This window comes from Lathyrus oleraceus, chromosome 6, assembly GCF_024323335.1.
Source record: "Lathyrus oleraceus cultivar Zhongwan6 chromosome 6, CAAS_Psat_ZW6_1.0, whole genome shotgun sequence".
NCBI lineage: Eukaryota > Viridiplantae > Streptophyta > Magnoliopsida > Fabales > Fabaceae > Lathyrus > Lathyrus oleraceus.
In genome coordinates, this window is record NC_066584.1 from 375,216,646 (window position 1) to 375,360,824 (window position 144,179).

The window sequence follows — 144,179 nt, forward strand, 5'->3', positions numbered from 1 at the left end:
CATGGTCTGAAGGAGATTCTGAAAGTGAATCTGAAGGAGAATCTGCCAAACATGTCACTGCACTAACCAGTGTTTGTGCCTCTGATGATGACTCAAGTGTAGATGAACTGACCTTTGATGAACTTGCTGCAGCCTATAAGAAGTTGTGTACCACCAGTGCAGAAGTCCGTGCACAAGGAGAAAAGCAGAAGAAACTCATCAAGGAACTGGAAGATGAGAGACAGAAGCATCTGACAGCAATAGAGGGTCTAAATGGTGAGATAGCCTTGCTGACCTCCAAGCTGAATCAGATGACTAAATCCATCAGAATGATGAACAAGGGAACTGACACCTTGGAAGAAATTCTAAAGGTGGGACAGAAGTCTGGAACCAAATCTGGCCTAGGATTTGGGAAAAGATCCTCAGCTGAACACAAACGCCCAAAGGCTAAAGTTCAGAAGTTCAAGCGGAAGTCAAAGCCAATGTCTCAACATCGGGGAACTAGGATGAATAATCATCAGAAGAGGAAATACCAGGAGTGGAGGTGTCACCACTGTGGTAGGCTTGGACATATCAAAGCCTTCTGATACTGGATTCATGGTTTCCCTAACCAAGCCTCGCATGTCAGGCCTAAGCATAAGACATATAAGCGCTATGTCCCCAGCAAGAAGCAACAATGGTATGCTAGGTTAGCACACACAGCTCTAAGGGCTTCTACCAGAGAAGACTGGTACTTTGACAGTGGATGCTCAAGACATATGACTGGTATGGAAAATCTACTGGTGGATATTCAACCTCACACTACCAGCTATGTGACCTTTGGTGATGGTGCCAAAGGAAAAATAAAAGGTGTGGGTAAGCTGGACTGCTCTGGAGTTCCAAAACTGAATAATGTACTGTTAGTAAGAGGACTAACTGCAAATCTCATCAGCATAAGCCAGCTGTGTGATCAAGGATTCTATGTTCAGTTTACTAAGGAGCTGTGCATTGTGACAAATGGTGACAATCAGGAAGTTATGAGAGGAACCAGGTCCAAAGATAACTGTTATCTGTGGGAACCTAAAGTCTCTAACTTCTCCACAATATGCTCCTCAGCCAAGGAAGAACAGGAGGTGAAGTTGTGGCATAGACGACTTGGACATCTCCACTTACGGGGAATGAAGAAGATTATATCCAAGGAAGCAGTCAGAGGGATCCCAAAGCTGCTTATTGATGAAGGAAGAGTCAGTGGAGAATGCCAGGTGGGCAAGCAAACCAAGATGTCACATCCGAAGCTGGGACATCCTACAACTTCCAGAGTTCTGGAACTGTTGCATATGGACTTAATGGGACCTATGCAGGTTGAAAGTCTTGGTGGGAAGAGATATGCCTACGTGGTGGTTGATGACCATTCCAGATACACGTGGATAAGCTTCATCAGAGAGAAGTCAGATACATTTGATGTCTTCAAAGACCTGTGCATCAGACTTCAAAGGGAAAAGGACAGTTGTGTGGTCCGGATTAGGAGTGATCATGGTACGGAGTTCAAGAATTCCAAGTTTGATGAGTTTTGCTCGTCTGAAGGAATAAGTCATGAGTTCTCCTCCCCTATAACTCCCCAGCAGAATGGGATAGTTGAAAGAAAAAATAGAATTATTCAAGAATCTGCCAGAGCAATGATTCATGCAAAGAAGCTCCCCATGCACTTTTGGGCTAAAGCAATGAATACCGCGTGCTATGTTCACAACAGAGTCACCTTTAGAAAAGGAACCTCCTCCACTCTATATGAAATATGGAAAGACAGAAAACCAACAGTGAAGTACTTTCATATCTTTGGAAGTAAATGCTACATTCTCACAGATCGTGAATAGAGAAGGAAGCTGGATCCCAAAAGTGATGAGGGTATATTTCTAGGATACTCCACTAACAGCAGAGCCTACAGAGTGTTCAACTACAGGACCAATGTCCTGATGGAATCCATAAATGTTATTGTGGATGATAAAGAGGAAGGAATCGATGTCATAGAGGATGTTGAAACATTCCTTGACAGTTCAACTGACATTCCAGTCAAGTCTGAAGAAGTACAGGAACCTCCTCCTGAATGTGAAGTAGATGCAACCACCAAAATGCCATCTATCAGAATTCAGAAAGACCACCCTAAAGAACTTATCATATGGGATCCTAACAGTGGTGTGACTACCAGGTCACGGGGAATAAGCTCAAATTCCTGCTTTGTATCCAAGGTTGAACCAAAGAATGTGAAAGAAGCCCTGACTGACGAATACTGGATCAATGCCATGCAAGAGGAACTTGAGCAGTTCAAAAGGAATGAAGTATGGGAGCTAGTTCCAAGACCTGAAGGGACCAACATCATTGGTACCAAGTGGATCTACAAAAACAAATCTGATGAGAAAGGAGTAATTACTAGGAATAAAGCAAGACTAGTAGCTCAAGGATACACTCAAGTTGAAGGGGTTGACTTTGATGAGACATTTGCTCCTGTGGCTAGGCTTGAGTCCATCAGATTGCTGTTAGGGGTAGCATGCATTCTGAACTTTAAACTATTCCAAATGGATGTGAAGAGTGCATTCTTGAATGGCTACTTGAATGAAGAAGTCTATGTGGAACAACCTAAAGGGTTATGTGATCCTAACCAACCTAAGCATGTATACAAGTTGAGGAAAGCCTTGTATGGGTTGAAACAAGCACCTAGAGCATGGTATGAACGGTTGACCGAATTTCTGACCTCAAATGGATACAGAAAAGGTGGAATAGATAAAACCTTGTTTGTGAAGGATGAAGAAGGAAAAATCATGATAGCTCAAATCTATGTGGATGATATAGTCTTTGGTGGAATGTCAGAACAAATGGTTCAACAATTTGTTCACCAGATGCAATCTGAGTTTGAAATGAGTCTAGTTGGAGAACTGACCTATTTCCTTGGAATGCAAGTAAACCAAATGGAGGACTCTATGTTTCTCTCCCAAAGCAAGTATGCCAAGAACATAGTTAAGAAGTTTGGTATGGATAGTGCTAGGCACAAGAGGACTCCTGCGCCTACTCATCTGAAGTTAACCAAAGATGATGGAGGGCCTAGTGTTGATCAATGCTTGTACAGAAGCATGATAGGCAGTCTACTATACCTAACTGCAAGTAGACCTGACATTTCTTATGCAGTTGGAGTGTGTGCTAGATACCAAGCAGAGCCTAAGGTGAGCCACTTGAATCAAGTCAAAAGGATTCTCAAGTACATCAATGGGACGTGTGACTATGGGATGCTGTACTCACATGGGTCTGAGCCTGTCCTATCTGGGTACTGTGATGCTGACTGGGTTGGGAGTGCTGATGACAGAAAAAGCACATCAGGAGGATGTTTCTTCTTGGGAGACAATCTCATATCTTGGTTCAGCAAGAAGTAGAATTGTGTATCTCTGTCCACTGCAGAGGCTGAATACATAGCTGCTGGAAGCAGTTGTTCCCAACTGGTTTGGATGAAACAGATGCTCACTGAGTACAATGTCACTCAAAATGTCATGACATTGTTCTGTGATAATCTCAGTGCCATCAATATCTCCAAGAATCCCATCCAACACAGTAGGACCAAACATATTGACATTAGACACCACTTCATCAGAGATCTGGTGGAAGACAAGGTGATTACTTTGGAACATGTAGCCACTGAACTTCAACTGGCTGACATATTTACAAAGGCTCTGGATGCTACTCAGTTTGAAAACTTAAGGGGCAAACTGGGAATATGTCTCTCTGAGACCTTATAGCAACCACTGATGTTTGGGATGTATTGTTTAATATCTCTGCCTATTAAACAATTGGTACTATGCTCTGATTGTTCATCGGATCATAGCTATGCCACTTGCAACAAGTGTGGCAACAAGAGGGTAAGGAGACACCCTAACGTGAGAAGGCCCATGTACCTGCACGAATTCAAGGACGTTGTTCATGCAGGAGTGGTTCTGGATGTCAGAAACAAAGTCATGGCATCTGATATGGTGGTACCTACTGTAAAGCAAAAGTGGGTGATTACTTGATCAAAGCTGTGAAGCAAGATCAAGTGGATGCTAACTTGGTTGAAACTGTGAAGTAAAACCAAGTCTGTAACTTTGTCATTGTTCTCTGGTTATGTTGTTGGCTTTGGCAACATTTTTGACAAAAAGGGGGAGTAATAACCACCCCTGACAAACAGAGTGGGTCTCTACAACAGACTCTCATGACAGATTCCCTCCCCTGCAGCTGATGTGTGTTGAAGTTTTGTATTTAACTTCTGCTCCTCTGTATGTGTGCTGCTTTGTGAAGTTTTTATTTAACTTCCATGTGTGTGAGTGTGCTGCCACTCTGAGTGTATTAGCTAGGCTTATTTCCTGCTAGGTGTGTGATTCCGCTGCTATGAACTCTGTTATGGGGATCAAAGTGTTTTAGCCAAAAATTTGCCAAAGGGGGAGTTTGTAGGTGCTTAATTGGCTGCATTATATGGTAAAACACTGGTTGGTTACTAATGTCTTGACTAATGTCATGACATGGTATGTATATGTGACTACATTGTAGGTTAGAATATCTAACTGTACTCTGATGTCTTGACTGATGTCATGACACACTTGAGTAGTTACTGCAGGATTAGCTAACACAGGATTTATTGAATGTCAAACTGGATGCTGTGACATTCATACCTGTCAGCAGATACTAAGGAATAGAACAGCTAGTGTTCTGTTAGAACTTAGTATTTATTTCCAGTCTGGTTATCAAGGGAAGACCAGACCTGGCATAAGGCCTACTGACTGAATGTCAAACTGGATGTTATGACATTCATCATTGACAGCAGCTACTGAATATTAGACAGAGTGGTGTTCTGCTATACTTCAGCATGTTACTTAGTCTGTTCTTCAAGAGAATAACAGAACTAACTTAAGGCCAAATGTGTAAATGTTAAATTGGACACTTTGACATTTATTAATGTAAGTTGTTACTGTAGTATGGTCATTTTGATCACGTACAGGTCAGCAAAATTGTACAGTCTATTTTCTGGAAAAACAGACTCAGCATATGGACCTTGATGTCAAGCTGAATGTCGTGACATTCATTCCTGACAGCATATGCTATATTGTAGGTTGTTCAGTTTTCTGTTTCAGCTTTTTCTCAGGCTATTCTTCAGGGATTCAACAGCTTAGAGAAAAACAAGGAAATCAACAACCAAGCTACATTTAATGAAACTAACAAATAGCCTATTTGTTAGTAACCTAGATATTGAATTTATGGGAACTCGCGTGACCTTAAATTCAGGAGAATACAAGTGCAAAAGCCCAGGTACTGCAATATAAAAGGAAGGTGTTCCTTCATTCAGTTTCGGGGATTTTGAGGCGTGAAGATTTAGTGTGTCCATCATACTTCACTGCTGTATTTTTGTGAGTCTTGTATTAGACATATCTTATAAGCCAAGTCATTATCACGTTGATGATTGCTTTGGTATAGGGTGTTCATTGAGTTGTAAGTGTTGTGTCGCTCAAAGCTTTTAAGCGTGAGTGTTGTGTATCTTGATTAAAGTTGTAAAGCACAATCAAGAGTTGTTTGAAGTGTGACTTCAAAGTTGTCTTTAATATTGATTAAAGGTAGTAATCACTGAGATGATTGAGGGGGAGTGAGTAGGAACTCTGATCTTAGAGTAAGATTGAAATTGCATTGGGTAGGGATTAAGTGACAAATTGTAAACGGGTGAGTTTAGCTTTGAATTAATACTACTGATAGTGGATTTCCTCCCTGGCTTGGTAGCCCCCAGATGTAGGTCATGTTGGACTGAACTGGGTAAACAATTACTTGTGTTATTTACTGCACTTACTTTTAAGTTCTGCATAATTCTTGTCTGTGCAGAATTGGATGTCATAACAACCCGTGTGACATCTAAAGTCTGATAACTAGAATTTCAGTAAGTGATATTAATTCAAGTCATGTGGAAAGTGAAATCTCAAACTATTTTGAAGAACTTGAAAATTGAGATTTCTTGTGTGTGATTCGAATTGTAACACCCTTCTAAAATACCCCAATATTTAATTAAATCAACAAAACATAAATCAGAGTAGATATGCAATGTAAGGGTGTCACACTTGACACTTCACACCGTTTTCCAAAATATCCTGTCATGCTCATTTATTTAATCAAAACAAAACATTTGCATAATTCGCAGCGGATAAAATCTAACAACAATGCAAAACATGTAACACATTACATGTAAACTTGTTCAACAATCAACAATGAAAAACAAGTAAAACATCCCGTCCCGATGTTACATCTACCAGAGCATGACCCACTAAGGAACTACACTAGACTCCAAGGACTAGCTTCTACTCAATCACTGCTCGTTACCTGAAACATAGTTGTAAGGGTGAGTTCCTCAATCGATATAATAAGCATTATAAACTATCATGTAATGCTAAGTAACTTAACGCATTCATCACCCAAATCAGATTACACATTCAGCAATGGTAACATCAACTCAAAATCATATTCAACACAAAAAAACACAAAACACACGTATAATATTGGAATACATCCATTCATATTATACGCCATACATACATTATGCAATGAGACTCCATGCATGCGGTACCGACTATTCGTGAACATATAGTTCAACCTCACCCGATCAAATCCAGATACGGCTACCAAGCTCACTAGTCCCACTCATTTGAGACCTAGTGACTCACTCACTAATTCCTCACCATGGGAATTAGCTACCACCCCAAGGGCTATGATATGCACGCTAATCACCTAGCATGCAAACATCAACAACAATCCACAACAACTCACTCACTAATTCCTCACCATGGGAATTAGCTACCACCATAAAGGCCATAATATACATGCTAAATCACCTAGCATGCAAACATCAACAACAATTCAAAATAGACATATGCTCACACTCTAGGCCATAAACAGTCCATTCACAATTGCATACATAACAGATACATTCACAGTATTATGCATACCATCATACATCATCAGCATGTTATCACAAAATCATATCATGTCATGCCAATTAATAATCACAGTATTAGCACACTCTACTAATACCTACACTGCTCAAAACAACGGGAAACGATCCCTACTATATCATACATCAGCTAAAATTACATTACTCAGCTGAACAACCAAAAACTGCACAACAACAGCACAGAAAAATCACAATTCTGCCCATACGCGTATTGCCTAGTCCCATACGCGTATGGCCCATTTCTCAGCCAATCCCATACGCGTATTGTCTGCCTCATACGCGTATGCTACGCGTACCACTTCCTCATACGCGTACCAACAGAGACAAAACCACGTTCAAAACATCATCTTCCTCATCCATACGCGTATTGCCTAGTGCCATACGCGTACCAGACCATCTCATACGCGTATTGCCTAGTGCCATACGCGTATGCCCTGACAACCAGAATTCCAGATCTGCTATGGTTTTCTCTGCTACGAGATTCTCAGATCCCACCTTCCAATTCCAATTTTTACACAACATTCATTCATATTGTCTAACACAGATCATACACATTCAATCTCACAATTTCTAACCTTATTACCTCTAATTCCTACGAATTTCCTCAATCATACTCATATCTCATTCATCCAAAATTTCACAATTTCAACATTCATCATCTAATTAGAGTCAAATCAATGGTTTATCACTACCCATTACATGTTAACCCATAATACCCATTAAACGACGATAAACCCCCCTTACTTGAGTTAATCCGGCAATTCTCTGAGCTTCAAGCTTTTCCTTCCTTCAACCCTCATTCTCTTGCTCTTCCTCCTTGCCTCTTTCTCACTTCTGTCGCTTCTCTGGTTTTCACGTGAAAAAAACCCTTTTTACCAAATGGAACTCTTTTATATTTTCCAACTTATTATTCCAATAATAATAATTCCAATAATAATAATCCAATTATTTAATTAAATTAATAAATATATTATTAACTTATTAATAATAATTATCTTATTTTTATCGGGGTGTTACAACTCTCCCCCACTAAAAGAGTTTTCGTCCTCGAAAACATACCTCAAGTGAATAACTCAGGATAAGACTCCTTCATCTGACTCTCAAGTTCCCAAGTCACATTGCCACCTGCTGGTCCTCCCCAAGTTAGCTTTACTAAAACAATCTCTTTACCCCGCAGCTGCTTCAATTCTCGATCCTCGATCCTCATAGGTGATGTTTCAACAGTCAGGTTATCTCTCACCTGTACATCATCTACTTGGACCACATGCGACGGATCAGTAATGTACCTCCTCAACTGAGACACATGACAAACCTCATGCAATTGCAAGTGACGGCGGTAAAGCGATACGATAGGATACCTCCCTATCCTCTCCAAAATCTGATAAGGACCAATAAATCGAGGTGTCAACTTCTTCGACTTCAAAGCTCGACTAACACCCAGTTATCGGAGTAACACGAAGAAACACATGATCTCCCTCTTGAAACTCAAGTGACTTCCTCCTCTTGTCGTGATAACTCTTCTGACGACTCTGAGCAATCCTCATCTTCTCCTGAATCATCTTAATCTTTTCCGTAGTTTGCTGAACAATCTCCGGTCCAACCACAGCTCTCTCACCCAAACAGGAGTCATACCAACATAAAGGTGTCCGACATCTCCTACCATACAAAGCTTCAAACGGTGCCATACCAATGTTCGAATGAAAACTATTGTTGTAGGCAAACTCAATAAACAAAGGTAAATAACAATCCCAAGCACCTCCCTTTTCCAAAACACAAGCCCTCAAAAGATCCTCTAGTGACTGAATCGTCCTCTCAGTCTGACCATCAGTCTGCGGATGATATGCAGAACTCAATCTCAGCTTCGTTCCCAAAGCCCTCTGCAAACCTTCCCAGAACTTCGATGTAAATCTAGGATCTCTGTCCGAAACAATACTCGACGGAATACCATGCAAACTTACAATTTTCTCAATATACAATTCAGCTAATCTCTCCAACGAATAATCCATTCTGATCGGAATGAAATGAGCCGATTTTGTCAATCTGTCAACAATCACCCAAATAGCTTCAAAGTTCTTAATTGTCCTCGGTAAACCAGAAACAAAATCCATACTGATACTATCCCACTTCCACTCTGGAATAACCAACGGTTGCATTAGCCCAGACGGCTTCTGATGCTCAATCTTTGACTTCTGACAAGTCAAACAAGAATAAACAAAACTCGCAATTTCTCTTTTCATTCCCGGCCACCAAAATAACTTTTTCAAATCATGATACATCTTCGTAGCCCCAGGATGAATACTCAGGCCACTACGATGTCCTTCCTCAAGAATACTCTTCTTAAGTTCGGTAACATCCGGAATACACACCCGATTACCAAATTTCAAAACACCATTCTCATCAACTCTGAATTCACCACCTTGACCTTGATTCACTAGAGTCAACTTATCAACCAAAAGCACATCGGATTTCTGACCCTCTCTAATCTCATCCAGAATACCACTCGTTAACTTCAACATCCCCAACTTAACACTATTGTGAGTACTCTCACACACCAAACTCAAGTCTCTAAACTGCTCAATTAAATCCAATTCCTTAACCATTAACATAGACATATGCAATGATTTCCGACTCAATGCATCAGCCACTACGTTTGCTTTACCCGGATGGTAATTCAAACCAAAGTCATAATCCTTCAGAAACTCTAACCATCTCCTCTGTCTCATATTCAGCTCTTTCTGATCAAACAAATACTTTAAACTTTTATGATCACTGAAAACCTCAAATCTTGACCCGTACAAGTAATGCCTCCATAACTTCAGAACAAATACCACTGCTGCCAACTCTAAATCGTGTGTCGGATAGTTCCTCTCATGAACCTTCAGTTGTCTCGAAGCATAAGCCACAACCTGCTTATTCTGCATCAAAACACTACCTAAACCCAACAATGAAGCATCACAGTAAACCTCAAATGGTTCCGACGGACTTGGTAATATCAGAATAGGAGCAGTAGTTAACCTTCTCTTTAACTCTTGAAAACCTTCTTCACATTTTGAGTCCCAAACAAACGCTTGCCCCTTTCTAGTCAACATCGTCAATGGTGACGCCAACTTAGAAAATCCCTCAATGAATTTCCTATAATAACCTGCAAGTCCAAGAAAACTCCTTATCTCAGAAACTGACTTCGGAGCTTCCCACTCAGATACCGCTTCTATCTTAGAAGGATCAACAGCAACACCACCTCTTGAAATCACATGACCAAGAAAACTAACCTCTTCTAACCAAAATTCACACTTAGACAGTTTAGCAAATAACTTCTTTTCTCGTAGAACTCCTAAAACCACTCTCAAATGTTCAGCATGCTCTTCTTCAGATTTCGAATACACCAAAATATCGTCAATAAACACCACAACAAACTTGTCTAGGTATGGATGGAAAATCCTATTCATATACTCCATAAATACTCCAGGCGCATTAGTCACACCAAAAGGCATCACAGAATACTCATAATGTCCATACCTTGTTCTGAAAGCAGTCTTCTGAATATCCTCAGTTTTCACACGTATCTGATGATACCCCGATCTCAAATCTATTTTGCTGAACGCACTCGCCCCAACCAACTGATCCATCAAATCATCAATCCTCGGCAAAGGATACCGATTCTTGATCGTCACTTTATTCAGTTGTCTGTAGTCTACACACAACCTCATAGTACCTTCTTTCTTCTTAACCAATAACACTGGTGCACCCCACGGTGACACACTCGGACGAATAAATTTGTTATTCAACAGATCTTCCAGCTGACTCTTCAATTCAGTTAACTCAACAGCAAACATACGGTACGGAGCCATCGATATCGGCCTAGTACCAGGTACCAAATCAATCGAGAACTCAACTTCACGCTCTGGCGGTAATTCATTCACTTCTTCAGGAAACACATCAGGAAAATCACACACCACGGCTAGATCGCAAATCACCAGTTTATCTTTCGCCTCTAAAGTTGCTAACAACATAAACAACTCCGCCCCATCTGCTACTGCCTCATTCACCTGCCTTGCTGATAGAAACAAACTCTTTCCTTCCTCAATCTCAGGAAGGATCACAGTCTTATCAAAACAGTTGATATAAACTCGGTTAGACACCAACCAGTTCATACCCAGGATAACATCAATCTGCACTAGTGGAAGACACACGAGGTCCATCTCAAAGTCTCTACCAAAAATACTCAAAGGACAATTTAAACAAACTGAAGTAGTAGTCACTGAACCCTTCGCAGGAGTATCAATCACCATACTACCATGCATCTCAGATATCTCTAATTCAAGTTTCACAGCACAATCCAAAGATATAAAGGAATGAGTCGCTCCTGTGTCAATAATAGCTACAAGAGGAAAGCCATTAATATAACACGTACCTCGGATCAAACGATCATCTGCAGAAGTCTCAGAACCCGATAAAGCAAAAACCTTGCCTCCCGACTGGTTCTCTTTCTTCGGCTTAGGACACTGTGGACTGATATGACCCACTTCTCCACAGTTGAAACAAGTCACAGTCTTCCACCGGCACTCTGCAGCCAAGTGACCACCTTTTCCACACTTAAAACACTTCTTCTCATTACTGGTACACTCATGGATACGATGTCCAGCCTGACCACATCTGTAACACTTAGCAGGGGCACTGGAGTCTCCCCCACTAGGCCTCTTCATCCCACTCTGTCTCTGGAAACCTTTGCCAGCTGCATACGGTTTCCCACGATCATTCTGATTCTTGCCTTTCCTATCAACCCTCTGTTGATAGCTCTCCGCTCTGGCCTTGGTATCTTGTTCAAAAATCCTGCAACAGTCAACCAAATCAGAAAACACTCTAATCCGCTGATACCCAATAGCCTGCTTGATCTCGGGACGTAACCTGTTCTCAAACTTCACACATTTCGAAAATTCCCCAGTAGCCTCGTTATAGGGAGTGTAATACTTCGACAGCTCTGTGAACTTAGCAGCATACTCAGTAACAGACCGGTTGCCCTGCTTCAATTCTAAGAACTCTATCTCTTTCTTTCCTCTGACATCCTCTGGAAAGTACTTCCTCAGGAATCTCTCTCTGAACACCGCCCAAGTGATCTCAGCACTCCCAGCAGCTTCCAACTCAGTGCGGGTAGCAACCCACCAATCATCTGCTTCCTCTGACAGCATATGCGTACCGAACCTGACCTTCTGGTTCTCGGCACACTCAGTCACTCGGAAGATCCTCTCAATCTCTTTCAACCACTTCTGAGCACCATCTGGATCGTATGCTCCCTTGAACATTGGAGGATTGTTCTTCTGGAACTCACTCAGTTGACGAGCAACTCCCAGTCCCACAACATTCGGATTTCCTCCAAGTACTCCAGCTAGCATACCCAGAGCCTCAGCAATCGCAGCATCATCTCTACCTCTTCCAGCCATCTCTATTCTGAAAACCCAACAAGCTAAAACAATAAGTACTGATAGGGTTACACAACACCTATCACGTACAGGGAAACAGAATAATTACGACTCGACTCGACCGACTATGCTCTGATACCACTAATGTAACACCCTTCTAAAATACCCCAATATTTAATTAAATCAACAAAACATAAATCAGAGTAGATATGCAATGTAAGGGTGTCACACTTGACACTTCACACCGTTTTCCAAAATATCATGTCATGCTCATTTATTTAATCAAAATAAAACATTTGCATAATTCGCAGCGGATAAAATCTAACAACAATGCAAAACATGTAACACATTACATGTAAACTTGTTCAACAATCAACAATGAAAAACAAGTAAAACATCCCGTCCCGATGTTACATCTACCAGAGCATGACCCACTAAGGAACTACACTAGACTCCAAGGACTAGCTTCTACTCAATCACTGCTCGTTACCTGAAACATAGTTGTAAGGGTGAGTTCCTCAATCGATATAATAAGCATTATAAACTATCATGTAATGCTAAGTAACTTAACGCATTCATCACCCAAATCAGATTACACATTCAGCAATGGTAACATCAACTCAAAATCATATTCAACACAAAACACAAAACACACGTATAATATTGGAATACATCCATTCATATTATACGCCATACATACATTATGCAATGAGACTCCATGCATGCGGTACCGACTATTCGTGAACATATAGTTCAACCTCACCGATCAAATCCAGATACGGCTACCAAGCTCACTAGTCCCACTCATTTGAGACCTAGTGACTCACTCACTAATTCCTCACCATGGGAATTAGCTACCACCCCAAGGGCTATGATATGCACGCTAATCACCTAGCATGCAAACATCAACAACAATCCACAACAACTCACTCACTAATTCCTCACCATGGGAATTAGCTACCACCATAAAGGCCATAATATACATGCTAAATCACCTAGCATGCAAACATCAACAACAATTCAAAATAGACATATGCTCACACTCTAAGCCATAAACAGTCCATTCACAATTGCATACATAACAGATACATTCACAGTATTATGCATACCATCATACATCATCAGCATGTTATCACAAAATCATATCATGTCATGCCAATTAATAATCACAGTATTAGCACACTCTACTAATACCTACACTGCTCAAAACAACGGAAACGATCCCTACTATATCATACATCAGCTAAAATTACATTACTCAGCTGAACAACCAAAAACTGCACAACAACAGCACAGAAAAATCACAATTCTGCCCATACGCGTATTGCCTAGTCCCATACGCGTATGGCCCATTTCTCAGCCAATCCCATACGCGTATTGTCTGCCTCATACGCGTATGCTACGCGTACCACTTCCTCATACGCGTACCAACAGAGACAAAACCACGTTCAAAACATCATCTTCCTCATCCATACGCGTATTGCCTAGTGCCATACGCGTACCAGACCATCTCATACGCGTATTGCCTAGTGCCATACGCGTATGACCAGAAACCAGAATTCCAGATCTGCTATGGTTTTCTCTGCTACGAGATTCTCAGATCCCACCTTCCACATTCCAATTTTTACACAACATTCATTCATATTGTCTAACACAGATCATACACATTCAATCTCACAATTTCTAACCTTATTACCTCTAATTCCTACGAATTTCCTCAATCATACTCATATCTCATTCATCCAAAATTTCACAATTTCAACATTCATCATCTAATTAGAGTCAAATCAATGGTTTATCACTACCCATTACATGTTAACCCATAATACCCATTAAACGACGATAAACCCCCCTTACTTGAGTTAATCCGGCAATTCTCTGAGCTTCAAGCTTTTCCTTCCTTCAACCCTCGTTCTCTTGCTCTTCCTCCTTGCCTCTTTCTCACTTCTGTCGCTTCTCTGGTTTTCACGTGAAAAAAACCCTTTTTACCAAATGGAACTCTTTATATATTTTCCAACTTATTATTCCAATAATAATAATTCCAATAATAATAATCCAATTATTTAATTAAATTAATAAATATATTATTAACTTATTAAAAATAATTATCTTATTTTTATCGGGGTGTTACACGAATCATACAATTCATGATTCAAATCAATCAAAATAGAGGAAAAACAATAAATTTTTAGTGTTTATGATTAGAATCACATATTACACATGATTTGAATCATGTTACTCTATGATTTAAATCATAGTTTGTATATGACTCAAATCATAAGCTTCTTATTTGCCATTGTCATGATTGATTTGAATCACAGTTTGTATATGCTACTCTATGATAATGAGATATTTGTAATTTATTGAAGGAGAAGTCGTCTTGAAACTAATCGTTCTTGAAGAATTGGTTAAGATTTTCAGGTACCTTGCAAGATTGAGGTTGTTGTCACTGGTGCTGAAAAATTCTAGTAAGAAGAAGGGGGTTATTCTCTCCATATTGCCTTGGTAGTGACTGTGTGGAAGGCTACTGTAGCGGTAAACTCATGACCATCAAGCTATGGATAAAATTAACATCAATAAAACCAGATTCGTCACCGAGCTTTTATTGTTTCCAAAGGAAAAGGGAAAAGTACGAACAAAACCCCAAGATAAGAAGTTTTCAAATCAAAACTAATAAAATGCCAGAGATTACAGGTAATGGGTTGGTTACACATAGGGAAGGTGTTAGCACCCAAAGTGTCTTAGGTACTCCTAGGGAGCCCTTTTTTATGTGTGCATGTGTCTTTTGGTATAAAAGAAGTTTGAGAATAAATAGAGTATGGGGATAAGAAAAGAATTCATTGATTATATTTTTGTGTTTGACAAGACCTTCGGTCTTGTGCCTACGTACCAACATAAAAATGAGGGATCAAAACCTCATAGTTCGTGGTAAAAATTTCAAAGTTGGTGAATTGCTTTTAACAAAAGTTTAAATGAAAAGGCACCAAGGGGTCAAAAATTTGAATGGGGTTGTTAGTTCTTTTTGTCTTTTTGAAATTTTAAGCCAATATGATTACGTTTATTTACAATTTGATTTAAGAAAAAGTTTAAAAATTCAATGGCATAAGGCCAAAGTTTCTAATCATTAAAATAAAGTCTAAGTTTAAAATCACAAGCAGTGAAGTTTTTGAAAAGAGGGAGAGATTTTGAAATTTAAGAAGTGGGAGGAGATGAAGAGACTATCCTAAGCACAAATTTAAAAGTTAAGGGTTGAAAAGATCTGACCAATGAGATGCAATCCAACAGACAATAATGTCATATAGAAACTCATTTTCCCTTGGACTTTAATCAAGCAATAATCAATAAGAAATGAACATTATCCAGACATCATGAAGATCAAGGCATCAAATAAAGATAACCACATCCAAGCAAGCACTTCCAATAGCTAGCAGTCTTGTTTGTCTTCCAATGTATGAGATGAAATATTCCTTGATCAACTCAGAAGAAAGCATCAGACACAGGATCAAAATAACAATTAAGCACAAAGACAGAGTAGCAGATGAATTCAAACAAATCTCAAGGCTTGCATCAGATGAAGGCTCAGTCTCAAAAATGTTGGCATTGGCCAAGTCCTTTTTTGCACAGGGAATGTTGCCTAACCCTAAGTCCAAAGGTTCAGATCAAGTTAACAGTCCACCAAATGTTTTTTAGGGTTTTTCTTTTTATTAGGTATTTTAAGGTCCTAAGACCACAAACAAAGTCAAAACACACAAACAATATATACAATCACAAGATATGGTTCAAATGAGCAAAGTGAAAAGGACATAAACATAAACAAGTTATATGAAATGTAAATGGCAATGAATGATAAAGGACTGAAATATAAATTGCATAATAGTAAATGACTTGAAAGTAAAGAAATATTAATAAGAGTTAATCAAATGTTAGTCAAATGTTAGTCAAGTGTTAATGGTGATTTTTAATTGATTAAGTAATTCTATGAAGAACACTCAACCATTCATTCACAAGTATGAATCCTTAAACCAAGACATCTGAAGGAGAATTGCCATCCAAGGCGCAGCGGAATTTAAAAATTTCTTCATTTAGTGATCCTTACGAATGGGCATGATCAGTGATAGAATCGTTACCTCTTATGGCGATTCAAACCTTTGGTGCGTATCTCTTGTAACGATCAAAACCTTGGATACAAATCCACTGAGCGATCACGAACGTTGAACGATGACAACGTCTCTACTCAGTCCACACGAACGGGTTCCTTCAATCTCAGTGCTAGCTGGTACGAATGAAGGCTTTGAGTGAGAGAGAGAGGGAAACGAAATTCCAAGTCTTCACTTGAGTTGAGTCTGAGTGACAATGCTTCTACCCAAGGGTTCTATTTATAGAACCACTTGTGTGGGCTTCAAGCTAAAAAGCCCACTTAAGTGTATTTTGGCCCATATCTTATAATATGCCCAAAATCACTTAAGCGTGTGGTACCTTACCATATTTCGTATTCCACTTAAGTACACCGTACCTTACGGTGTTCCTTAGTTACTCTATTTCTCATCAATCTGTCCTTTGTGTGTGACCCTGTAGGTTTTCGCGACGTTGGCAATTATATTAAATCACGCATTTAACATAATAAACAGTGAGCGGTATCTAGCAACACATCACTGCTACCCAAGTCACGAAAATGTCATGTGATCTGACAAGTCCTTCTGTGATAATAATTATGTGTATAATTACCCCTTTGCCCTTATGTCTATATTGAACACAAGGTATAGACTATGTCATCCTTATCCAATTCAATATTGGGCCCATAGACATTTATCCTGTTACGCAGGATGGGCAAATTCCATCTAGGTCACTCATGTCCCTCAGCATGCTTCGTGGAGTACCCATCAACTATCTTTATGGTTATCCAGTTACGGACAATGTTGGATCAACAATAAAGCACTCGACTCTACATCTAGGGTCCATAGTGGTTTCAGGTCGAAGAGTGGTATACACCATTATCACCATGAGAATAACTTATGACACTTTGCATAACTTTCTATATAGTATTCTCATAGCGGGTCAATCCGATATAAATATTACTCTTAATATTCATACCTATGTTTAAGACTTGATAACTCTTTATCCATGATCCATGAGATGTGATCATCAGTCTACAAACATAATAGTCTTAATGCTTTAATGTTATCCCACTTCACAATAAAGCTCGACTACGGATACTTTAAGAATAGTGTCCTTATGTTTAATGTGATCTCATGATTAAGTCATACTTGATACATTAAACGGACTAGCTATTCTAGGGACTTTATTAAACAACCATAATAAAGAAAAAGCCTTAAATAATTCGATACAAGTACCAAAAGTATTGGCCTCTAGGGCTTACACCAACAACATCTTCCATAAGAAGGGCTCCAACTTGGATAATTCAACAAGTATGCTACTAGCTCTTATGAAAGAAAAAAATGTCAAGTCTCCATACAATGCCATGAAGAATGGGAGACTTACAATCTCACTTACTAGAATGTTATGCCTTGAGGGTCAAATTTAGCTCTATGTTAAGCAATCGTAATTGGACTTATGTAGAAGTCACAACCATCTGAGGTCGGACAATAAAAATTTAGGTGTTAATGCATGTTAGAGATTTTGTATGAATAACCAAACTCCTAACACATACCACACACTAAAAGAAAAAGATCAAGAATGAGGGACCTATCTCAGTCATACTTGTATTGATTCATCTGACACAAGGTCATTGATAAATCAATTAGCCTTTAGACATTGGAGATTTCATTATTCAAATGAGGGAATAGGGAAGAATAGGGATGAAGATGAAGAGGGGGGGAAGATAGAAACACAAATTGATCATGGGAGGAATTTCATCAAATCAAAACCATTCATTCATTTTGGGAGATGAAATGTACATTTCATCAATGCCCAAGGGATTTATCCTAGGTCAAACAAGGTCAAAGGACCTTAGACAAAAAAATTCACTATTTTTGAAAAGTCAGAAGTATTTTTAAACAATAAAGAATATGCACAAAGACACTTAATTCATGAAAAATATCAAAATTAATCCAAAAAATAATTTTAATTCAGAATATGGAAGAGAAAAATATTTAAAGATTTTTTGTGAAAGTCACATATTTTTTGGATTAAAAATGAAATTTCTATGAATTAAACAAAATAAATAAATTAAATGAAAAATCATAAATAAAAAAAGAAAATAGAAAAAACAAGGGTCATCAGATCTCCCTCATTAATTGAGGTGGTAGATCAGATGGCCATGTGTGCACTTCACACCATACACCTCAGTCAACGCGTCATAGGGATGGTATGCAAAGGCAAGGGACCAAATTAAAACGTTTAAACATGATCAAAGGGATAGGAGGGAGCCAACGCACCACCGGAGCTAGGGCTCCGGTCTTCTTCTTCGGTGGACCTCACCAGACTGGTCCACCATCAACCTTCACTAAAATGGAAAATAAGGACATGGATTCAAAGGAAAAATGCTCAGGAGCTCAAATTTGGCCTCAATTTTCTCCAATTCCAAGTATATTGAAAGATACAAGGATTTTAATTTTGAGGATCATGAACTAAGTTACTTCGATTTGACCTCAAAGCAACTCAATCTTGTTGTCTACATTGGTAGGACTTCAACCAACCAAAAATCAAAGGGAATGGTGAAGAATTGAGAGAGAATCGAAGAGAGAAAGTTTATGAAAAATCACCTTCGAGAAGCTTGAATCTTGCTTCCAATTGGCCTTGGCTTGACTTCAGAAGCTTGCAAGAAGTGAATTGGATCAAAGAATGGCTTGGACTCTTGGAGTTTCAACTTCAAAACAGAAGTGAAATTGAAACTCGATTTTCAATTGAAAACCTTCAAGTTTATCCTCCAATGGTGAGGGGTGGGGTTGCAGGATCAAAGCTTGGGCAAGGTGTCCTTAATTCTGAGCATGAGGCAATGTATTTATAGGCTAGGTAATTGATTTCCACACACTTTCATTCAAATGCCAAAAATAACAATTCTCACTTGCATGGATGCATGGGCGTGTGGTAGGCCCAAGAAGTGATGTCAAAAGGTCCAAAGTTGATCATGAGTGATGTTGAAAGTGTGACATGAAGCCATGCATTTGGAATTGAAAAGTGGTAATGAGATTCATCCAAATGGAACCTTGAAGAAAATCCATGCGCAAGTCATTCAATCCTTGGTCAAATGAAGTGATTTTGGAATTTTTGAAAAGGTGAGATCAAGGGGAGCAACTTTCATGTTGAACACTTTTCCATTTGAATCTTGGATCGTGATGAATTTTGAGGTGCAAGTTTGAAAAATCAAACATAATTGAAATTTTTCTAAGTACTAAGTCAAATGTTCACTTCTTCCACCTTGAATAACTTTTTCTATGAGCTTCAAATGGAAAATGTTCCTTCATAAAAGTTGTATCAATTTCAAGCCTCTTCAATTTGGTCACAAATATGACCTCATTTGGATTTGTCATTAAGGAGTTATGCATTTTAGAAGTTGAGGAAAATCTCTTGTTCAATGGTCCGCCAACTTTACTTTATTCTTCATGGGACGATTAGTTTTGACAAACCAATCATTTCTTCCCGTCATATGAGTTGAATAACCTGAGTCCAAATATCATTTCTCACTGCATTGAACTCCTTTCAAACTCATCGTGGTGTCTTCCTCTTCATGCAACCGGTTAATCTAATCATTCAACCGGCCACACCTCAATTTTTTAGCATTCTTTGAGTTGTTGCAGCTGATGTCCTGCAGTTGTTTGTTGCTACAATCCCTTCTGTGATCATGACCAAGAGTGTATTCTCTTCATAAAACTCTTGTCTTGCAACCTTGGGTTCATTCCCTTGATATTCCTTCTTTTTTGCATTGCATTCTTTTGCAAAATGATTGAACCATTGACACTTATAGCATTGCTCCTTGCTCTTGTCAAACCTCTTCCTTTCACCTCTAAAGTTGCCTTGACCACCATGTTTGTTGTAGTTTCTCTCATCCTTTTGACAATTCGAATTCTTTGAATTTTGGAACTCTCTTCTACCAAAATTCTGAATATTCCCTTTGCTCTTCATGGGCCATTTTCCTTTCAATCTCTTGTCCTTCTCAATGAAACGAGCTTGTAAAGCGGTCTCCGCCTTTTCCTTATTATTATTCCTCTCTTCCATCCTTTGGTCATGGTCCTCAAAAGACCTTTGCAGCTCATCTTTGCTCATCGTTGCAAGATACTTCGACTCCTCAATCACCACAATTGTCAAATTTTGGTGTTAAATAATGCAAGATTTTAGCGACAACATACTGCTCCCGGACAGTTTGTCTGCATGTCTTCACTTGATTCACCAACCGAATGATTCACGTTGTGAAATCGTTGATTATCTCATTTTCCTCCATTTAAATCAATTTGAGATGACGTTTGTGAGTTTGTAACCTCACCACCTTTTCCTAACCACCCCCTACATAGGCATTCCCTAAGATCTCTCACGATTGCTTTGACGATTCGCAATCACCAATTTTCTCAAAGTTTTCGCCATTAACACATTAATGGATCAAGAACAGCACTTTTAAGTCTTTCTTCTTCTCTTTCTTATGTGTTGCTTGTTGTGCCTTTGTTGCATTTTGAACAAGAGGAGTAACACCATTCTTGATTACTTCAAGAACATCTTGGTAGCCAAATACACATTCATTTTCTTGCATCATTTGTCGTAATTCTTCGCATCAAGGATAGAGAGGTTTGTGGGGATTCTTTCACTGGAGACTGGACTCATGTTGCACACTAGGTGTTTGTGGATCTGAACTAGGCTCTTGATGCCAAATATTGAAACAAGACACCACAAGTTTGGTGAACAGAGAGAGAGAGAGGGGGTGAGGGGTTATTATTGCATTAACTTTGGATGAGTGTGCATCTTTAACACTTATACATGAGATATAATACAATTGGGAACTGAGTTGATTAAGTAAAATAGCAGAAAAATCAAAATATCGCGCATGTAATCGGTTACACCAGACATCAAACTAATTCAGCTTCAGTGGTAACCGATTATACCAAAATGATTAACCGATTACACCTGCGAAAAATCCACATTTCCACTACTTGATTGAACCTCGGACATGTCATAGTTATGTACGGTTTTCTGCAACAAATTAATGTTTCCATATTGCGGTGGTAGAAGTTTATGGACATTACCAACTATGTGAATATTCCTTGGATTTTCCCGTTGTCCTTGATTCATTTGAATATGACATGTAAGAGGAACTTTGTTGTTAGAAAAAGGTTGGGGTAGTTCTCATCTTTTTGAAAAATCACCAAAATGCTTGATCAAGCCTAGACATTTGGGTAGCTAGTACGGCAAAAGCATTGTTTGTGTTCCCAATCAGAGGTGTGATAATTGCCCTCATTTGTTAAATGAACATGCATGTTATTTTTGTCTATCTATTGTGAATACTTGCCCATGATTTTTGAGTCAAGCTTGTAGATTTCTCAAGCGTGTTTCATGGAATATTTGGGAAATCTAGCCTAAATACCCTTGGCCAAATGGTTTATGGTCATATAGAAGACTTGTCAACAAACTAATGAAATCTTTTGGAATCCCATGGGTAGGCCTAATCATCAAGGGCATCCACTGAATATAAATAAATGAAAGTTTTTTCATTGTCGTAGCATTTCTTGCCCCATACTCAAACTATAGTCGATAGAAAATGGCAAAGTGTTAGACTATGGCACGGATCTAGAAGGGGGGTTGAATAGATCCCAAATAAAATTGAGTCGGCGCTACCAATTAAAAATTGGTTTTGAAAATTTGTTTTAAGTGCGGAAGCGGCCGAGGAAAATATAGTCTAAAACGAACGGTTATTGGAAAACCGGATATGCGTCTAGCCTATGGATTAGTGATAATGTGGAATAAGAATCACTACACTAGTCACACTATCAATGATTTATTTCACTTGCTAGGATTCCTAGTTCCAATGATTCAAAGAGCAAACCAAACTAGATACACAACTAAGATAATTTTGGTTTAGGCAAATTATCAAACACTTGGTGCGCAAAAACACTCCAAGTGATATTTATGTTGAGTAAGTGATTCCAATTAGTCTAGTACAATATCTTATTGTACTTTGGATTCAAAAACAGAGTTTTAACTTCTTACTCAATTAATATCAAGGTTTGATAAAAGTGCTTATACAAAAATCACTTATTTTTAAGCCAAAAACAAATATGCTGAAAAATAGAGAAGACAGAGATTTAATGAGGCAGTTCCCCCGTCGTCCTCGCTTCGGGGTACGTCTGCCCTCAATTCTAAAACTAGAATTGAGATAGCTTTAATAGATATCACCTGTTGAGTATAACAGTTTATACAAGGATTGAAGAGCAAATATACAACAGAATTCTCAAGACGTTGAATGTTGCTTCCACTCCTTGTTCCTTGATTCAAGGTGAATCAAGTCCTTCGATTGTTGTTGATAGACCTCCGATTCCAGCCCCTTTGTTGAATAACTCTCAGTTCTCCAAACCCTCGGCCCGGCTGATCTCAACTACAACAAATCGAACCCGAAATCTTCCCTTCAATATCACTGAATCCGCTACTAGATTGATGAAGACTTCCTCTTCTCAATCACCTTCGCTCAGCTGAAAATTGATGAAGAAATCGTCCAAAAACCCCCAAAATCAAACCAATCTTGGAGGACAAAACCCTAAAGGTTTTATTCAAGAAAAAACCTGTCGTAGGCTTCAACCCGAACCGGATTCCCCAATCTCGGCTTCAAACGTTATCACCTTTAACCAATCACAAAGCACTTCAAAAATGGTTGTGTGTAATTGATGTGTTGTGAGATGTTGAAGATGAAGATGAAGAATCTTGGACACCTATTTCACTTTTTCTTGTTCTTTGTACACTTGAATCAATTTGTCAAATGTTTTTGGATACAAGAAACTAAACTTCTATTTGTAGTGACAAACCAACCAACCCACTTAACAGCTTTTCAAACAAAGTGGGAATTACTTAAAAACTGTGTTTGCGCACGAACGGTCGACCATAGCAGGTCTATGCATCGACGCATAGCCTGCAGTTTTGGACAGTCTGAAAAACACATCAGTATGCGTCAACCATAGGTCGGCGTGCGCTGACCCGTGATTCATGTGCCGACCCTGCGGTCGACTCAAGCCTTCGCGCACTGACCCGTGAGGAAATGCACTATGTTATGCGCCGACCCTGCAGTCGACTCAAACCCTGCAAATCTGCAAAAATTTAGATTTTTGTGGTTTTCATGCATTTTGTCATGACCACATTTTATCCACATATGTTGTATGAAATATAACAGTTTAGATGAGCATAGAAAAGGATATGATAGGTGATATGTTGCATTTGTTTTGTAGAGGTGGAATTGACAATGCCGATTCATCCATGGTGGTAATTTGTCATCATCGAAACCTATGATCGTATGTTGTATGACAGTTTGCCCTTACATACTCCCCCTTTTTGATGATGACAACCTGTGTGAAGCCAAAGAAAAACAACATGCAATATTTACACACACTCCCCCTTTCTTTTGTAATCTAAGGCTGGCTGCAAAACAAACTGTTAATTGTTCTGAATATCTTGCTTGGCTTTGGTACTTTGGTACATGCTCTTCTCCCCCTTTGACAACATCAAAAAGAGAAAGAGAACTATTATTCAACATAACATGATATTCAACAGGAGATAGCGAATCATATAACAATACCACACCAAATATTATTACTGAACAAATTGAAAAGGAGATAACATTAAACTAGATTAACAAACAAGCATAACAGATAATAAGTTCAGTCAAACAACAAAAGTACAGATGCACATGCAGTTTTATGCCCTAATGGTCTCGTCCTCGATGGTAACAAATATCCGGGTTTCTGTAAGGATCTGCCAGAGAAGATATTTGCTCAGCAACACTACTTAGATACTTGAGGCCCACATCGACGGACCGCTCTTGTTGTTCAAATGTTTCGGTGAATGCTGCATATTGTTCATTCATGCTGGTTGATAGGCTATCGAGCCTCTCATTTTGTGCTTGAAGCTAGCTGCTTATATGAGCATAGCGCTCATCCTGAGTTTGTATGAATGATTGTTGAGCCAGCTGCATATCTCGCATCATATCTACAAGTTCAGAAGAATTTTCTTGCTGCGGAGGAGACGGTGGAGATTCTTCAGCACCATATTGATACGGCTGATAGAATTGGTGTTGTGTTGACCAGCCCATATGTGTGCCATTCACCCCAGCCACCATGGTTGGGGGCATCTTCTTCAGTTGAATAGGTATTCTGAACCCTAGCGGTGTTTGTGTAGTCGTGTGTGTCTGCTTGTGGAGGACTATCATGCTGCTCAAATGCTTGTCCTGCTCCTTCTTCTTCATTTTCCTCTTGGTCTTCTTCTTCACTTTCATCACTTTCATCATATTCTTCAACAGTCGTAGGAATATACCCCCTGCGAACAAATCTGTATGATTTCCGCTCATCAGACCAAAAGTATCCCATCATAGAGAGAGTTTTTGGGCTGAATTCTTTATCTGAGGAAATGAAGGTATAAGGAAAGGACGGATAATCAACGTCGGCTGCAGTAAGAACCTCTTGAATAAGAGATCCATAGGCAAGAGCAGTGCCTCGTCCGGAGTCTCGTAAACTGAACATTCTACTAGCAATGTAGTAGAGCCAGTTTATTTTGCGCTGATTTTTCAGGATATATATGAGATGAACCTCAGCCTATTCAACTCGGTAAAGGCCACCCTTCTTAGGTCGCAGGATGCACGCCACAATCCACTGAAGAATGCGCTCACCTGTTTTCAGCTTATCGGCAGTGACAGTTCGTGGGAACGCATCACTATTCACAATGTGGTCTGGGTAGGGTCGTTTCAGCATAGCGTTCAAAGCGCTCTTAAACTCATATCCTTCTATTGTGTGAGAATCAGTTACCTCAGCAAGAGGATTTTCATCAGCAGCCAATGTCAGATCAAAATATTTATTCCAAACATCAGACTTGAACGATACCTTTCTTGTGCCGATCCTGGAGTGAAACTTTTGACCACGAAATTTGTCATGAAGGCAAGTGTAGAACACACGGACTAGGTCTTTGCTATATTTGGCATTGCATTCCAGGAATTTAACAATACCGTGATACTGTAGCAGAGACATGATGTCTACGAGATGCATGCGTTCGGCTGTGAGTTTGTAGAAGGCATGTTGCCTCACAACTCCTCTTTGACCAATGTCGTTGTTGAAGGTGTCGACAAGAGCCGGTGGAACTAATGAGACAGCGGTAATGGGTAGGGAGGCAGAGGATGATCCCCTTGATCTCTTACCGGTAGGTTTGCGGGATGAGGAAGCCATTGGTAATGATTCTGAAGCTTTTTGTAAAGGTAGAGAGTGAAGCTTGGTGTAAGATTTTGAGAATGATTTGCAAGAAGGAGGTTTGCCCTTTTTATAGATGAAGATTTAGGGTTTTGGGAAGAGGAGAGGCCAAGAGACAATAGGCACTAGGTATATGCAACTCACAATGTAGTGGGTTAAATGCACACTTAATGAGAATTTGAAATGCAAATGCATGGGAAGTTTGAACATTTTATGCAGAAAAACTGATTTTTCATGCGATGCGTCGACCATACCCTCTGCATGCGTCAACGCATACTGTTTGAATTAAAAAAAAAAAAAAAGTTTTTAAGGTGTGCGTCGACCATTGCCCTGTTATGGTCGACTCATACAGGAAAATTTTGCAGATTTTCACTGTTATGCACATATGCTCACATGTTTGATGCATAAATAGAGTGCCACACAACATTAAACATCCAAACAGATATGGTATAAGAAACAAGTCATATATATACAATATTATCATGTAATACAACTATTCAGCCATGAAGGTTGAGAGAGAGAGAAGAGTAAAGGAACAATATCACCTTGATACCGGAATAACTTGATGAACAATATACTTGTGCTTGCAACAACATTAACTTGTTAGAAGTACAAGACTATAGTTTTAAATGAAATAAGATAAAGCAAGCAATTTATGACGCCCATTCCGAAATGTCGAGAATACCAAGTTCTCAGCGAATATGAAGGAAAGGCTCAGTAGCTAGCGGCTTTGTGAAAATGTCCGCTAGTTGATTTTTAGTGTTAACATGTTCAAATACAACATCACCTTTCTCTACATGATCCCGAAGAAAATGGTGTCGAATTTCGATATGTTTGGTGCGAGAATGCAACACAGGATTTTTGGTAAGATTAATGGCACTTGTATTGTCACAGAAAATGGGAATACGTTCGAGTTTGAGATTAAAATCCAATAATTGTTGCTTGACCCATAGGATTTGAGCACAACAACTACCGGCGGCAACGTATTCCGCTTCGGCGGTTGACAAAGCAACTGAGACTTGTTTCTTGCTATGCCAACTGACCAAGGAATTTGAAAATAAATGACAAGTACCACTAGTGCTTTTCCTATCCGATTTGCAACCGGCAAAATCGGAATCGGAGAAACCTACCAATGAGCAATCATTACCTTTGGAATACCATAGTATATACTTCGGAGTACCGGATAGGTATCGAAGTATTCGTTTGACAGCTTTTAGATGGGATTCCTTGGGACATGATTGGTATCTTGCGCACATACACACGCTAAACATAATGTCGGGACGAGAAGCAGTAAGATAGAGAAGTGATCCAATCATACCTCTATACCTTTTTACCTCTAGGTCCTTACCGTTTTCATCTTTATTCAAGTTTGTACATGTTGGCATGGGGGTGTCAATGGCCTTGGCTTTTGCCATGTCAAATCTCTTGATAAGGTCCAAACAATACTTTGTTTGACTCACGAATGTTCCTTCTTTGAGTTGTTTAATTTTCAAACCGAGAAAGTATGTGAGCTCCCCCATCATACTCATCTCGAATTCACCCTGCATAAGATCCGAAAACTCTCTCAAGAGATTCATGTTAGTAGACCCAAATATAATATCGTCAACATAAATTTGTACTAGTATCAAGTGCTTTCCTTGACGTTTAATAAAGAGAGTTGTGTCAACCTTTCCTCTTGAGTAACCTTGATCAAGTAAAAATTTACTTAGTCGCTCATACCAAGCTCTAGGAGCTTGTTTGAGACCATATAAAGCTTTTTTTAGTTTGTAAACATGATCAGGATACTCATGAGATTCAAAACCCGGAGGTTGTGCGACGTAGACCTCTTCATTTATGTAACCGTTAAGGAACGCACCCTTAACATCCATTTGGAATAGTTTAAAGTCTTTCGCACAAGCGAAGGCAAGGAGAAGGCGTATAGCCTCGAGTCGGGCAACCGGCGCATAAGTTTCCTCATAGTCGATGCCTTCCTCTTGGTTATACCCTTGCGCTACTAAGCGCGCCTTGTTACGGGTTATTACCCCGTTTTCGTCCAACTTGTTCCTAAACACCCATCGGGTGCCGATTACTCGATGACCTCGCGGAGGAGGGACAAGGTCCCAAACCTCATTTCTAGTGAACTGATTTAGTTCCTCCTGCATTGATAAAAACCAGTGTTCATCGAGTAGGGCTTCTTTAGGGTTTTTAGGTTCCATTTGTGAAACGAAAGCGAAGTGATAACAAAAATTACTTAGCTTCGATCGAGTTGTAATACCCTTTGAGATATCTTCGAGAATGTTGTCAATTGGATGGTCTTTGGGAGACTTCCAAGCTTGAGGGAGATCATCGTTTGAAGGCGGATGAGCTACCTCGGTTTCCTCATGGTGTACATCTTTATCCTCCTCAACTTTGACTTTGTCGGGTTGATCAATCCTCGGCTCGCCACCCTTGGGTATGTCTTCCGTAGATGTACCTGCACCATGAACAGCACTACCCTTTCTGACGTTTCTCGGATAGGATTCGTCAAAAGTGACATGTACAGACTCTTCCACAGCAAGTAATCGCTTATTATATATTCTATATGCTTTACTCGATTGAGAGTATCCGAGGAAGATACCTTCGTCGGCCTTGGAATCGAATTTACCCAAGTTTTCCTTTCCATTATTTAATACAAAACATTTGCAACCGAAAACATGTAAGTGAGAAACATTTGGCTTTCGCCCTTTTAAAAGCTCATACGGTGTTTTATTTAGAATGGGGCGAATGAGCACCCTATTCAAAACATAACACGCCGTACTAATGGTGTCGGCCCAAAATATTTCAGTAAGCCACTTTCGTTAATCATTGTTCCTCCCAATTCTTCCAAAATTCGATTTTTACGCTCCACAACTCCATTTTGTTGAGGAGTACGTGGAGCGGAGAAGTTATGATCGATACCATGGTTACCGCAATATTTTTCAAATAAATGGTTTTCGAACTCACCCCCATGGTCGCTTCTAATTGAAACAATGTTTGTATTTAATTTATTTTGGGAAAGCTTAGCAAACCTTTCAAAGGCGGCGAACGTATCGCTCTTGCTTACTAAAAAGATAGTCCAACAAAATCTAGAAAAGTCGTCCACTATTACGAAACCGTAATAATTTCCTCCTAGACTTTTAATCCTAGACGGCCCAAATAAGTCCATATGAAGAAGTTCGAGAGGTCTCGTTGTTGAAACGATATTTTTGGATTTAAATGAGATCCTCGTTTGCTTCCCTTTTTGACAAGCATCACAAAGGTGATCCTTGGTGAACTTTATTTTGGGGAGACCTAAGACTAGATCTTTTGAGACTACTTTATTTAGTAATTCAAAGTTAACATGTGCTAAACACCTATGCCATAACCATGAATCTTCACTCATTGTTACAAGGCATTTGTCACTTGTTAACGATACTTCGTTCAAGTCTAACATATAGACATTATTCACTCGCAGACCATTAAACATACTCTTCTTATCATCATTATGTACAATTTTGCAACAATCTTTTGAAAAAGATACATTGTATCCTTTGTCACATAATTGACTGATGCTAAGTAGATTGTGTTTAAGACCTTCGACAAGCAATACATCAAAAATAGTAGTGGAAGAAGGGTTACCTACACTACCTTTACCTAGTATTTCTCCACGGTTGTTGTCACCATAGGTTACATATCCTTTCTTCTTAGCCACGAAGTCAATGAAGAGTGATATGTCTCTTGACATGTGCCTTGAGCATCCACTGTCGAGAACCCATCTTCTCTCGGTGGTCTCAAGGCATTGTACCTATGGAAATGCAATTAACACGAGAAGGTACTCAATGGCTTATTGGGTCCTGAATGGTTAGTAACGAGATGGTTGCATTTGGGCAGCCATTGATAAATGCCTTTAGCAACTAAGAATCTCCTAAACCTGCATTTTGCAATGGAGTGGCCTTTCTTGCAACAATAAAGATAAGAGAAATTAACATTGTGATTGCCTTTGCTATCTTCATCCTTTATAACATATTTATATTTTTGATATGGATTAACCATACTTTTTCGAAAGTTTGATTTATCGATTGCAAAGGTAATCTTGGGCTCAAGAGCCTTGTCAAGTTTGGTCTTTAGGTTTCTTACTTCACCTTGCGAAATATAACAAGTATCACACCCATAGTTAATTATTGTATTTCTAAGGTCCTCACAACCTGCTTTTGTGCTTTCTACCATAGAAGCTTTGAGTGCCTCAAGTTTCCTTTCGGATTCTCGAATTTTTTGTTCCAAATGGATAAAAATTTGGTTATTTGAGGCAAGCCTTTTAAAGGCCTCTTTAGCTTCACAGTGTAAAGTATCGAATGCAGCTTGTAATTCATGATGAGACATACTAGAGGATTTTTCATATTTAGCATGTCGTACCTGTTTATTTTTGTTCTTTTGATGAGCAGAGAGGCATAGGTTTACAGTTTCATCTTCATCACTAGAACTTTCATCATCGGAGGAGTCGCTATCACTTTCCCAAGCTATGTATGCTCTCCTTGGCTTTGATGATTTCTTGTGTGATTTGGATGATTCCTTTTCCTTTGTCTTCTTGTTCATCGGACAGTCCGGTTTGTAATGACCGGGCTTCCCACAAGTGTAGCACGACCCTCTAGTCTTTTTACCTTTTGAGTCATCATTTTTAGAGTACCTCGATTGTTTCCGGAAGTTTACCAAGTTCTTCTCGGAATGTTGGATGCCGTTCTTTCTCACGTAACGATTGTAACGTTTAACGAACAACCCTATATCTTCGCTCTTGTCCTCTTCTTCTTCATCGCTCGAGGAATAATCACTTTGCTCTTTTGCTTGAGACTTCGAGGAGGAAGTCTTAAGAGCTATAGATTTCTTTTCACTCACCTTTGTTTTGTCCTTCTTTTCTTTCTTTTCGTGTTGTTCTAGGCTCAAGAGTACTTGTTCATGCTCTTGTAGTTTTCCAAATAATGTTGTCAAGTCTAATATGGTAAGATCATTTGCTTCTTTGATGGCGGTCACTTTCGGCTGCCATTCCCTGTTAAGACATCTCAAGATCTTATTAGTAGCAACATCATTGGAAACTGGCCTACCTAATGAATGTAATCGATTGATGAGATGAGTAAATCTCTTTTGCATGTCAGCAATGGTTTCCCCTTGCTCCATGAAAAGAGATCAAACTCTTGTGTTAGTGTGTTGATTCTTGCCAACTTAACATCGTTCGTCCCCTCATGGGCGATTTGTAGTGAATCCCACATGGCCTTAGCAGTAGGACAATGGGATACACGATAGTATTCATCTATATCTAATGAGGAGATTAGGATATTTTTGGCTTTCCAATCATAATTGTATTTCTTTTCATCATCATCGGTCCATTGTGCTTCGGGCTTTGGCACTAATTCATCATTCTCATTGGTCATGGTTATTTCAATTGGATCATTGAGAATAACGTTCCATATTTTTCTATCTATGGAATTTATGTGCACCCGCATACAGTCTTTCCAATAACTATAATTTTCACCATTGAAAACGGGAGCTCTATTATAAGCCCCTTTAGGTTCGTTAGCCATTTTCTATCAAAGTTATATTTTGAAGAACGGAGTGAACCGGTGCTCCTGATACCACTTGTTAGACTATGGCACGGATCTAGATGGGGGGGTTGAATAGATCCCAAATAAAATTGAGTCGGCGCTACCAATTAAAAATTGGTTTTGAAAATTTGTTTTAAGCGCGGAAGCGGCCGAGGAAAATATAGTCTAAAACGAACGGTTATTGGAAAACCGGATATGCGTCTAGCCTATGGATTAGTGATAATGTGGAATAAGAATCACTACACTAGTCACACTATCAATGATTTATTTCACTTGCTAGGATTCCTAGTTCCAATGATTCAAAGAGAAAATCAAACTAGATACACAACTAAGATAATTTTGGTTTAGGCAAATTATCAAACACTTGGTGCGCAAAAACACTCCAAGTGATATTTATGTTGAGTAAGTGATTCCAATTAGTCTAGTACAATATCTTATTGTACTTTGGATTCAAAAATAGAGTTTTAACTTCTTACTCAATTAATATCAAGGTTTGATAAAAGTGCTTATACAAAAATCACTTATTTTTAAGCCAAAAACAAATATGCTGAAAAATAGAGAAGACAGAGATTTAATGAGGCAGTTCCCCCGTCGTTCTCGCTTCGGGGTACGTCTGCCCTCAATTCTAAAACTAGAATTGAGATAGCTTTAATAGATATCACCTGTTGAGTATAACAGTTTATACAAGGATTGAAGAGCAAATATACAACAATATTCTCAAGACGTTGAATGTTGCTTCCACTCCTTGTTCCTTGATTCAAGGTGAATCAAGTCCTTCGATTGTTGTTGATAGACCTCCGATTCCAGCCCCTTTGTTGAATAACTCTCAGTTCTCCAAACCCTCGGCCCGGCTGATCTCAACTACAACAAATCGAACCCGAAATCTTCCCTTCAATATCACTGAATCCGCTACTAGATTGATGAAGACTTCCTCTTCTCAATCACCTTCGCTCAGCTGAAAATTGATGAAGAAATCGTCCAAAAACCCCCAAAATCAAACCAATCTTGGAGGACAAAACCCTAAAGGTTTTATTCAAGAAAAAACCTGTCGCAGACTTCAACCCGAACCGGATTCCCCAATCTCGGCTTCGAACGTTATCACCTTTAACCAATCACAAAGCACTTCAAAAATGGTTGTGTGTAATTGATGTGTTGTGAGATGTTGAAGATGAAGATGAAGAATCTTGGACACCTATTTCACTTTTTCTTGTTCTTTGTACACTTGAATCAATTTGTCAAATGTTTTTGGATACAAGTAACTAAACTTCTATTTGTAGTGACAAACCAACCAACCCACTTAACAGCTTTTCAAACAAAGTGGGAATTACTTAAAAACTGTGTTTGCGCACGAACGGTCGACCATAACAGGTCTATGCGTCGACGCATAGCCTGCAGTTTTGGACAGTCTGAAAAACACATCAGTATGCGTCGACCATAGGTCGGCGTGCGCTGACCCGTGATTCATGCGCCGACCCTGCGGTCGACTCAAGCCTTCATGCGCTGACCCGTGAGGAAATGCATTATGTTATGCGCCGACCCTGCGGTCGACTCAAACCCTGCAAATCTGCAAAAATTTAGAGTTTTGTGGTTTTCATGCATTTTGTCATGACCACATTTTATCCACATATGTTGTATGAAATATAACAGTTTAGATGAGCATAGAAAAGGATATGATAGGTGATATGTTGCATTTGTTTTGTAGAGGTGGAATTGACAATGCCGATTCATCCATGGTGGTAATTTGTCATCATCGAAACCTATGATCGTATGTTGTATGACAGTTTGCCCTTACACAAAGGACCGGTTACAAATTGGAATTTCATCCCCATTGAAATAATACATTATTCCAGATGAAGGAATGAGTTGTTACATTCAGTATAAAGGTTTTTGTTACTGTCACTTGTAGACTACCTACCCGCGAACCATTTGTGTAGTAGTTATCTTGCTATAAACTCCAATATTTTGCATAATGTGTTATTGTTTCCACTTTTGTTAGAAAACTTGAGTTAATGCCTTATTTTACTTCTTAAAACATGTAAACTTATAACAACTCTCAAAACTCAACTTTTTAAATTACATTAGACTTATTCCATTAGACGAAGCAATTTTTTTATCAAATAATTTAGTGATTGAAATCCATCTTTTAAAGATGAACAAATAAGATGTCATGGGTTTGAACTCATGTTCCTAGGTCGGATGTCCTTGTACAACTACTAACTGAGTTGTTATAACGAGACACTAAACATATCAATCCATTTACAATGATTTATGGTCTAAGAAAGATAAATCAAATTTTAAACATAAATAAATATTTAATCATCATTAAAGTTATAGTTCCAACAAGTTAATATGTAAACTCATGTATGGATACTAACTTTCAAAATGTATATAAAATAAATTCAAGTTTTAAGAGTGAAAATATATGAAAGGTTTTAATGGTCAAATTACTTGAAATTGAACAGCTTAAAAATAAAATGACAATTAAATTAAAAAATTCTTAAATGTAAAACAGCGTGAAGTTTAAATGACTGGAACATAGCGTCTTTTTAAAGAAAGCGTAAAATATAAAATAAATAAAAAACTTAAAATTAAGCATCGGGTGTTCCATCAAATCTCTACTTAAATCTGATATTTTATTATAATTCCAAGCAAAACAATCTTTATATTCTAGAAGTAAAATAATTATTTATATTCTTAAACCTAGGTCAATGTTGGCACTGATGTACGTCGGCCTTTTATTAGTCCATTCACCCAAGTTAATTTCCTCTAAGGTGTCATGGGGATGCATTTTGTGGCTGATGCGACGGAATCCTTCTCGAAACCCAAAGGCTCGTCGTCATAGATGCAGTTGAACCTTTAGCCTTCTACGTTGATATTTTTCACGCATGCTGATCGCGGCTCATCGGATGGTTTCGGCTCAATATTTATTCTATGTCCCACGTTAAATATTTCTACTTCATTGGCTTCGACAACCATATGTTGTACTTCTGTCTCTAAGGCCGCTTTTAACCTATTTTCGGCTACATAAGCTGAAATTCGCTCCAAAGTGTTGAACTCGGACATCATTTTCAAACTCTTCACCCCAACCAGTCGGTTGGATGGTGTGTAAGCTTCCCTGAGTCGCATATCCAAAAAATATGATCCTTTGCAAAGGAATTAGCTCGCTCGCGAAAAAATGATTTGAACACAGTCACACTGAACTTTATTTATTCATAAGTTTCTTATTAGGGTGCTTGACGAGATTAGGGGTCTCTCTCCTATGCATCCTCAGGTATAATTAAGAATTCAAAGCTACGTAGTTCTGCATTGAAAACTACGTGTCGGCTGATTGTTTTTAAAGAGTGTTGCTTTAGACATATCGAGTGACTAAACATTTTGCTTGTTACTCTTTCTTGGAGGCGAAAGCCTTTGTTTGTTTTCCGTCGAAATGGATAAAACATACTTGTTTCTGAAGAAAAAAAATGTTTTGATGTTCTTTAATTATTGTGTTTGACAAGATTTCAAAATTTTGCTCCTATGTATCTCCAAGTGCTACTGAGAACTCAAGACTATGTGGTTCTTGGTAACACAAAACTACTGGGTTGGTTGCTTTTAAGGAACAGTCCTTTAGACATATCGAGTGACTAAGCCTTTGCTTGTTGCTCTCTCTTGGAGACGGAAGCCTTTTTATTGTTTCACAACGATATGGATAAAGCATACTCATTTCTGAAAAGGTTTTCAAAGTCGCGCAAGGGCGTAAAATAAGTTTGATGGATTGAGTATTTTGTTGGATGACGATTACTCGAATGATCGAATAAGGTAACTTGTATCTGAATAATCGGGAAGAGGAATAGAAGGCTCTAGACCATCTCCCTTTTCATCTTTAATTGTAAAAGGATTTAAATAATGTTAGTGTATTTTGGATGAACGACAAATACTCGAATGGTCAAGTAAGGGAACTCGTATCCAAGTACTAGGGAAAAGGAATAAAAGGCTTTATACCACCTCCTTTTTTATTCTTAGTTATTACGAAAATGAGTTTGATGTGAATCGGATTAGAAGATTTTTATGAATGACGATTTCTTGAATGGTCGAGTAAGGTAAGGGAACTCGTATTCAAACAATCGAGGAGATGAATAGAAGGTTCTAGATCATCTTCCTTTTCACCCTTTGAAATGGTGTTTAAGTATGATTAAGTAATTTGACTTTGAATTGGAGAAAAGCACTCGATCTTGCTCGAGGTTTTTTATTTGCATGGAATTGAAACGGGATAGAATAATTTGAAGTTTGATAGTAAAAATGGTTTGATTTAAAGAGATACTTGACATTGGAGCAAGTGCTCGCGTTGCATTCTTTTTTATTTTGACTTGGAAAAGGTTCGAAGTTGGATCAAGTGTTATTTTTGTTCTTTTCTGAAAGTGATTAATTTTAATCTTTGAGTTAACAATCAAACTAAAATAATAAAAATAAACGAATATGGTTAAATTATTACACGTTACGGGAATGGGGGTACAGTTTTCCGAATGGGGATATAACAAAGCGATTAATAATACAGTCCTAACAGACAAACGGTAAACAGATAAGGAACTCAATATAAAAATATACAAGATAAAGACAAGAGATCAGAAATAAATCGAAGTTTAAAGTAATGAATTTAGCGCTATGTTAAGCTAATTTAAAGTGAATTATATATGAATCACCCTATAAGAAGTCGGACAACAAAATCAATGCGTCTAAGCAGTTTCTGAAATAGAATGCACTCTCTCTCCTATGTGTTTGTACATTATCGTCAATTGGATTGGTGTCTCCTCTTATGTATTATACACTGTCGCCAATTGGATTGGCGTCTCCTTTGTGTTGGAATTATTTTTGTTTGAAAGTGAGTTAGTTTGGGAAATATGTGGGAAAGTGTGTTAATTTGGATATTTGTATGAAAAAGTTGGTTATTTTAGTTATTTTTCAGTATATTCTTATATTTCTCCAAAATGAAAAAAATATCTCCCTCTCATCACCTGTCGCATCTGTGTGTTGTTTGTGGTCCCTTTTTTCTCAAATCTAAGTTAGAGTTGCTAAAAAAAATTCCAGAAGTGTCCCTTGAGATAATTTAGAGATAAAAGAAAATAAACTAGTTACAAATCAAATAAAATCAAAAAATAAAAAATAATTATGATAAAATCGAAATAAAATCATAATTAAATCGATTTAATTATTTCGAACATATTGACAAAAAAATAAAAAGACTCAAAAAAGAATAATAATCGGGCGCAAAAATGCTCGAAAAAGTAAACTGAATGCCACAAAATAATTAGCGTGAAATAAATTTATGAAAACATAAAGATTTTGATCAAATCTTAAAGTAAAAAATATCATGTTGAAAAGGCTTAGGCTAATCAAAATGCGACGAAAAAGTAGTCGAAAAAATAAATCGAGCATGCCAGGTTAAACTACATGAACTATAGATTAATAATATTGACATCTTCAACCTTGATTTCGCAATTTTTCGCCCACTAATTCAACTTATATTTCAAAATTGGTTCAACTAGTCTATTTGTAGAACTGGAAATTTATTCTAGTTGACATTTTAAGCGTTATACATAACGAAATGCATGTTGTGATGAGTAGATGATGCAAATGTTTTACAAATGTATCGATTAATTAACTGAGGAATTAATAGACAGTCAGATGCACATGAATCAACATTGGACCATTTTCTTTTAATTCTCAATTACAGTCAAAAACCTACAAAGATTCAAATGGCAACAGTACTCTTGATTGTCACCCTCTAGACCTCTGAAACATGTTATAATGGAATGGACGGTGCACTGAGATTTATAAGACAAACCTTTTGACTTCTTAATCAACAAATGACTGAACAAATGTCATCTAGACCAAAAAAAATCCAGAACTCCTGACTTTTCATCTAAACCCTAATGAATGCTTTTGATTGACGTAATGAATGATAAAGTGAAATGATTTCGCTATACTCATGCAGGTGAAAAAACTCAGGGTAAAATTTAGGGTATGACATTCTCACCCATAATCTCTCTATCCCATATAAATCCATGGGTCGGATGAAGTTTGGGAGAATAAAATGCCTTCTCTAGAGGCATATATGTAAATCCTGCTGGAGAGCAAGGTGCAATGTTGGCTAGGTTTTTTTCAAAATTTATTCTATCCATGTGATTCACTTCTGCCATAAAATAGATATGATTGGCCTCTATGTTTTTCACAATCCCATCATTCCTCCATATTGCAACTCCCTGATAGAGCGATGATGGCATAGCCCATATGCCATGGATCCACTCCCGACCTAGGAGTAGATTGTAACTTGCCTTCTACGTTATCACCTTAAAAACAGTGGGTCTGGTTATTGATATGATTGCCAAGTCGACCTATATTACAACTATAGCATGCCCCCTCTTGCCTTCACAATTTGATAACACCATGTTATGTAGCCTTAGATCAGTATTATACTTTCATATTTTCTTCAGCAAGATATGGGGCATCAAGTTGACTGCAGCACCTTCATCAATCAAAATATTATTAACTATGGTATTCTCGACTTTGGCTCTTATGAATAGAGGTTTTAAGTGAATCTTCATACCCTCATTTGGCCTCTCAAAGAAATCATTTTTCTCCTCAATACAGTCGTTATTCATCACAAAGTAACACACATGTTTATGCTTCGTCGTTTCTTCCTCATGGAAATCCACCGATTTCGTCACCTCTGTGATATAGTTGTATTCCCTCGGAAGCACTAAAACCACATTACATATGACGTTGAAGTCATCCTATGACCTTGAATCAAAATTATAAGTCATCATTGAGTGGTGCCTCCTCTTTCACCTTCCCTTTCTTCTTGGTTGGTATGGGAGAAAATAGTTGTCTTCCTACTAGTTTCTTGACTTTATCATTAACCTGGTTTTGATATGGTTTGTTACTACTTGACTTAGCAGCCTCCCTCTTTGCTTTCTTATTCCTTTAGAACCTCCTCTATTGGGTCATCAACATTGGATTTTTTCCTTTGTAATTGTTGGACCCATAGGAACGTTTCCCCGAAACTTGAAATTTCTCTCAATAAGTTAGTGAGGAACCTCTACCCATTTTAAAACTCTTCCATTTTTGGTGGCCATAGCCCTCTTTTCCGGTAGGTCCCACCCACTTCCCCTGGGGAGCGTTGGATGTTGGAACATAGGTGTTAGGTTTGTTCCCTTGATGAGTTGGGAACTAATGTCTCTTCTGGAGGACTCCCTTTTTGTCAAAGTAGAAATGAGGTTTGTTACTCTTCCAATTTCCATTCTGCTACGCATGTTGATCATTCTCTACCTCCTTAGCAGCCTCGATGACTACGCTGCATCTTGGGCAGAGCATCACTCCTGACTCTTTAGCCTTACAGCGGTGAAGGAAGTTGACCAGACCTTTCTCAGTTTTGGGGTAGACACACTTCATCTGATTTTCGCTGCTTTCGGCAGCCTCTTCTTCAACCTCCATGTCGAAATCTTCAACAATTTTGACCATGTTAATCTCCACTGGTTCAACATAGCGGGCTTCTTCGACCTACAGTGGATCATAATCAATCTTCATAGGTGCCTTGCCTTTTTAGAAAACTTCGGTCTTCCATCATTCAGAGCATTTTGGACAAGATCCCTAAAAATAAAATATTGTGAAGTTTTATGCCCCCAAAAATTGTGACATTTTGACAAAAACCTATTTTTTTTCTTTGTTCTAATGGTGACACTTTTTCACCTCGTGACACTAATATTTGTCCATCTGCAACCAACATATCAAATATTTCATCACATTTGGTCACATTGAAAGTATAGGTTTTCTGGGGGAATTTGCCACTCTTTTCAAGCTCAGCAGGGTTCTTCCTATTTTATGGTTTGTAAGAATTTTACACACATATGGGGGTCCTGGCTTCAGCTTGGCCAAATCGACCTCGTTCTCTTCGACATGATTATATTCGACATCTGACCCTTGGTCATTGCCATCCATGTCGACATAAGCCACTCTTTCCTTCTTATTTTTGTTCACTCTAGCTTTTTCAGCCTTCAACCGTTTGACTTGTCTGACTATATCTGTCAGTTGGGAAATACCTCTTAGATATTATATATCCAACTTCTTTCTAATAGAATAATCTAAGCCCTTAACCTCCATCTCTACTAGTTCGTGCTCAGGCGCTTGGATAAAGCACCTTGCTTTCAAAAGTTGAAAACTATTTAAGTAATCGTCAATCGATTCAGCAAACTTTCGCTTCACACTTGACAACTCTTTCATGTTGACTTTAGTTACCCCGTATAAAATTGTTCATGGAACAATCTTTCTAAATGAGTCAAATCATTAATGAAATGCGCAGGGAGCATTGTAAACCACGTAAAAGCATTTTTTATAAGATAACTAGGGAAATGTTTCATCCTTAAACTCTCATTATTTTCTATACCCCCCACTTCAGTCAAATATTGAGTGATATGTTCGACTGTAGATTCGCTAGTGTTACCAACAAAATTGGTGAACTTATGGACTTTTCAACCCCTTGGAAGTTTCGTCTGTAATACATATTTTGACAATGGGGATGTATAATTTGGAATTTGCAGGCGTAAATTCAAACCATTTTGCGCCATTATTCTTTCGACTATGGTTGCAAGATTAGTCTCTCCTAACAAGTTTTCTTGTCGAACTTGGTGGACCACTTAGTTTGCGCCCTGATTTCGATTAACCACGGCCTATGTTGTTTGACCACTTGGGGCACATATTGTTGGCCTTGATTTACTGTGTTTTCTTCAAGGATTATTCCCTCGTTTTGATTGGGCCTAGCCACCTGGGATTGTACAGTTGGTCGAACTTGCGCCTAAGGGGCGCCAAAGAAATTAGCAATTCGAGTCATTTAAGTCTCCAATTATTGGTAACTATGAATTGTATTTTTAATCAAATGGTTAAATATAGTACTCATTTTTCGGGTAAGCAAGTTAATCATCTCATGGTTACTTTCGTCCATTTGATATCTCATCATCTTCACACAATTTGTGGTGAAAGTCGGCATCGCTTGGGAACCGAATCTCATCCCTAATTCGAGTTACGTGATTTGATCAAGGTTACTTATAGTTGATCTTGATGCCAATAGTGGGTAATATGTAGTCGCCACGTTGTCAGAAAATATCGAAGCATTTGTATGCAAGCTTTTCATCATTGAGGTTGGCATGCCATAAGGTTGCTCCCGACCAGGCATATGCATTGTGAAACTTGTGGAATAAGGCATGCAGTCACTTTCCATAGTCGGCCTAGGAGTCACAGGGTGACTCTGTGTTATTGATGGGGACAATATCACCCCTTCTTGCGCAGTCGACGGTATGGTCGTCGTGTTGGCATGGAGCTGATTGCTTCAGTCGAACATGCAGCGGTCGAGCCTTCCCCTATGTTATTGGATGGTTGTTCTCCCTTGTTTTTATATTTGGAATTAACCATTCTCCTAACCTATCTCCTGGTGGTTTTCTAACATCTTTTTTGGTTATCCTACCACTCTTCAATCTCTTGCACACCCAAAGACTTGAGAAGTTTCACAAATGAAGAACTTATGCAAATTTTCAGGAAAAATGTAAATTTTTACACAAAGAGTCCCACTGGGCGTGTCAAATTTGTTTACCATAAAATTTGGTAAACAATGACAAGTTTAACTTCACTTAAGGGATTGAACTCGAAAAAATCTCAGGATAGATTGTGCAAAAATTATGAGTTTGAAATACAGTTGACGTTTAAAGTTAAAAATAAATAAAATAACTTGAAAATAACTTTTAATGCAATAAATGAGTTTAAAATAAGGAATTTAATTCATAAAGTGGAACGCAAATACATACACTTTCATAATCACTATTTTCTCACTAAACACTTAGATACTTTGAGTTTGTACAATTTATGTGAAATTGCGGACCCCTTAAAACTATAAACTAATATTGCTTATATACATGTCCTAACATGACCGTCTACAATGGTCGACTCAGTAAAATTTGTCACGTCTTCGACTCCAAGCAACTGTTAGCTCATAATTTCGATGCCCACTGTAGAATTACCAAAAGGGAAATCCCATGAAGATATGATATTAAAGAGACCCAGTCGAAAGTCCTTGGGTAATAAGGGTCGACGTGTAGTTAGGACTTAGAAATATTTCTTCAAATGGTTGAAGACGGTTTTTAATTGGAGATTCAAAATTCAAATAAAGGAGAGAACTTTGCTCTTATCTGAAACTGCTGAAAGTACACATGGGGCATAATGGATAGTTGCATCCATGCAAAGTGCCATATGTCTCAATGTGATTGAAGGGCCGTTAGAAACGGTTATTTCTATTGAGTATAAATAAAGGGTCTTAGTGTTAAGATCAAGGGTGTGTCAAAGTGTGTACAGAGTCTGTAAAATTTACCAAGTACCCGTGTGAAGAGGAACTGTAAATTAAGAAATGTATGTTTGTTTGCACCATTGTTAGTTCTTTTGAAGCAATACAATTTACCCTTACTTTTCCAGAAATACATCGTTGTACTTCTTTATTTCAAAAAATCTTTTTTACTTCGTTATTTCAAACACTTTTAATACTTCTTTGTTTCGAACATTTTCCTTTGCTACTTGGTTATCATCATGTTCTTTTACAGTTTTTCTCTTTAATTCATATTATCTTTTTACCGTCTAAGTTTTAATCATCAGTTCCAAAGACACTGTCAAAGTGTTCATAGTTACTAGAATTCACTTTAAAAACAGTTAGCACATGTCCTAGGATCAATCTGATCGATCCTGTGAGTAACCAAATTTAGAAATTTGGAAGATCAACGGTTGTTTACTAATTTTCAAGGTAAACAAATTGGCACACCTGGTGGGACCGTGCTAACGTTTTTGGAATTGTTTTTCTTTCTGGTTGTTAGTTCATTTTCTCCCTTTTTCGGAAATAATTCATTATATGTTATTAAGGAGTGGTAAAGTAGCCATAAACAACGAACAACGGCCAAGGAGAGAATCCCATACGAGGATGGTGAATTTAAATGCGCCAGATAACCAAAACTCTCAAAATCCATCAACCAGTAATATAACGCCCCCTTCTTCTTCGATAGGGGAGAACACGGCCACAGTGCACGTGTCTAAAATAGTTCCATCTATGGTAAGTTCGATGCCGCATTCGATCTCCTATACTGAGCTGATTTTAACTTACATCGGGCCTAGGGGGCCTCCACATACTCCCCCACCAATTGGAAATATTCCAAACAGGCCTTTGGTACCCCCTGGTTTCTCGACACCATTTGGTGGTCGAGAACAGCCATATGGAATGCCAACTTCAATGATGGCCAGTTTACACAATGCTGGTTCGACTTTCTCAAAACCAATGGTTAACATAAACTCTCCAGTACAAGGGTATGGGGTTAACATGGGTCAAAATAACCAATCTTCAGGTTTGAGACACCAAACACAACTACCTAGTCTTACCAATAACTCCGCAGCAGTGTGGAGACAACAGATGGACGAAAGTAACCATGAGATGGTCCAAATGTTGACCCAAACATTGACCGCCATATTAAATCCTATGATTCAAAATATGGCTCAGTCGAATCAACAAATGACAGCGCAGGTAGCGCGGATGTCTGAATTCCTGGGTGTACCTCAGCCCTAGAGACACCCTCCTAGGGATTGGGTAAGAGAAAATCAGGGGGCCACCTTCGAAGAAGACCTTACTATCAACCAGATCCCACAAAACCATTTGCAGCTAGAGATGCTTAATCAGGAAGTAGGAGTTATACACCCTAGGATCAAACCATAAATACCCATAGAAAGGGAACTAATGGTAGTAATGGTAAATAGAAACCAAAACACCGATGATATCATACGGCAAGTTCGACATGACGACTTGGCAACAGATAATAATCTAGCAGCCATGGTCGAGAGAATTATGGTTCGAAATGGGGTAAACTTCGTCCTTCGAAGGCCAAATTATACATCACCTCTGTCAGAGTATATCTTACAGGTAGAAGCACCCCCTAGAACAAAAATCCCCAAATTCACTAAGTTTTATGGGGATACTATTGAATCCACTATCGAACACGTGGCTAGAAATTTAATTGAGGCAGGAGACATGTCAAAAATGAGAACCTTAGGATAAAGTTTTTTCCATGTTCTCTCACAAAGAATTCCTTCACATGGTTCACCACCTTGCCACAAGGTTCGATCCACACTTGGAATCAACTAGAGAGAATGTTCCATGAGCAATTTTACATGGGACAGACGAAGATAAGTCTGAAGGAACTGGCTAGTATCAAACAAAAGTTTACTGAGTCAATTGATGACTATCTGAATAGGTTTCGATTACTCAAAGCTAGGTGTTTTACACAAGTGCCAGAGTATGAATTAGTCGAAATGGACGTTGGGGGCCTTGACTATTTGATTAGGAAGAAATTAGATACCCAGTATCTAAGAGATATGGCCTAGCTGGTTGATAGGGTTCGACAGTTAGAACGTTTGAAGGAAGAAAAGGCTAGGGCAAATAAAAATAAAAGTGTAGCCTATGTCGATTTCAAAAATGATGATGAAGGGTCTTGTAACGGGCTTTCAGACTTCGATGAAAACGAGATCAACCTTGCTGAATTGAAGCAAGGGCCACCTTACGCGTGTAAAGTTTTGGCCCCTTCGAATGGAAAAAATCCTATCGAACCAGAAAAGAATGATAAATTTCCCAAGAAAACTTATACTTGCGACGTTACAAAATATGACGAAATTTTTGACTTGTTAGTTAAGGATGGTCAAATGATAGTACCCCCGGGTGGTAAAGTACCTCCTTTAGAACAAACAAAGAAAAGAAGATTTTGCAAATACCATGGTTTTTTGGGTCATAAAACATCTCAATGTTTTCTTTTCAGGGATCTTGTGCAGAATGCCATTCAAGAAGGGAGACTCAAATTTGGAGACAAAACTCGGAGTCAGATGAAGATCAACTTCAATCCTCTACAAGTAGCTGATGCCCATTATACGGAGCCAGAGGAAGTGAACCTAGTCGAAGTCACTGATGATTTCGACATGACTGAAGTCACTGAAGACTTTGTCAACGAACCTGTTATGGCTAAGGTTTATGAATGCCTTGATCAGGAATCTCTTAATGACTTCATTCAAAAAGTTGTGGGAGATGCCACCAACAAAAATGTTGATGTCTCTAACGCTGGGGTCGCTGAAGGTTCCAAACTGATGATAATCACCAAAGAAATCACTTATGGTTTCGTGCAGATAGACAAGGCCACTGAGGGCCTTCAATTACAATTCCAAAAGTTTGACATCACTGATGATATCAACATGGAGGTTAATATGGTTGATATATCCCAGGAGACCTCCATGGAAGTTGACGATGAATGTCGACAGGAAGAATATAATGAAATCGCCTTCCCTAAAAAGGATGAAATGTTGTGTGACTTCCTCCGAAGGTTCCAGAAGAAGCAATCAGAAGTCATGTTGTGCCCTTGGTGCATCGCTGTGTTCGACAAGAAGGCGGCCCAAAATCTCGAAGGGGTAAGGAGAGAGAATCACCAAGGGGGTCACAAAGCTTTTCAAAGTCAACCGGCTGTTCAGCCCATGAGGGATTTCGACCCAAGGAGATACCATGATCCAAGACGGTCGATGGTGACACTTGGTGAAGCAAAGTGAAAAGGTCCTGCCACTAAACCTATTTCTTTCAAACCCAATGAAGAAGTGTCAAATGGGAAGTGGGTAAAGCCAGTAAATGGAAGGAAATGCAGTCAAGGGAAATGGCAGAGCTTCGAGGTTGAAAGAGGTTCATCGCTAACTTACCGTAGGGAACTTCAGGCCGAGAAGAGAACCTCTCATGTCTCTGAGAATTATAAAGGAAAAAACCCTATGACAAGGTCTCAATGGAGAAAGGAGCAGAGGAGAAGGAAAGCCCAGAGGGATGTTGGTGAAAAATATAAAGTTGAGTCTAGCACTAACGTACCTGCGAGACAAAGGGAAAACTCAAGCTTCGACAAAAGGAAATTTAACGATCCAGCAGAAGCGGCCAGAGAAAGGCATAATCAAACAGCTGCTGAAGATGAGATGTTGACTGATAATTTCGACTCAGGATCTGAGGCTTCCCTAGATATATTAGTCGGTGTGGTGTCTGTGATGCCCAGGGAGTTCGACCGGATCACTGAGGTTGAGGGTACCGACAGCATTACGGAAAGAGAGATGGCTACTCATAAGCTAGTATGCTACTATGTGATGAATAATGGTTGCGTCAAAGAGCAAAATGCCTTCTTCGAGAGATCCAACGAGGCTATGAAGAGTCAACTTAAGCCTCCATTCATTACTGGGAAGGTCGAAGATGTCCTCATTAATAAAATCTTAGTGGATTGTGGTGCAACCGTGAATTTGATTCCTCATAACATGCTGAGGAAATTTGGCAAGTATGACACTGATGTCAAACCTCATAATATGGTGCTTACCAACTACGAAGGTAAAGTGGGCTCCACCCTTAGTGTCATCCAAGTTGAGTTAATTGTAGGAACGGTCACAAGATCCACAATGTTTATGATTGTGGAAACAAAGGTCAACTATAATTTGTTACTTGGAAGGGAGTGGATACATAGGGTCGGAGTTGTCCCATCCTCAATGCACCAGAGCATAAATATTTGGCGTCCAGATGATATCGTGGAAAATATAGAGGCAGATCAAGGGTACTTCAAAATCCCTATCAATCATACCAACAGACGCCAGTTCGACAAGCATTTGGCCAATATCGCTCCCTATGATTCGGCCGATTTTGCATTTACTCCTGATGACAACGCTTATTGTTCCCTGTCATTGCACCCTTACAATGGCTTTCATTGGGACATAGAAATAGTATGTGAAGATGACTTTGGATACTTAGGAGCGTATGGAATTGAACCCACGGGTTAGGGAAGCGAATTCAGTGTTGATGACTGAGTTCGCAACATTAAAAAGGATTTCGGCTTACATAGCCGAAAACAAGCAACAATTGGCCTTAGAGGCCGAGGTAAAAATCATGGTTGTCGAAGCCAATGAAGTTTTTCATCCAATAGGTCATGGTAAAGACTTTGACCCAATGCCACCTGACAAGGGTCAAAACGAAGAGCAAGGCCAGAGGCTCGACGCTATCTACGGCGATGAGCCTTTGGGTTTCGAGAAGGATCCGCTAACAACAAATGCTAAAATGTTCGCTCATGATCCACTAGAGGAAATAGACGTGGGAAAGGGATTGATAAAGCGACCAATTTACATTAGCGCCAATATCCATCCTCAACTAAAAGTTGAAGTGGTCCAGTTATTGAAAGAGTTCAAAGACTGTTTCGCATGGGACTATGATGAGATGCCTGGTTTGAGAAGAGATCTGGTCGAATTGAAGCTGCCAATCAAGCCTGGAAAGAAGCCTATTAAGAAGAACCCAAGGCGATTTGCACCAGCAATACTCTCGAAGATCAAAGAAAAGGTCGAAAGGCTCCTTCGCTGTAATTTCATTCGCACAGCCAGGTATGTCGAATGGTTAGCTAATATTGTGCATGTTATAAAAAATAATGGTTTTTTGAGGGTTTGCATAGATTTTAGAGATTTAAATACTACAACCCCAAAGGATGAATATTCGATGCCAGTGGCAAAAATGCTAGTCGATTCTGCTGCAAGGTATGAATATTTAAGCATGCTCGGTGGATATTTTGGGTATAATCAAATATTTATTGCAGAAGAGGATGTTTCAAAAACAGCATTTTGATGCCCTGGAGCCTTAGGCACCTACGAATGGGTGGTGATGCCTTTTGGTTTGAAAAATGCTGAGGCAACCTACCAAAGAGCAATGAATTTGGTCTTCCATGATTTTATAGAGATTTTTATGCAAATCTAAATAGATGATATTGTCATTAAGTATGTTTCAGGAAAGAGTCATATAGACCATCTTCGAATATACTTCGAAAGGATGAGAAAGCATGCTCTAAAAATGTATCCTCTCAAATGCGCTTTTTGTGTGCAGACTGGGGATTTCTTAGGCTTTGTGTTCCATAAAAAGGGAATTGAAATAACCAAAATAAGACCAAGGCCATAATGGAAGCGAAAGTTCCGTCAACGAAGAAAGAGTTGCAGTCACTACTAGGCAAGATCAATTTCCTGAGGATATTCATCTCAAACCTTAGTGGGAAGACACAAGCTTTTTCATCATTGCTTCGACTCAACAAGGAAGGGTTCGAATGGGGGTCGGCTCAACAAGAAGCATTCGATAAGATTAAAGCATACTTGAGTCATCCATCAATCCTGACGCCACCTTGTAGAAATAAGAGTATGAGATTGTACATATCTGTGTCTGACAAGACTTTAGGGAGCATGTTGGCTCAAGAGTATGATAATGGCATCGAAAGAGCCATCTATTACCTCAGTAGGGTCTTAAATGAAGCAGAAACTAGGTATAGCATAGTTGAAAAATTGTGTTTATGCTTGTATTTCTCTTGTACAAAGTTGAAGCATTAATAAAATTTGTTGATGTTTATGTTTCATCTCATTTCGACGTTATTAAACATATGTTGTCCAAATCGATTTTTCATAGTCGAATTGGGAAGTGGGCATTAGCATTAACCGAATTTTCTTTAACGTGCATGCCATTAAAGGCTGTTAAAGGACAAATGGTAGTAGATTTTATAGTCGACCACTTTATAGATGCAAATGCACTGCACTATCTTGAATTAGAACCTTGGAAGTTGTATTTTGATGGGTCTAGTCACAATGATGGAACAGGCATATGAGTGCTAATTATTTCTCCTAATAAAATTTCAACAAGACTCAAGTACAGAGTAAAGGGTCTCTATTCGAACAATGAGGCCGAATATGAAGCCCTCAATCTGGACTTGAAATATTGTTGGAATTGGGGGCAACTCGGGTCGAAATAATGGGTGACTCAGAGTTAGTCATAAAACAGATCACAAAGGAATACAGATGTATTAAGGAGAATTTAATTATGTACTCCATAATAGCCAGTCGATTGCTAAAAAGATTTGAGATGGCTAATATTCGACATATACCTCGATTGGAAAATCAAGTGGCTAACGATTTGGCTCATATTGCATCTGCGTATAAAATTTCAAAAGAAAAATTGCAAAAAGTCATCGAAGTCAGAGGAAAGGTTGTGTCGACCAGATTAACCCCTTCAGACTTAGAAAAAGCAAAGTTGGGATACGCTGATGAAGGAAACTTTGAAATATTGGCAATAGACAATCTGACAAATGAAGATTGGAGGAAACCAATTATGGAATATCTACAGAATCCAACGGCGTCTTCTGATCGAGAAACTAGGTATCGAGCGTTAATTTATGTTCTTTTGGGATTGGAGTTGTTTAAGAAGTCTCCTGAGGGAGTTTTGCTTAAGTGCCTCGGTGAGTCAGAGGCATACTTAGCCCTTTCGACTGTCCACAGTGGGAAACGTGTCTTCCTCGGGTAGTGTGATGGAGAAATGTTAATTAATGTCTGAACCCATGATTTCCTATAATCTAGGAAACGTGATGAGTGAAAAGATTCAGTTATGGACTGAAGAGACGTGGTTAGGAAAAAGGTAATGATGATTCTGACGTAACTAGACAGTTGGAGAAACTGAAAAGTTTTGCAACATTGGAACACTTGGCACAATGTCAAAGTTGTTTGAGGCGTCGAAGCGTGTTCTCAAAAAATGTCTTTTTCTCTCATATGTCGAAAATAACATTTTGGGGGGGCAATTTGTTAGCTCATAATTTCGACGTCCACTGTAGAATTACTAAAATGGAAATCCCATGAAGAGATGTTTCGACCGGGTAGAGATGTTTCGATCGGATATGATATTAAAGAGACTCAGTCGAAAGTCCCTGGGTAATAAGGGCCAGCGTGCAGTTAGGACTTAGAAATATTTCTTCAAATGGTTGAAGACGGTTCTCGATTGGAGATTCAAAATTTAAATAAAGGAGGGAATTTTTCTCTTATCTGAAACTACTGAAGGTACACGTGGGGCATAATGGATAGTTGCATTCATGCAAAGTGTCATGTGTCTCGACGTGATTGAAGGGTCGTTAAAAACGGTTATTTCGATTGAGTATAAATAAAGGGTCTTAGTGTTAGGATCAAGTGTGTGTCAAAGTGTGTACAAAGTCTGTAAAATTTACCAAGTACCCGTGTGAAGAGGAAGCGTAAATTAAGAAATGTATGTTTGTTTACACCATTGTTAGTTCTTTTGAAGCAATACATTTTACCTTTACTTTTTCAGACATACATCTTTTTACTTCTTTATTTCAAACTGTCTTTTTTACTTCGTTATTTCAAACAGTCTTAATACTTCTTTGTTTCAAACATTTGTCTTTGCTACTTGGTTATCATCACGTTCTTTTACAGTTTTTATCCTTAATTCATATTAGCTTTTTCCTGTCTAAATTTTAATCATCAGTTCCACAAACACTGTCGAAATGTTCATAGTTACTAGAATTCACTTTAAAAACAGTTAGCACATGTCCTAGGATCAATCTGATCGATCCTATGAGTAAACAAATTTAGAAATTTGGAAGATCGGCGGTTGTTTACCAATTTTCAAGGTAAACAACAACTTAAGTCTTTGACAGGTCTCCACGTGTTCTCGAATAACCGTATTATCTTATCGGTTTGCCTTGTTCGACCGTGTGTAGTTAGTGAAATCACATTGGAAACTTAAATTTCACTAAGTCCAAAACTTACGTATCCCTGATCTTTAACTGAAAATTCGACCAAAATCACCATCATCATTTGACAGGACCGATTAGTCAAAATACATATCTGACTCCAAAGTTAGAACTGACCACTTTGACCTAGGCAAAATCCAAGTCAAAAAACAATCTTCCACAATCATCAAATCTTACATCCAAAGCTTGTGTCGAAAATCCAAGGCAACACCTACTCGAGTGAGTCTTGCGTCAGTTCGTGCACACAATCTATTCACAAGGATCTTGTCGTTTCTGTTTAACCTATGATAACTCAACAACATGTTGATCAAAACCGTGTTGACTATATGGACCATGTTCTCTATTGAGGACCAAAGCAATTGTATTGTGTATGGTAGAGAATTTTTTTCATGATATACGTTTAAGTTTTATTTGTCTTTAGACATTTGATAAAATCGTGATAAGCATGCTTAAACCTGATGAAGAAACTAGTTTGTCTCATGAATGATTTTGTTTGTATTTAATTGATGTTTTAGTTTATATTCACATTGTTGTTGTTGAATTTATTTTATGGAAAGTTTATGTTATTGATGCTTACTAGTTCGTGGTATACTTAGGTTTTACTATTCGAACACTAAAAATAGGTTTATAAACTTAGAAATCAAACCGAATATTTGAAAAAATTGAAGTACTCATGAAAAATGTAGAGAGAAAAGAAGGTGAAGAGAATTAATAATACTCATGGTACTTGCAAGCGTCAAAGTTCAGCCTTAAGCAAATTCAAGTAACCTATATTACATGTAAAACCGTATATATAAAACAGTATAGTCAAAGATGAGGCTTCTAAAGTTCTAACCATTTATAGTTTGTTCTACTCAATCATGAGTAGTTGACAAGGGTGTAACTTGAGCAATGGGTGTTGGAAGTGCCGAGCTCCGACACATGGGACATGAGTGGTTTAGCCTAAACCATGTAGCAACACACTCCTTATGAAAAAAGTGACCACAATCAGATAAGAGTCGCAACCACTCTGAATCTTTGTAATCTCCCAAACATATTGAGCAAGTGAGTGATGTTGAATCAGCCTTATGAAGCTTGACTTGTGAGTACAACAAAATAGGGTAACTATTCAGGATTGCATCTTGTTCTTCAGCACAAACTTCAATATTCAACTCGGTATGATCTCTCTCCATCGAGATCACTGTTCTGTTGGAATTGCTGCCTCTAGATTGAAACCAGTTTTGCCAGTTTCTGTGGTTACAGTAACATGAAACTAGAGCTATGAACATCATTAGAAAAATAAAAGCAAAAGACATTCCAAGATAATAATATGTTAACATATTTGAGTTCTGTGAAGGGTTGTAATCAGAATTGTTAGTGCTGTTCATGGTTTTTTATGTCTGTAGAAAAAGGCTATGATGATGGTTAAAGAGAGAGTTATATTAATTGTGAGTCAATTGAATATAACTTGCAATGTGCAAATATAGAGAAGGGGAATAAAATGTCAACTTGAGGGTAGTTGTTTTGTGGTAATGGTACGTAGTTTAAGCGGTATGTGTATGCCTTATGCTTTTGAAGTCAATAGCTGGTGTAGGCTATAAATGTATCTGTCATATTTTTAACCTCAATTGTATATTTAAGCTAAGTTTATATTGTATGGTTCTGGTTGCTTGCTACATATTTAAACAATGTTTAAATGTGTCGTATTCAGATCACGCCTTAAAAAATAATAACTTATTTTCCACGATGGAAGGAGTATAGTATTTAAATAATCTATGGAGGTTAAAAGTAGCTCTCGAAAATCAAACTTATGACCAACTCACTTATGCCTAATTCATAACAAAATGTTGTTCCATTTAACTAAATTTTTAGAGGCAAATAATTAGTAGTTAGTTCTTAATATTTATATTTTTTCAAAAACTATAGATTTTGAAAATATGAATATAATAGTGTACCGTTAAATGGATCTAAAAAAAGTTATGAACATTTAACATTTAAAAGTTATAGTAATAGAGAGAAATATTAGAGAGGATATTTACTCTTTTAACTTAATTATTTATTTGTCCACTCTGCTTTCTGCATCAGTTCGAGCAAAGCATGATAATAAAACAACATTTTCAACTAATACCTTAATTAAAGACCCTCATCTCAAACAACCATAAAAAAATTTAACATTTTTGGAAAATTTTAAGCCAACTTGACTTAGAAATTTGTCCTCTATTCTTTAAAAATTGAAGTAAAATAACATTTTATATAGACCTTTGAAAAATTGTAAAAATTTAGCAATAACCCAAAAATAGATAGTCACAACAATAAACTAACAAGTGGTATTCACAAGCTTACTCCACTTGTAAATAAACAAATGTAACAAATCTTCATTGGATGTACCAACAAAACTTCAAAGGTAATATAGAAAGAAAGAAAGAAAAAACATTAGTAAATCATCTACTAGACATATAGAAACTGTCATGGTTTAGATAATATTAAATAAATTGATAAATCTGAAAAAAAATTAATATGATTCACACAATAAAATGGTATTTCAAAAGTGTACACATTTTACTGACCATAACTATTAACTGCCGATTTCTAAGTTTATGCCAAACACCACTAATATTTTTTTTTCATTTTCCCGTGTCATTGTGCTTTCATACAAATGATGGCAATGAAATTACTGTATAAATCAATGTTATTAAGTTCTGCACAACTTTACAGGGTCTAGCTCGTGTATGCACCAGCTCCGCCAATCAAATAAAAAGGATTCTTCAACCGCGTAGGGATGCCCGAGGGACAGCAGGTAAACCCAGTTCATCTTCAGTCTGTGAGTATTAAGGAAATCAATCAGGACCGAATAAAAACTATTCGACATTAGAATAGTGTCAGCTAGAACTAGTAAACCATATAAAAAAGGCCGAGTAGCTTCAGAAAAAATTGACAACTAATAACAAAGCAGAATCCTTTGAATAATAATCAAGTAAATGGAACATAGGCACATCTTTACAAGTTACACAATCAGAATGCAACATCAAGGATCCACGGGAGAATACAATTTTTACAAAAATGGCATCAAAAGTATAAGGTGCTTCTTCATTATAAGAATGAAAAAGCCAGATAATGTGTTGAACAAGTCTTAAATAGACTCGGCTTCAATTGGAATTGGAATTGGAGCAGAGTCTATTTAAGCTCTGAAATTGGCTGTAGTTGAAAAGTGTACACATTTTACTTAGATTTCAATCACACAAAATTCAAAAACATCTTGCTAAGTTATTCATCAGTAACCAATATACATGCTCCCACCAAGATGTAGCAAAAATATTTCTATAAAGACACAGAAATGTTTTAAGTGTAAAATCATATAGTTTGCAATGAGAATCGAGAAAGAATTTCCCCCTTAAGAAGAGACTCGTTTAAGTATGGCTATAAATTATAATAACAACAACAAAAAGAAACAATAATTTTCATATTAATAAAATAAAATAAAAACAAAATACTATACTTGGACATTGGATCTGCCATGTGGCATTGCTGTTTGACCAGTTGGAGCTGAAGGTAAGTTAAGCTCTGAATCCAAATCAGATTCTTTATCAGGTTGGAGGTAGGAGGGGACTCCTTCAGATTCACTTTCCATGTCTGCTTCCAGCGCATCAAGTTCTGGTAAACCAAAATAAACAAGACAGATAATTTTAGATACTTCACCAAAAAAGAAGCATCTACCTTAGAGGAGTGATCATTCGCTAAAAGTAAATGTGGATTGTTAATTACAAAGCATTCAACCCACAAATGAAACAACTTATAACATTTCACTAAGAACACAGTTTGTCTTTTCATTTGAACTAGAATTCAAAACAAAGTAAAATCTCAAAAGCTGATTCTCAAAAAGGTGGCCAACATACATCTCAAAAGCTTAAACAATTCCTTAACTTACCACCCAAAAGTTCATCCTCGTCTATGTCATCAGGAACATTATAGCTTCTACCCAAAGTCTCTTGGATCTCATTACTAACATCCATCAAGTCCATCATCTCATCTTGCAAGTTCTACAAATTCAATTAACAGTAAGACCTGAAATTCTCAACGATAACTAGATATAAGCTATAAGAAAAGGAAACAATACACACATCAATATCTTGGATCTTCACAGTTTTCATCATTCCCTTCAAATCCTTGTTAGCAGACTTCAAAGCTGACATCTGAAAAAGGGGAGGGGTGGAGGGAAAGAAAGAAATTTGTGAGCAATTCTGTTCAAATTACATAATCTACTAGGCAAAATACTCTTCCAGGTCATTCAATTTCTGGGAACCTAAATATATACTAGATTGTTATTACAGAAGTATAATGCATAGTGAATAACATCGTTATGAAGATAACCCTCCCGAATTACAAACCATTCATCCCCTACCTCTTGTGAGGTAGGCAGCAGGTTCCAAACAGGATACAGACAAAGCTCCACCTCGAACCATGCCCCTTAAAGCGCTACCAAGACAAACGAATGTTTTATAGTGAATATTGTTACCCCAGTCATCCTCACTTAATAGAGCATATGACATAAAATTGACTTTGTCAAATTTATAGAAAATTTACAAATAGATAAAGACATTCAAATATTTGAATATTAAAATTGGATGAAAATCCAAATGACAAATAATAAAACAAAAGGGTGGCGCGGTACTTCACAAGGCTCCCCATTGAAGGGTTTAGAAAAGATTAAATAAGAGAAAGCCATATCCCTTTAGAGGGGGGAGGCTGTTTTCCTCGTCTGTGACCACAGGTACCAAAGAAGCACCTTTTTGCCAGCGCTCACCCTCATAATAAATCATGAAACAGAAAATCGATTAAGTTTTCCTTTTCTAAAATCACGCTGCTTAAAAACATCAAGTCTTATGACTTGCTATTAGAGAGGGTGGGATGAAGTTATGCTATAAATCCTTTGATTTGAATAAGTAGGGAAAAAATTATAAAGTATGCCTTCTTTATGAATAAAACCATCTTCAAAGGCTGGTACAAATAAAGATGTCATACAGATGGATCTATGAAAAGAGTTCAATCAATACATGGAACACAAAGAAAACTAAGCTCTTGGATACATACAGTTTGTTGAGCATCTTTAATTCCCTCAGCAGCAAATTGAACTTGATCGAGGTTGAATGTCTGATTGTACAACATGTCGCGTTGACCTTCATACCTGATCAAAAGCATAGTGTATTGGTATATGAAAACAACACTATAATATTCACTTCATGTATAATGTATTGAGTTCAGGAAAACTATTAGCTGCATCATGAAGCAGTTGAGCGTATTTAAAGTGAAAACTCAAAGTAATCTTAGTGAGTTGGAGATTATACTCAAACCCTACAATAAGTTCCCATCTTTTATCTATAAGGCTTAATCAATACAATATAACAACTCAACAACCACACAAAAAAACTAAGAAAACAAATAACAAGCTACTTACATTCGCTTTTGTTTAAGAACTCGCATGGCTCTAGCTTTAATAGCTTCGAGAGTAGGACCAGGCCTTGTTTTCTTGATCTGTTCTTTGTATCTACTGAGTTCAACATCAAGCTTCTTAATCTTCTCATCCACGGTATCACCTCGTTTGGTAATCTGCAATACATACAACGGTTATACTCCACCAAATAGATAACAGAAGTTACCAAACACTGAAGTGTTGAGCAACAAAAGAATCAAAATTAAGTAAATTGACTAAACTAAAGAAGATAACAACAGTTTAAAAACATAATTGGGTTTAGTCCAGCAGAAATATGAGTTACAGAAACCTAAATTAAAAAAAATTAAAATCAAAACCAATTCTGTGAAATATGCATGGATCTGCAATTATGCAAATATATAATTATAATAGTGTTATAAGTGAATAATTAAGTTCAAAATCTGAAGAGAGAACCAGATCTGCGAGTGTATGAACAAACCCTAGCGCTGATTGAATGAAATCGATAAGGGAAAGATGAAGGTTACCCTTTCGTTGGCATCTTCAATGGAAGGAGGAGGTTCTTTGTTCTTTTTGGCGCCGAAGACCCTCTTCATCGTATTTCCTGATCTAAAAACTCTTAACTTCTCAAATTTGAAATTGGATCCTATGTATGTGAGAAATAGCACGAGAGAAGAGAAAAAGGAATGACCCAGAAAACGCTGAGACTTTTGATTTAGGGTTTTGCTTTGCTTAACGCGGTGATGATAAAACTAGACTTGTTTGCGCGACGGAAACTTCTACCAAAAGTTCCTATTTCGATTCGATTATGTTTCTTTTTCGTTAGAACTTAGAGCAAATATTTGTTCTCATTTTTTGTGGTAAATAGGTGTGCTTTTAACTTGCAACCCCCGATTAAACCTCACATTCCTATGTAATTTTAAATTATCAAAAATGTCTCTGATCAAAAATTAAATAAAATTTCTTTAAGTAGGAAAAAATAATTATAAATTTATGGAATATTGAAATTTTTAAAAATTTTAATATATTAAAAAAAATCGATATTGAAAATTTTAACTAAAGCAAAAATTTTGGTTGTGTCATTTATTTGAAATTTTAAACGTTCAGGATTTTGCTGACAGTTTTTTATGGTTGTGATTGCATCGACAGTTTTGTACGGTATAGAGTAAACGAAAGATTGTATAAATATGGGGTCACATGTTGTTTGATAAAAACATCTTAAAAAATGTTTCTTCCTCAATTTTTAATTAAGGCAGAAGTGTACTTCAACGGAGTTTTACCTCCCGTAGAGTTCTGACTTTCGGATGGCACCACATCTCTCGTCGGTCTGACGTCCAAGTTGAATGAATTGTTGGCCAATATCGAAAACAGAAAAGTGAGAAAGATCAAGTTTTGTGAAGATTTGATTGATACTGACGGGAGAGCGAAATACAATCTTATTGAGTTGAAGGCGGATGAAGATGTGAAGGATGTGTGTAGATTATTTCGTCGTATGATAACAAAGGGGTTGATCGAGTTAGATGTTGAGATTTCAAGCTCTATGATCAATGTATGGTGTCCATATGACATCATCTACAGCTAGTGCATTGAGCCTCCTCCTGTACTCAAAAACACCATTCGGATGTGACCGTCTCCCATTCCATTTTCTCGCGTGTGGGGCACCCACTGGAAAATGTTGCACCCGTTTATCACAAATGGTGGAGAAATGCTCGTATATCCAACACTGATATCAAAACACAGACATAACAAATAAGAAATAAGAAATTTTATTCGTAACAATTAAATAAGAAATCAACAACAACAAACTCAAATAACCAGTAAGTTGTCTGGTCTTAAATATTGTCGCCACTTCAAGAGTTGTATACAGAATGGTCAATGTAACACACCCTCATGCCCAACTAGTAACCTTGAGGCTACTGAACAGGCACGTGTATCAGGCGTCGATATAAACAATTGACTTATCCGCAAAGAGAGTACATGTTAATAGATGTAGCATGTACACCTTAGCGGCAGACTCATAACTCTCAGCCGCTACAAGCTCGTCATACGTCTTCTAAAGCCAAGACATACAAAGGTGAGAGCCCATGTTGATGCCAAACTCCTTCTGCACGCCTGCCTCATAAACTCCTAAATCTCGTACAACAATCATACATGCAAGTGACTATTAACTGGGATTTTCGACAAGGGCAAAAACCTCAACGCAAGTCATAGTTATAGGTATATGAATTTTTGATGACGTGTACATGGAATGGAGTCTTAATTAAAGGAAAATGGGACTTAGTATTTTTTAGAAAGGCTTTTGGAGACATTTCGACAACATTATTTTAGAGAGCATCGAGTGCGTTGAAAAGGCGGTTATTTGGGTGAGCAAATGTTTTATTCAGATACAAGTAACAACTTCTTAGTTTTATCCTGAAGACACGTGGAGGGAATGAAAAGGCGAAATGCATGCATAACTCTTACGTGGAAAATGCTGAAGAAATAAACGTTAGAAAGCAGTTATTCCATATTATCATAAATAAGGATTTCATTTGTAAATTTCGGGGTGTTCGTTTCATTAAAAAAAATCACTTACACTCGAAGTACCAGCGCTAGAGAAAATAATTTTCACTTAGAGAATGTATGAACCTTGAAACACCACTTTTACTTTAATGCAAAGTCTTTCAATTCAATTTATGATTCTTGCCCATTTATTTTATTCCTTACGTTAATAGCACTGTCCTTTTACTCTTGTTTTATTCCTACTTTACCATTGTCGAAATTACATCTCTACAACCTTCTTCATAAATTTTTCGACCCAGTCGAAACCATTCTTTTTCAACGAAAAACTATAAATCGAAATCTTTAGCACTTTGTCCTAGGAATCCCTAGTCGATCCTGCAAGTAACCTTTAATAAGAGACTAGCAGTTGTTTACAAATTTTAGGTGTAAACAAATTGGCACGCCCAGTGGGACACGTGCTAAAATTTTCATTTTGTAAACAAATTGGCACGCCCATAGTTTTAGGTGTAAACAAATTGCCACGCCCATAGTTTTCTCTTAAAAATGTGTATTGCGTTCATGAATGTTTCTGGGTATTTTGCATGCATTTAAGAAGTGGAAAGTCTTTACCAAAAATGATGCGTCCCTCTGTAGATAATACTAGTGCATAAAACAATCCTCGGAATGTAGTATAACAACCGGTCAGATCGATGGTTGAAGATGCAGTTGTGTCAATGTCTGTTAGGACAACTGCTTTGGTGGTGTCATCAATGTCAGTTGCATTGATACCATCACAAGGGGTAACTCCCCCACCACAATTAGGAAATACCTTATTCAACCATGTGGTTGTAAAGCCCTTGTTTAGTTTTTATAAGCCAATGAACAATAGGGATTACCCTTATGGCATGCCAATGTCGATGATAGTTGGCATACATACTAACATGTCTACTTTTAGTGATAACGCAATGGCAATTGTTCCATCGTACAACCCACAAAACGCCTCGGCGTAGACCAACAATAATATGGTTTGACCTGGAGGGATAGGTTATATCCCCCAAACAATGCCATCATTGAATACCACTTCCATGATGGCTATGAGGCAACAAATGGACAAGACTAACCTGGAGTTAGTAAACACTCTCACCCAACAAATGGGAAATATTCTTAACCCATTGATTACAAACACAAATCAAGCTTATGAACTATTGACAAACCAAATACGGTGAATAGTTTATTTCTTTGGCACACCCCAGATTTCACCTCGACCAACTCCTCATATATCAAACGTGGGGAAGGTAAAAATGCCTGAAAATGGGATGGTTCAGGAAAATGTAGGCCAAAATCAAGGGTTTCGACCTAAGCCAGTCCCAAATAGGGAAGAAGTGGAATACTTGGTTTAGGTCAACCTCAGATCCTGATGGTTTAGAGGAACAAAGACATTGAGCGGGTTCTTCGAAATGTTCAACAAAACAATGTTATTATGCATAACAATATAGTCAATATGGTCGAACAAATCTTGGCCCAAAATGGCCTTAATGTGGGATTCCACAGTCCTAACTTCATTTCCCCTTTGTTAGAATATGTTCGACAAATTCAATGACATGTGTGATATATAGTACTATCCTTGCCCACGATATCAGGTAGTGGAAAAAATATTTGATTTGTACTATGTACTATTTGATCACGTATCCATTTGATCTTATCTTCAAGTTCATTGGCTTATGATGAAAGTTGATGAAGCATAAAATGAAGAAATGTAAAGCTAGATTCAGAAACTTTAGAATCTTCGGTCAGAACCTTGACATCATTAATAGTCTGGCTTAAGATCTTCAGTATCTTTAGAGTTTTCAGAATCTATAGTCAGAACCTTGATAACCTCAACGTCTAACTTGAGAGGTTCAGATTCTTCAACTAAGTGACAAAACTTCAAAAGTTTGCCATTCTTCAGAAGCTTGATAATCAGAGTCACATCCAGAAGCAGAAGTGGAGACTGGAGAGAACTTTGCAACAACAACCTAACGTCTCTTTAGAAACTTCTCAGGAGTGAATCAACACATAAGCATAAAGAACATTATAGCAGCAACCTGATATCTTTTAGAACTTATCATTATTAACGCAAAAGCGGAATTTGGAACACAATTGTTCAGAAACTGATGACGTTGCACCTCATATACTCAGAATCAGAACTGACTATTAAAGCTACACAATAACAAACCATTAGGGTACCAAAATTATGTGAAGACATGGCTTCTCGAGTATTTTGATGAAGACAACGATGCACGTACAAGGTCAATCATCAAAGAATGGATCAAGACTTCAATAGAGCAAATTCACACAAAGTTTCAATCATACATAGCTCAAAGTCGCTCGAGAAATTGATCACAAAGGTATTGGAATTTAATCTTAGTTAATGTTTATATATAAAGTGTTCAATTGATTGTTGCATGCATAATATGATATGGACACTTAGAATTTATTTCAAAATGGTTACAACTTTTAAAAGTTCTCAATTTTTCCTTTTTTCAATAGTGGTAACCGGTTAACACTTTTGGGGTAACCGGTTAACCCGAAACAAAATTCAATTTCTGGGCAGATTTTGTTAGCATGTAACCGGTTAACACTTTCATGGTAACCGGTTACACAGTTTAAAATTTGAATTTTTCTTAACGTTACAATGGCATCCATTGGTTGTTTGCACCTGTTTAAAGAGGTTCATAGAAGGATATTTAAACTAAAATTTTTCATATTGCAAATCACCTCCTTAAAAAATTAATTTTCACAATCTTTCTTTGTTTACTATTTTCAAAGATAAGTGTCCAAAATTCATATGCATCATTTGAACACTTCTATAAACATTGTGAGATTGATTATTCCAAAAGGAGAAGATCAATCCTTTGATTGATGTGCAGATATTTCCAGATTATTCAAACTTCCATTTAAATTATACACTTGTTGTTCTTCACATCTTAATTTTTCCATCATTAGTGGAATTAAGATAGTGAGTGTTTTATCCTTACTTGTTTAATAGTAAGAGGTGCATAGGAGAGGATTGTTCTCTTATCACTAAGAAGGTTTCCTTGTTGTCTAGAAACAAGAGAGTCACTTTGAGAGGATTGTTCTTATAAGTGGACTTTGTTGGAAATCCAAGAGTTTGTTCTTGGTGGTCTTTGTTGGTCATTGTACAAGTCCAAACAAATAGTGGAAATCTCTTTCTTGTTGGAAAAGGGACTGGATGTACCTTCGGATTGTGAAGGGAACCAGGATAAATCTTCGTGTCATTATTTTTCTGCACTTTACCACTTTCCTAAACACCATTATAAACCAGAAAATTAATCATTACAACAAGAAAATTTCAAGGTTTCTAATTCACCCCCCCTCTTAGACTGATTTCAGACTTACAATTGGTATCAGAGCAGATTATAGGTAACCTGTTCCTAGACGATCCAAAATGGCTTCCGCAAATAATAATCTAGTCTTCAGAGATGGTGGTAGCAATAACAAGCCTCCACTATTCTGTGGTGAATACTTTGACTTCTGGAAAATTCGTATGAAGGCTCATTTAGAAGCACAAGGAGAAGAATATATGGGATGATGTCCAAAATGGTCCTTTTGTTCCTACAACGGTTGTTAACGGCGTTGGTTCATCAAAGCCTAAAACTTCATGGGATGATGATGATAAGAAGAAGGTCTTCTATGATAAAAAGGCAATAAATCTTCTTCAAAGTGCACTCAGCATGGATGAATTCTTTCGCATTTCGGCATGCACAACGGCAAAACAAATATGGGATACCTTGGTAGAAACTCATGAAGGAACTGCCGAAGTTAAAAGATCAAGATTAAATACCTTGAGTCAAGAATACAAGTTGTTCAGAATGCAGCCCGGAGAATCCATCCTTGACTTGCAGAAAAGATTTGTGCACTTGACAAATCATCTAAAAGCTCTAGGTAAGACTTTAAGTAATGATGAATTGAATCTTAAAGTGCTTAGATCTTTAACCAGGGAATGACAACCAAAAGTGACGGCAATATCAGAAAAGAAAAGTCTATCCACAATGACTTCCGCTACATTGTTTGGAAAACTTCAAGAATATGAGACGGAACTTGGAAGACTTGAAAAACGTGAGAATCAAGATAAGAAGTCTAAAAGCATCACTCTGAAAGTTGACTCCAAAGATATTGAGAAAGAAGACAATCCAGATGAGGATGAAAACTTCTTGTTACTTGTTAAAAGGCTAGGCAAATTTTTCGGTAAGAATGACAAACCTTCCTTCTATGCGAAAAGAAAGAAACACTTCAAGAAAAGAGAAGCTTCCACTTCAATGCAAGAGGTAACATGTTGTGAATGTGGTAAGCAAGGCCACATAAAACCAGACTGTCCTCAACTACCTAAGAAAAGTGGATTCAAAAGCAAGAAGGAGAACAAGTACAAAAAGGCTTATGTCGCATGGGAAGATAACGAAATAAGCTCGTCATCCGACTCAGATAGTGATGAAAGTGCAAACCTAGCATTAATGGCCTCACACCATTCCGATGATGAAGTAAATGAGGTTAGTAATGATTTTTCGCTTTTTGATAATGATGTGCAAGGTGCCATAAATGAATTATTAAATGAATGCAAAATCTTGTATAAAACTATATCATCTCAAAAGAAACAAATCTCAGTTTTGGAAGAGAAAATTGAGAAAATGGAAAAAGGTTTTGAAGTTGAAAAAGAAAAGATGATTAGTGATCAAAAACAAAATTTTGTATGCAATAAATGTGAGTCACTTTCTTTTCAAATTGTCCAACTAAAAAGAGTTCTTGAAAGATACGAAAAAGGACAAATTAGATTGGAGGGTGTACTTAGCCAACAAAGATATTCAAATGATAAAAGTGGGCTTGGTTACTCAAAGTTTTCAAAACCAAGCTCAAACAAGACAATCTTTATTAAGACAAGTGACCAACCAATCCAAGAGAAAGTGAACAAACCTAAAATATTTCATCATTATCCTAAAAAGAAAAACCTTGTTAAGAAGAAGTCTTATCCTTCCAGGTATAGAAGTAATTTTGAACCAACATGCTTTTATTGTGGTATTAAAGGCCATACACCTAATGCTTGCTATATTAGAAACTTTAGTGTTGCTAATGGGCATTACGTATGGGTAAAGAAAGACACTAATTATGAAGGACCCAAAGCAACTTGGGTACCTAACAAAACTTAATCTGTTTTGTAGGCTTGCTTGGAATCCATATCAAACTTATGGTATCTCGATAGTAGGTGTTCCAAGCATATGACAGGAGACATCAATAAATTTTCAAATCTAAAGCTTAAAGCTAAGGGTTTTGTTACATATGGAGATAACAACAAAGTAAAGATTCTTGGCAAAGGCATTGTTGGTGCACCACCTTTCACATCCATTGAAGATGTTCTTTATTTCGAAGGACTAAAGCACAATTTTCTTAGTATTAGCCAACTATGTAACAAGGGTTTCAAGATCAAGTTCACTAAAGATGAGTGCTTGATAGAAGACGAAGTCACACATGAGGTTAAACTAAAAGGTAAACGCCTTAACAATTTTTTATGATTTCCCTTAATGACTTGTCTTTGAAGGTAAAATGTCTCATGGCAAACAACAACGATTCATGGCTTTGGCACAAAAGATTCGCACATATTCATATGGAACATTTGAATAAGTTGATCAAGCATGACCTCGTCATTGGTTTTCCCAAGATGAAGTTTATCAAAGATAGACTTTGTGATGCGTGCCAAAAGGGGAAACAACATAAATCAACTTTCAAATCCAAAAATGTAGTGACCACTTCAAGGCCATTACAACTGCTGCACATGGACTTATTCGGTCCATCAAGAACAAGGAGCTTCGGAGGTAATATTTATGCCTTAGTCATTATTGATGATTTCTCTAGATACACTTGGACTCTCTTTTTAGTGCAAAAAAATGACACATTCAAAGTATTTAAGAAGAATGCAAAGCAAATCCAAAATGAGAAGTCACTAACCATTGCCTCCATAAGAAGCGACCATGGTGGAGAATTCCAAAATGCTTCCTTTGAAGAATTTTGCGATGAAAATGGAATCTCTCACAACTTCTCGGCACCAAGGACTCCTCAACAAAATGGAGCGGTGGAGAGAAAGAATAGGTCTCTCATTGAGCTTGCAAGAATAATGCTTAGCGACTCAAATCTTCCAAAATACTTTTGGGCGGATGCGGTAAGCACGACATGCTTTGTAAGTAATCGAGTCAATATTAGACCTATCTTGAAGAAAACTCCTTATGAACTTTTCAAGGGAAGAAAACCGAACATGGCCTACTTTCATATCTTCAGATGCAAATGCTTTGTCCTCAATAATGACAAAGATAATCTCGGTAAGTTCGATGAAAAATCCGCCGAAGGTATATTTCTTGGTTATTCTCTCTCTAGCAAAGCTTATAGGATTTATAACAAAAGAACTTTAACTATTGAGGAATCTATGCATGTATCATTTGATGAAACTAATCCCTCCAAGGAGGATATTATTGTTGATAATGATGATGATTTAGTAGATATTCCTCAAGAGATAGATTTCATATCCGATAATGAAAATCAACCGGAACACCATGAAGAACAAGATCCACAAGACGCAAACATCAATGATCTACCTAAAGAATGGATAACTCATAGAGACCATCCAATCGACAAGATTATTGGTGACATTAGTCAAGGAGTCTCAACAAGATTGAATTTAAAGGATGCTTGCTTAAACATGGCTTTTGTCTCTCAAATTGAACCTTCCAAAGTTGATGAAGCCTTAGGAGACGACCAATGAATCATTGCTATATCAGTGCTTATAAATTTGAATGAAACTTATTCAATGATATGAAAGTTCATGCACAAAATTTCATTGTTTTATGATGTATGAACACTTAGAAAATTGTTTGAATTGTATATGAATTTTTGTAACAAAAAAGGTTATTAAAACTTATGTATTTTGACTTATATACATCTCATTATGCCTCTTTGATTTGATGTAATATTTTGGAAAAGTTTCATTATTATTGGCAATAATTTTGAATCACAATGGTTCATATTTTTCAAAACAGTATGATGTTTCAAAAAATTATGCAAATTATGGAGGTCTTAAACTGCCACAGTTTACGAACTAGTGTGTTGTTTAAAAAAGAAGATCAATTACAACAATTTAAAACTGCCACAGTTTATAAAATAGTGTGCTGTTTTAAAAAACAGTAAAATTGCAACGGAACTGCCAGTAAGTTTGCGGCGGTTTCAAAATGCCATAATTTGCGAAAATCAACTTTTGAACAGAGAGCACATCATTTGATTGATGATAATAGTCAATCGATTGACTCCCTTAAAAACTTGAAAATTTTCCTTTTAAAAGTTGTGTTTTGAATGACAACCATGCATGGATGTTTAAGAATCGTAGAATCGCTTAGATGAAAATATTTTGAGCACTTAAAGCTTATATACATATGAATTATCGTTGTACCTTAATCTTAATGATTCAATCGTTTGAATTACAAAGCTTATCCAATCTTGATACTTGATTTTAATCTTTTTTTTTCTTTGATCTTTTTTCTATGATAGGCTTTTGTCTTCATCAAAACTATGAACATATTCTTCACACTACAAGTGTTTCTGATCGGTCTCATTCGTAGGGGTACCACCTCGAAGTAACCCAGGTTGCTGATAAAGCTCATCAATTGTTTCTTCTAATACAAATATTTCATAGTGAAGTATTCCTCCTTGTATACATATATATTATTCTCCCATAAGAAAATGACTTTGAGTTCATAACTTGTGGAACAACTCGATACATCTTCTCTCCACTCCGTCCCCAACGACGCAAACCTTAGCATGAGCTTCTGGACCGATGGGACTGATAGAAAGAGTCAATCTTGAAAAGTTTGTAGCCCGCGAAGAGGCTCGAAGCCACACATTGTCAGCTCCAAAGAAATTAACCTTTTACTATGTGCTTGAGCCACATGACCACGACGATATTTAAAAAGATGAAAGAAAAGTATCACATAAGACTTTCTTTCCAAGTACTCGCACCATAACTGATAGACCTTCACATATGCTGAATTTGCAGGATGAAGATGTGAAGGAGTCATCGTCAGATGCTTCAGGACTTCTATCTCAAAAGTAGGGAAAAATAGGCGAAGACCCGTATCGAAAAAAGTGCACTCCTAAAAAGAAATTGTGCAATTGTCATTCTTACTGCATATTCTTTCATCCTTGTTCTTCTTGATATAATATAATTATTATATCTTTTAACAAATTTTCATTTCTTTGTTATCAAAGAGGAATAATCATTTGTGACACAATCTTCATTGTGCCTTTTTCTAACCTTCCATCCTTTTGGTTGACATACACAATTTTGAAAAATAATAGAACAATTGTGTTTCAATTATAAAAACATATTTTGTAAAGATTGTGGACGACATGAAAATCATTTTTTGAGTCAATTAAGATGAAAGTTAATTTTTTTAATATGACAATCATTTATGGTTTAATTATTTATTGACTTTGATTTGTAATTTCAACAGAGGAGATTCTCTCTGGTTTTTTCTTCTTAATTTTTTCTCAATAATGTTTGAGCCACAAATTAAAAATACATAGAAAAATAAAATATAAAAGAAAACAAAAATAATGAAAGATAGATGGAGTTTTGAAGGTTCATCTAAACTCTTGAATTGGATTTAGTCACTTCAATAAATTTATTTGATATTAAAATTGATCTCAAACTAGATTAATCGATCAAGTGGATCGAGGATAAGATACTAATGTTTAAAAAAAAAACTTATATTTTACACCATATATTTTACACAATTTAATTTATAAAATCTACTGTACTAAAATTAACGGAAAAAACACCGGGATATATTATCATAACCATGTGTGTGTAAAAGTGTCGTTATAGATAGCAATGTTCCATCAATTTTCCGTTGATACGAGGCAATGTGAAAAGTGTTTGGATTAAGAAAAAAGCATGAGATTGAATAGATTTTAGCAGTCTTTGAAAATTGATTATTATAAGTTTGTTTAATACCCACACAATCATATTCACACACAGGAGAGTAAGGCAATTCATCTGACGCAACAGAAAGTGGGGCTGCTTTCTCGACTCATTTACATCAATCATTAACAATAACTTTCTTCAATAGTTAATGCTCATTTTGGCTTTGTTTATTGAAAAACGTAAGGAGTTGCTGCTATTTGACTTGGATATACATGGAAGACTTTTTACATAAAATACAAAAAGAGAGAATATTCCTATTTCACATTCAAACAATATAAAAATGTAGAAGCCACATTTGACAATTCAACTCTGAACTAGGACAATATTGACATTGGATTTGATCAAAAAGTGGTTTATTGTTAAGCATTGCTACATTGTTTACATTACATCAATGTATCAGTAAATAGTACTGCTGATTTCGACTAACTTTCATTTCTCTACCCTCTATTTATTTTTCCCTATCTTTCTCTTAATTTACTATCACTATCTCCTTTATTTTATCTAAAATTTGCTTATACTCACTTTAACTTTTTTTTCAAAAAAATTAGAGGATCTTTGTCCAACTACTATCGGTATAACAAACATGGTTTACAATGTATCAATAATTAGTACGAGAAATGTATGTATATAATATGCACAAAATCGGCAATTTTTTTGTTTGATATGACTATCTCCTTTAATGTACAACTCGTTTTAATTTAGGATTATAAATAATGAATTGTTCAAAGAAATGCACTTTTAAATGATGTTTAAATCTTTTGGAGTATTTAGAAATAATCCAATCATAGATTGCGCGAAAAATTACTCTAAAAACATAATAGAAAAAATAATTTGAGATGAAGAAAATGAGAGGGAGAATAGACATTTTGAAAGGTTCAGAAATATGGAATGATTTGCAAATGAACAAAGAAACTCTATTTATAAGCAAGAGATTCAATTTAGTGGAGGAAAGAAAATCATGGGAGAGAGTTGAAAGTTTTAGGCCTATTACTATTACTCATTGTTTTTGCTTGGTCAGCAAGTTAGACTCTGACTCGTTCTTGGAGGACAAACCAAACTCAATTTAAATTAGGTTAAGATTAAGTTTTTAATGAGTCACACGTTACAATTAATTAATTAATTTTAATGAAATCAATTAATAATTAATTAATTTCCATGTTAAAATTCCACTAATTCGAGTTCTAAAAAAATAATTCATCTAGACCGGTCGGACGAATGGACGGCAGCGCGCATGTGTCTAGAAGAGTTGGCGGTTTGTTCTTACTCCTTTACAAAATTTACAAAATTGGGTATCCTTCATCAAGTTGAAATATATATTGTGTTGCCTCCATGTGAGATTAAAATAAATCATTTCAAATTCCCTTCTATTTTAGTTCTTCCATTTAAAATGAATAAATTATTCTAATTCCCCCTCAAAATTTTCATATTTCCAAGATAATGATTAACGATAATAAATTGATTATATTTTTCAAGGTTATGAAAATTGGATCGGATCGGACGGTTCAACCGGCGGTTAGACCGAGAATTGAATCTATATCTGGTCTATTAAACCCATATAATCGGTCTGTTAAAGAACCGGGACAAAAATCAGATGAAAATCGGAAAAATAGATCAAAATCGGGGGTTTCTCCAATCACATAGGTTGAACCGGATATTAAACTTTCAATTTTTTTTTTAAATTTATTTAAAAGAAAAATATAATAAAAGGTGAAAAAGATATATCAATTTGATACTATTGAATGAGATGAGCCTCACAGTCAAAGACATCTCTCTAATCCTTTCAAAATTTTGATTTTTTAAATAAAAACTAGAGAGTTATATTTATAAATAACACTCTTCACTTTAGTTTCTAATATTTCTAATCGCATGACTTAATTTTATATTAGGGTTTTCATAAAATTGATAACACTAAAAAAAATGTATTTCATTTTAAATTTTAATATTATTTTGCATAAAACAAACACCGCATTAATATATTTTACATAAACCACATAATTCTAATATTTTTTAACTCTTCTGTAGAGATAATAAAAGTTCATATTCTATATAATAAAGAACTAGTGTTAAATGTTATAATCAACACAATAACGGTCCAACCTCAGTCCAATTCCGATCAAACCTTAAAATCCTATATCTATGTTTATATCGATTCAATATCCAATCCAATTTTGATTACCTGATTTTTTCTCTCGTACGAAAGAGAGACATCTTGTTAAAAAATTTCCTGCTCCCTAATTCCAAGATACTAGTTTCTGAATTAATGCACATAAAATATTAAAATTCTACTTGAAAATGAGATGTTTGCATGAAATCTTATTTAATTATTTTTTTGCCAAAATGGTGGGCAAGTTGCATAGAATAGCTTAACTTTTTCTTTATAAGATTAAACTTATACCAAGTGGGCACTCAACTACACATTAAACTATTCTTCACTTTGAATTTCAACAACCAACTTTTAAATCTGGTCATTGCTCACAATTGCATGCATGCCACTATATATATACACACATCAACACCATTGTTTCATCATTTTAACCTTCTACTATTTTTCTCTTACTTCATTTCCACTCTCCATAATAGATTCTCAGATAAGTGCTTTTTTTTTTTCTCTTCAAACTTTGTCATTTTAGCATTCAAAGTTTTTTTTTGTGCCTTCTTTCTGTTCTTTCTATGGAGTATCACCTTTTGTTGATTCTTTGCTTTTCTACATTATTATATGTTACTTCTGCTGCATTGAATTTTGAGGGTTTATCTCTATTATCACTCTTGAGCCACTTTACTGTTGTGCCTGCTAACATAAGCTCCACATGGAATTCCTCTCATTCCACTCCATGTTTATGGAATGGAGTTCAGTGTAATCATGACCTAAATGTAATATCTATAAACCTAAGTAATTATTCACTTTTTGGTCAATTAGGACCTGAAATTGGAAATTTAGTTCACCTTGAAACCCTAGATGTGTCAATCAATGATCTCTCTGGAGAAATTCCACCACAGTTAAGCAATTGTAGTATGCTTCAGTACATTGATCTTTCTGTAAACAACTTCGGTGGTGAAATTCCACCGGAGTTGAGCAATTGTAGTATGCTTCAGTACATGGATATTTCTGTAAACAACTTCAGTGGTGAAATTCCTCAATCCTTGTTTGATATAAATCAATTGCAAGATTTGTATCTCAATAATAACAGTTTAAGTGGTTCGATCCCGGCTAGTATTGGAAACCTTACTAACCTTTACTCGTTCAATTTTGAGAGTAATCAGTTGTCAGGGGAAATTCCTGAATCCATTGGAAATTGTAGTCAATTGAGTTTCATAGTTTTGGATTCTAATAAATTGGAGGGAGTTATTCCTGAGAGTCTAAACAATCTAAAAGAACTTTCTTATTTAAGTGTCAATTTTAATAACCTTGAAGGTACCATTCAATTAGGGTTGAGAAATTGCAAAAATCTAAAATATTTGAGTCTTTCATACAATAATCTTAGTGGTGCTATACCATCGAGTTTAGGGAATTGCAGTGGTCTAGTAGAGTTCTTTGCTGCAAAGAATCAGTTACATGGTAACATACCATCAAGCTTTGGTCTGCTTCACAATCTTTCTAAGCTAGTAATTCCGGTGAATCTTTTGTCTGGGAATATACCGCCACAAATTGGTAATTGCAAGTCATTGGAAAGGTTACATTTGTATACCAATCGACTAGATGGAGAAATTCCTAGTGAATTGGGAAAATTGAGTAAGTTACGCGATCTTCGATTGTATGAAAACCTTCTGGTGGGGGAAATTCCAGTTAGCATATGGAAAATTCAAAGCCTTGAGCATGTTCTTTTGTATAATAATAGTCTCTCGGGGGAGCTACCTTTAGAGATGACTGAGCTCAAAAATCTCAAGAACATATCATTGTTTTACAACCGATTCTCTGGAGTTATACCTCAAACCTTAGGAATTAATAGCAGTTTGGTGCAGTTGGATTTTGTGTTTAACATGTTCAATGGTACGCTTCCACCAAATCTTTGTTTTGGGAAGCGATTAGCGAGGCTTAATATGGCTGGCAATCAATTTATTGGAAGGATACCTTCTGATGTAGGAAGGTGTACAAGTCTCAGAAGGGTGAGACTCGGAGGTAACTATTTTACGGGTCCTCTTCCTGATTTTGAAACGAATTCGAGTATCGGTTACATGGATATCAGCAACAACAATATCAACGGAACAATTCCATCAAGCTTGAGTAACTGCACAAATCTGTCTCTTTTAGATCTGTCCATGAACAGGTTAACGGGTTCTGTACCTTTAGAGCTTGGAAACCTTGTGAATCTCCAGAGTTTGTATCTTTCTTACAATAACTTAGAAGGTCCTTTGCCACCTCAACTGTCAAAGTGTACCAAAATGAGTAGTTTTGATGTGGGATTCAATCTCCTTAATGGTTCGTTTCCATCGAGTTTCCAGAGCTGGACAACATTAACCATTTTAATTCTCAGAGAGAATCGTTTTAGTGGGGGAATCCCAGCTTTCTTGTCGGAATTTGAAAATCTTGTTGAGTTAAAACTTGGTGGAAATAATTTTGGTGGAAATATTCCTATATCAATTGGAAAATTGCAGAATTTGCGGTATGATTTAAACCTAAGTGCTAATGGACTAGTAGGCAAGCTTCCTACAGAGATTGGAAATCTGAAGAGTCTGCTAAAACTGGATCTATCTTGGAACAATTTGACAGGAAGCGTACAACTTTTCGACGAGCTCAGTTCGTTATCCGAATTAAACATTTCATACAATTCTTTTGAAGGCTCTGTATCACAAAAACTGATGAAGTTATCGAATTCTGCTCAATCATTTTTGGGAAATCCGGGCCTGTGTGTTAGCCTTTCGTTATCCAATGCTTTGAATTTCGCAAGAAGCAGCAATTTAAGGTTATGTAATGTCGACGACACAAAATCAAAAAAGCTCAGTAAAGTTGCAATTGTAGTGATAGCATTTGGATCCTTGATACTTGCTGTACTCTTGTTAGGACTAATTTATATATTTCTAATCAGAAGGTCTAAGCAGGAAGCCATCATCGCCGAGGAAAATGATTCTTCAAACCTTCTCAAGAAAGTGATGGAAGCTACACAGAATCTAAATGATGAGTATATTATAGGCAGAGGAGCTGCAGGTGTTGTTTACAAAGCTGTAATTAGTGCAGACAAAATTTTGGCAGTGAAGAAGCTTGTCTTCGGTGAGGATGAACGAAAACGCATAAGCATGTTAAGAGAAGTTGAAACACTTTCAAAGGTTAGGCATAGAAATTTGGTGAGACTTGAACATGTTTGGTTGAGAGAGAATTATGGTCTAATCTCATACAAATACATGCCAAATGGAAGCCTTTATGACGCTTTGCACGAGAAGAATCCGTCGCAGTCCTTAAAATGGAACGTAAGGAATAAGATAGCTGTTGGAATTGCTCAGGGATTGGTTTATCTTCATTTTGACTGTGATCCTGTCATAGTTCATAGAGACATCAAAACAAGCAATATACTTTTAGATTCTGAAATGGAGCCTCATGTTACTGATTTCGGTCTTGCTAAGATTTTGCACCGATCTTCTAGTTCTACCTCATCACAGTCAATAAATGTTTCTGGCACACTTGGTTATATTGCACCAGGTAATAACTCTTCTACAGCAGTATCAGTAAGATAATTGCACCTTTTTATTTGCATTTTTTTTATGTTTATACTTATTATATGGACTAACATGGTTAAATATTGTTATGTGCAGAGAATGCTTATACAAGAGCAAAGGGTAAGGAATCTGATGTATACAGTTATGGTGTGGTTTTGCTTGAGTTGATATCAAGAAAAAAGGCAATAGATCCATCATTTATGGAAGGAATGGATATAGTTACTTGGGTGAGATCTTTGTGGGAAGAAGCAGGAGTTGTTGATGAAATTGTTGATACAGAACTTGCCAATGAAATTTCAAATTCTAATGATGTGATGAAGGAAGTAACCAAAGTGCTTTTGGTGGCTTTGAGATGTACAGAAAGTGATCCACGTAGGAGACCTACAATGAGAGATGTTATCAAGAATTTGTAGATGATGCAAGCACAAAATATAGAGTTTGATGTGAACAAAATATATAGTTTTCTTAAGGCTTATACAGCTCATGATGTGTTATTCTATCTGTATATAATACTAGATTAAACCCAATAGATATTGTGTTCAAATTTGTTTAGTTATTGAAATTTCATAGTTATACATTTTTTATTTAATAAATAAAATTAGTGTGAATGAGAGGAAAGTGTGAATGAGGTGGAGGGGGAAAGAGTAAATGGTTTCAAAAAAAATTAAAAAATTAGGATTTATTTTAATGCATAAGACATGACAACTAACGAGACAAAGTTAACACGTATTAACTCACATAATTTTACAAAAGTAACATTTTAGCTAACATGTATTAACATTAAACTTTCACATAACCTTAAACTTTCACATAAGCACCAATTTTAGGAGTGTCAATATTGTTTATAAATCATCTTTGATATTGATTTTCAAACAACAGAAAACTTATAGTCTCTTAGTCGAGATTAAGAGGTTAAAAAGTCATAACCCTCGAGTATGACGTAAGTTTGACCCCTATTTGGCGCGTAAATGTTCTAACCTTAAATTCACAACAATGTGTTTTTGAAATACTGTTTATTTTGGACTTAGTGTGAGTACTACAATTTTGTCTATCTAAAAAATAGTGAAACAAAATCTTTTATTTAATGATTTAGATTTGGTGTTGTAAGACAATATTTCTATGAAATGTGATGTGTACTTTTGAGTGAAAAAAATTGTAAAAATTAATAGCAAAACTAAAATTTGAACAATATAGTGGATGAACTCATCATTTTCATTAATGATCAATTAGTACAAGTGGTGCTTTTATAGAAGCATGGGCTAGAAGAGATTAGTTTACAACTATCATAATAGAAAAACAACTCACTAACTACCTTGTAAAGCTTCAAATTAACTAACCAAGATGACTTGTTCATCAAGTCATCTTTCATGGAAGACAAGATTGGCAACTATGTGCATAGCACTTTGACTATCACAGTAAAGAGCAAATTGTCGAACACATGCTTGACCAATATCTTTCAGCATGAGAATGAGCCATTGCAATTCCCTGATACCTGTTGCAAGAGCTTTGTATTCAGTTACAATCGATGAACATGAGACATTTTTTTGCTTCTTAAATTTTTAGGAAATTAGAGAATGATCAAGAAAAAAAGAAAAAGCCTGAGATAGATCTGCGAGTATCCAAGCAGCCACCCCAGCTAACATCACTAAATCCCTGTAACTGCATACCAGAGTTTCAAGGGAATAATAGACCATAACCAAGTGCATTCTTCAAGTATCTCAATACTCTCATGGCAACCTTGTGATGATTTTTAGTAGGAGAAGACATGTATTGACTGAGTTGTTGAGTATGATGTATTATGTCAGGCCTAGTAATGGTGAGGTATATCAGCTGACCAACAAGCCTTTTATAGGCTGCAACATCAGTTAAAGGAGGACTATCATCAATACTGAGTTTGATGGTTGGATCTAGTGGAGTACTGACAGGCTTACAATTGCTTGTGCCTGAAGTTTCAAGCAGCTCCAAGCCGTACTTTCTTTGGCAAATGGAGACTCTTCTTGTAGATTGTGCTTCCTTTAGGCCTAGGAAGAATTTTAGTTCCCCTAAGTTTTTAATGCAGAAGGCTGAGTTCAAAGCTTCTTTGAGAGAATTGAATTCTGTCAAGTTTGGGTCAGCTAGTAATATGTCATATACATATACTAGTAGAGCCAAAAATGTGTCAGTAGTAGATTTGATGAATAGAGTATGATCAACCTGACCTTGAGTAAATCCATGTTGCAGGAGAAAAAATGTAAGTTTGTCAGACCATTGTCAGCTGGCTTGTTTCAAGCCATATAGGGATTTTCGGAGTCTGCATATTTGACCTTTTAAACAAATAACACACTACTTCCAAGCCCCTTTAAAAATATGAAGAAAAAAAAGAGGAAAGTAATGTGTCTCTAAAAATCTCCCTCTCCCTTTTGTTCATAGTGCACAACAACCACAACAGTCAAAAGAGATGGCTCCTCCCTGGTGGTGAAAAACAAATGATGTTGCGATGAGGTTGACGTGAGGGTGGTGAGCTAAAGGCTTTGTGTGTCGTGTGGGTTTTTTTTTGACGGGTCACTGTGGGGGTTTCAGTGTTTGAACGATTGGTTGTGTTGTTGACTGAGAAGTGAGCCGCGTGTGGGAGCAGTTGACATTTTATCATTTAATAAATTGGTTCCCTAACTTTGTGGTTTCATTTTAGGGATTGTATGTGAGTGTTCAGATTGTTAGTATTTGTAGGGTATTGTAGTATAATGTAATATTGTTTGATTGATGTCTAGGATTTTATCTGTGGTCCCTTATATCTAGACTGAATCACAATCCCAAATGCAACCAACCACAAGACTTTAAGCAAGTTTATCACCAAGAAGAAGCAAAACCAAAATTCACAATCCCAAACACAACCAACCAGAAGACTTCAAACAAGGTTATCACCAAGAAGAGGCACTTCAGCATTTCAGGGACCAACTGCAGCATTTCAACCACCAAGAAGAGCCACACCTAATTTGCCCATGAAAAGAAAAAACAATTAGGATGTTCTTTGTTATATTTTGATAAATTAAGATTGTGTATTTTGGATGGTGTTTTTGTATTTAGGATGCTATGTTGCTGACTTAGAAATATGTATTTTGGATGGTCATTATGTATTTTGGATGACTACTATGTATTTTCGTTGACTACTTTATATATTTTATTTGGTTTAATGAAGGATTTTAAGGCCTTATGATATTCTGTGCAATTTTCAGGTCCAATATTTTTACAGTTAAGTGAGTTGTTCACATTTAATTTTAAGGTCTACTAGATTATAACACACATGTCCTTGATGTTTCATTCAGTGTAACAAACATATCCTTTAAGTCTTCTTTAGTGTGACAAATATGTCCTTACTACAACATAAATTTGGACACAATCTAACAGCTACATAATTTAAAAGTGTTTACATCAATATAAAATTGAACACAGACTAATCATCAACATTGAAGAAGGTCATTACTGCATAACATTAACAACATGTCTTACAATACTAACTTCAACATTAACCATAATCACCACTTATTGAACAAATACATATCAACACTACAAAAATAATAAGTAAAAACATTATGACAAAGACTATCATCTTCATCATCTTTAACATGTTCTTCATCATCTCCTTAGTGCAATTGTCATCTCCACGATCTTCTTATCATCTCCATGGATCTTATTAATGACTCATTTTAAGTGTGTTGATTTCTACATCATTTTCCTCACATTTTGAATATCTTGGAGATTGAGATTGTTGTATTTCTAGTTGCACTTCATCATTGTACTCTTTTTCAACCCACCCAAAATAATTTCTGCGAATTTATAAAAGACACAGAAGAATATAACAATAAATGGACCACAAAGTATCTGCAGCCCCAAAAGAGTTTTCCAAAATTTTGTCATTTCTTCCTAACTGTTTGTACTTTTCCTTCACTAGGTTTTCACATAAGTTGCCCTTGAAATGACGGATTGACAGTTCTGACTTTGTGAATTTGACTTATTGGTACTGTATGAATCCATTGACGGAGAAAGGAGGAGATGAATTCGATGGGAGAAGATAAATATAAAACTAGAGATTTGATCTAGTTTTTTTCTTAAACAAAGAACAAAGTGATTTTTGGTAATTATTTAAAAATAAAAAAATATATATCATGTCATCACCCTAACATCCACCTCACATACGCTTAATGCCACTCGCATATTTTTGGAACAAAATTTTAGAAAAGAGTAATGGTATAGACATTAGCTAAGTTAAAAATTAATTTGTTGGAGAAAAAAATTAAATTAAATAACCAACTTATTATACTAAAATAATTTAAAAAACATCTCATGTAATTTTGTCTTTAATTAATTAAAAGATAAACCTAAATTTCTAAAGGATTCCTCAAATTTCCCCCTTTTTAAAAATTTCCCTAGATGTGTTAAAAAATGAAACGAAACAAAATTAAAACAAATTCAGTGTGGATCGATCATCTGAATTACGACAATCAGGTCTCTCTCTCTCTTCTCAACATGGTGTCATTTCATTTTTACAATTTTCTGCCAATAGTTTGATCCCTACATTCATATCATGAATTCCGCTGAATCAAACCCCCGCCATGTTCCGCCCAATCCAACAACCCAACCCTTCCTATCAAAATTCAAAAAATTCACATTTCAAACCCTCCCCTTATTGATTCTATTTACAGCAATCGCATTAGGTTTCACAAAATCAAACTACTATAAACTTCATTACTTGAAATACTCTCTCAAATCACAAACCCTTTTTCATTCACTCTTTTCACCCCCAAAACATGTTTCTACACCCTCCCATTGTGTTCTATGGATGGCTCCTTTCCTTTCAGGTGGTGGGTATAGCTCGGAAAGTTGGTCTTACATTTTATCTCTTCATAGTCACATAAAAATGCGTTCTTTTAAGTTAGCAATTGAGCACCATGGTGATCTTGAATCTTGGGATTTTTGGGACGGTTTGCCACAGGATATGAAGAGTTTGGCAACTGAGTTGTACCAAACAAAGTGTAATATGAATGAGACCATTGTGATTTGTCATAGTGAGCCTGGTGCTTGGTATCCTCCGTTGTTTCAAACCGTGCCATGTCCACCGTCTCTTTACCATGATTTTAAGTCTGTGATTGGTAGGACTATGTTTGAGACTGATAGAGTGAATGATGAACATGTTGAGCGTTGTAATAGAATGGATTATGTTTGGGTTCCTACAGAGTTTCATAAGTCTACATTTATTGAAAGTGGGGTTATTCCTTCCAAGGTGGTGAAGATTGTTCAACCTATTGATGTGAAGTTCTTTGATCCTGTCAAGTATGAGCCGTTGGATCTTGATTCTACGGCGGAATGGATTTTAGGTTCTGGAGAGAGTAAGGGTTTTGTGTTTCTAAGTATCTTCAAGTGGGAGTATAGGAAAGGGTGGGATGTGTTGTTAAAATCATATTTGAAGGAGTTTTCGAAAGATGATAGTGTTGCTTTATACTTGTTGACAAATCCTTATCATACCGACAGTGATTTTGGGAACAAAATATTGGATTTTGTTGAAAATTCTGATTTTGAAGAACCGGATTGTGGTTGGGCTTCAGTTTATGTTATTGATACACACATTGCACAAAGTGACTTGCCTAGGGTTTACAGGGCGGCGGATGCTTTCGTTCTTCCTTCAAGAGGGGAAGGATGGGGAAGACCTCTGGTGGAAGCCATGTCAATGTCGTTGCCTGTGATTGCTACGAATTGGTCGGGACCGACTGAGTTTTTGACAGAGGATAATAGCTATCCACTGCCAGTAGATAGAATGAGTGAAGTAATGGAAGGTCCATTCGAGGGACATCTTTGGGCTGAACCTTCTGAACATAAACTCCAGTTTCTTATGAGGCAGGTGGTGGATAATCCGGCTGAGGCTAAAGCCATAGGTAGGAAGGCAAGAGAGGACATGATAAGACAGTTCTCGCCTGAGATTGTGGCAGAAATTGTTGCAGACCACATCCAAAACATATTAGGGAGGTAAGAAGTAATGAGTTTCTGGTTGTGTTCTGTTCACTGCTATTTTGCTCCAATTCCAGACCTGTTTTATGATTCACTCTTAAGGAGATTGAGCTAGTAAGTGGGACATACTGTAGACTTCTCAGGAATTCATTGATCTTTTGTAAACTGGTTAGAGTACACCCTAGTACTCTCCTTTGAATACAAAGTTGATTATCAAAAAAAAAAAAAACTTTAGCACTGGAAAGTGTTTTATTTTATTTATGAGAGCTTTTATTGAAAAGGACATATATGTTCTTGCCGCGGAATGTATCAATCATTTTGGAACAGTATGTGGCTATTTGAAAGGGATTGTGATCAGATAAATGGCATCATTTTTGTTTACTATTTTGATCAACTTGAAATAAAAGTATAATTCCTTGATCCTTCCATATGGGATTATCCGGTTTAATGAAGTGTAATGGCAGTGAAACACAAGGACTAAAACAACAACAAAAATAGAATAATAGTAAATTAAATGAATAAAAGATTACAAATTGTCACATGATAATTGATGTATCATGTATGATACAACCTTCCTAGTTAATGATTGTGTGGACAGTATTTGGCAATGGTGACACAATTTTCCATCAATACCAATCTCTGTCCTGTCTAGAGGATTGAAATTGATTCAAAGAACCGTCTGCTATATGTAGCCACTTCTCTAAAAACCATCGGGTAATACGCCTAACTTGTCAGTATAACTAAATGTAGGAATATCTTATGAGATTAGGAATGTAGTGATTTAATCTTAGTTTGCAGCGTAGCTTTGTGATTTGAGTCTGTATTTATTGTGAATGTATCTCAGTTGATGTAGATTAAATTGCAAACTGATTGTAACATTGGGGACTAGCCTCCAAATGGGGATTTACTATTTGAATGTCTGTTTCATACTGTCGTAGTTGAATATGATAACTTTGTGACTGACTGATTGACAGACTAGTTGTTCTTGTAGAGGGCGTTAAGATGTGTTTTTGAATCATGTTTTCTGACCCTTTACTCAGTAAAAGATTGCAGCCCTGAGGTTATTATGGTGGAGCCATCGTTAATAGCTTCTAAATGTAATATTCATAGATAGATGTATGATTTCTTAGTAAGCAAGCATTGGACTGGGTTGTCGATGCATGCATGCTCATAGAAAGTAGGGATCTAGTTTGACTGTAGCCACGCAATGTTGTAGTCCTGCAGACATCTGATTTACAACAATAACCACCAAGCCTTAGTTACTAGGGATTACCCAATGCAAGGAAATTTCATGGGCGATTGTTGATGAATGATAATACATTAATGTTGTTGGTAGAATGAATATGAACGGTAACAAGTTGATCAAGAATGAATAATGGGCTTATGAAGTGATTTAAAGATTCCTAATGAAGTTCAATCTATGACGTCCAGAAGGTCTAGTATAAATCAATTTATTGTGCAGAATCTTTAATATATGAGCCACTAAAGAAACACAAAATTTCTGAACTAAAGTATCTCTGCATTAAGTTCTAGATTCTTCAAAGCGATATCGGTGACAGCAAAATGACATTTGAAATCAGCAAATGAAAAAGGATTTGAATGGTTGAACCTTGAAATGGGTAAAGATAGATACTATGCTTGAGAACAAACATCTTTTCTAAATTTTCTAATGCAGAAAACAGATGCATATTTTCCAAGTCCCAGTGTTATTCCTAAATTTTCTTTAAAACTGTAACCATACTTGAACAGAAAACCGATGGTGAAGGAGAAGTATAGCAGTGTTGTAGCAAACTCTGTTAAAGTTGAAGAGTTAGTGTAGCTGTCGAAAATATGTTAGGTTGTTAGTATATTGAATTGGGTCATCTCGTGTAGTGATTGAATCTCTGATAATCCTTATAAGAGGAAATAAGTGGTGTGGTTGAAATTCAATTATAAACATTATTTCTTAATATGTAAATGAATCAAGAATTCAGGATTTTAAACTACTTTGAATTGTTCTTCTCCATTCACAGTTTTTTTTCTTATCTTTGTTGGTTTCTTGCTAATAAAGAAATCAAATAACTGTAGTGCATATTGACCGGCAAAGTTTGGTACCAACTTGCATCTTGAAATTTAGATTTGGGGCATCTGCCTAGTTCTTTTCTAGCAGATGTCGTAGGTGTGCATAGTGTTAGAATTTAATTTCTGTTTTACTGTCTTTTATTATCAATTGATAAACAAAGGAAAGATTGTGAAGCAATCCCCTATACACTATTTTTGTTTTCATAAACTCCTGTTGGTATTGTTTGAACTTACAAAGACTTATTTTGAAGAAAAGTACTTTAGCGTTTGCCTGGGAACCTTGGAGTTAAAGAAAGATATAACTAGCTAGAAAAGAGTGTGAATAAATAAAAAATTACTTTAGTTTTAAAGTGGAAAAACTCAGAGACTGAACAAACATAAACTGCACATGAGAAAGTTTTCAGCACCCTGTAAATTAACTTCTCCAAAGACATCTGTAAAAAAAAAGTCTCCTGTAAAAAATGATCAAAATTTTGAGTCCCCAAAGAGACATGGGATTTGTAGGTTAATCATAAAAAATTTGCTCTCATACACTTTGTGATATGTAATAATCATGTATCATATTTGAAAACAAAATTAACAAACTCATATAAATACAGTAAATATCCCCATTCTCTGTGGCCAATAGAATATCTGTCTCAGTAGTTATCTGTGAATGTGGTACATTATTTTAAAGCAACCCGCATAATTATCCACGACAACTCTCACTTGGAAGCCATAACATTTTCAACAGATATGAGATTATTGGAGATGTGGAGCAAATGCAGCAAGTACTTCCTTGTAGACAGGCTTCTTGAAATCCACTGCCTGCACAGAGAAGATAAGCCAAGTCACGTATTTTATGTTCTAAGCAGCACCAACTCTTAATTGATTTCATGCAGGTATTAAAAATGCTGACATAAACCATTATCACATATACTCACAAGATCAATTACTTGCTCCCCTGATATCCATGACCATTCCCCAAACTCAGGTTTCTCAGTACCATCACCCAAAAGATTGATTTCTTGATCTTGTCCAGTGAACTTAAAAAGAAACCTGCATATATCAGATTGTAAGAACAACTATTCAGCATAATAGAGCAATAATACCCTTTCACATCATATAATTTGGTTGAGCATATTCAAATTACTACCATTTTTGTGCCTGTCCCTTCCAATCAGTTCCCCACTGAATATTTAATCTCTCCCTGACTTTTGGTGGGAAGTCATAAGTTAACCAGAAAGGTGCCTACAACAAAAGCCACCAAAAGAAAAATCTTTATCTGGGTTTTGTAGCTATGAAGCACGAACACCAGAAACACGACACCAACATTGATCCATATCTTTTCAGAGGTGTCGGTGCTACAGAGTTTTGTACTAGTGAATGGATTAATTGACATTAATAGATCAAACTATGATGATATATAGGTGTAACAGAACAAGAAATTAAAATTAAAAATTTGAACCTCTGCAATTACTTCTGCTGAACTAACTCCAGTCTCTTCTCTTAGTTCCCTAATTGCAGCATTTCTAGGATCCTCACCTTCATCAATACCACCCTAGATGATGTCACATTACAAGATTAAAAATTTATATCAATCATTCACTTTACCAAATAACACATTGCAAGAAGAAAAATCCACAATTTCATCCATTTATTTCTACCTGGGGCATTTGCCATGAATTGGGAATATCCAGCCTTGAAGCCGCGAAAACCTACATAGCAGAAACAGTTATATTTATTCATGTTAAGCTTTGGTAGAGAGCGAGGGAGAGAGAAAGATTGAACCTTTTTGTGGCTATTGATGAGACAGATTCCAACGTTTCTGCGGTATCCTTCGGGAGGAGCTTCCATCGTTGATGAAGAAGAACACGAGAGTGCAGAAAGGGGTAGAGAGGGGAATTTGACGTTTTGGGGAGGGTATTTCGGGAAAAAAATATGGTTGACAGGAGAATAAGCGAATCGGCATAAAGCCATTATTACAGCAAAGGAAAGAAGGCACTGTCCGGCCAAACGTGAAAAACAAAGCCTTTTGATATGGGCTTAAGTTTCTGCTCTTTCAAAATCTACTTTTGAGTTTTGCTTTTTACCCCTGCATTTTTTCTAATATGCCCCACTTTGTATGTATCTTTTGCATAATGAAGATTTGGTCTAACTAGGAAAAAAATAAAACTACATTGAAATTAAGGGTCTATTTGGCTAGTGGTTAAAGAGGAGGTGAAGGAATTTAACGGAGATAGGAAGATTTCAGTGTTAATCATCATGTACTCTACCTATATATTTTGTTTTATCTTGTTTCCATGATGTCACATGGAGGTCTACATACTCTCTAACTTGAACTTTTCAAAAAGTTAGAATTCTAATTAGTACTCTAATTGAAAATTTCTAACATGGAGTATTTGCTAAGGTAACAGGAACTACCGATACTTAGTTGATCTTAAGAGGAAGATGGTCTTCTTCAAGGTTAGGGTAATACACTAAGTCTAAGTTTTTAGTGGACATTGAAGTGTTATGAAATATTGAAACATGTTTTGAGCTGGTCAAAAGTCTAAATCGTTAAAGTCTAAATTGATGACAATTCAATCTACGTGACCAAATGTATAAAAGCAACTTCATATGAAATGCAACATACATTTTTTTATATCCACTTTTCACTACATTAATCTTAAACTGATTTCGGTGTTGGAGTGCTAATTTTGCAGGTCCACCCCCCGTGTCGCTGTATTGGAGATCAACATCATTGATCCCTAACTTTGCACCATCATATTACATCCAACTTTGGTTTCGCAATGGAATAATGATGCCGTCTGTGAGAAATGACTCATAATTCTCACGAAAAATCCATGAAATGATCGTCCTAGATTCAAACTCAAATATGTACCAGAACCACCGAAGAATGAAGGTAATTACCTCTAAGATCTTCCAAAAGGTTCTCAATGAACCTTTCAATCTCACATCACCTCAGTTATCTGTCGATAACACGATCTTTATTGTGACGACTTGTTAGCCTGAGATTTCTATTTGAAAAGTCAATTAAATACTACATTGGAAAAATGTTAAGTGTTAGCATTAATTTACACTAGTCAACAGGAATGAATACATCGAATAGAACGTTTCAACTAGCATCTTAAACCATGGTTTAGTAGAATCTCAATAGCATGTCTTGAGACATGGTTTGAAGGAGTCTCAGGACAAATCTAATAGATCTCTCAACATCATATCGAAGTCGAAACGTTTGACGGGATGCAAAGACTTAGAATATTTTGTAAACCAAATACTTTAGAGGGGTCTTAAGTTGCATGTTCTTGAAGACGTGTCTATTTTCTAGGAATAAATTGTCGAAGACGGTTATCTTTAGTTTAATATATATAGCAGATTCATATGTTGTAATCGATGTCACAAAATTCATATATTTTCTCTATACAACTGGAGTACCCAAGTGAAAATGCAAAACAGTTTGTGAGTAACATGTGAGTATAGATCCCTTTTTCTTTATTGTATTTATGTTTCCTTAATTGAAACACTTTACTACTAAGCTAAGCTCTTGTTGCTGAATATTTATGCAAGGAACAACTTTTAACCTATATTCTTGATTAAGTTATATTGTTAGATTATTCGAGCGTTGTAACTCCGTTTTGGATGCAGACGGATGCATTAGAAAGATAATGTAAAATGTTATTATTCTTGTACCATGTTATAGTATATTATGTACCTTACAAATGTTATGAATTATATTATGATGAATGTTAAACAAAGTTGTTGTGTTGAATGTGAAATAACATGTTTTAAAACCTTATGAAGATGAGTGAGGAAACCTAAGAAAATAACTTGATTAATAACTTAGAAAGATAATTTAGGTTATGAAAATGGGTATACGATGATGCTTGGACGCAACGGTACCTAGGTGTGTATCAATCGTGGACAAGTATTCACCTGATAAACGAATTAATATGCTTTGTATGGAACATGTGTGATTTTATGTAATGAGAATGGATCATGTTATGATTCCATGAGAGTTGATATGATATCATGAGAATTTGTTTGATATTTTGGTGAGGAACATTTGTTCCAAAAGTCCTATTTTAGTGAGGAGCGTTGCTCTGAAAGTCCCATTTGTTGTTGAGACCTAATCACGTATTCGGAATTAGTTATGATTGTATATATACCACTTCAAAGGCTTAGGTAGAGCGGTAAGTGGGGATTTGGCACCAATGATTCATGTCTCAATTGAGTTTGAGCCCTAACCATGGCGGACATGGGAGAAATGTGAACACCTAAGTGGGTTAGAGGCTCATACGGTGAAAGATACCCTAAGTGGGTTAGAGGCCCATACGGGTGACGGTCGCTTGAACTAGGGATTAAGCCTCATAGAGGACCTGATATCCACTGTGAAAGTCAAATCATACGAGCATACATGAATCAATCCTGGCTTAGATGTAAGTCCGTTCGAGGACTGATGTTTCGTGAATCTGAATAGTGATTTATTGAGTTATGTGAACTCAAGTGACATGCTTCCATACATTGCAATCATCCCTTAGTTGCTCAAGTCTAAGTAACAAGGTGCAAGTGATGCACAAGTAATGGGAGTTGAATACTTGAATTAGGATCGATTAGAAACCCTATAGAGCTGAGTGGACCCATATGATATGAGAATTCACTGAGATTATCATCTCACCCCAATATTTTTGTTGCTTTTCAGGTGTTGTTTGCAGGTTATATTATACAAGAGGATTTATACATTGATGTTTCAGGGAGGCTTTTATTGTCGAAGAATGTTGGTTGACAAGACCAACACAAGGAGTTCTTTTTCAATAAGAGGGTAGTCCCTCAGAAAACTCAAAGACCTAAGACATATGTCCATCCTACCAATATCCCTTATAGGGAGTGGGTTGGACCTGTAGGAGGGTTAACTGATGATGAGGGAAAGTGGAAGTTGATAGAAGTAGGTGCAGGATCCTCGCACCTCAACAACTCTCATACATCCAAGAAATACTCACATATTTCTAAGAACTACATGGGTGAAAATCCCATGACTCGAACCCAACGGATGAACCATCAGAGAAATAAAGAATGCCATTGAATAAGGGAGCACAAGTAAGAATAGTCGTGTTCAAGTTATAGTTGATGGACATGCGATAAGAAAGCCTGTCAAGCAGGGGTTGTTTCCCCCACTGCCACTAGTGATGGAAGAAGAACCAAAGATCTTTGTCGATGAAGACAAATAGATGGCGAGCAATGATTTTGTATCAGGGTCGGAGGATGATTTAGATATTATATGCAATATGATATTCGTGTTGCCATTAGAATATGATACAATTACAGAAGTAACTGAATATGAGGGTGGGTTAGTTGAAGAATTGACTACTCATTTATGTTACTAAGTCATGCACGATGGCTCTGTTAATGAAGACAAAGTCATATTCGAAATACCCGACATTTCCATGCAACAACATTTAAAGTCTTTATATATAAGGGCTAAAATGGAGGTTGTCAGGGTAAATAAGGTTCTCGTAGACTATGGAGCATGTTTCAATGTTATGTCACATTCCTTACTTAGGAAGATTGGAAAATATAATACGGATTTAAAATCCAATAACATGGTATTGTCAAATTATGAGGGGGAGACCAACATACCCTTAGGAGTTATTTAAGTTGACGTGGTTGTAGGAACCACCACTCGACCTACCTTATTGTTATGATTCCAACTAAGGAAAATTACAATTTGCTATTAGGTCGAGAATGGATACATGGAGTATGATATGTGCCTTCTTCCATTCACCAGAGAATTACAATATGGAAGCCCGACAGGATCATGGAGCATATAAAAGCTAACAAAAGTTTCTTTCAGGCGAAGGTAAATCATACTGATAGAAGAAATTTTGACTGACAGTTGACGAATATTTTGCCATGTACTCCAGCAGGGTCAGGTTTCGACTTCAAATGGGTTGACGTATACTACCCGATAGAGTTGAACCCTATGCATGACTTTATATGGGAATATGAGACCATTGGATGATACAATATATGGTATGGATCAGACGAAGATGATATATGAGTCGAGCACTTTGGCTCGAATTTCGGCATATGCGGCTGAAAATAAGTTAATAGTGGTTTCAGAAGTAAAGTCACAATAAATGATGACTGTTCAAGCCACTATGTTTGATGTTTATAAGAAATTTGGCCAGAACGGCTAAGAAACAACTTCATAAAGTCGTATGCTCGATTGTATATATGATGACGAGCCTTTAGGATTTGAGAAAGACCTATTAGCCTCTACCAAAAGGATGCGAGCTCAAGATCCTTTGGAAGAGATAGATTTAGGAGGTGCGATGACTAAGAGGCCAACTTACATAAGTTTCAGACTCGACCTAAGCCTGAAACAAAAGTAATGGAGATGTTGAAAGAGTTCAAAGACTACTTTGGATGAGATTACCACGAGATGCCGAAACTTAGTCGAGATTTGGTGGAGTTGAAACTACCAATAAAGCTTGACAATAGGCCTATAAGTCATTCCCCAAGGAGATTTGCGCTCGAGGTCATGTCAAAGATCAAGGCCAAAATTGAAAGACTGCTCAAGAAATGGTTCATAAGACCTGCTAGATACGTTGAATGGCTAGCCAATATTGTTCTAGTGATTAAAAATATGGCACTCTCAAAGTCTGTATTGACTTTAGAGATATGAACGTCACCACTCTAAAAGACGAATACCCAATGTCAGTGGCAAAAATACTAGTCGATTTGGAAGTTGGTTTTGAGTATTCAAGTCTCTTATATGGTTATTTTGGTTATATCCAAATTTTTAGTGTAGAGGAAGACGTGGCTAAAATGGAGTTTCGATGCCCTGAGGCCTTAGGCACATACGAGTGGCGATGATGCCCTTTGGCCTAAAAAATGTTGGCGTAACCTACCATTGGGTAATGAAATCTATGTTTCATGAATTTATCAAAACATTTATGCAGGTTCATATAGATGACATAATCATCAAATCCTCATTAGAAAGTGATCACTTAAACCACCTTCGACAGTCCTTTGAAAGAATGAGGAAATATGGACTGAAGATGAATCCATTAAAGTGTGTTTTTTGTGTCAATGCAGATGATTTTTTGGGCTTCGTAGTCCAAAAGAAAGGCATTGAGATAAATCTGAATAAGACGAAGGCCATACTCAACACAGATCCTCTGACAAATAAAAAGCAACTTCATTCTGTACTTGGAAAAATAAACTTTATGAGAAGATTCATATAGAATCTAAGTGGCAAGATGAGGTATTCTCGTCGTTGCTGCATTTGAAGAATGAGTAAGGCTTTAGATGAGAACCATAACATCAAAGGGGATCACCACCAATTCAACCTATAATCTCAATCGATCACGTTCGACTTCACACCTCACCATGGTATGCCCTTGTGTCTTGCTTACCATTAACATCTATGTCGAAAATCAAAGGTAACAAATACATACATATTTTGTCATATTATCAAGTTTAAACTTTAACAATATGACTTCCTCTTCCAAATTTGCAATGGTTAAGCCAAACTTCTCCTTTCCATGAGTATAACACTTATGATATTCTTTTGTTCCTCTTGTCTCAAGCAAGATTCCTTTCATTCAATGAGCAATTCTCTAAAAGTTTCAGCTAGTTCTTCTACTGAGGTATCTTCCTCATTAGACTCACTGCAAGAGTCATATTTTCCAGTGGAATCCATCACCTTATTAACTATTTATTCTTCACTCTCATCATCATATTTTGACCAAGCTATCACATCTCGAAAAACACGATCCTTCACGAGGCGCTCACACGCTCGCGGAAAAGATGTTCGAACAGAGTCGCCACCGAAATTTATTTATTCCAAAACAGAAAAGGAAAAATATCGATAAAACCCACAAAAAAGAAAATGGTCGTCGCAACCAAATTCGGGTTTGGAAGTCGATTATGCAATGGGAAGGTATTAGCACCCCTCACATCCATTATACTCAACGGGAACCACTTAGTTAGATTTGCGATAGAGTGTTAGCTAATGTTAAATGTTATATTCTACTTACTGAGCGAGAAAAAGAAAGGAAGAAAAAAAAGACTTAGGGTATTTTAATATTAATGTGCCTGACAAAATTTCACAATCCCGCTCCTACGTATCTTCAGGTGCTATGAAGAACTCAAGGCATACGTAGTTCTACCAAAAGAGAACTACTGGATAGATTGCCTTTAAAGAGAGTGATGCTTGGATCATATTTGAGCGGTTAAACCTTTACTTGTTGCTCACTCTTGGAGGATGAAGTATTTGTTTGCTTCGCGTCAAAACGGATAAAGCTTACTCTTTTTTGGAAATGTTTTCGGGCTCACGCAAGGGCGGAAAATAAGTTTGATTGGTTGAGTGTTTTGTTATATGACGATTACTCGAATGGTCGAGTAAGGCTACTCGTATCCAAGTACTCGAGGAGAGGAATAGAAGGCTCTAGACCATATCCCTTTTCATCCTTAATTGTGAAAAGATTTAAATAAGTTTAATGTATTTTGGACGGGCGACAAATACTCGAATGTCTGAGCAAGGCTACTCGTATCTGTAAGATCCCAATTTTGACCCTAAGATCCCTCATGTTATCTCATCATATGCATTGAGATCACACCTTGGCATCCTCCTCACCCCTCATTCATTGAGTTTGCACTGGGAGAGGTCACCAAGCACTTTAGATTGTATCATGCTTTGTTTTTCTATTTTTACTAACCAAAATACCAAAATATATGTTATTGTATAATTTAACTTTTTTGTAGGTAGTGTACATGCTCACCTATGCTCTATCAAGCTCATATCTAGGGTTTGGGACCCTCAATGCAAGGAGCTCAATCAAGAATTGGTTTACTTTGGCTCTAAGTATCATATATGAATCCCCATTATCTTCACATGTCATTTTGATCAATAAATCATCAAGAGTTTGGAGTTTGTTTGCCTTGGAAACCCTAATTCATCTGGGTATCTTGTGTGGCTTCTTCAACAATTGATCAAATATTTCAAGGGATACTTCAAATTACATCATCTTATGTATATATTATCCTACATGAGTCACAAAAGTCAAGAGAATGTCAAGCTAGCAAGTTGGTTCATGGTGGTTGACCAGAGAAAGTCAACTAGTCAAAACTAGGGTTCCCTAGACCCTATCTCCTACAATTTTTGTCATATGAAAATTATTCTAAGAGAAATGTTACCCTAAATGACATTCCAAACAACTTTCATGTTGAGGGCTAGAGCTAGTTTTGCTTGGAAAGTCATTTTTTATGGTGAAATATTATAGGTCATTTTGTCTAAATCCTAGTTTGGAGGTCAACTTCCCAAGGCCATAACTTGCTCAATTTTTATGATATGAAAAATCCATTAAATTCCATGATTAATTTCAATATGTCTACTTCAACTTCTATGTTTGGAGGAAGTGCAAATTCAACTTTCAAATGCATGTGCCAAGAGGAAACATTATAGGTCATTTTGGGCCAATACCATTGAACAAGTGATTTTCCTTAACTTCTAAAATGCATAAATCCCTCATGCCAAATCCAAATGGGGTCAAATTTGTGACCAAATTTAAGAGGTTTGAAATAGATACAACTTTGATGAAGTAACTTTTCTCATTTGAAGTCCATAGAAAAAGTTATTTAAGGTGGAAAAAGTGAACATTTGACTTGGGACTTAGAAAATTTTCAAATATGCTTGATTTCCCAAACTTCCACCTCAAAATTCATCATGATCCAATATTCAAATGAAAAAGTGTTCAAATTAAAAGTTGTTCCCCTTGATCTAACCTTTCTAAAACATCCAAGATCATCTCATTTGGATTAAAATTAAGGGACTTGTGCATGGGTGTAAATTAAGGTATCATTTGGATAATTTCAAGTTCCACTTTTCATATACATTTGCATGAGCTTCTAACATGATTTCAGCATGAAGTACATTGGATTATGGATCAAAGTACATCATTTCATGGGCCTAATGCATGCCCATGCATCCATGCAAGGGAGAATTTAAAATTTTTCCAAATTTGGAAGTGTGCAAATATCATTCACATTGGCTATAAATAGAACCCTTGATGATCAGAATTGGGATCCCTCTTGCCCAAGCTTCGACCCTCTCCTCCCCCAAAACCCATTGAAAGGATAATCTTGAAGGTTTTTTGAGAAATCGAGTTTCAATTCTCCTTCTGTTTTAGGATTGAAACTCCAAGAGTCCAAGCTTTCTAACCATTCAAATCATCTTCTGCAAGCTTCTAGAGTCAAGCCAAGCTAAATTGGAAGCCAGATCAAGCAATTCTGAAGCTCCTCGAAGGTGGGATTTCAGCAACTTCTTCTCTTCGATTCTATCTCATTTCTCCACTATTCTTGTTGATTTTTGGTTTGCTGAAGTCCTACCAATGTAGGCAACAAGATTGAGTTGCTTTGAGGTCAAATCGAAGCAACTCAGTTCATGATCCTCAAAATTCAACTCCTTGTATCTTTTCATATACTTGGAATTGGACAAAATTAAGGCCAGATTAGAGCTCCTGGGCATTTTCTCTTTAAATCCATGTCTTGCTTTTTCATTTTGGTGATGGTTAAAGGTGGACCAGTCTGATGAGGTCCATCGGAGAAGAAGACCGGAGCTCTGGCTCCGGCGATGTGTTGGCAAGCATCTCAACCATAAGATCCATTTAAATTGTTTTAATCTTGAGCGTTACTTTTGATTACCACGCGTGCGTCTCAGTTGACCAAGGCACATGTGGAATGCGTGCTTATCACCATCTGATCTGCCACCTCAATTAATGAGGTTGAGGTGGCAGATCAGATGGTCGACGTTTTTTTGAATTTCTGAAAATTCTATTTAATTGCTTATTTTTAATTAATTCATATTAATTTCATTATTGATCCAAAAAATATGGGACTTTCACCAAAAAAATAAATATTTTTCTCTTTCATTTTATGAATTAAAATTATTTTTTGGATCAATATTGATATTTTTCATGATTTTATTGTTTTTTTGCATATTTTTAATTGTTTAAAAATACTTCTGACTTTTCAAAAATAATGAATTTTTTCTCCAAGGTCCTTTGACCTTGTTTGACCTATGATAAATATCTTGGCCATTTATTTGGTGTTTTGAAGAGGTTTTAGGTTTTGTGATCGAACATAATTTAATTTAATGCATTTTAATTTGTTTTTTAATTGTTTAATTGTGTAAAAATTATGTTGAACCATTTTTATTGACTTGTGAAGTTTGACTATGTGTTTGGGCCTTGGTCAAAGTTGATTTTACTTTTGTTAGATTAAAATAATTGGATTTAGGGGATTGATGAAATGTACATTTCATCTCCCAAAATGAATGAATGATTTTAATTTGATAAAATTCCTCCCATGACCAATTTGTGTTTGTCTCATTTCCCCTCCCTCTTCATCATCAATCTCATTCTATCTCATCCCTCTCATTGACCAATGACATCTCAATATCCTAAGGCTAATTGGTTCATTAATAACTTTGTGTTAGATGAACCAATACAAGTATGGATGAGATTAGGTTCATCCTTTGATCATTTTCTTTTTGTGTGTGGTATGTTTTAGGAGTATGGTTCATTACACCATATCTCTAACATGCATTAACACCAAAATTTCTATTGCCCGATCTCAGATAGTTGTGACTTCTACATAAATCTAATTACGATTGCTTAACATAGCGCTAAATTTTGACCCAAAAACATAGCATTCTAGTAAGTGAGATTGTAAGTCTCCCCCCTTTCATGGTATTATATGGAAACTTGGTCTTTTTTCCTTCCTTTGTAAGATGTCTTGGTTCAAGGATCCATGCTTGTGAATAGAGGGTTGAGTGTTCTCCAAAGAATGACTTAAACAATTGAAAAGCAAAACTCCACTAACATCTAATCAACTAACATTTGACTAACCTTTTAATTACAAGTCATTTACTTTATGCAATTTAAATTCAAGCCATTTATCATTTGTCATTTTACATACCATTTAACTTGTTTATGTTTATGCCATTTTTACTTTGCTCACTTGAGCCATATATTGTGATTGTGTATATATTTGTTTGTGTACATTATTTGTGTTTATGGTCTTAAAAATACTTAATAAACAACAAAAACCCCTAAAAAATGTTTGTGTGAACTGTTGGATTTGATTTGAGCTTTGGACTTAGAATTAGGCAGCATTCCCTATGCAAAAGGACTTGACCAATGCCAACATTTATGAAACCAAGTTCTTGTGATTTGAATTTTCATCTGATGCAAGTATTGAGATCCACTTGAGTTCATCTGCTACGTGGTCTTGATGCAAATGTTACTTTGAATCTGTGTTTAATGCCTTATTCTGAGCCATTCAAGGAGTATGTCATCTGATACATGGGGAAGATTATGAAGAAGACTATGCAGTTGCTAGCTTGGATGTGGCTATCTTTATTTGATGCCATGTTCTTCATTGTGCTACTTGCTTATTGATATTGCTTAATTTGAAGTCCAAAGGAAAATTGGGTTTCTATATGACATTCTTGTCTATTAGATTGCATCCCATTGGTCAGATCTTTTCAACTCTCAACTTTTAAATTTTTGCTTAGGATTAGCCTCTTCATCTCCTCCCACTTCATAAATTTAAAATCTCTTCCCCTTTTTCAAAACCTTCTTTGCTTGTGATTTCTAAACTTACTCTTTTTGAAAATTAGAAACTTTGGCCTTATGCCATTGCATTTTTAAACTCTTTTCTTAATCAAACTTATAAATGAACTTAACCATATTGACTTAAGATTTCAAAAAGACAAAAACAGAACTAACACTCATTCAAACTTTTGGGCCTTTTGTGCCTCTTTTAAACTTAACTTTTGATTAAAAGCAACCCACTCATTTTGAAATTGATACTATGATCTATGAGGTTTTGATCCCTCATTTTTATGTTGGTACTTAGGCACAAGTTCGAAGGTCTTGTCAAACACAAAAATATAATTAATGAATTCTTTTCTCATCCCCACACTCTATTTATTGCAAACCTCTTTTATACCAAAACACATACACACATAAAAAAGGGCTCCCTAGGAGTACCTATGACACTTTGGGTGCTAACTGTAACACCCCAAATATTGTTAGAGTAATTTAAATATTATTTAATATGATTATTGGAAGGTAAAAGGAATTATTAAATAATATCGGGAATTATTATTATTATTATTATTATTATTATTATAGGTGTTATTTATTTTAATAATAATTAAATAATAAAATAAATGGAATATGAAGAGTGGAAGGGTAAAAGTGGAAATTTGATAAGAGGCCAAAGGGAGAACTCAGAGTGTTTTTCACGTATTTTGCCTCAGAGTCAGAGAAAGGGGGAAACGCTGAAGAGGAAGAGAAGAAAGAGGAAAAAGGCCAAAGATTGCTCAGAACTTCCTTCAATCCAAAGAGGTAAGGGGTCTGAACCTTATTAAACAATAATATGCTAAAAATGGTGAAATATTGGATGAACGAAATTGGGATTTTAATCGAAGGAATTCGTAGAAATTATATGCAATGATGTTAGGATTTGTGAAATCGAATAGGAAACTAATTGTATTAGATGATATGAGTGATTTTGTGCGAAATTTGGACTGCGGAAGGATGAATTTGGATAGATCTCGTAGCAGAGAAAGCCATTGCAGATCTGGAAATCTGGTTTCTGGTCATACGCGTATGGCACTAGGCAATACGCGTATGAGATGGCTGGTACGCGTATGGCACTAGGCAATACGCGTATGGATGAGGAAGATGATGTTTTGAACGTGTTTTGGTCTCTGTTGGTACGCGTATGGGAATGTGATACGCGTAGCATACGCGTATGGACATGGGCAATACGCGTATGGAATTGGTCAGGCGTGGGCAATACGCGTATGGGCATAGGCAATACGCGTATGGGCAGAATTGTGGTCTTTCCTAGACTGTTGTTGAGCAGTTTTTATTGTTTAGGCTGAGCGAGGTAACTTAGCTGATGCATGGTGTACGAGGGATCATTTCCCGTTGCTTTGAGTGGTATAGATATTAGTAGAGTGTGATAATACTGTGTTTGACTATGTGGCATGATGTGATATGCTTTTGTGATAGAATGTGTTAATGATGATGATAACATGACTATATGATGTTGTTGTTGCTATGTTGATTATGATGCATGCTTGGTGTGCATGCATTCATGAAAGGCCGATGCCTAGTGATGAACGGACTGAGTTCCAATGATGTTGTTGACTCCGGGCTTGTTGAGAGTCTTGGTTCCTTGCGGGGAACTCGGATTCTATGGTGATGAATCTGGGAGTGGTGATCCTGTAGTTGGTCACAAAATGGGTATACCGAGTCGTGTTGAGTCATGCATGGGTGTGTGCATTGCATTTGATATGTTGTTTTGTTGATGTTCATGAATATGTTGATTATGATGATTATGATGAGCTGTGTTAGCATCTGTGAAATATATTTATGTTTATATTTCTGTCGTTATATTATTATTTAATAATGTAATTCTCACCCCTTCTGCATGTGTTTATGTTCATCTATGATGAGCAATGTGCAGATAAAGAGGAGTAGCTATTGTTGAGGTTTGAAGAATAAGCGTAGAGTTATTCTACAGAGTCGAGTCAAATGCTCTGGTCATGTGACACCGGGGTTATGGGATTCGATAGATAATTGATTATTATTTAAGTTGTTTATGATGACTAACATGTTGAGATGTTTTGTTGAGATAATGTTGAACCATTATTATGAATTGTTATATGATGAATGATAATATTAATATTGTTGTCCGCTGCAAAGTTTTAATAAAATAAATAATATGTTTTATGTTGTGATGCGATAATTGTTATGTTGTAAGAAATGTAAACTCTTCTACATGTTGTACTCTGATAATCTATTTAAATATGTCGTTTGGGTAGAAGGGTGTTACACTAACACCTTCCCTCTGTGTAACCAACCCCCTTACCTGTAATCTCTGGCATTTTATTAATTTTGATTTGAAAACTTCTTATCTTTGGGTTTTGTTTGTACTTTTTCATTTTCCTTTGGGAACAATAAAAGTGCGGTGGCGACTCTCGCTTTATCGACGTTAAGTTTATCCATAGCTTAATGGTCATGAATTTACCGTTATAGAAATTAAGTGGCGACTCTGCTGGGGAGTAGTCCTCAATGGGTTTAGCCTACTTTTTATGTGTGTATAATTGTATATTTGATGTGTCATACCCCAAAATTTGCCCATTAATCTTGCAAAACATTTCTCGAAGTACTCCGACTTATTCTGCAAGGCACTAACCTTAAAGGGACAAAATCCCAGCTCACAGCAGACTCACTCCAGAAAAGGGCCTAAACTAGCTTGCTCGCTAGGCGAGCAATTCCTTCGCCTAGCGAACCCCTCGTTATGACACTCGCCCCAGCGAAGCACCAGATCCAATAAAAGCCCAAACTAGCTTGCTCGCTAGGCGAGCAACTCCTTCGCCTAGCGAAGCTTGCGAATATCAGAATTTCTGGGCTTCATTCTGAGTCCATTAGGTCACAACAAGAGCATTATAAATAACCAAGCTTCAGTCAGAAAAGAAAAACGGAAAACAGACGACGGCGGACGGAAACCCTGACATAGAAACCCTAAAGACTAGTCCAGAGAGGTCGAAGTAAAGAAACCCGGACAGCCGCTCATCCGCACCGAAGTTACCGCCGTCCAACTCCACCCGATACCAAAAGCGATCTGCCAGTTCAGTGTTACAATTCAGCTGCAACAGGTTTGCGCATCACTATTGTCTTATGCTTCCAAGTTGTAATCTCTAAATACATAATGCATCATAATCGAATTTTTAGATATGTAGTTAGATTTTGCATGTGAGTTTAAGTATGCCTGCCTATCCTGAATGTTTGACCATATTATTTCTATAATTGAATACCATAAGGCTTGCAGCATGCTGAGATTACATTGTTCTGAAATTCAAAACCCGCAGCCGCTCGCTAGCACATCGCTAAGCGAGCATGTAGCGAATATTCGCTAGGCCTTCGCTAGGCGAAGCAGAGGCGAACGTGACAGTCGCTAATATTCTGGTTGTTATGTCCTATGCTTATCTGATCTATTCTATGTTAATTCTGCGTTGTTTGCCTGACATGCATACTGCTGTGTTCGTTTTGCGGTGTAACCCTCGATTGCACCCTGATTTGGTATTCTAACCCGTTTGCTGAATGTTGCAAAGGTTCACACACCCCAGGAAAAGATTGTTGTTTAGGTCTGCCACTTTATTTGTGGGATACCCTTGTGGAGATTCACCCTGAATTACTCATTTGATTTTAATGTATTAATTTTATGGCAAAGATCCCCCCTAAATTGCTTAATTGATCTTAATGTATTAATTTTAATGTGGAGGCTCCTCCTAATTACCTAATCGATTGTAAAATACGGCCTTTGAATATGTGATCTTGGACCTCTCTTCGTTGCCCTACGGTATAACGGTCATGTCCCGCGAATGTAGGGATACACTTAGCAAAGACCCTTCGATTAAATCATCATAAAATAAATCATAGTCCCTCGGATGTTGCCTCGAATATATGATTTTCGTCCCTCGATGACCCTTCGGTGTAGCCTACGGTTAAATGATGATCGTCCCTTCGAATGCTAAGGTATCCTTACAACTGTTGCCTTCAATGACCAATCGATGACCCTACGATGACCCTTTTACATCCAAAGGCTAAAATTACTTACTTCTCAATAGTAAGGACAGTTTTACCCTCATAAGGACTGGAAATGCCCATAAAGACCCTAGGAAGGTATAACTCTCAATTGCTGGATCATAACCTAACACATTTTCCATCCCTCACACTTTGCAAATCCTAGAAAATCACCACTTGGTATACATTCGTACTAGAATCATTACCAAGTTATATTTTTCTAAATCGTTTTCAAAATCAAATGAGATAAATACTTTGTATACATTCATACGAGAATCATTACCAAGTTAAACTCTCTTTTCAAAACCTTTTTAAGCAATTCACGAACACTTTTTCAGACAAAATATAAGTGATCCAGCAACTAAGAGCCCATGGATAACCATGGATACAAAGGGTGCTAATACCTTCCCTTTGTATAATGTACCTCCCGAACCCAAAATCTAATTAAGGTCTTTCCTGTTCTTTTCCACCTTTCCTTATTAGATAAAAGAAAAGTCGGTGGCGACTCTTGCTAACCGCGACATTGCGATTAAAAAAACACACCAAGTCAGTTCACCGTACGACAGAACTGGCGACTCTGTTGGGGACACTTAAAAAGAGAGGTTACCTTAAAAACAAGATCACTTATTTAAATTGTCTGATTTACTTTTAAGGGATTGCTTGGGTATTTTATGCTTGAGTGAAAGATCCTACACCCGGATCTAGCGTACCTTAGGTAAGTAGCAATAGATCATCGCGACTATCCGGCGTATACTGGAATGGTTAAAATGATGGCTACGGTTAATGTGACACTTTGGATGTCCTGATGTTCCTCATGTTTACTTGAGGAAAAATTTGGCTTCCGCGTGGTGTCATCAAAGCATTAACCAGACCTTTAGAACCCTAATTGACTCATCCTAGCCATTAGAAAGTAGTGAGATAACTGGCTTCGGTTCCGACTGGGGTTGGTTGATACTCGATACTACACTCTTTGAGATTGGACTTTAGGGAAGCTTTGGTCAACCACTTGGTGTTGCACTGAAGTGGACCTAAAGAAAAGTCGATGATTTGAGATCCTTCTAGAACCCGGTTACTATTCTAGGACAGGTTGAACCAACCAAACTTCAGTGGGGAGGGTATTTACCTATGGAACTCATGCAAGCCTTAAAACCTAAGAATGATTGTTGTGTGACTTGTTTGTGCTTGTTACTTATTTAACATCATAACATCATAACATCATAACATCATGACATTGTACTAACCATTTCAAGGACTTAGGGATTTAACTTTGCTCTGTTCTGTAAGGCTATGGCTCCCAGGAAGACTATCCGGATTAATCTTGTGGCAATCTCTCCTAAACTCAAGGATTTAGTGTCAGAACTTCCTGATCGGGCTCAGTTTATCCAGAAACATGGTTCTCTCCTCAATTTGGTTACCACTGGTTTCAAAGAAGATATGATGAGAGTTCTATTCCAGTTCTTCGATCCTAAACATCATTGCTTCACTTTCCCAGATTATCAGTTGGTACCCACATTAGAAGAATTCTCCAAGTTGCTTGGGATACCTATTCTTGATCAAACACCTTTCAGTGGTTTAGAAAAGATTCCGAAGTCCGAAGAAGTTGCCGCAGCTTTACACGTGACAAAGTCAGACATTGAAACCAATTGGGTAACAAGAAGTGGAGTTAAGGGTTTACTTGCCAAATTTCTGATAAATAAGGCCCGAGAATTCTTAAAGGTTATGGATGTCCATGCTTTCGAAGATGTCCTAGCATTGCTTATCTATGGTTTGGTGCTATTTCCTAACCCAGACCAATTCGTAGATATGAATGCTATTAAGATATTTCTCACTCATAACCCTGTGCCTACCGTGCTTGGAGACATTTTGCATTCCCTTCACACTCGTACTATGAAAAGGCAAGGGACTCTCATGTGCTGCATACCTCTATTGTCTAGGTGGTTTATTTCGCACCTTCCTCAATCAGTCTTGAAGAACGAGCAGAATTTGAAATGGTCTCAAAGGATAATGTCGCTCTCCCATTCAGACCTCTGTTGGTGTCCTCAGTTCAAGGAAAATGTTACCATCATTGACCGTTGTGGCGAGTTCCCCAATGTGCCACTCCTAGGAATAAGAGGAGGTATCACTTGTAACCCGGCCTTAGCCCTACGTCAGCTTGGTTATGCTCGAAGAGATGGTCCACATGAAATAATCATCCAAGGCATTGTGTTTGACTATGACAGCGATTCCCAAGGTCTCTGTCAAAGATTTGTACGAGCTTGGGGCATGGTGAAAAGAAGTACTTTAGGACCGAAAAACTTTATTCCTATGGAACCTTATCTCAGATGGGTACGCGCAAGAGCTCGTGAACTTGGCATGCCATATCTTGCAGTCAGACCACTGATTGTTGAACCAGAAGCTGAAGGAGGTACTTCTCAGATCATTCCTTATCCAGATATGCCTACCGATGTTGAAGAGTTGAAAAGATCCTGGATCCAGTTGAGGGAGGAAAGGGATACTTTTGAAGCTCAGTTCTGTGCAGAAAGGAAGAAAGTATTAGAGCTCACCAGCCAGCTTAATGAGGAACGAAGACTCAATACATATCTTCGCCCAAAAAGAAGCCGTCCCTGGGAGACTTGAGCTTTCATTGTATTTTTATTATTTCCTTTTGTAATGAACATTGATTAAAAAAATATTAATAAAAGGTTTCCCTCTTTTTGGTGGTTCACGCAAAGCTAAATTCCAGTAGTCCTTGAAAACATTTCATACATTGCATAGCATGACATAACATTGCAGGTATCCCAAAAGATCAATATTCTCACGATCTTCCTTGCAAACAGAAAAATGGACCTCGAACAAACTGTCAAAGATCTCCATACTCAGAATGCTCAATTCCAGGAGTTGATCTTGAGCTTATCCAAAGGGTAGGAGGAACTGAAGGCTCTTTTGCTCGAAAAGAAGAAAGACAAGAAAGCTGTGAGTTACATTAACACGGGAAGAAGGCTTAAAAGACAGGCCGCGGGAGTCAAGTTTGGAATTCCGAATGGTCCAGAAGAAGAGACGGAGAATGATTCAGAGGAGGAGAATGTTGATTTCTCCAACCCTGAGGATGACGATGAAGATTATGAAAATGAATAGTACTCTCCAAGAGATGATAAGTACAAGTTGCTGGAAGAACGTATGTTAGCCATGGAGGGTCAGAAGGCGCCCGGTCTGGATTTCGAAAGTTTGGGTCTGGTCTCCGATGTGACCATTCCTCGCAAATTCAAGATCCCCACTTTCACTAAGTACGATGGTGCGTCTTGTCCTCAGATGCATCTGAGAGCTTATGTGAGAAAGATTCAGCCGCATACCACTGATAGGAAACTATGGATCCATTTCTTCCAAGAGAGTCTGTCTGGTACACAGTTGGAATGGTATTATCAACTCGAGAGCTCGGACATCCGCACCTGGACTGATTTAGCAACAACTTTCTATAAACAGTACCAGTATAACTCTGAACTAGCGCCTACTCGGCTACAGTTGCAGAATATGACCATGGGATCTAAAGAAAGCTTCAAGGAATATGCTCAGAAATGGAGAGATTTGGCTGGCAGAGTCAAACCCCCTATGACTGACCGAGAATTAGTGGACATGTTCATGGGCACACTGACTGGCCCATTCTACAGCCATCTACTGGGAAGTTCTTCATCAGGTTTCACTGAACTTATATTGACAAGTGAGCGTGTTGAAAGCGGCATCCGAAGTGGAAAGATACAGGTGGCTACCTCTGCAAGCACCAAAAGGTCCTATCAGGGGAGGAATGAATCAAATGCCGTGTACGGTCAAAAGGGTCGTAACAAGAAAAATCGTGACCATACCATTGGAGCGGTTACGATTGCAGCACCGCCATCTCAAAACTTCCAGCCCAGACAAGACAAGCCAATAAGGCAGTTTACCAGGATCAATATGACCTTGGCACAAGCACTGCAGGGAATGCTAAAGGCAAATCTGATCACCCTCAGAGATCCTCCTACGAAACCCAACACTACTTCTTCTCGTTATAATCCCAATGCCAGGTGTGCATATCACTCCGATAGCCCCGGGCATGATACAAACGATTGCTGGTCATTGAAGAATAAGGTTCAGGATATGATCGAAGCTGGAGAAATTGAATTTGAGCCTCCGGAGACTCCTAATGTCATCACTGCACCTATGCCTAATCATGACAAAACTGTTAATGCTGTGGATGACTATTCTCACATTTCTAATGTAGCTGGCTTAGCATCTCCTCTTCTGATCATCAAGAAGAATTTAGTACAAGCTGGTTTATTTCCAGGCTGTGCTGAAAATTGTGATCTCTGCATACTCCGACCCAATGAGTGCTTGAAGTTGAGGAAGGGTATTCAACGGCTGATAGATGATCGTACAATTCTCTTCGAAAAGATTCCCAAGGCGGAGAACCCTATTGAAGAAGTATCTGTGATTGCTAGGTCCAAAGTTCTAGTGAAGATTACCGTTACTAGAGCGCCTGTGAAGATTACCGCTGAGCCCAAGGTAGCTCCCCTAATCATTACTGCACCTGGCCCAGTACCGTATTCCTCAAGCAAAGCTATTTCGTGGAATTACGGAGGTGATGTTTACATCCATGGCGTAAAGCAAGTCGATAATTCTGCTAATCCTAATGGCATTGTTGGGACTAGTAAATTTACTCGAAGTGGAAGGATCTTCTCTCCAGAAATCTCACCTCCCACTCCTGAAACTCGAGGCAAGGAACCAGTCAACCCTTCTCAGTCAAGGACACCGGTCGAAGTTACTACTGAAGATGTTGCCAAGCAGGAAATGGAAGAAATGCTGAAAATCATCCGCAAGAGTGATTTTGATGTGGTAGAACAGCTAGGGCATACTCCGTCTAAGATCTCGATGTTATCCTTGTTATTATCTTCTGAATCTCATGCCAAAGCGTTGATAAAACTCTTGAAGACTGCCCATGTACCTCAGGGGACATCTGTCGATCAGTTCGAAAACTATGTTGCCAACCTGACTGTTGACAATGGCTTAGGCTTTTCCGACGCTGATCTGACACCAGCAGGAAAGAATCACAATAAAGCTCTGCACGTCTCCATTGAGTGTAAGGGGATCACCTTGGCTCATGTGTTGATCGATAATGGCTCTTCTTTGAATGTGCTACTGAAAGATGTACTCGATAAGCTTGACTGTAAGAGCATCGAATTGAAACCTAGTGATACTGTGGTGCGTGCGTACGACGGTGCAAAAAGTGTTGTCCATGGTGAAGTGGTTCTCCCTATCAAGATAGGACCTCAAGTCTTCAATACTACCTTTCACGTGATGAACATCCGTCCTGCCTATTCATGCTTGCTGGGACGACCTTGGATCCATGGGGCAAGTGCTGTAGCTCTATCTCTCCATCAAAAGCTGAAGTATCCAATAGAGGGTAAAATCGTCACTGTGTGTGGAGAAGAAGAGTATATTGTCAGTAGTGTGCAGGCCTTCAGATACGTCGAGATGGATGGCGAGTTCGTCGAGACTCCTTCTCAGTCATTTGAAGTGGTCCCTCCGCCCAGTCCTGTCCTTAAGCCGACTCCCCTTGTGCCCAAGGTTATTCATGCTCCTCCTGCCATGATTTCTCTGAAGGACGCTCAAGTCGTGGTTGAAAATGGTGGTCGTACTGGTTGGGGTCAACTGATCAACGTACCGTACAAGTCTGACAAGTCTGGTCTGGGATTTAACTCTGAAAGGATGGTCAAAGATTAGGTTAATGCTGTAGAAGAGGCTGATAGCGATGGCGACCTAGATAGCTGGATTTTCCCAACAGTTGGTGACAGACTCAATAATTGGAAGGCTGAAGACACTATCCCGATTTCCTTTAGTCAGGAGTAATTGTTACTGTCTATTTTAGTGTTGCAAATTTTTTTAGTTTTTTACAATTGAACTTCTTAAAGCATTGTGTCTATGCCCGAGGCACAATAGCTAATTTGTTAAGGGTTTTGTCATTTTCATAAGCATATTCATATTCAATAAATCAATGGACTTTTTGCATTCAAATATTGCGCTCTTTATCTTTCCTGTCATCTTCCGAAAAAGCTATGTTTTCTTACACACACTCACGTAACGAATTGCAGATCCATACCCACTCTGGATCCTGTTGATAATAGTTCTACTACTGTCCATTATGACTTTGAAAATCCGATCTACCAAGCCGAGGATGGAAGTGAGGAAGATTGTGAAGTACCTGGAGAACTTGCCAGACTGTTACTGCAAGAAGAAAGGACTATACAGCCGCATGAAGAGTCAATCAAAATTGTAAACCTGGGTACTGAAGTGGACAAGAGAGCAGTCAAAATAGGAGCAGGCTTGGAAAACAGTATTAAAGAAAGATTGATTCAGATGTTACATGACTATGTAGAGATTTTTGCTTGGTCTTATGAAGACATGCCAGGATTGGATACTGATATAGTAGTGCATCGTTTGCCAACGAAGGAAGATTGTCGTCCTGTTAAGCAAAAGGTTCGCCGCATGCGTCCTGAAATGTCTGAGAAAATCAAAGCCGAAGTTATGAAACAGTTCAATGCCGGTTTTCTAGCTGTTACTTCTTATCCCCAATGGGTTGCTAATGTGGTACCAGTACCGAAGAAGGATGGTAAGGTACGGATGTGCGTCGATTACAGAGATCTAAACAAAGCGAGTCCCAAAGATGACTTTCCACTCCCGCACATTGATGTTCTGGTAGATAACACCGCTCAACACAAGGTATTCTCGTTCATGGATGGATTCTCCGGTTATAACCAGATTAAGATGGCGCCTGAGGACAGGGAGAAAACTACGTTCGTGACGCAATGGGACACTTTCTGTTACAAGGTAATGCCATTCGGTTTAAAGAACGCCGGGGCAACGTACCAGCGGGCTATGGTGGTTTTGTTCCATGATATGATTCATCATGAAATAGAAGTATATGTGGATGACATGATAGCCAGATCTCCCACTGAAGAAGAACATCTCGAGCATTTATACAAACTGTTTGAGAGGTTGAAGAAATACAAGTTGAGGTTGAACCCAAACAAATGCACCTTTGGAGTAAGATCCGGTAAACTCTTGGGATTTATTGTCAGTGGTAAAGGAATTGAGGTTGACCCGGCCAAGGTGAGAGTTATTCAAGAAATGCCAGTGCCCCGTACAGATAAAGAAGTCAGAGGTTTCTTGGGACGTTTGAATTACATTGCCCGGTTTATCTCCCATTTGACCGCTACCTGCAAACCCATCTTCAAACTACTGAGGAAGAATCGAGAGATGATATGGAATGACGAATGTCAAGAAGCTTTTGACAAAATCAAGAAGTATCTCCAGGAGCCTCTGATCCTGATACCACCAGTTGAAGGAAGACCTCTAATTATGTATTTAACCGTGTTAGAAAATTCAATGGGGTGTGTGTTGGGGCAACATGACGAGTCTGGTCGAAAAGAGCATGCCATATACTACCTTAGCAAAAAGTTTACCGACTGTGAAACAAGATACTCACTGCTCGAGAGAACTTGCTGTGCTTTGGCATGGGCTGCTCGCCGACTAAGACAGTATATGTTGAATCATACCACTTTGTTGATTTCTAAGATGGATCCCATCAAATACATATTTGAGAAACCTGCCCTCTCCGGAAGAATAGCAAGATGGCAGATGATTTTAACAGAGTATGATATCCAGTATACTACCCAGAAAGCAATCAAAGGAAGCGTGCTAGCTGATCATTTGGCTCATCAAGCAGTGGATGATTACCAATCTATGAATTTTGAGTTCCCAGATGAGGATGTCATGCTTGTTACTAATTATGAAGAACCTGGACCGGATGAAGGACCCGAACCGGGATCCCGATGGACTATGGTTTTTGATGGATCTTCTAATGCATTGGGTAATGGTGTTGGTGTTGTAATTATTTCTCCCAAGGGTTGCCATACGCCTTTCACTGCTAGACTATGTTTCGATTGTACCAACAATATGGCCGAGTATGAGGCATGTATTTTGGGACTCAGAGCTGCTATAGACCTGAGAATCAAGTTTTTGAGTGTGTACGGAGACTCAGCATTAGTAATCAGTCAGATCAAAGGAGAATGGGACACTAAACATCCGAATCTCATCCCTTATCGAGAGCGGGTGTTGACATTAATCCCATACTTTGAAGAGATTACATTCGAACATATTCCACGAGAAGAGAATCAGTTGGCAGACGCCTTGGCCACCATGTCCTCTATGTTCAGAGTCAGATGGGACAATGAAGCTCCCAAGATTACCATTGAACGACTAGATGAACCAGCATATTGTTATGAACTTAACGCTGCTGAAGTAGAAGAGAAACCTTGGTTCCACGAAGTAAAAAGATATTTAGAAGCTCAGGAATACCCTGAAGGGGCATCCATCAATGACAGAAAATTTCTGAGGAAGTTTGCCGCTAAATTCTTTTTGAGTAATGGAATATTATACAAACGTAATCATGATTCGACTTTGCTTCGTTGTGTGGATAAAAAGGAAGCCGAAAAGATTATGGAAGACATGCATGACGACATTTTTGGGACTCACTCTAGTGGACATACAATGGCCAAGAAGATTCTGAGATCAGGGTATTATTGGTCTACCATGGAAGCTGATTGCCACCACCACTCCAGAACTTGTCACAAGTGCCAGATCTATGCGGATAAAGTACATGTGCCTCCTGCTCCTTTAAACATGTTGACAGCCCCTTGGCCCTTTGCAATGTGGGGCATTGATATGATCGGAGAGATTAAACCTACTGCTTCTAATGGACATCGTTTCATCCTCGTGGCTATTGACTACTTTACGAAGTGGGTAGAGGCAGCCTCATTTGCTTCTGTCACCAAGAATGTGGTGGCGCGGTTCATCAAGAATAATCTTATTTGTCGATATGGCATCCCTGAAAGAGTTATCACTGATAATGGCACTAATTTGAACAACAAGATGATTGTTGAACTCTGCACGCAGTTCAAAATAAAACACCATAACTCTTCTCCGTACCGGCCAAAGATGAATGGTGCCGTGGAAGCTTCTAATAAGAATATCAAGAAGATCATATAAAAGATGACAGTAACGTACAAAAACTGGCATGAGATGTTATCGTTTGCTCTTCATGGTTATCGCACTTCAGTACGCACTTCAACAGGGGCAACTCTCTTCTCTTTAGTCTATGGAATGGAAGCCGTCCTACCGGTAGAGGTTCAGATTCCCTCTCTAAGAATCATGAAAGAGACAAGCTTAGATGAGGATGAATGGATTCAGACTCGACTCGATCAGATAAATTTGATTGATGAAAAAAGACTCGCGGTTGTTTGTCATGGGCAGATATATCAGAAGCGCATGACCAAGGCATTCAACAAAAAGGTTAAGAGACGAGTGTACCAAATCGGCGACTTAGTTATCAAGCGTATCATTCTACCACAAGGTGATCCCAGGGGCAAATGGACTCCCACATACGAAGGGCCATTTGTAGTTAAGAAGGTATTCTCCGGTGGAGCCATGATACTTGCTACGATGGATGGTGAAGATTTCCCGCATCCGGTGAACGCGGACATAGTTAAAAAATACTACGTATAAAAGACCCGCTAGGTCGACGTGTCTAGGCAAAAGTAAGGGCATCCCGGCGAGCCAAAAAGGGTTCGGGCAAAAATTAGGGATAAACATATAAAAATGTACACCCGGCAAGTCGAAAACCTGAAAAGGCGGCTTGGGCAAAAAAGGGTATCCTGGTGGACTGAAAATCTGAAAAGGCGGTCCAGGCAAAAATTAGGGATTAAAGCGTAAGACTATGTCCCGTTCTCAGTCAGCTTCAACCCAGTTCAAAGGACTGAACAAGCTAATCACTTCCATCCGACAGCAAGGGATGAGATACTTGAAGACATAATGACAGTGGCAGAATTAAAATCAACAGGGCTTTTCCTTCATAGCTTTTTCTTTGTTTTCTCGACAATTTCCTCTTACTAGGATTTTTGTCTCTTTGTACACAAATTGTCTGTTTATAGGCCCTCTTTCAAAATCAATACAATTTTATTTCCTAAAAGATGATTTTGTTTTTACTTTGTCTGTTTTGTTTGCGTAAACGTCCATTGATTTAATTTGAATTAATATATGCATTTGAATATGATCAATGTTTACCAAAAATACATACATAAAATAGCAATATCAATTACTAAAAGACTTCGGGATCGAGGAAAAGGTCTAGTCATGCTTTCCAACAAGTCTGATTGCTAATTCTATTCCCCAACAAAAACCAACTATTTCCCAGAAGAGGTCGGCATCACCAGACAGACGGATCATCTCTTCCATCCCCAGTAGATATTCCCACCATCCGACAAGAATCAAGTATCCCCAGCTAAGAAAGGATCACCGATACCAGTATCTCCAACCAGAAGACTGAGATTTATTTCCCCAGTAGAGTCCTCGGGAAGAACTTTTCAGATGCATAATTCATTCATTACATCATTTCACAGCATACGCATGCATACATTGTTCGCATTTATTGTCGAAAGCATAAAACATCTCATGCATCATGACATGGCATGAAGCTAACTTTATTTTTCAGGTTAATTATCCTCCTAAGGATGGTATCTGTAATCCCATCCCGACCATTTATTGCAAATACAACATCTACAAATACTATCAGATATAGCCTAGCGTACGATTCATTCTGATTCAGCTCAACATATGACTCTTTCGACTCAGATGCGATTCAACGTACGATCCCTTCTGACCTTCATTCTGCTCAAATACGGTCTAATGTACGACCCAGTTAGACCTTCAGCTCCTCAGATGCTACCTAGTGTACGGCACATTCTGACGTGTAGCCTAGCATACGACTACCCCTCTCAGATACGGCCTGATGGAGAACTCATTCTGCTACTCAGACACGATCTAGCGTACGATCCATTCTGACCCTTTCATCCCCAGCGGAGTCACCAGCCTAATGGACGGCTCATCTTGCAACTCAGATACGATCTAGCGTACGATCCATTCTGATCTTTCATCCCCAGTGAAGTCATCCGCCTAATGAACAACTCGCTCTGCCATTCGGATACGGTCTAGCGTATGATCCATTCTGATCCCTTATCCCCAGCAGCGTATAACACACTCTGACTCCCCAGCGAAGTCGACAGCATAATGGAGGACTCACTATACGGTCTAGCGTACGACCCGGTATGACACCCATGTCTTCAGATATCGTCTAACGTACGACGCAATCTGAAACTCTCATCATCAAACTTCCTGGATGGCATCTTTAAGCCCATCTCCATCAAGACTAGTTGACAAGTGCAAATTTTTGGGGCATTCTAATGTTCAATAATCTTCCACCTCCAGACCACGAATGGCGCACTTACCATTCTAACTCTCTCGGGTCAAGAATCTTGAACAGGGGCAGCTGTCATACCCCAAAATTTGCCCATTAATCTTGCAAAACATTTCTCGAAGTACTCCGACTTATTCTGCAAGGCACTAACCTTAAAGGGACAAAAGCCCAGCTCACAACAGACCCACTCCAGAAAAGGGCCTAAACTAGCTTGCTCGCTAGGCGAGCAATTCCTTCGCCTAGCGAACCCCTCGTTATGACACTCGCCCCAGCGAAGCACCAGATCCAATAAAAGCCCAAACTAGCTTGCTCGCTAGGCGAGCAACTCCTTCGCCTAGCGAAGCTTGCGAATATCAGAATTTCTGGGCTTCATTCTGAGCCCATTAGGTCACAACAAGAGCATTATAAATAACCAAGCTTCAGTCAGACAAGAAAAGAAAAACGGAAAACAGACGACGACGGACGGAAACCCTGGCATAGAAACCCTAAAGACTAGTCCAGAGAGGTCGAAGTAAAGAAACCCGGACGGCCGCTCATCCGCACCGAAGTTACCGCCGTCCAACTCCACCCGATACCAAAAGCGATCTGCCAGTTCAGTGTTACAATTCAGCTGCAACAGGTTTGCGCATCACTATTGTCTTATGCTTCCAAGTTGTAATCTCTAAATACATAATGCATCATAATCGAATTTTTAGATATGTAGTTAGATTTTGCATGTGAGTTTAAGTATGCCTGCCTATCCTGAATGTTTGACCATATTATTTCTGTAATTGAATACCATAAGGCTTGCAGCATGCTGAGATTACATTGTTCTGAAATTCAAAACCCGCAGCCGCTCGCTAGCACATCGCTAAGCGAGCATGTAGCGAATATTCGCTAGGCCTTCGCTAGGCGAGGCAGAGGCGAACGTGACAGTCGCTAATATTCTGGTTGTTATGTCCTATGCTTATCTGATCTATTCTATGTTAATTCTGCGTTATTTGCCTGACATGCATACTGTTGTGTTCGTTTTACGGTGTAACCCTCGATTGCACCCTGATTTGGTATTCTAACCCGTTTGCTGAATGTTGCAAAGGTTCACACACCCCAGGAAAAGATTGTTGTTTAGGTCTGCCACTTTATTTGTGGGATACCCTTGTGGAGATTCACCCTGAATTACTCATTTGATTTTAATGTATTAATTTTATGGCAAAGATCCCCCCTAAATTGCTTAATTGATCTTAATGTATTAATTTTAATGTGGAGGCTCCTCCTAATTACCTAATCGATTGTAAAATACGGCCTTTGAATATGTGATCTTGGACCTCTCTTCGTTGCCCTACGGTATAACGGTCATGTCCCGCGAATGTAGGGATACACTTAGCAAAGACCCTTCGATTAAATCATCATAAAATAAATCATAGTCCCTCGGATGTTGCCTCGAATATATGATTTTCGTCCCTCGATGACCCTTCGGTGTAGCCTACGGTTAAATGATGATCGTCCCTTCGAATGCTAAGGTATCCTTACAACTGTTGCCTTCAATGACCAATCGATGACCCTACGATGACCCTTTTACATCCAAAGGCTAAAATTACTTACTTCTCAATAGTAAGGACAGTTTTACCCTCATAAGGACTGGAAATGCCCATAAAGACCCTAGGAAGGTATAACTCTCAATTGTTGGATCATAACCTAACACATTTTCCATCCCTCACACTTTGCAAATCCTAGAAAATCACCACTTGGTATACATTCGTACTAGAATCATTACCAAGTTATATTTTTCTAAATCGTTTTCAAAATCAAATGAGATAAATACTTTGTATACATTCATACGAGAATCATTACCAAGTTAAACTCTCTTTTCAAAACCTTTTTAAGCAATTCACGAACACTTTTTCAGACAAAATATAAGTGATCCAGCAATTAAGAGCCCATGGATAACCATGGATACAAAGGGTGCTAATACCTTCCCTTTGTATAATGTACCTCCCGAACCCAAAATCTAATTAAGGTCTTTCCTGTTCTTTTCCACCTTTCCTTATTGGATAAAAGAAAAGTCGGTGGCGACTCTTGCTAACCGCGACATTGCGATTAAAAAAACACACCAAGTCAGTTCACCGTACGACATGATGTTTGTATATTTGTTTTGTGTGATGTAATCTGCTTGTTGTGCTTGGTGATCTCTGAGTGGTTAGATAAGTTCTAACCCAAACTTGAGTGCAATTAAGATAGGAGGATGGTATAGTCATGTTCGAGTTGTGTGGAGTAGTCCTTAACAAGTTGGCTTGAGACCCATCTACTCAGTGGAGACCCTTTTGGAGCTATTGATGTCACACAAGTCATTTGTTGTTAGGCATTACTTTCTCTGATTTGGGGTCCGAGAAGCTGATGATCGTAGAACATTTAACCCAACTTGGCCTATTTAGGATGTAGTGCAGGGACTGTTCAGGTGTAGACTTGATAATAGTTGTTACGCGATACTACACTCAGACGAGTTTCTCTTGAGAATATTATGGGTTGATGAGTCAGTCATCCTAACCTGTAATATCCGATAGATGGAATTAAGACTCTGGGAACTTTTTAGAACATGATCTACAGGTTTTTATCCTTAGTACACTCCTTTGGGATGGTTCTTAACCTGACTCCATGCTCATGACCCACAATAAACCCTTGATTCTTGGTTGATCCAATCAAGTCTTTTCAATATCAATGGAACTTGGGTGTTGATAAGGTGAAAACCATAATCCACCAAAATGGATGATTGATCTTGACAATGACTTGATTCATCCCTTGACCTTTGTTTGTTTTCCTTGTGTGTGATCCCTTATTTGTGATTGTTGCATTCATGCATTCATACACAACATAACATTCATCACACAAAAAATAACTTCAAGGAACTAAGGTTTTATTTGCAAACATTTTCAGACCATGGATTATGGATGAAGGAACAGTAAGAAGTACAGTTTCGGATGTCTCGACTTAAAAGAGATAAGGAACCTATCATCTTTTGTATTAGATCCCTTGGACTTCAAACAACGTCATGGGAAGCTTTTGTTTGTATTGTCTGCGGATGTAGTGGAAGGACTCTTGAGTGTGTTGGTTCAGTTTTATGATCCTATCTACCGTTGCTTCACTTTTCCCGATTATCAGCTTATGCCTATGTTAGAGGAATATGCCCATCTCTTGGGAATACCCGTTTATGACAAAGTGCCTTATAGTGGATTGGAGTAGATTCCTAGATCTCATCTTATATTGGAAAAGCTACTGCCTCTGCTCAAGCCGGTAGTGTGGATTCTTTTGAAGCTATCTTTGTGTTGCTCATCTATGGTTTGGCTTTGTTCCCTAACATTGACGGTTTTGTCGATGTTAACACCATTAGAATCTTCTTGATTGGGAATCATGTGCCTACTCTGTTAGGTGATATGTACTTCTCTTTGCATTTGAGGAATTCTAAAGGTGGTGGAACTATTGTGTGCTGTGTTCCCCTTCTGTACAAGTGGTTTATTTCGCACTTGCCTCAGACGCCTTCTTTTGTGGAAAACAAACAATGTTTATGGTGGTCTCAGAAACTTATGTCCCTACTAATGATGATATTGTTTGGTATGATTATGCATTGAGTAGCTTGGATATTATTGATAGTTGTGGTGAATTCTCTAATGTGCCTCGCATTGGTACACAAGGAGGAATCAACTACAACCCTGCTTTGGCTCGTCGTCAACTTGGGTTCCCCTTGAGAGACAAACCTAATAACACTCAGTTAGAAGGTATTTTCTATCAATAGGGTAAAGATCCCCAACATTTGAAGCAGAAGATGGTACATGCTTGGCATAATGTGCATAGGAAAGGAAGATCAGAGCTTGGTCCGTGCAACTGTGTAGCTTTGGAAGCTTACACTCTTTGGGTGAAGAAAAGAGCTTTAGAATTAAAGATGTTGTATGCTTGTGAGAGACCTATGTTTATGGTTGTGGTTGAGCCATTATATCTTCCTAAACAAGATATAGAGGAGTTGGAAGACGCACTCGCCAAGATGAAGCAAGAGAAGGATATGTGGGAAGAGCGGTTCCATGCTTTGAGCCGAAAGCATGAGGTGTTGCAGCTTGAGTCTAAAGACAAGGATACACTTATTGAACTTCTTGAAGACTGAGCAGTGAAGAGACACAGAGAGTCAGAGGGTCCATCTTCCTTTAGTATGCGTCAGCCTTCCGGTGCTTGGAAGAAGATTGTTGATCAGCTTGTCCTCGAGAAGGCTCACATGAAGACTTCTTTTAAGTCCGAGATCCGACGCATCCGAAGGAAGTACACGCCTGCAGCCTGATCATCTGACACTGTTGTTAGGGGATCCTTAGGATGATTAGTTTCCTTTCCTCTTGTATTTGTATTTTAGTTTCTGAAATTGTACTCAGTGTAATCCTTCCAAATTATATGAATAAAATAGATTTTTATGGCCAATCAAATTGTTTCTGTTATTATATATTTTTGAAAATAAAATAGTATGTTGCTTGAAAATAAAAACAAAAAAAAACATTACATTTTATGCATCATTTGCATAACAGGTTTTCTTCTGCCAGATGTCTTATTGGTTATTCTTCTGTGCTTCAGCTAAGCTGACTCACCAATACAACACTCACGCCAATCAATCGAGAATCATGGAACATTTGGAATAAGAGAACCGAGAGCTGAAAGATGAGATTGCATGTTTGACTACCATGATGAAGTCTGTTTTAGATGCTCAAAATTAGTCTTTCCGACGCCTGCAACTCCTCCTCCTCAGAGGACTGTCATTTTAGAGGTTGCTACCTCAACTGTGCCGACCACACAGTTTGCCGCAACTATGCCTACCGGATTCCCGTGGGGAATGCCACCGAACTTTGTGCCTGAAGGGTTTGCGCCTATTTTTGCTTCTATACCGGTATCTAGCCCGGTCATGTCTGTTCCGCCTTCGGTTGTTCACACCCTGCCTCGTGTTGAGGACACCATCTACCATTCCGAGCCGTCTGAGGGTCTGAATGTTTATGAGAAGATGGATGAGATGAATGATCAGTTCCTTGAGTTGCGAAAGGAATTGAAGACATTGAGAGGAAAAGATATGTTCGATAATAGTGTTGCTGAACTTTGCTTAGTGCCAGATGTCAAAATCCCATGAAGTTCAAAGTCCCTGACTTTGAAAAATATAAGGGAAATACCTGTCCACTTAGCCATCTCGTCATGTATGCCAGGAAACTGTCAGCGCAAACTGATAATGATCAGTTACTAATTCATTACTTCCAAGACAGTCTGACTGGTGCCGCCTCGAGGTGGTACATGGGGCTAGATAGTGCAAGTGTTTGCACATTCAATGATTTGGGTGAAGCCTTTGTGAAATAGTATAAATACAACATGGACATGGCGCCTGATAGAGACCAGCTGAGGTCGATGTCTCAGAAGGATAAATAGACATTCAAAGAGTATGCCCAGAGGTGGAGAGAGCTTGCTACTCAGATCAATCCTCCGTTGGAAGAAAAAGAGATGACCAAAATTTTCCTTAAGACCCCAAGTTCATTTTATTTCGAACACATGATTGCTAGTGCCCCCAGTGATTTTACCAAAATGGTAAACATGGGGATGAGGTTAGAAGAAGGTTTCCGTGAAGGACATTTGTCTAAGGAAAAGGTATCATCAAGCAAGAAGTATGGGAGCAGTTTTGCTAGAAAGAAGGAAGGTGAAACCAATGCAGTGTCAGTGGGGAGGCAGAGGAGACCTCACGTCAGAAGAAATCCTCAACCGCGTCAGCATCAACATCAAGTTTCATCAGTAATTCCAGTGTTTTCAAACAATTCCAACAATCAATCAACACCAGTTCAACAACAACGTCAACAACAACCATAATAAAGAACAAACAACTACAACAACAACACCAACAATAATCAACAACAACAGAATTTGGAGAGGAAGAAGGTCACTTTTGACCCTATTCCTATGTCATACGTTGAAATTTACCCATCTTTGGTTCTCAAGAACCTCCTACAACCAAGAAATTCGCCTCAAATTCCAAAACCACTTCCATGGTGGTATAAACCAGAGCTCCGTTGCGCCTTTCATCAAGGAGCTCCCGACCATGATATTGAGAACTGCTACCCTTTGAGGTATGAGGTCCAAAATCTAGTGAAGAGTGGGATGGTGTCCTTTGAGGACCGTGCACTGAATGTGAAAGCTAACCCATTGCCTGCTCATGGTAATTCCTCTATTAATATGGTAGATGCTTGTTTGGGAAGTTTCCGAGTGTTTGATGTGTGACATATTCGTCGGTCCCTGGTAGAAATGCATAAGACCCTGTGTACCATCAGTGATTGTGAGCACAACCATGCCGGTTGTGTGATTTGCAATGTAAACCCCCCATGGGTGTTCAATCGTCAAGAGAGATATCCAGAAGTTGATGGATGAGAATGTAATCCAGATTCAGCAGTCGAGGGATATAGATGATGTCAATGTCATTGTTCTAGTGTTTAAGACCCTAGAGCGGGTAGTGATTCAGTTTGACAGCAGCAACAGTAACAACATCAATAAATCGGTATCGGTGTTAGTAATATGGTTAGCGGGCCCCGTCCCGTATGCATCCGATAGAGTTGTTCCTTACCAGTATAATGCCACTATGTTGGAGAATGGTCAAGAGGTTTCGTTGCCTACGACCAATTTTGTTGTGAACATTGTTGATGTAGAAAAGGTGACCCGTAGCGATTGTGTGTTTGGACTTGTTTTTCCAAAAGAGGTGATAGAAGATGTGTCTGTTGGTAAGAAGGTTGATGTACCTGCAGTGAATCTGGTCAATGCTCCAAAGTGTCAGTCTGGTGAATCTAGCAATTTGAAGCCTAGTGATGATGATGAGGTACTAAGATTAATTAAGAAAAGTGAATTCAATATGGTGGAGCAGCTGGTCCAAACTCCTTCAAAGATTTCAGTGTTGTCTCTGCTTATGAATTCTGAAGCGCACAGAGAAGTATTGCAAAGAGTTTTGGAGCAAGCCTATGTGGAGCATGATGTGACTGTGGATCAATTTGACCATATTATGGCTAATATTACTTCCTGTAACAACTTGAGTTTCTGTGATAAAGAACTTCCCGAGGAAGGCAGAAATCACAACCTAGCGCTGCATATATTGATGAATTGCAATGAAGATGTTATCAAATGTGTTGGTTGATACCGGTTCTTCGTTGAATGTACTCCTCAAGTCAACTCTGTCAAGGTTAACGTATCAAGGCGCCCCTATGAGGTACATTGGCGTGATCGTCAAAGCATTCGATGGTTCTCGCAAGAATGTCTAGGAGAAGTGGACCTTCCAGTAAAGATAGGTCCGAGTGATTTCCAGATTACTTTCCAAGTAATGGACATCCACCCGGCCTATAGCTACTTGTTAGGAAGGCCATGGATACATGAGGCTGGAGCTGTGACATCCACTATGCACCAGAAGTTGAAATTTGTGAAGAATGGCAAGCTTGTCATTGTAGGTGGAGAGAAAGCGTTGTTGGTAAGCCATTTGTCGTCTTTTTCATGTGTGGAAGCTAAGGAAGAGGTTGGAACTCCGTTTCAAGCTCTATCTATTGCTGAAGTGAAGAAAACTGGGGCACCCATGTCCTCTTTCAAAGATGCGCAGAAAATTGTTGAAAATGGCAGTTCAGATCAGTGGAGCCGTATGGTAGAGGTCGCCGAGAACAGGAGTAGAGCTGGTTTCGGATTTCAGCAAGGGTCGTCTTATGTCAAAGCTGAAGATGTGCAACCTAGTTTCTGTAACGGAGGGTTCATCCATGGTAATGAACAACACTCAGCTGTTGTGATCAGGGGTGATGAAGGTGAAAACTACACCAATTTCGTGATGCATGGAAAGGCTTGCAACAATTGGATTGCTGTTGATGTTCCTGTTATTGTCCATCGCTCTAAGTAATTTGTTTTTTGTTATTTTAAAAAAATCCTTCTCCTATGTCTAAGGGAGAAGTGAACATTGTTGGGCATATTTCAAATTAATCATCAATAAAATGCAATTCTATTCATCCACATCTATGATGTTTTTGCTTTTACTTTTTGCTTTTCTGAAAATGGTAATCACATAAAACATAAATAAATAAATAGTAATTGTCCATCTGCATAATATTTGGTCACAATTCACTTCTCTAAAATCAAAATATCAAATAATTATGCAGGTTGGTTTCTAAACCCATTGATTACAATGATCCTACTCCTTCTCCAAACTTTTAATTCACTGTGATCGAGGTTGAGGAAGAAAGTGATGAAGGAGTGTCTGGTGAATTGTCTCGTCTACTTGAGCACGAGGAAAAAGCCATTCAGCCATTCAAATAGCAGATTGGGTTAGTCAACTTGGGTTCCGAAGATGATGTGAAGGAAATCAAGGTCGGGTCTCAACTGTGTCCAGAGGTTAAGAAGGTATTGATTGATCTTCTTCGAGAATATTCAGAAGTGTTCGCTTGGTCCTGTCAAGATATGCCTGGTTTGGATTCTGATATTGTGGAGCATAGATTGTCGTTGAAGCCAGAATGCCCGCCAGTCAAACAGAAGTTGAGAAGAACTCGTCCTGATATGGCAGTGAAGATCAAAGAAGAAGTGCAAAAGCATATTGACGTCGGTTTCCTTATTACTGCTGAGTATCCACAGTGGGTGGCCAACATTGTGCCTGTTCCGAAGAAAGATGGAAAAATTCGTATGTGTGTTGATTATAGAGATTTGAACAAAGCTAGTCTCAAAGATGATTTTCCTTTGCCACACATTGACATGTTGGTAGATAATACAGCTAAATTCAAAGTCTTTTCGTTTATGGACGGATTTTCCTATTACAATCAGATCAAGATGGCACCCGAGGATATGGAGAAGACCATGTTCATTACACCCTGGGGAACATTCTGTTATAGAGTGATGCCTTTCGGTTTGAAGAATGCTGGTGCGACATACCAGAGAGCAATGACCACTCTTTTTCATGATATGATGCATAAAGAGATTGGAGTCTATGTTGATGATATGATTGCTAAATCCAGTGATAAAAAAGAGCATGTTGAGCATTTGTTGAAGTTATTCCAGCGTTCGAGGAAGTACAAACTCCGCTTGAATCCTAATAAGTGTACGTTTGATGTTCGTTCTGGTAAGTTGTTGGGCTTTATTGTCAGCGAGAAGGGTATTTAAGTTGATCTTGCCAAGGTCAAAGCAATACAAGAGATGCCTGCGCCAAAAACTGAGAAGCAAGTCAGAGGTTTTCTCGGCCGCTTGAATTATATCTCGAGATTTTTTTCGGACATGACTGCCATGTGTTCACCTATATTCAAGCTTCTCCGGAAAGACCAGTCTTGTGATTGGGCCGAGGATTTCCAGAAAGCTTTTGACAGTATCAAAGAGTATCTGCTTGAGCCTCTGATTCCGTCACTACCTGTTAAAGGAAGACCGCTGATCATGTATTTGACTGTGCTTGAAGAAAGTATGGGTTGTGTTCTAGGTCAGCAAGACGAAACTGGAAAGAAAGAATATTCTATTTACTACCTCAGTAAGAAATTCATCAACTGTGATACTCGGTATTCTATGCTTGAGAAGACTTGTTGCGTGTTGGCTTGGGCTGCTAAGCGTCGGCGCCAGTATATGTTGAATCATACTACTTGGTTGATATCCAAAATGGATCCAATCAAGTATATTTTTGAGAAGTCTGCTTTAACTGGGAGGATTGCCCGTTGGCAGATGTTGTTGACTAAGTATGATATCGAATACCGATCTCAAAAAGCTATCAAAGGTAGTGTCCTGGCTGACCATTTGGCTCACCAACCGATTGAAGATTACCAGTCAGTACAGTATGATTTTCCTGATGAAGAGATCTTGTACTTGAAAATGAAAGATTGCGATGACCCATTGCTTGAAGAAGGGAAAGAACCTGGTTCTTGTTGGGGCATGGTATTTGATGGAGCTATTAATCAGTATGGTAATGGCATTGGGGCAGTGATTATTACTCCTCAAGGCACTCATTTTTCGTTTACAGCTAGATTGACTTTCAAGTGTACAAATAATATGGTTGAATGTGAAGCTTGCATTATGGGGCTTGAAGAGGCCATTGATCTCAGAATCAAGTATCTTGGCATCTATGGAGATTCAACTTTGGTTGTGAATCAGATCAAAGGTGAATGGGAGACGAATCAACCCGGTTTAATACCATATAGAGATTATGCGAGGAGGATTTCAACTTTCTTTACAAAGGTTGAGTTTCATCATATCCCTCGAGATGAGAACCAAATGGCAGATGCTCTAGCAACGTTGGCTTCAATGATTATGGTGAAGTTATGGAATGCAGTTCCCAATTTGACTGTGATGCGTCTTGATAGGCCAGCTCATGTGTTTACTATTGAAGAGATCAAAGATGAAAAGCCGTGGTATTTTGATATCAAATGTTTTCTCCAAAGTCAGGTTTACCCACCTGAGGCATCTTTGAAAGATAAGTAGACTTTGAGAAGGTTAGCTGGCAATTTCTACCTGAATGGTGATGTGCTTTACAAGAGAAATTTCGATATGGTTCTGCTCAGATGCGTGGATAGACACGAAGCAGACTTGTCAATGACCGAAGTCCATGAAGGTTCCTTTGGTACTCATTCCAATGGACATGCTATGGAAAATAAGATGTTGAGAGCAGGTTACTATTGGCTGACAATGGAATCTGACTGTTGCAAGTTTGTGAAGAAATGCCACAAGTGTCAAATTTATGCAGATAAAATTCATGTTCCTCTGACACTGTTGAATGTCATTTCCTTCCCATGGCCCTTCTCCATGTGGGGAATTGATATGATTGGCATGATTGAGCCCAAAGCTTCAAACAAACATCGTTTCATCCTGGTGGCTGTTGACTACTTCACAAAGTGGGTAGAAGCGGCATCGTATGCGAATGTAACTAAGAAAGTTGTTGTGAGGTTTATCAAGAATCAGATTATATGCCAGTATGGTGTGCCAAGTAAGATCATTACTGATAACGTATCAAACTTGAATAATAATATGGTGGAAGCTCTTTGCAAAGACTTCAAGATTGCACATCATAATTCTTCTCCCTACAGACCTAAGATGAATGGGGTTGTTGAAGCTGCAAACAAGAACATCAAGAAGATCATCCAGAAAATGACTGTAACGTACAATGATTGGCATAAGATGCTCCCATTTGCTTTGCATGGGTACCGTACATCCATCCACACTTCAACAAGGGCAACCCCTTTCTCGCTTGTTTATGGTATGGAAGTTGTGCTCCCAGTAGAGGTTGAGATCCCATCACTACGTGTGCTGATGGAAGCCAAGTTGACTGAAGCTAAATAGTGCCAGACCAGATATGACCAGCTAAATTTGATTGAAGAGAAGAGATTGACTGCCATGTGCCATGGTCAATTATATCAGCAGAGAATGAAGAAAGCTTTTGATAAGAAGGTCAGACCTCGTGTGTTTAGGGAAGGTGACCTTGTGCTCAAGAAAATTTTATCTTTCAAACCAGATTCTAGGGGAAAATGGACTCCTAATTATGAAGGCCCATATGTTGTTAAGAGAGCCTTTTCAGGTGGTGCTTTGATTCTTAAAACTATGGATGCTGAAGAGTTCACTCGTCCTATGAATGTTGTTGCAGTCAAGAAATACTTCGCCTAAAAAAAAAAAGAACAACTCGCTAAGTTGAAAACCCGAAAGGGAGGCTTAGGCAAAAATGAGTGTCTCGGTGAATTGAAAACCCGAAAGGGCGATCCAGGCAAAAGTTAGAGAAATAAAACAGAAAATTTATCCAGATAAATTGAGTACCCCGCCTTGGGGTAATTTATGCAAAAATTAGGGATTATGACAAGTAACTGCATCCTGTTGATCTTCAGTCATGAAGACATTCTTAAGCATGTCAGTTGTTTCTGATTCGTCACTCTCAACCGAAGCCAAGAGCACAACGGATGTTAAAGATGGTAAAAGGATTAGTGATCATTATATTAAATGTAGCCCTTTTCCATGTAAATTACCATTTTTTAACTTTTGTAAAGATTTATGGAGTCTTGTCATTTACATACTACCATTCAATTAAATAAAGTTGAGCTTTTTATCCAATTGTTTCTACTCTTATTTATTCAGCAAAATAGAATTAAATTTTATGATGATCCTTTTGAAATTGAATTTTTAAAATTAAAATTATGTTTTCTTAAATAATAAAAGCAATTACTTTTTAAGAGCAATCGATTTCATTTAAGGAATATCAACAGCGGTCTGAGAACAGGTGAGCCCTAAAATGCGAAGCATAGCTGGTTTTCCCCCAAGTAGTTGGTGTGATCTCTATTTCCTCCCCAACAACATTTCAGCATCTCCATCCGAGTTCTATTGGTCCCCCCAGCTGAGTTTATAATTGCCTCCTTTGATTTGTAAGTGCATTTTCTCGGCGGTTTGCATGGATCTAACACAAGATTGTGTTTCCCCTCAAGTCTCCAGCAGATTCCAGTTAGCACTGATTCTTGAGCAATATGTTTGATCCTCTATAAGGTTGTCTCCCATTTGATATGGTGTTGACCTAAAATTCCTCACAGTGATGATGGTGCAGATCCTCGGCAGACCTTTTCATTTCCCCCCAGCCAGGGTTAAGCCTTTGAGATGGATAATTCGCGTTCATCCTTTACCTCTCTTTCTCCAGTTGATTCCCTCATGTTGATATTGGTTGAGTTGTTGTATTGATGATTCAGATCGGTGACATTTGTATCCTTTGTGATCATTTTGTCAACATAATCATCATATATACATAAATGTATACATGTACATTCATAGATTTCATTATTACATTATTGCACTTTGTGATTCATTATTTTTCTGATCCTCTGCTATGGTGGTATCTTTTCCCCCCGCGCAGATTCAGTGTGTCTATCCTCTTTCAATTGTAGAGTGTCAGCCCCCTTAAACAGAAAGAATTCAACCTTTCTCATTCCCCACTGAGTTATTTCCTCGTGGATGATTATTATTTCAGCTTCCTCCCCAGTTGATTATCTGGATGGAACCACTCCCCCTGAGTTATATCCTCATCGGGTTGAGTCTTTGATTGATCCTTTCCTTCTAGATCTTGCCTAGATAGATGCTTTTGGGTCCCCTGAGAGTCTGTTACCCAGTAACCGGTAATATTCTTCTCAATTTGCGAGTACTTTACTTTTACCCAATACCCGGTAAAAGTAATCTATTTCCTCTTTCTCCCCAGCGGGTTCGTTTTCACGTTCCCCCAGGAAGTTTATCCTTGACATGTTCATCTTAAACCGATGACGAATATTTTCTTCCCCTGCTTTGAGTTTATCCTTGATATGTTCATCTTAATAGATGACAAATATTCTCGTCGTGGTGTTCTACCCAGTAAAGGTAGTTGTAATCCCTATTTCATTACCCAGAGGGTTAATCCTTGATATGTTCATCCTAACCGATGACAGGTTTCCTCTTCTTTGCGATCTTCTGCCCAGTAACCGGTAGTTGTAAATCCTGCTTCCCTTTTTGTGGAGTTTATCTTTGATATATTCATCCTAACCGGTGATGAATATTCTCTTTTTCGGTTTTCTATTCAGTAACTGATAGATATAATTTTCTCCCCTCAGAGTCTATCCTTGATATGTTCACTTTAACCAGTGACAGATATTCTCTTTTCGGTATTCTATCCAGTATCCGATAGATGTAATTCCTACTTTTTTCGGTAGTTTATCCTTGATATGTTCATCTTAACCAATGACAGATATTCTTCCCTTTGAGTCTATCCTTGATATGTTCACTTTAATCAGTGACGGATATTCTCTCTCTTTGGTCTTCTGCCCAGTAACTGGTAGTTGTAAATCCTATCTGGCATCTTCCCCAGCAGGTTATTCTTACCCAGTAATTGGTAATGAATACACCTCAGGGTTCCCCTCAGCAAGTCGTCTTTGATATGTTTACCCTAACCGGTAACGGATGTCCTCTCCGACAGATTATGTTAACTCCTTACCCAGTAACCGGTAATGCATAATATACTTTTGTTACTCCTGTGTCGAAGTTCGTTTCTTTCCCAGTTGAGTTTGAGTGTGTATTTCCTCGGTGCAATCGTCGTCCCCTGTTTGGATAAAGTATTTCAGTTTTTTCCTGATTTACCCGTTTCCCCTGCAGATCTTCCCTTTATCCCCGACTGAGTCTTTCCATTGATTTATTTTCATGGAATCTCGCGTGTCCCCCAGCAGTTTTAAGTCGTAGCCTGACCTACGTACAACCTTTTTATCCCCCAGAGTCTTTGTCTTCCTAGTGAGTGTTCCTTATGGAATGCATTATGCTCCTGCGGACCTTCAATCTCTCCGGATATTTTTCCCTTTATGGTAACATTTTCCCCACAGAGATTATTTTAGCATTCATATCATTTGCATCATGAGGTCTCTTATGGACCAAAATTTGTTTCTATGTTGTTATTTAAGTCCGTTCTACTGAGTCGATATGAAGATTTTAACCTTCATCTCCTCAGCTAGAACGTCCTTAAATAGGGGCAGCTGTAAGACCCCAATTTTAACCCTAAGATCCCTCATGCTATCTCATCATATGCATTGAGATCACACCTTGGCATTGAAGGAGAATTGCGGTCCAAAACGCAGCGGAAATTAAAATTTCTCCTTTAGAGATCCTTACGAATGGTCATGATCAGTGATAGAATATTTACCTCTTGTGATGATCGAAACCTTTGGTGCAGATCTCTTGTGACAATCAAAACCTTTGATGCAGATCCACGGAGCGATCACGAACATTGAACGATGACAACATCTCTACTCAGTCCACACGAACGGGTTCCTTCAATCTCAGTGCTAGCTGGTACGAATGAAGGCTTTGAGTGAGAGAGAGAGAGAGAGAGAGAGTGAAAACGAAAAGAATGCAACCGCAAATTTTTGCTTCTGCACAAGGGTTCTATTTATAGAACCACTTGTGTGGGCTTCAAGCTAAAAGCCCACTTAAGTGTATTTTGGCCCATATCTTATAATATGCCCAAAATCACTTAAGCTCATGGTACCTTACCATATTTCGTATTCTACTCAAGTACATCGTACCTTACGATGCTCTATAACTCACTTAAGGGCACCGTACCTTACGGTATTCCTTAGTTACTCTATCTCTCATCAATCCGTCCTTTGTGTGTGACCCTGTAGGTTTTCGTGACGTTGACAATTATATTAAATCACGCATTTAACATAATAAACAGTGAGCGGTATCTAGCAACACATCACTGCTACCCAAGACACGAAAATGTCATGTGATCTGACAATTCCTTCTGTGATAATACTTATGTGTATAATTACCCTTTTGCCCTTATGTCTATATTGAACACAAGGCATAGACCGTGTCATCCTTGTCCAGTTCAATATTGGGCCCATAGACATTTATCCTGTTATGCAGGATGGGCAAATTCCATCTAGGTCACTCATGTCCCTCAGCATGCTTTGTGGAGTACCCATCAACTGTCTTTATGGTTATCCAGTTACGGACAACGTTGGATCAGCAATAAAGCACTCGACTCTACATCTAGGATCCATAGTGGTTTCAGGTCGAAGAGTGGAATACACTATTATCACCATGAGAATAACTTATGACACCTTGCATAACTTTCTATATAGTATTCTCATAGCGGGTCAATCCGGTATAAATATTACTCCTAACATTCATACCATGTTTAAGACTTGATAACTCTTTATCCATGATCCATGAGATGTGATCATCAGTCTACAAACATAATAGTCTTAATGCTTTAATGTTATCCCACTTCACACTAAAGCTCGACTACGGATACTTTAGGAATAATGTCCTTATGTTTAATGTGTTCTCATGATTAAGTCACACTTAATACATTAAACGGACTATCTATTCCAGGGACTTTATTAATCAACCATAATAAAGAGAATGCCTTTTATTATTCGATACAAGTACCAAAATGTATTGGCCTCTAGGGCTTACACCAACAATCTCCCACTAGCACTAGAGCCAATCAGGCATACCCCGTATGCCCATTGATCTAGTATGGCCATCATGCTTCTGCTGCGCAAGAGGCTTTGTCAGTGGGTCAACTATATTGTCAAGTGTAGGTACTTTACATATTTTCATATCTCCTCTATTTATTATCTCTCGAATGAGATGATAACGCCTAAGTATGTGTTTGGATCGTTGGTGAGATCTAGGCTCCTTAGCTTGTGCGATAGCACCATTGTTATCATAATAGAGACCAATGGGATCCACAATGCTAGGGACTATGCCAAGTTCACTAATGAACTTTTTGATCCAAACAACTCCCTTTTCTGCATTTGAGGCAGCAATATACTCGGCCTTGGTTGTAGAATCAGCAATTGTATCTTGCTTTGAACTTTTCAAGCTCACAGCGCCACCATTTCAGCAAAACACATAACCATTGGAATCATTCATATTAAAGCGTCTCAGCACCTTGTCTATGTGCTCTGACTTAGGCCAAGCATTTTATGATCTATCTCTATAGACTCTGATTCCTAATATATAGGCTGCTTCACCTAGGTCCTTCATAGATAAGCATTTCCCCACCCAAGACTTTGCTTGTTGCAGGGTAGGGATATCGTTTCCAATAAGTAATATGTCATCTACATATAATACCAGGAATACGATCATGCTCCCACTAACCTTCTTGTAGACACAAGGCTCATCTTCGTTCTTGATGAATCCATATTGTTTTACTGTTTCATCAAAACGAAGATTCCATGAGTAATACATCACCTTGATCAGATATCCATATATCTTAGGTAGGTGACGTATCCTGCCTGACCTACGCTGGTCTTGTTCTACTTGAGCAGGTTGCTCTTACACAACCACTTGTGTTTCCTGCTCTAATTCCTCCATAGGTGTGTCGATGCTTTGTGATTCTTGAATTTCTTCAAGCTCTACTTTCCTCCCACTGGTTCCTTTGGAAATAAAATTATTTTCTAGGAAAACTCCAGTTCGAGCGACAAACACTTTGCCCTCAGAAGGATTGTTGAAATAATATCCTCTTGTTTCTTTAGGATACCCCCACAAATAAGCATTTGTCAGATTTGGGCTCAAGCTTAGTTGAAACTTGTCATTTCACATAAACCTCGCAACCCCAAATCTTTATGTAAGACATATGTGGTTTCTTACCACTCCATATCTCATATGGTGTCTTCTCAACCCTTTTTGGATGGAACACGGTTAAGTGTGTAAGCTGCTGTCAATAGTGCATGTCCCCAAATGGAGTTTGGAAGATCGGCGTGACTCATCATGGATCGGACCATGTCTAACAGGGTTTGATTTCTTCTCTCAGATACACCATTCCACTGTGGTGTTCCAGGAGGAGTAAGTTGGGATAGGATCCCACACTCTTTCAGATGGTCATCAAACTTTAGGCTTAAATACTCACCGCCTCGATCTGATCGAAGAGTTTTAATATTCTTACCTAGTTGGTTTTGTACTTCATTCTTGAATTCCTTGAACTTTTCAAAGGACTTTGATTTGTGTTTCATTAAATACACACAACCGCATCTACTGAAATCATCGATAAATGAAGTACTGAAAATCTCCTCTGGCTGGAATGTTCAGTGGTCCACATACATCAGTATGTATGAGGGCCAAAAGATCATTAGCTCTTTCACCTTTTCCTGTGAATGGAGATTTTGTCATCTTCCAAGTACTTTGGGCAGTTTCTCTTCCAGTGTCCGGTCTTACCGCAATGGAAGCAGGTGCTGCCTTTGTTATGCCTCCACTAGGCCTCAAAACAGTAACAGTGGGTCTGGGTTTGGCAACTTCCTTGCCCTTCCCTTTATCACCCTGCCTGGTGGGCCTTTTGTTCTGTCTCTTTCCATTTCCGATCATCAGAATGGACTTCCCTTTTGTCTTCAGATTCTTCTCGGCAGTTCTTAACATGGCGAGCAGTTCAGGAAGAGATTTGTCCATATCAATCATATTGAAATTTAGGACAAATTGACTGAAACTATCTGGCAACGATTGCAAGACCAAATCAGTCGCAAGTTCCTTTCCGAGGGGAAAACCCAACCTTTCAAGCTTTTCCATATACCCAATCATCTTGAGCACATGGGGACTTATAGGGGCTCCCTCAGCTAACTTGCCTTGAAAAAAGGGTTTTTGAAACTTCAAACCTCTCATGCCTTGCTTGCTCTTGATAGAGCATCTTCATGTGTTCGATCATATCGAACGCTGTCATGTTCTCATGTTGCTTTTGCAACTCTGAGTTCATGACATCCAGCATGAGACAAGCAGTTTCATTGGCATCATCGACATGCTTCTTATAAGCATCTCTTTCTGCCTTAGGTGCAGAACTAGGAGGTTCCTCTTCAGGAACAGGTGTCTCCAAGACATACAGCTTTCTATTATGTTTGAGGACAATCCTCAGGTTTCGGTGTCAATCCAAAAAATTTGTCCCAGACAATTTTTCCTTATCAAGGATTGATCTCAAGATGTTGTTAGAGGTGTTTGCTGTCATGGTAATCTACCTAAGGATTAATGAAAATATAAGTATCATTGACATATTTAATCAGGCCTTTAATTAAATATGCTCCCACTATTTTACTCAAAACAAATGACCCTCATCATTTGATTCGGAAAATCCCGTTGGAAGATTTTCTAGTGGGTCGAGATCCATATTTCACTTCGTTCTAAGTCCGCGTAGGCGGATTACACAAAACTAGGTTATTTAGGTAGGAACTTCTTCCAATTGTATCTCATACAACTCTCGAAAATTTCAATTGGGTGAATAACTCCTTATTCCAATCCATCATATGGATTATTCCCAACTCTTGCTTCTAAACATATATAAGAAAATTATAATCAAGTTTGACTCATCGTTTTAGCAATTGGATATAACAATTATCCCATCGCACCTTAACTAATACAAAACATGCACCTCGCGTAGGCGAAACCTACATATCCGATACCAGTCTTGATGAGTGCTAAAACTTGGAAAGCAAACACATATAATATTATTATAATTTGTTTAGTTAAGTTTGACCCATTGTTTTAACAGTTGGATATTACAATTATCCCATCGCACCTTACTAATATATAGATAATGCACCTCGCGTAGGCGAAACCTACATTATCCATTACTAGTCTTGATGAGTGTTAAAACTTGGAAAGCATAAACTTAATATTTAATTTTGAGGGAATTGCAATTGTACTGATCTCACCGGCTTGTTTATCATATAAATCGTCTCTCACATGCATCAACATACATTCACATACATTCACATGCATCAACATACATACACAATGAAACAGTTATGGCCCCTAGCGCAATTGTTCTCCCAAGCCAATGAGAGAACTTAAGCTAACCTAATAACGATCTAAGCTTCTCCAAGCAAGATCTTCAAGGTTGTCCTCCTTTGATCTTCAAGGTTGTCCTCCTTTGATGTTGAAATCTTCTCTTTCTTCATAACATTGTCTTCTTCTCTTTCTTCATAACATTACATTCCAGAAGAAACTCGTTTTACATACGAGGGATTGAGATGAGAAAAGAAGTTACATTAAAAGATCAAAAGGAGAGGCACGACACGCAGGTCGTATTTAAAAAACCCAAAACAAAATAAAGGACAACTAAGGCCATAACTGATCACCACAAGGCAATAATAATAAACACATTGTTATTATTAAATTTTAATTCCTTTAATTAATTAAAACCAAATTAAATTTCGGCGACCGATCACTCTACGCAGAGTTAGCCGGGGGTTCCCCAAAATTTTGACTCTGTGAGTGTGACGACCGTCACAGGCATGTGACGACCGTCACAGGCATGTGACGACCGTCACAGGCATGTGACGACCGTCACAGGCATGTGACGACCGTCACAGGCATGTGACGACCGTCACAGGCCACGTGAGTGTGACGACCGTCACACAAAACACGTTACGACCGTCACAGGGCCAAAAACAGAAACGCCTAGTTTTCTGGACTTGTGAATGTGACGACCGTCACAAAGCACGTGACGACCGTCACGCATCCAGTTTGTTATGCTTGTTACGCTCGTCACACGAGCTTCACGCAGCCAAAATAACAAACTTTGAAACAGTCAACAGACGTGTTCCAAAAGCCCTAAATTCACAACTCTTTGACGGCACAACCCTTGCGCCGTCTCCAACCCTAATGCGCCAATTTCAGACCGTCAAACACACCTCGATTGTTGATTCAGTATGATTGATCAACATGTCATTGCTTCACCATACTAATGTCGGATTCCGAAGCAAATGACCATTGATCGCTCAAAGGAAAACAATCATTTAGTGTTCGAATGAATGAAACAGAAACAGTATATCACATATACCGTACTTTGCATTAGGCTTACTTATATCATATATAAGTTGATCGGTCTCAATTGCGTAACCTATGGACGATCGATGTATCGCTGCTTCACCATACTAATGTCGGTACCGAAGCATAGTCAACATCAATCATCCAACTTATACACTCATGATGCCAAATTTAATTACCCGTTTAATTAATTGATTCATTCTGTCTTTTAATCATATTAATACAGAAATTAAACAGCTATCCGATTCATGGTTTCGTAAGTGGCTCTGATACCACTGAAGGAGAATTGCGGTCCAAAACGCAGCGGAAATTAAAATTTCTCCTTTAGAGATCCTTACGAATGGTCATGATCAGTGATAGAATATTTACCTCTTGTGATGATCGAAACCTTTGGTGCAGATCTCTTGTGACAATCAAAACCTTTGATGCAGATCCACGGAGCGATCACGAACGTTGAACGATGACAACGTCTCTACTCAGTCCACACGAACGGGTTCCTTCAATCTCAGTGCTAGCTGGTACGAATGAAGGCTTTGAGTGAGAGAGAGAGAGAGAGAGAGTGAAAACGAAAAGAATGCAACCGCAAATTTTTGCTTCTGCACAAGGGTTCTATTTATAGAACCACTTGTGTGGGCTTCAAGCTAAAAGCCCACTTAAGTGTATTTTGGCCCATATCTTATAATATGCCCAAAATCACTTAAGCTCATGGTACCTTACCATATTTCGTATTCTACTCAAGTACATCGTACCTTACGATGCTCTATAACTCACTTAAGGGCACCGTACCTTACGGTATTCCTTAGTTACTCTATCTTTCATCAATCCGTCCTTTGTGTGTGACCCTGTAGGTTTTCGTGACGTTGGCAATTATATTAAATCACGCATTTAACATAATAAACAGTGAGCGGTATCTAGCAACACATCACTGCTACCCAAGACACGAAAATGTCATGTGATCTGACAATTCCTTCTGTGATAATACTTATGTGTATAATTACCTTTTTGCCCTTATGTCTATATTGAACACAAGGCATAGACCGTGTCATCCTTGTCCAATTCAATATTGGGCCCATAGACATTTATCCTGTTATGCAGGATGGGCAAATTCCATCTAGGTCACTCATGTCCCTCAGCATGCTTTGTGGAGTACCCATCAACTGTCTTTATGGTTATCCAGTTACGGACAACGTTGGATCAGCAATAAAGCACTCGACTCTACATCTAGGATCCATAGTGGTTTCAGGTCGAAGAGTGGAATACACTATTATCACCATGAGAATAAATTATGACACCTTGCATAACTTTCTATATAGTATTCTCATAGCGGGTCAATCCGGTATAAATATTACTCCTAACATTCATACCCATGTTTAAGACTTGATAACTCTTTATCCATGATCCATGAGATGTGATCATCAGTCTACAAACATAATAGTCTTAATGCTTTAATGTTATCCCACTTCACACTAAAGCTCGACTACGAATACTTTAGGAATAATGTCCTTATGTTTAATGTGTTCTCATGATTAAGTCACACTTAATACATTAAACGGACTATCTATTCCAGGGACTTTATTAATCAACCATAATAAAGAGAATGCCTTTTATTATTCGATACAAGTACCAAAATGTATTGGCCTCTAGGGCTTACACCAACAATCTCCCACTAGCACTAGAGCCAATCAGGCATACCCCGTATGCCCATTGATCTAGTATGGCCATCATGCTTCTGCTGCGCAAGAGGCTTTGTCAGTGGGTCAACTATATTGTCAAGTGTAGGTACTTTACATATTTTCATATCTCCTCTATTTATTATCTCTCGAATGAGATGATAACGCCTAAGTATGTGTTTGAAGTCCATAGAAAAAGTTATTTAAGGTGGAAGAAGTGAACATTTGACCTAGGACTTAGAAAATTTTCAAATATGCTTGATTTTCCAAACTTCCGCCTCAAAATTCATCATGATCCAAGTATCAAATGAAAAATTGTTCAACATGAAAGTTTTCCCCCTTGATCTAACCTTTCCAAAACATCCAAGATCATCTCGTTTGGGTTAAAATTAAGGGACTTGCGCATGGGTGTAAGTTAAGGTATCATTTGGATAATTTCAAGTTCCACTTTTCATATACATTTGCATGAGCTTCTAACGTGATTTCAGCATGAAGTACATTGGATTATGGATCAAAATACATCATTCCATGGGCCTAATGCACGCCCATGCATCCATGCAAGGGAGAATTTGAAATTTTTCCAAACTTGAAAGTGTGCAAATATCATTCACATTGGCTATAAATAGAACCCTTGATGATCAGAACTGGGATCCCTCTTGCCCAAGCTTCGACCTTCTCCTCCCCCAAACCCCATTGAAAGGATAATCTTGAAGGTTCCTTGAGAAACCGAGTTTCAATTCTCCTTCTGTTTTAGGATTGAAACTCCAAGAGTCCAAACTTTCTAACCATTCAAATCATCTTCTGCAAGCTTCTAGAGTCAAGTCAAGCCAAATTGGAAGCTAGATCAAGCAATTCTGAAGCTCCTCGAAGGTGAGATTTCAATAACTTCTTCTCTTCGATTCTCTCTTATTTCTCCACTAATCTTGTTGATTTTTGGTTTGCTGAAGTCCTACCAATGTATGCAACAAGATTGAGTGGCTTTGAGGTCAAATCGAAGCAACTCAGTTCATGATCCTCAAAATTCAATTCCCTGTATCTTTTCATATACTTGGAATTGGACAAAATTGAGGCCAGATTCGAGCACATGAGCATTTTCTCTTTAAATCCATGTCTTGCCTTTTCATTTTGGTGATGGTTGAAGGTGGACCAATCCGGTGAGGTCCACCGGAGAAGAAGACCGGAGCTCTGGCTCCGGCGATGTGTTGGCACGCATCTTAACCATAAGATCCATTTAAATTGTTTTAATCTTGGGCGTTGCTTTTGATTACCGCGCATGCGTCTCAATTGACCAAGGCACATGTGGAACATGTACTTATCACCATATGATCTGCCACCTCAATTAATGAGGGAGATCAGATAATCCACGTTTTTTTGAATTTCTGAATATTCCATTTAACTGCTTATTTTTAATTAATTCATATTAATTTCATTATTGATCCAAAAAATATGAGACTTTTACCAAAAAAATTCAAATATTTTTCTCTTTCATTTTCTGAATTAAAATTATTTTTAGGATCAATATTGATATTTTTCATGATTTAATTGTTTTTATGCATATTTTTAATTGTTTAAAAATACTTCTGACTTTTCAAAAATAATGAAATTTTTTCTCCAAGGTCCTTTGACCTTGTTTGACCTATGATAATTCTATTGGCCATTTATTTGGTGTTTTGAAGAGGTTTTAGGTTTTGTGATCAAACATAATTTAATTTAATGCATTTTAATTTGTTTTTTAATTGTTTAATTGTGTAAAAATTATGTTGAGCCATTTCTATTGACTTGTGAAGTTTGACTATGTGCTTGGGCCTTGGTCAATGTTGATTTGACTTTTGTTGGATTAAAATCATTGGATTTAGGGGATTGATGAAATGTACATTTCATCTCCCAAAATGAATGAATGATTTTAATTTTATAAAATTCCTCCCATGATCAATTTGTGTTTGTCTCATTTCCCCTCCGTCTTCATCTTCAATCCCATTTTATCCCATCCCTCTCATTGACCAATGACATCTCAATATCCTAAGGCTAATTGGTTCATCAATAACTTTGTGTTAGATGAACCAATACAAGTATGGATGAGATTAGGTTCATCCTTTGATCATTTTCTTTTTGTGTGTGGTATGTTTTAGGAGTATGGTTCATTATACCATATCTCTAACATGCATTAACACCAAAATTTATATTGCCCGACCTTAGATAGTTGTGACTTCTACAAAAGTCCAATTACGATTGCTTAACATAGCGCTGAATTTTGACCCAAAAGCATAGCATTCTAGTAAGTGAGATTGTAAGTCTCCCCTCTTTCATGGTATTGTGTGGAAACTTGGCCTTTTTTCCTTCCTTTGGAAGATGTCTTGGTTCAAGGATTCATGCTTGTGAATAAAGGGTTGAGTGTTCTCCAAAGAATGACTTCAAAAATTGAAAAGCAAAACTCTACTAACATCTAATCAACTAACATTTGACTAACCTTTTAATTACAAGTCATTTACTTTATGCAATTTAAATTCAAGCCATTTATCATTTGTTATTTTACATATCATTTAACTTGTTTATGTTTATGCCATTTTTACTTTGCTCACTTGAGCCATATATTGTGATTGTATATATATTTGTTTGTGTACATTATTTGTGTTTATGGTCTTAAAAATACTTAATAAACAACAAAACCCCCTAAAAAATGTCTGTGTGGACTGTTGGATTTGATCTGAGCTTTGGACTTAGAATTAGGCAACATTCCCTATGCAAAAGGACTTGGCCAATGCCAACATTTCTGAAACCAAGTTCTTGTGATTTGAATTTTCATCTGATGCAAGTATTGAGATCCACTTGAGTTCATATGCTACATGATCTTAATGCAAATGTTACTTCGAATCTGTGTTTAATGCCTTATTCTGAGCCATTCAAGGAGTATGTCATCTGATACATGGGGAAGATTATGAAGAAGACTATGTAGTTGCTAGCTTGGATGTGGCTATCTTTATTTGATGTCTTGTTCTTTATTGTGCTACTTGCTTATTGATATTGCTTGACTTGAAGTCCAAAGGAAAAATGGGTTTTCATATGACATTCTTGTCTATTGGATTGCATCCCATTTGTCAGATCTTTTCAACTCTCAACTTTTAAATTTTTGCTTAGGATTAGTCTCTTCATCTCCTCCCACTTCTTAAATTTCAAATATCTTCCCCTTTTTCAAAACCTTCTTTGCTTGTGATTTCTAAACTTAGACTCTCTTTGAAAATTAGAAATTTTGGTCTTATGCCATTGCATTTTAAAACTCTTTTCTTAATCAAACTTGTAAATCAACTTAACCATATAGACTTAAGATTTCAAAAAGACAAAAAAAGAACTAACACTCATTCAAACTTTTAGGCCTTTTGTACCTCTTTTAAACTTAACTTTTGATTAAAAGCAACCCACTCATTTTGAATTTGATACCACGAACTACGAGGTTTTGATCCCTCATTTTTATGTTGGTACGTAGGCACAAGTCCGAAGGTCTTGTCAAACCCAAAAATATAATTAATGAATTCTTTTATCATCCCCACACTATATTTATTGCAAACATATTTTATACCAAAACACATACACACATAAAAAGGGCTCCCTAGGAGTACCTAGGATACTTTGGGTGCTAACACCTTCCCTTTGTGTAACCAACCCCCTTACCTGTAATCTCTGACATTTTATTAGTTTTGATTTGAAAACTTCTTATCTTTGGGTTTTGTTCGTACTTTTCCCTTTTCCTTTGGAAACAATAAAAGTGCGGTGGCGACTCTGGTTTTATCAATGTTAAGTTTATCTTTAGCTTAATGGTCATGAATTTACCGCTACAGTATCCAATTACTCGGGGAAGGGAATGGAAAGCTCCAGACCACCTCCTTTTTCGTCGGAGTTTATTACGAAAATGAGTTTAACTTAAGGTTTGATTATGAAAATAGTTTGGATATGGCGGAGGTGGTGTCGGCTTAGAAGTTTTTTTATAGATGACAATTGCTTGAATGAGCGAGTAAGGCTACTCGTATCCAAGTAATTGAGGAGAGGAATCGAAGACTCAAGACCATCTCCTTTTTCATCCTTTTTGAAAAGGTGTCTAAATATTATTAAGTAATTTGAATTTGATTTTGGGAAAATGCACTCGATGCTTGATCGCGATTTTGGTTATTTGCGTTTGAATTGAAAAACAGATGGAATAATTTGAATGCGTTTGAAAATGATGGAGAAGTGGATAATGGAAATGATTCTGATTTTTGTGAAAATTGCTCGACATTGGATCAACTTTTTTTTTTTTATGTTTTTGAAATGGATTGATTTTAATCTTTAGTTAACAATCAATTAATACAATGAAACAAAAGAAAACGGTAAACTTATTACACTTTTACAGGAATGGAAGTACAATTTATTGAATGAGGATATAAATAAGTAAAAGAAAAGAGGTCCCAATAGCTCATCAATTATAACCATAATTCTAACATTTGCAATTTATATAAAAAATAAATAATAAATAAATAAATAATAATAATAAGAATAAGAATAAGAAAAGAACAATGTTAACAGACCATAATATCTATGCATATGTTAAAACTCAAATTAAAATAAAATTATATATATATATATACACACACACACACGGCTAGAACTCACTCACACCACTAATGTATATATAGTAAATCTAGAAGAGAAAATTTATACACATGTATGTAGGTGTAACACCTCAAAATTTGCCCTCCTCTCTTGGGACTAGCTTAGCATATTGCATTGCATTTTTTAGGTCATTAGGCATTGCATATTTGCATATCATATGGCAACAATAAACAAGTCATCCTCCTAAGTCTTGATCAGAAGATAGAGAGGTTAAGAGATGCAAGCTAGGGTTTCATTGGATTGATCACTAACCATCTGAGGATGTGTGATTCAAATTAGGGTTTCATGGTTGTCAAGGAGGTTTGAGCTTTATCTTGGTTGAAATGATACATCATCATCATCATGGTTTTATCATCACCAAGAGATTCCTTATGCTTGATCATATTCCTTGAGATTAGGGTTTTGACCACTGGTCAACCCTAATCAGTTGTATTGTGCCAATCAGGGCTTGGTAAGGAGATGAGGTCTTCAATGGATATGGGGATCATTCTATGATTATTTTGAGCTTATGGAAGCTAGGGTTTCATCATTGAGCCATGGCATCAGGAGTTTGAGGCTCAAGTTCATCAGTCAAGCTGAAATTCATCTATCAGTCAGAAAAGTCAACTGTGGTCAACTGTGCCTGAAATGATGGATTTGGAGGTGGGAGAGGGTTAGAGACACTTCATTCATGTGTGAACAAGTTTCATTTGACATTTCAAACATCAAGAATGAAGAAAATAAAGTCAGATGAAAACTTTCCAAAAATAGAAAGTGACTTGTAATTGAAAATTGCCAAAAATGGAAAGTTTTTCTCCTCAAAATTACATGTCCAAAAATGCTTCAAATGAAATTTTGTTCAACATGAAAGTTATAGATCTTGCTCTCACCTTTCCAAAAAGTCCAAGAAGATGAATTTCTCATTTGTGGTTGGCAAGTTATGATCAAATCATTTTCAAGAAAAGTTGAACTTCAAGGAGGCATAACTTTTGAACCATTTGGCCAATTTGAGTGATTCTTTTTTGAGCAAATCCCATTTGACATGCTTTATCATAATGCATCATTACATTTCATCAAAAATCATCACATAAAAAGTCCATTTTTCAAGTGAACCAATTTAAATTTTGGTGGAAAAAAAGGTGATTTTGAAAAATACATACAATTTTCACTCCAAACCAATGCCAATCACTTCTAAACAGAAATTTGGACTTGCTTCAACTGGTTTTACACTGTTCCATTGGTTCTATTTGAAAAAGGGCAATTTTGCCAAATTGCATAACATGTGCATTTTCACTAATCCAATTCATTTGTGCTAATCATGATTACTAACATGTTTAACAATGCATATATAAACTAAATTGTAACTGTTTTCTGATTAGCAATAACAGAATTGCAATCTAGATCTGAAAATCACAAAAACCTCTTCACTTTCTCTCTCGCTTTTTTTCCAAAAATCTGCATAAACATAGCATTGTTCTTCATCAATTCATCATTTACATGCATAATTGAAGCTGTTGGAAGCAAAATCTTGGAGAATTCAAGCTCAATTTGGAACTGTTACAAGAGTGTTCATCCATGGCAAGTTGAGATTTCATCAGGATCGTGCACAATCAACACATGAACCTTGCTTCATCCACTTCTACAAGCATCAAAGCACATCTGTTTTCACATTCCAAGGCCTGAAACGCGCGTTTTAACTTCTACAAGTTCTTCAAGGTCAGTTTTCAAATTCAATGATTCTTGCAATCGATGTATGATTTGGATAGATCGTGTTTAGTAGAGTGATCTGCAATTTGTTTCACTGATTTTCGTTGAGAAATGAGAGAGTTATGTTGATTTGAAATTTCATGCTCAAACATGTTTTGGATCGATCCGGTTAAATTAGGATGAATTAGGCTTAATGAATGTGATATTGTTGATGTACGTTGTGAGACCTTTCCATTGATATAAAGTTTGTCCAATTTGGTGGAGATTTGTTCTTGAGCATATGAATGTATGAACACATGAAGAACTTGTGAAAAATTTCCAGAAAATGAGTTTGATCCATATTTCGCGTACTGTTCATGTCATGTGGTGTTTGCGCGCGCTAGAATTTTAAACCGGAACCTGCTTCGATTCCGCTTGAGCGCCATTTCCACATATTGCCTTGCCATTTATTTTCATGTGCTTCATGTTTCACCATGCCTTATTTCACTTTTTTTTTTCTTCCACATGAAAAATTCATAACTCATAAACTAATGATCCAAATTGAATGAAATTTTTTTCACCATGATCCTCATGATCTCTACAATTTAATGAACATTTTTTCAAAAATTGTGCATGTGTGGATTTTAAAATCGCCTAGGGTTTGTTCATGTATGTGTTTGCTTGCACCTTGCTGGATGTTTTGATCATGAAATGATGATGCTTAATTGGAAATTCTTGAAACTTTGCATGCTTATTCTAGAGACCTTAATGGACATTTTGGCTTTGAGCTTGCTATTTTATCATTCCTGGATTGTGAGATATGATCATTTGAACTTAGGTGTGACAATTTGTGTCACACCATTTCTTGTCTAACTTCATGATTTTTGTTGCCATGCCTATTGAACTTGAAATAATCTGAAATTTTGCATGTTGATACTTCTGGATGTTATGTTAACACATGAATTCTTCTGGAATTTGTGAGTGCATTTCCAATTTGATTGAGAATTTCCTTTCTGTTTGACCAAATGTGGACCTTTTGAGAGTCATGTTTTTAAATGTTTTGTGAAATTCTGGATATGTATTGGATGGACTTGAAATTTTGTGGAGTGATTATAGACACATTAAAGTTAGTCATGGTTTTGGTTTGGTACATTTATCCTGTTCCTACACTGTTTTATGCTTGCTTGAAGTTGATACATGATATTGTGCCTTGTTTGGACTTGTATGAGCATGACTTGACTTGTGGAATTTAATCGACTTGCTTCCCATTGTCCAATTGGCTTGAAATTTGGTGTGATTGACATGTAATGAATTCTTTTTAGCTGTGAACTTTTTGAGGATTTATTGAATTGTTTTGGATTAAGTTTGAATCTATTCATTCTGTTTGGTCCTTTGAGGTTCTAAATTGCATGCTTTGTACTCTTTGCCTCATGAAATGATAATGGTTGATGATATGAACATGAGACCAACTGGATTTGATTCTTATTTGATTGATCTTGATTTTGGATAAGTTTCATGTTCTGTTTTGACTTATTGATCCTATTTTGACCCGTCTTGTACTAGTGGTTTGTGTTCTCACATTTGAGCTTTGTTTCAGGTCAAAGAGCACAATTGCTTATACTTGATGATGTGCACTCAATTGGGATTGGTTTATTGCTTTTTTATGACTAACTTGAGTTTATTTTGTAGGAATTGAGACTTATGCTTAGGCCTTGTGGCTTGCACCTTTGTGCATTGATACTTGTTATCTGTTTGTGCTGTGGACTTGTAATTTTCTGTTTGACTTTTGCTTGTCTGGTATACTGATTATGTTGGATTGATTTCAGGTACCTTAGTTGCTATAGTTCATTTTGAGCTTGCTGTTGCTGCTGCTTGGTTGTGTAAACCAATTGAGGTAGAATCACTAACTCCATGTAGTCTGGAAGACCTGACCTGTTACTTGGCCAGGCACCTGTCTGAAGTCCTCCTTAAGAGGCATTTTTGTGCTTGTTTATTTTTGTCCCCAAGCAGGAAAAGATCTTTGTTAATGCAATTGGCAGACACAAGAGGTGTGTAGTCCACCTCCTGCTAATCTGTTGAGTCGTCCCTTGGCTCACATTACATGTTGATGCCTTGTGGATCCTAACCCAAGATCCATGTACAGTTGTACAGTTGAGTCAGTGTCATAAGTGTAGAAGGGTTCCCACTTTCTGGATCCACACTTCCTTTGTCTGAAGCTCTCCCTGGCCAGGGATAAGAGCTGTGAGGCACACCCCTCACTTCCACTTCATCTGGCTTCACCCTGACTCTCAATGTCAAGGTTAAGAGCTAACATCACCCTGATACAGTTGACTTGCTTTGGCAGTCTAACCCTTGTTTGAGCCACCTCTATCTGTATATAGTGTGTGCTATTTGTGATTGTTTGCTTTGATTGCTTTGCCTGTTTAGGATTAACTTGCTGCCTGGTCAAGTTAGGATAGAAACCATAACTTAGGGATGATATGCATGATAACATCTAGGCTCGAGTCCAGCTCCCTAGTAGTGTGTCTCCCTTTGTATCTGGTTAGAATTTCTTTCCCGTTCAGGGGAACTACGTCGCCCTGATCCTCATACCAGATGAGGTACGTAGGCAGGAGACCGTGCGAGGTCTCTCCGGGCAACCTTTTTTTCTTTTTTGTGTGTGTTTGCTTGACAGTTGCTAGGCTCGAGTGCCTGACTCCTTAGTAACTTGTTGCTTGTTTCTTCTTGTGTGTCGGGATATGGATATAAGACCAGCGATTGGCTGTCCGTATCCTGATTGTGTTTCTTTGGTTCGGAAGCCGATGTAAGTCCAGCGATTGGCGTTCGGGTTCCAAGTTTGCCTGTGTTTGTGTGTGTTTGTTTTGGCGTGCGTGAGCCGAACTACGGCAGCTCTGATTCTCGTTCCAGACGAGATACGTAGGCATAAGATGCGATATCCTAGCGAGCCCTCTCCCCTCTTCCTCCACCTGTGTTGTCTTCAGTGTGTGTGTGTGTGATGTTTGTTTTAGCAACCTTAACCTATCTTTTGAGCGTGGATCCCGTCGAGTACGACGGACGTGAGGGGTGCTAATACCTTCCCCTTGCGTAACCGACTCCCGATCCCATTCTCTTTGGTCGCGAGACCATGCTTTTCCCAGGTTTACTTCGAGCATTTCCTTTCCCTCTTTGGGATAAATAACGCACGGTGGCGGCTCTGTGTTGTTTTTTGTTTCAGCCCGCCGATTGTTTTTCGTGGATGCGACAGTAGGACTCAAACCAACATCATAACTCATACTCTCCATTTCATGAAACAACAATCATTAAAATCAAATAACATTACCAATTTTAAAAAAATTGACAGAAATTAACAGAATCAAAAACCAGTCAAAGAAAAATGCAAAAGGGAAAAGATGTTGACCGACTATCGGACACGATGGTTGCACGAATTTGGTGTGTATGCAGCGAGTTTTGATGATGTCGTGGCGACCAAGAGACATGTTTCTGATAGCGGCACGCGGTTGTGGCTTCGCCGGAAACGGAGTAACTTTGTGTGCGTTTGATTTCAATTTTTGACTCTGAGTATATTGTTGTTTTCAGCTTTACGAAAAATCTCTTCTCACAGTCTATTTCACTTTCTTTTTAGATTTGTTTCTATGTTGTGATGAAAGGGTTGATTTACGTGATGATTTTTGTTGTGGTTTATGTATGGTGAAGAGCAACTTACAGTGAGTTTTTAAAGTTGAAGAAGGGATGGATGTCTTATGGTGGTGATGTCGGACCGCGTTTTGGAAGAAGAAAGAGGTGAAAGTTTTTTTAAGGTTTGTAGTGAAAAAAGAAGAAAAAGAGTTAAGGGAGTGGTATGTTATTGAATACGAGGGAGTAGAGTATTTTATCAGTGAAAAGAAAAGAGAGAAGTCTAATTTTCATTTTCTTTTTATTTCTCAAATTGAGATAGAAAAGTGAGTAGAGACGTCCGAAAATCCCTCAGAGTGAGAGATATTTTTGAGTTAGATATGAGAGTATTTTGTGGCCAATTTCTACACACGTGTCAAATATAGGGTGGAGTGAAGCAAAATATTATAATTTTCTCCTAATTTCTTTCATTTTCATAATTAAAAATAATTCTTAAATTAAAAAAATAACAAAAATCAAATGTTTAGAAATTTAAAATAAAATCAATACACAAACTAAAATTGAATTTTAAAAACACAATTAATTCTAATTAATTCCACTAATTAATTTGGTAAAAAACAAAAAATAATCGAATAAAAAAATGTATAAAAATCAGACGTGAAAGTGTCCGAAAAAATTAAACTGAATTATCACCTTTTTAACCTCTGAAACAAGATGCAACAGAATAAATGATGCACTGAGATCGAAAAATCAAGTCTTTCGACTTCTCAATCAACAATTGACTGAATGAATATTATTAAGACTAGATGAAATACCAGAACTCTTGACTTTTCATCTAAACCCTGATAAATATTTGTAACTGATGAAATACACGACATAATAGATCGATTTATGCTATGATAATGCGAGTGAAAACTTAGGGTATGACCGCTGCCCCTATTTAAACATCTTTAACTGGAGGATATGAAGAACTCTTGTCTTCAAATCATCATGGTGAAAGATAGTTTAAATACCAAAACAGACCCAACCCTTCTATGCGAAAGAAAGATATGTTTGTGATTATGAATGAATGCACATAAATGAAGAAATACTCTGGATTTCTTAATCAATAAACTGTAATGTGAGTGAATGAAAACACGATTTAGGAAATACTCTATATTTCCTAATCATCAGGTGATATGGATGTAATCAAGCTTAAGAAGTACTTTTGACTCCTTAAAAATGAATGCAAATGAATTAAGAAATACTCTTGATTTCTTAATCATCATATGACGAATGATATGTATGCTAAGAAGTACTCTTGACTCCTTAGAGATGAATGAATTCAGAAATACTTTTGATCTCTTAATTATCATATGATTGAATGAAATGTATATGAATTAAGAAATACTCTTGATTTCTTAATCATGAGAATGCAGATGAATTAAGAAATACTCTTGTTTTCTTAATCATGAATGTAAATGAAATGTATATGAGTTAAGAAATGCACTTGATTTCTTAATCATGAGAATGCATATGAGTTAAGAAATGCACTTGATTTCTTAATCATGAGAATGCAGATGAATTAAGAAATACTCTTGATTCCTTAATCATGAATGCAAGTGAACTAAGAAATACCCTTGATTTCTTAGATGTTATGCAGGTTAAGAAGTACTCTCGACTTCTTAAACATGAAATGGTATGAATTAAGAAATACTCTTGATTTCGTAATCATGAATGTAAATGAAATGATAAATACTCTTGATTTCTCAGATGTTATGCAGGTTAAGAAGTACTGTTGACTTCTTAAATATGAAATGCTATGAGTTTATAAATAATCTTGATTTCTTAATTATGAATGTAAATGAAAAATGTATGAGTTAAGAAATACTCTTGATTTCTTAATCATGAATGCAAGTGAATTAGGAAATACTCTTGATTCCTTAATCACGAATGTAAATGAATTGAGAAATGCTCTTGATTTCTCAAATGATATGCAAATGAGTTAAGAAATACTCTTGATTCCTTAATCATGAATGTAAATAAAATGAGAAATACTCTTGAATTCTCAGATATTATGCAGGTTAAGAAGTACTATTGACTTCTTAAATATGAAATGGTATGAATTAAGAAATACTCTTGATTTCTTAATCATGAATGTAAATGGAAAATGTATGAGTTAATAAATACTCTTGATTTCTTAATCATGAATGTAGATGAATTAAGAAATACTCTTGATTCCTTAATCACAAATGTAAATGAATTGAGAAATGCTCTTGATTACTCAGATGATATGCAAATGAGTTAAGAAATACTCTTGATTCCTTAATCATGAATGTAAATGTACTAAGAAATACTCTTGATTTCTTAGATGATATGTAAATGACTGGATTTAGAGAATCATGTTTAACTGTCGTTGACTGACGGTAGATCTCTGGGCTTGGATTTGTTATAAAGTAACTGTTTGACTGTTCTTCCGACATTCTTCGTTGAAGGTAGACTCTCGTGGGGGGAATAAATAATCATATATAGTTATTCTCGGCTAAAGATGCCATATCTAGAAACTCTTGGCTGAAATAGATTGTATCCAACTGCTCTTGGTTAAAGACAAATTTGTAAAATAAACTAGTGCTCAACTGCTCTGGGCTGAAACCACTGCATTCAAATGCTCTTGGTTGAAGCAAAACAAAGTAAAATAAAATAGTATCAAACTGCTATTGGCTGAAGAAAAACTGTGTAAAATAAAATGGTACTCAGCTGCTCTTGACTGAAACCACTGCATTCAACTGCTTTTGGTTGAAGCAAACTACATAAAATAAAATGGTGTCCATCTACTCTTGATTGAAACCACTGCATTCAACTACTATTATTTGAAGTAAAATTGCATAAGATACAATGGTGTTCAACTGCTCTTGACTGAAACCACTGCATTCAACTGCTCTTGGTTGATGCAAATTGCATAAAATAAAATGGTGTTCAACTGCTCTAGACTGAAACCATTGCATTTCACTGCTCTTGGTTGATGCAAACTCTAAAATAAAATAGTGTCCAACTGCTCTTGACTGAAACCACTACATTCAACTGCTCTTGGTTGATGCAAACTGCATAAAATAAAATGGTATTCAACTGCTCTTGACTGAAACTACTACATTCAACTTCTCTTGGTTGAAGCAAAATAAGGTAAAATAAAATAGTATTGAACTGCTCTTGGCTGAAACTACTTTTGGGAAATAAACAAAAGACTTTCTTTGGGGAAAACTGCATGTTCAGTTGCTCTTGGCTGACAGAAAACTCCTCTGGGGAATAAGATGGTCTCAGAGACTTGTTGGGGATGAAAGGTTAATGTTATCCAAAAGGCTTAACATTACTCTCAAGTATCGGTCTGAATGATCCAATCCACTGCTTCTTCGGAGAGTAGATCAGTAAGGAATACTAACCATGTCAGGGATAGAATAAAGTAACATGTTGGGGAACACAAGAGACTTTATGGGAAATAAACGCACATGAGACTCATTGGAGAGGTACAACATATCAACTTAGGGGCCGAGAACAAAATGAGACACAAGTCAACTCAGGGGTTGATGAAACACTTAAAAAATATCGACTCGGGGGTCAAAAACAAATAAAGAAAACAACAACTTAGGGGTTGACATGCATTGCTAGCCGGTCGTGGAAACAATAGAAAATGACTCCCTTAGTAAAGAATTTACTAGAGAAATCTACAAAGGAAAAGTTCTACTAAGACCTTTTAGGGTAAGCTTAGTTTGGGGAGCAA

The 144,179-nt window shown here is 37.6% G+C and overlaps 5 protein-coding genes across 5 annotated transcripts; 2 read left to right on the forward strand and 3 right to left on the reverse strand.

Moving 5' to 3' along the window:
• Nucleotides 1-50,594: 50,594 nt before the first annotated feature.
• On the reverse strand, nucleotides 50,595-52,354 carry LOC127091281 (RING-H2 finger protein ATL70). Its single transcript, XM_051029874.1, has one exon. It carries the CDS (start codon nucleotides 51,354-51,356, stop codon nucleotides 50,844-50,846), a length of 513 nt encoding a protein of 170 aa, XP_050885831.1. The 5' UTR covers nucleotides 51,357-52,354; the 3' UTR covers nucleotides 50,595-50,843.
• Nucleotides 52,355-52,470: 116 nt separating this feature from the next.
• LOC127091280 (vacuolar protein sorting-associated protein 60.2) lies at nucleotides 52,471-56,301 on the reverse strand. The gene is made up of 7 exons (XM_051029873.1): nucleotides 55,942-56,301; nucleotides 55,421-55,572; nucleotides 55,057-55,150; nucleotides 54,087-54,158; nucleotides 53,894-54,005; nucleotides 53,465-53,619; nucleotides 52,471-52,787 (listed from the first exon to the last, which is right to left on the reverse strand). Exons 1-7 carry the CDS (start codon nucleotides 56,008-56,010, stop codon nucleotides 52,734-52,736), a joined length of 708 nt encoding a protein of 235 aa, XP_050885830.1. The 5' UTR covers nucleotides 56,011-56,301; the 3' UTR covers nucleotides 52,471-52,733.
• Nucleotides 56,302-69,342: 13,041 nt separating this feature from the next.
• LOC127097187 (receptor-like protein kinase) lies at nucleotides 69,343-73,145 on the forward strand. The gene is made up of 2 exons (XM_051035696.1): nucleotides 69,343-72,546; nucleotides 72,660-73,145. Exons 1-2 carry the CDS (start codon nucleotides 69,585-69,587, stop codon nucleotides 72,974-72,976), a joined length of 3,279 nt encoding a protein of 1,092 aa, XP_050891653.1. The 5' UTR covers nucleotides 69,343-69,584; the 3' UTR covers nucleotides 72,977-73,145.
• A 3,810-nt stretch (nucleotides 73,146-76,955) lies between these two features.
• On the forward strand, nucleotides 76,956-79,471 carry LOC127093358 (uncharacterized). The gene has a single exon (XM_051032278.1). It carries the CDS (start codon nucleotides 77,125-77,127, stop codon nucleotides 78,562-78,564), a length of 1,440 nt encoding a protein of 479 aa, XP_050888235.1. The 5' UTR covers nucleotides 76,956-77,124; the 3' UTR covers nucleotides 78,565-79,471.
• A 1,637-nt stretch (nucleotides 79,472-81,108) lies between these two features.
• LOC127093083 (nudix hydrolase 26, chloroplastic) lies at nucleotides 81,109-82,606 on the reverse strand. The gene is made up of 6 exons (XM_051031983.1): nucleotides 82,374-82,606; nucleotides 82,250-82,300; nucleotides 82,051-82,143; nucleotides 81,739-81,833; nucleotides 81,527-81,641; nucleotides 81,109-81,410 (listed from the first exon to the last, which is right to left on the reverse strand). The coding sequence occupies exons 1-6, from the start codon at nucleotides 82,560-82,562 to the stop codon at nucleotides 81,345-81,347; spliced, it is 609 nt and encodes a 202-aa protein (XP_050887940.1). The 5' UTR covers nucleotides 82,563-82,606; the 3' UTR covers nucleotides 81,109-81,344.
• Between the last annotated feature and the right edge of the window lie 61,573 nt (nucleotides 82,607-144,179).

Coding starts and splice junctions, on each gene's coding strand:
- LOC127091281 (XM_051029874.1), bottom strand. CDS start 51,356: ATGAACAGCACTAACAATTCTGATTACAACCCTTCACAGAACTCAAAT.
- LOC127091280 (XM_051029873.1), bottom strand. CDS start 56,010: ATGAAGAGGGTCTTCGGCGCCAAAAAGAACAAAGAACCTCCTCCTTCC. Junction 55,573..55,941: donor TTGAAGATGCCAACGAAAGG/GTAACCTTCATC, acceptor TATGTATTGCAG/ATTACCAAACGAGGTGATAC. Junction 54,159..55,056: donor TTAAAGATGCTCAACAAACT/GTATGTATCCAA, acceptor CCCCTTTTTCAG/ATGTCAGCTTTGAAGTCTGC.
- LOC127097187 (XM_051035696.1), top strand. CDS start 69,585: ATGGAGTATCACCTTTTGTTGATTCTTTGCTTTTCTACATTATTATAT. Junction 72,547..72,659: donor ACTTGGTTATATTGCACCAG/GTAATAACTCTT, acceptor TGTTATGTGCAG/AGAATGCTTATACAAGAGCA.
- LOC127093358 (XM_051032278.1), top strand. CDS start 77,125: ATGAATTCCGCTGAATCAAACCCCCGCCATGTTCCGCCCAATCCAACA.
- LOC127093083 (XM_051031983.1), bottom strand. CDS start 82,562: ATGGCTTTATGCCGATTCGCTTATTCTCCTGTCAACCATATTTTTTTC. Junction 81,834..82,050: donor CAGCAGAAGTAATTGCAGAG/GTTCAAATTTTT, acceptor CTTTTGTTGTAG/GCACCTTTCTGGTTAACTTA. Junction 81,411..81,526: donor GGGAGCAAGTAATTGATCTT/GTGAGTATATGT, acceptor TTCTCTGTGCAG/GCAGTGGATTTCAAGAAGCC.